Here is a 111,847-nt window from a genome sequence, read left to right as displayed (position 1 = left end):
TCCAAAGCCAGCTCCTCCTGCCTCTCTCCTTTTCTTGGTGTAGATAACCACTTCTATAGGTCAGAGTGGTGAGGATTCACCGGAGCCCAGCAGATATGACCCAACTGACGAGCCAAGCAGGTATGCGATTACCTGGCTGCTTTCAGAGTGGATCGCACTGCCCTGACCCTGCTCTGGGAACATGGCATGCCATGCAAGGATAGGCTCCGGGCCCCCTGGCAGCTGCCTGCTTTTGCACCTGGGTGCTTTCATCTCCCTGCTCTGCAGGGAGAGGGCTGCCAGGTGCTTTCCAGTGGAGCTGGGGCTTCGCTGCTGCCTGTCCCAGTGATGAGCTATTCAGGACGGGTTCTTCAGCAGCTCTTCTCCTGTGTGGTTTGCCCCATGCTGCCGAGAGTCCCCTGAAGTAAGGCAGCAACCAGTGCCTGGACCCAGGCTGTAGGGTTTTTTTCAAGCATGCTGAAGCCACCGTGTACTCAGGGGAGGGTTCAGGAATTGGGTCAGGAATGAGAAACAAGAAAAGGTCTCCAGAAATGCACAGCAGCCTGCTTGCCCAAGAGAGATGTTCAACAGGATGAAACCTGGGGTCATGTCCTGGAAGAAATGGCAATCCTGGCATTCAACAGGTGATGCACGAGCTGGGGAGAAGCAGGAACTGGAGCTCTTCCCCTCTGCAGCTACATTGGCTTAGCTGCATGTGGATCTTGGCCACGGAGTTCATTTTGCTCATGCAATTTCTTGTGTATGCCTTGGAAGGAGGAGGCATTAGGACCCAAGTAGGTGGATTTAGTGGCCCAGGGCTCTGTTAAAACACCTAGCATCTCACTAGCACTCCATTAGGTAGTGACTTAGAGGCAGGACTGTTCATGGACGTCCAAAAAGCAATACATAGGTTAATAAGTTAATACTCCAGGGAATGTGAGAGCCAGTTCATGGCAAGGTCTATTTCCCAGCAGTGAGTGGAAGTGACAGCGCTCACCACAATATCCTTTTCCTGACAATGAAGATCTGACTTTGAGCGATGAAACCAAGAACATTCCTAGCTGAAGACTGTCCTTGAATTGCCTCTCGAGAGCCTCACTAGACGCAGGTGTCAGGGAAATACCGGATGTTTTGCCAACACTCAACACTCCCTTTCCAGGCTGCATGGATTAAATTGGTCTAGACCTGGCCCTTTGCACCCTGTGCAGTCCTTTCACCCTCCAAATCCCAGGTCACGTGCTTAGATTCCCACACAGACACATGCCCCTTCTTGGGCTGTGACACCACAGGGATGTTGAATGGGACAGAAACATAAGAAATGGCGGTGATATCTCCTGGCCCCAGGAAAGCCATGGGAGGTGTGGAGGTGGATCAGCCCCAGGAGATGCGGTGGGGATGTGCACATGTGTGGTCTAGCCATGAAGATGTGAGCTGCTCTGCCCGCTGGGACCTGGGGTCAGTTCTCACTTGGTGGTGCAGTTGCCTTCAGCAGAATAGATAGGAACACCAGGAAGGGGAAAAAATTGGAGGGGAGAAAGGCAAAAAAGAAAGAAATGGGGTGCCAAGGAGATGAGAGGAAAGCAGAGGAGGAACAACTCTCTCCACCCTTTCCTTTATCCCACATATGAGAAGACAGGGGCAGAAAGCAACACAAGGGGACAGAGGAGGGTCCCACAGCTAGTGGGTCACCCACCTTTGTGAGACCCATGTAAAGAAATGGGGAAAGGGAAGAGTTAAAAGAACAAACGTGCTTTCACACCCTGGGAGGGGAAGGAAACCCCTTGCATTCAGGGAAGCATGAATATCGAGCCAGATGTGGGCCAGAACACAATCTGCCTGATTTCCCATCGCCTACGGTGGATCTAACGTGGCAAGATTTGCTGGCAACGAGTCGCACCGTCTCTGTGTGTGGTGTGAAATAACGCTTCCTTTTGTTTGCTTTAAGCCTGCTGCCAGGCTATCTCAGGACCTTCCAGTTCCTGCAGAGTGGGAAGGCTGTTGGCTGTCCCCTGGCCCAATGTCGTACCGTCCAGAAGTACAAAGGCTTCATCTGAATTGGCCCCATCCGTGGGAAGTTGTTGCATTGCGACTGACCAAAGGCCGGCCACCCCGATGCCTCGAGCTGCTGCAGATCTGGCTTCTCACGCCCTGGTTGTAGGTATTTGCTGTAGAATCACAGAATGGTTTGGATTGGAAGGGACTTTTAAGGCCCATCCAGTCCAACCCCCCTGCAAGGAGCAGGGACATCTCCAACCAGATCAGGTTGCTCAGAGCCCCATCCAACCTGGCCTGGAATGTTGCTGGTGGAGGCTGAGTTGAGTTTAACCCAAACCCTTCCACCAACCCTGCCCCTGGGTACGCCAGACCTCACTGCTGGCTGTCCCCTCTTCTCCTAATCATGGAGATTATTAATGAGCAGCGAAGTTCCCGCTGGAAGCACAGCCTGTTGATGAAGGGGACCCAACACAAACATCTGGCAAGCTTCCCTGGCCAAGTTTCACACCTAGAATAAATCAAAACATCTTCCTTCCTGCTCAGGAAGCCCCCAAGGAGCTGCTCGCTCCTGCCACACACTTTCTGTTCTTTCCAGGAGAAAACTTGTTTCCTCTGGAAAGTTCACACGATGAAATATTTTATTTTAGACTGGCCCCCTTGACCGTGGTTCCGGCTCAGGGCTGAGAACGGGGAATGCTTGTCCCGCTCCTGTACTGACTTCAGGCACGCTTAGCCCGGGAGGTCCGTGCATCTGTCGTTAATTAGGGCTCCACAGTGAAAAAAACATGGAAAAAAAATCTCACAAACAGCTCAAGGTGAGGAGAAATGTCCTCTCACCCCTCCTGGTGATGGGGTTTCTTTGGCTTTCTGCAACCTGGTGTTTGGTCATTGTCTGAGGAGCTGTGGAGTCAGGTGGGAGTGACAAGGTCCTCTCAGGCTGCCTGACCTCTGATACCCTATTTACAAGCTTGCTGGCTTCAGGGAGGTACAGTTGCCCTGACGTGCCGTGTTAAGTGGCCTTTGATTTTATTTTGGTTGGAAATAATGATTATTTGCAGAAAAGGATGTGAACTATGGTGAGGAATGCACCTAGACTCCAGAACAAACCCCAGTGCTCTGTGAAAATCACATCACCTGCAAGACAACCAGGTGCCCCACCAGTGCTCCCACCACCTGCCCACCCTCTCTTTGCCCTCTGGTTTTTCTTGATGATCCCCATCCCACACAGATCATTTCAGCTGTGGAAGTGCTGTTAGATGTGACCTAGGATGTCCCATCTGTCCCCTGGTTGCTGGCCCAGAAGGATGTGGCTCTCTTGCAGGTTCTCAGTCAGGCATCTCAGATCCTCATGAAGATGGCAAAGGTCTGGCAGGACTTCTGTAAGAGGAGTAATTAGGCAGGCCAGGACCTTTTAGCTTGGGAAAGAAAAGGGGAAACACAGTTGGTTCACCAAGTCCAGTGTGCCAGTGGAGAGGTGGGCATGACTCGTTCATGGAGAAGCAATTTCTCAGAGGAATTTCTGGCCAAAGCTTGTGGTGGGGGGGGGGATTCTTGGACACCAACACCAGAGCTGTGGCCATGCCTTTTGCATTGCTGGAGGGGATTACACGTGCTCTTGCAATAGCAAAGCAATCCTCCGGTCCAGCTTTCCGTCATGAAAAATGGTGATTTCCAAAAACACCCTCAAAAACATTTCCGGGCAGTAAACTCTGTGTCAGCCCAGCCAAGCTTCCAAGTGGGAGGAAGGCACAGCTAATTATTTTATTTTTTTTTTTTTTGTCCAAGTACTAGGAAAAGAAGCATCCTATTGTGTTCCTTGGGAAGAGGGGTAACTCCATGCTCCTCCAGGAGAGGAGAGGCAGCGGGAGGTTCAGCATCCTGCTGCATTTGCCACGTGTTCACGTCTTTGGGTGAACGCCTGACACAAGGCTGCCAGGTGATGTGATAAAGAACAAGATTAGCTATTAGCTCAAGTGATTAACTTATTGTCAACCATTTATGACTCCTCCTAAGCAGGGTTATTGGACTGGGCATCACCAAATCACTCCACTTCAGAGCCAGCAGAGAGGCAATCCTGACTAGTCGCTACTGTTCCAGGCAGGATTTGCCGAAATGCATGCCACCCTCTTGGCATGCCCCAGGAATGGCAATGCTGTTTCAACGTCTCCGCAAACACACCTTGATGGCATTGCTGATAGACCCGTGCTAGGCTAAATTTTTGCGCGATTCGTCTTAATTCACGTCAGGCACTGCACCCCTCACACGGAAACGCTGTGATCTGAGTCCTGGCATGAATTGTCCCAGCTGCGGCTATGGATGAGCGAGGAACTGGCATTGCTTTTCTTTCACTGCCCTGAATCTCTCTGCTCCTCTGGATCTCCTGCCCCATCTGGGACCACGAAGCTCTCTTGTAGGCAGGTCGCTGGTGGTTTTGCCCTTGCTCCAAGGATTCTTCCTTTCCCATTTGGTGTCCCGTATAAAAATGCTTCCTCATGGAGCTTGAACACCCTCTGAAGTAAGTCTCTGTGCCACTGTCAGTGATCTGAGTGGTTCTCCAGCTAGAGGCAGAGACAAGGAGGAGATGGGGGCTGCAGAAGGTCCCTGGTGAGATTAGGGCTGGACAAGACCTTGGAAATATCCATCTGGTCAATGCATCTTGTTCCCCACTCTTCTGGCTCTCCTTCCCCCTCTCCCTTTCACAGGTTCCCTCCCTTCTGGTGTCCTGATGGGAACAGGTCATCGTTGAGCTGGAAACTCATCCATACAAAGCAAAATGTTTGCCGTGCCTGCAGCACGCAGCCAGAGTCACCCGCATTTGCCATATGAATTCTCCTTCTGGTCATTAAATGGATGGGGGCCAGGTCTGGCAGAACTGGACAGGCAGGGTCTGAGGCTCTCATTGCTCTGTGAGCTGCGGAGCAAATGTTCATCCGTCTGGGGTGCCAGCAGAGGAGTATGGCCCCCTGTCATCACAGCCTGTTTGCTGGGCTTGCCAAGACAGAAGGCAAGCAGGAGGACTTGAGAGAGCTGGGGCTGTTCAGCCTGGAGAAGAGGAGGCTCTGAGGAGACCTTAGAGCGGCCTCCCAGTGCCTAAAGGGGGCTGCAGGAAAGATGGGGAGAGGATGTTCAGTAGGGCCTGGTGTGACAGGATGAGGGGTAATGGTTCTAAAACAGAGGGAGGTAGATTCAGACTGGATATAAGGAAAAAATTTTTTACACTGAGGGTGATGGAACGCTGGCCCAGGTTGCCCAGAGAGGTGGTGGATGCCCCATCCCTGGAAACATTCCAGGCCGGGTTGGCCGGGGCTCTGAGCAACCTGATCTGGTTGGAGAAGTCCCTGCTCCTTGCAGGGGGGTTGGACTGGATGGCCTTGAAAGATCCCTTCCCACCCAAACCCTTCTGGATTCTATGACGTTGCTCTGTGAAGGTGATGCATCCTCCTTCCTTCCCTGGGCTGCTCTCCCGCGGTGCTTCACTCCTCATTCCGGGTGGTTGCACAGCTTCTGCTGCATTATCTCTTTACCCATGTCCTCCAAACAGAAGTGTCTTCAAATACAGCCCCAAATATAGCCTGTGCCCCCAAGCCGGGAATATTTGTTCTGGAGGAGACAGACCAAACAGGTCCTGGAGATGGTGGTGGGTGGTGCCACCATGGGAGGTGCTCCATTGGAGTCCTGCACTGATGGGACACTTCACAGACCAAAGCCATCTCTGCAGCCGTGGGCACACATCTCTCCCCCACCTCTGCAGCCCAGACCTAAGGAGGGTTTACATTCCTCTGCCACCGCACCCTCCTTCCCCCAGCCCAGCCTCCTGGCTTCATCCTGCTCCCTCTGAACATGCCGTATCCTGATCATCCCGCAGCAAATGAGCTGGGGCCTTGCTCTGAGGTGGCATTTCTGATTAGAGCAGCTGCTTTGCTTCCGGATCAACCATTCCTCCATCCAACCTTTCCTACCGGCTTCCCTGTTCCTTAGCAGTTGCAGACTGCAGGCAGGAGAAGATGGTGAAGCAAGACGTTGAGGCCCATGCAGGGGCCTGGGGTGATGGATTCAAGGTCGTGTTGAGTACAGCTCTCCTGTACTGCCCATTCGCCAAGACTTCGCTGTCCTGCTCCCGTGGGAGCTTCTCAGCTGCGGCAGCACAGTACAGCTCTAAAACAGGATGCTGGTATTTTCTTTTCAGGGCGGACACTTTTGTCAAAATAAACCTTCCAAGATAAACCTTGCTGCCATTCACCCTGGGTCACCCCTTCAAACAGCCCGAGGTTATCAGGTCCAACCTGGCCAGGGTTGGTAGAGGAGCTGATCGCGGTCACGTCCGGCACCTGTTGGGTGGTTGGAGGGGAAGTGAATTGCCAGTTCCTCCATGTGCCCCATGGATGGACACCCTGCTTGCATCTCTACCTCATAGACAGGACTGCCAGGAGGTTGGTGCCATTGCTGCCAGTCCCTGCAGAAGGGCTGACTCCGTAGCAGCTTGCCAGACCCCCCTGCCTTCCCTGCAGCTGCCTCTGCCACAGCTGGAACCTCCTGGCATCACCTCACTCACTTCTAAACGTTTATCAAACCCAGCCACCCTCCCAACCCTCTGTGGGAGCTTCATCCTCACAGCAGAACCTGAGGGACACATTTCCAGTTTACCAGTAACTTCCTACGACACCACAGACTTGTCCCAGCCACCACGTGCCTCAGTTTCCCCAGGTGCAAACTGGAGGTGGAGGCTATTTCACCCCTGTGCTCTTCAGCCCAAGATGGGCTGTCTCCTCCTTTGTCACGCACACTGACGAGCATGTCAAGGGTCTTGGATCTCCCGGGGACAAGTGGTGGCTGTCAGATTATCATTGCTATGGCAGATGGTAGTTCCTCCTGCAATGGGCACGGGTGATGTTGTTCAGCAAGCCAGCAGATCATTTTTCTCACTTTTCTGCTGGTGATCCCCATCTTTGCCAGCTCAGAAGGTATCCTCACATCTCCAAGGGCCAGCGATGTAAATGCTGGGCTGATAAAACACCTTGGTTCAAGAGAAACCATTGAGATTTACACTCCGATGGAGATTGAAGGCATAGCGTGCAGTGATCAGAGTAACACCTTCAAAATAAACCAGGAAAAGGCTGCTGTGATTCCCCCTGCCCAGAATTTCTGCTCGTCAGATCTGGGCATGATCTCACTGAGGGATGTGAACATAGAAGCAGCAAGGGAGCATCAGCAAGGGAGATGCCAGATGATCTTCCTCCACTCGGCGATGCAGGAAAGGCATTTGTTTGGTCTTGGTACAACCCTGGCCTTTTTAATAAAAAAATGCCAAAGGATGGAAAAAACCCAAGAACCTCAAAGTCGGCATGATGTCTGTTCAGGTGGATAGTGGGGATCAGTCCAGTTCAGCAGCCACAGGCTGTCGGAGATGCCCTAGGATCTGCTGGCCTCCAGCTGTGGTGGGTCTCCCACAGGACCTGGGACCCGAGCAGATGTTTAAGGTATCACAGAGCATTTTCTATATCACCACTCATCTTTCGGGGAGCCAGCTGACCCCTCCATCCCAAAAACTGTGCTCTGCCAGCCAACTGCTGGGCATCAGCTGCTTCTGGTGGTGGCTTCTGATCTCTGAAAATGTAGTTTGGGTCAAGTTGGAAGAAGCAGCAGCAGAGGGAGCCGGTCGGCCGGCAGATGGTTGGAAATTATTGTTTAAAAGGTGTTCTCGTTTCACCAAGCAGCACTTCAGGGGCTGAGCAGAAACTGGCCTGGAAATATCGCACCCTGCCACTGTCTCTGGGCTGGATCTCGCGTGGTGACTGGAAAAATGACCTTGCAAATAAATCCAGGAGGTGGCGGATTGTGGAGTCCCACCCAGGAGCTGCTTGAAGGCAGCAAATGCCGAGCTGTGCTCCACGAGCACAAGACATCCATCAGCACAGCCCGTACTGGGCAAATAAACCCCGTCCCACGTCAGTTGCACTGGAGGGCAACCTTGGAGCGACGCTACCAGTGTTAGGGATAAATCCCATCGGAGGGAAAGGAACGTCAGACACGGGAGGTGATGTGATTTCTGCCTGATTTAGCTTTGCAGCTCTGGGTGAAGGAACATTTCGGATCCCCCTGCGAGGGGTGTGATCCTGCAGGGAGGGCATCCTCCAGCGACGCCGGTCCAGAGTTGCTGTGTTTGCCAGAAAGTGGCATTTGGTCTCTGCTGAAGGAGAGGGTCGCCGGAGCTCCTCTAGATTGTCTTTTTTTTTTCTACTTCACTTCAAAAAGTATTCAAGCTAAAGATGCCTCTCTCCTTTGCAAGCAAAATCTTTTCAAGTTTATCTCTCTCCTTTTCAGAAAGCTGATGTTGGCAGTAATCTTAATTTCACATCCTTGAAATTTGCTTTGATTTAATTTTTGTTCTGTTTTTTTTTTTTTTTTTAAATCATTTATTGTAAATTACAGAGTGGAAGGATTGCTCCACAATTTAGGAAGATGCTTGTGGCTCAGAGGAAAAAAAAAAAAAGTAAATTCCTTGATTCTGCTGTAAATTTGAGTGATCTTGGTAAATTTTTAGTACATCAACCATTGATGGTCTGTTAAGGTTTATGTCCTTTGAATGAATAGCCACTCGGCCAAAGGGTTTTAGGTACTTTAGGATTTGGGACTAAATCTGCCCTTGCCTTGCTTTTGCTGATAATAATTCCCTGTTGCTGTGAAATGAGGATAACTACTCCATCTCTTGGCAGATGAGGAGGTCTCCAGGATGGATTTTGCTTTGCTGCGAAGAATTACGGAAAACACCTCCTGCCCGTGCTGTATTTCCTGCACATCTTTGCAATTTCTGCACTCTCAGAGAGAGCTTTTCATTTGCTTGAACTTGGTTCCCTTTTTGGACTTTAAACAAGGAAAGCAGATCAATATCTCGTGAACCTCCTTCGTAAAGATGGGTGTGATTTGCTGCTCTACTGCCTTTTTCTGAGCTGGAAGCTTTATCACCTGCTTCCCTCTCTCCTCTCCTTATTCCCAGGGCGAGCGCATTAAGTCGTGCCACACGCAGAGACCCATCAAAGGTTATAACTGCTGTGGATGTTTCCTCAAGTGTCTTATTCAGAAGATGATGATGAGGCTTGAGTGCTTCTTCTAATGCAGTCGCAACTCAAAGTTACTGGCGTGCTCTTAACTAATAAACTTGCAATCGGAGACCAGAATAGAAAGCTCTGTAATCATGGGAAATTGCTTTCTGATGAGTGAAAATGCACAAGCCCTGGGGTTGAGATTTGCTTCCCTTCCCCCTGCTCCTTGTTTCTTAAGGCAGGGAGTAGAAGGCTTCTGAGAAGCTGGAAATTTTGCTTGATGGGGGCTGCATGAAGTGGAGGGGGAGGCAGAAGCATCCTCCCATTGCTGTAGCGATGTCTCTTTTTGAAGCACTCGGTGTTCAGCTGGGATTTGGCACTGGTTATCGTTGCAAATTGCGATTATAGGGCACTGTTGAAAGTTTCTCCGCTCTGGGCTTCATCCAGTAGTCGCTAAGGCTTCCACGGTGGTGCCAAGTTTCCTGGGAAGGATGATGCTCAGCATGCCAAGGAGAGGTGCACCGTACAGGGAGGGAAGGAGTGGACTGGGAAATGGGGCTCCCTGTAATGAGCCTGGTGGTCCCTGTCCTTTCATCCATGTTGTCTGAAGCATCTACGCTTCACCAGGGGTTATATGAGCTCCAGAGAGTGGTGGGAGAGCCCAAGCCCAGTCAGAGACATCCCTTGGAGTAACGGTCCAAAGAGAGCGGGTGAAGAGCTCTCCTGGTGGTTAGGAAATACTCCAGTGATTCCAGCTGGAGAAATCCTGAGTGGTCTGCAAGAGACAGCGAGGGAAGGGGCTTTTTACGCTGCAGAGAAATGACTCGGTGGGACAGCCGGGCCATATCGAATGGGGCCTGGTAGGCGACAAAATACAAAGTGTTAACTGGTCTGCGTGCGGAAAAGGCCACCTCTCGCTGCCAGAGCAGGAACATCCCCCTCCACGTCATGATGGGGGGTGCACGGCTCAGCAAGACGAGCTGACGTGAAACATCGCAGGGAGAACATCGTCAGCGCCGCGCTGCGAGACATCGAGCCCTCTCCGAGGAGACTTCCAGGGCCAGGAGCATGACGGGGTCATCTCCCTCCTGGTTACGCACGTGCTGAGCGGGAGGCCCTCCCTGGGTACTAACGAGGTTATCCTAATGTCAACCCGGCTGACCGCGCAGCGAGGGCCAGGATGTTCCCTCAGCTGGAGCCTTGCCTGGCCGAGGTCAGATTTCCAGGAGCAGGAAGAATAACGTCCCCAGAGACATCCGATGCACTGCGTGTGCAGCGACAGTGGCAGATGGATGGATGGTTTCATAGCTACATGCTGCATGAACGCTTCTCTGTTGATAAAACACAGCCCTTAGACACAGCGTATGCAACATAGGCACGAGGCAGCGAGGGAGGATGCCCAGCAGTTATAATTCACACACTTGCAACTCAAAAGTTGAACTTAAATTCCAAATTCAGTAAAAAAAAATATCTTAGATCCACATTTCCCTCTGTGAGTTTTGGCCTTAATTGGGACTTCTGTGTTCGTTCTGAATTATTCATAATTCTTTTTTTTTTTTTTTCCATACAGACTGGTTTTGGTTATTCTGCTTCATCTCTGGTGTCTTGCGTCTCAGGCTGGCTCGTCTAATTAATTGGCACCTATGAGAATACGAGGCACAAAAATCCCTCCAAGCCCTTCCAAGAGCTTGATATCTAAAGTCACAGACTACCCAAGGAGAGGTTCTGGCTACTAAATATTAATACTCATTAAACTGTATTTATCCTTATCCTCTTCTATTTCACTCCCTTTCTTCCTTTATGCTGCTCCTCCTTCAGTAACTCAAGATGAAACTATCCCATCGCATCACCCAAAACTTTCCTGGAGATCCCTGCTTTGTAGCTTACCTGGAATAAGTTGTTATCTGTATTTCAAAGTACCTGATTCGCTTTAACAGCAGAAATCAAGGTGGTCTCCCAGTTCGTTTCTGGCTGAGGGAAGCAACGCATGGTCTAGAGCATGCGTGCCAAGAATGGGCGCAGAGGTGGCTCAGCCAAAATCACGTGCTCTCCATGCCAACCATGCAGTCTCCAAGCCAGGACGGCCACCTTGCAGGTTCAGCTTCTGGCTGATACCTTAAGGTTGTAGAAGACCATGCCTGGCTGAGGGTAGTCCCTCATGCCGCTGAGTGGTGGCCATAGAGGTACTGACCTGCACTTAGAAGGCACTAAGGGACGTCTGATAGAGCCAACACCAGGCCACTGCAGCCGTGGCTTCTCATGGTGCTGGTCTCCCGAGGAGATGAATTTTGATGGCATGAGAGTGTTTCCAGGCAATGTGTTGTGTCTTCCTTCCAAGGCAGAGTGAGTTACAACCATCAAGCCTGGAGATCTCTGATCTGTGGGAAACTGCAGCCAGGTCCAAGGATGAGATGATGAGGTGCCAGATTAAGGTCAGGGCTAGCTGAGAGGGAGCACATCTTTCCCATCGCAGCTTCTGGGATGCTTGGGGGAACTGAAGAGGACACAGAAGCTGTGGGATGATGCGGTGGTCTGAGGGCAGAGGTCTTGGACAAGGGGAAGATCTCCAGTGGCTACAGCTCCATCCACACTCTTGTCTCTGCCTCTCTTCCTCTCACTGTGTTTGGGCTGAAAAAAAAAACCCTTGAGTGCAAGAGGACCCTCTTAGCACCCTGCCAAGCGGAGAGTCTGGGCCAGGACAGGGGCTGCGTCACAGGGCCATTCCCAGAGCAATGATGTCCTGCGTGGGAAGGTGTTTGGGTCTCGGAGGGGGCTCCTTGGGTTTCCGAGCCAAACGACAGACCCCAGCCTCGCCTGGCTGGGACCAGCGGGAGTTCTCTCTGCAAAAGCTCTGAGCTGCCTCAGCCCGTAAAGCAGTTAAAGAGTAAATAATGAAATTAAATGGCACAAACAAGCACAGAGATCAGAATTCAAGACTCCCCAGCGCTTCTGGCCTGACAGAGTCGCAACAAAACCTTTTCTCAGCTGGCTTTGAAAGGGAAACCCACACAAGCTCCTTTTGCTATTCAGCCCAAACACAGGGCTGCTACTCATTCGAGCCCTCTGAATATTTTCTTCGCTCCCGGGTTCATCGGGCTGTGCCAAGAGCACAAACACTAAGGCCACTGGTTGTAGGTGGGCAGGAAACGACAGTGGCGGAGCAAAGTGTTTTGCAGAGCAGCGTGATCAGGCCACATCCCAACCCTCTCATCCCTTTTTTTTTGCTGCTGCAAATGGGGAGGAGTGGACGTAGAGGACATCCTGGAGTCTGCTCGGCTTCCTCCTCTGATTTCTCTTAGGGCTTTGGCTCAGTTTGCAAGTTGAAGCCAAGCCTTTCATCCTTGTTGAGTTCCAGCAAGAGTGGGGCCAGCACTGAAACCTTTCCTCTGAGCCATCGGACATGGGCTGGGGGCTCGGCCAAAATGGATCCAGAGCCCAACTGTTGGTTTAGAAACCACCCACCGCTGTACGTGGGGTGTCTTCATCTGCCGGGGAGCACGGCTGCTTCAGAGGAAGGCATGGAACTGGGATCCTCTCTTTGGAGGAGGAAGGCATGGAACTGGGATCCTCTCTTTGAGATGCACAGTTTAGCTGTGCTTGAGTTTTCTTTCAACCTTATTGCCATCTCCCTGGGGTGCTGCGTATTTCACGAACTGATGCAGTGGAGGAAGTCTTAAAATTGGGTCCTTTCCCTCTCCATGATGCAGCTGATGTTCTGATCCAAGTCCTGGTCCAGAGAGGTGCAGAGTGGCTGGGAGCTCAGTGCACCCAGGAGACCCTGTGCAGTCAGCCCTTCCTTAAGCGTTTCCAGCAAACCCACCCCAGGCTGGTTAACTGTGCCAGACTGCAGCCAACAGTAAAACCAGGTGAGCAAGCCAGTAGGACCAGGAGGTAGATGTTAGCTGGTGTAGCTTGGATGCAGGGCACAGCAGCCCCAAAAGGCTGGAAGGACGGCAAAGGGTCACCAGCCCTGTGATGATGTGCTCCAAAACTACATGAGGCTTTCAGCTCACCCCCATGCCTTGCGGAGATTGTGCTGTCTGGGTCTCCCTTCCCACCTTCAGGAAGTCCTGGATGCACCTCCAGAAATCATAGAATCATAGAATCACAGGATGGTTTGGGTTGGAAGGGTCCTGTAAAGCCCACCCAGTCCAACCTCCCTGCAAGGAGCAGGGACATCTCCAACCAGATCAGGTTGCTCAGAGCCCCGGCCAACCTGGCCTTGAACGTTTTCAGGGATGGGGCATCCACCACTGCACCTGTTCCAGTGTTCCACCACCTTCAGTGTAAAAAGTCCTTCTTGAATGCTTTGATTTTTATCCCAAAGAACATCAGCAAGAGAAACAGCTTGTCCTCACAGCTAGGTCAAGGAGAAAGCATCAGGTTGTAATCTGGGCTTCTCCTCTCGCTTGTCCCTGAAGCCTCTGTGCTCTCCCTTCTGTTAGGAAATGGAGGTAACCGCATTCATTTTACCTTCCTGAAAGCCTGTGATGTTCTCAGAGGTGTTTTTACATGTAGAAATGCTCTCATCCAAAGCAGTGTTTCTCCCAACGCTGTGGCTTTTGCTCTGTTCTCTGCTACAAAGCAAAGCTCCTCGTAGCCCACAGTCACCACTTTAGTATCTTCCCTTCTCCATCGCCCCTGCTCATCTCAAGGAAATTCCCTTGGAAAACCCCTCCTGGTCTCTGAAGGCATTTCTGTTTGATCTGCTGCCTCTTCCAGGCATCACCACCTTACAGTGCTGCTTATTATGACGGCTAAACGGTGCCAGGCCGGCTTATGTGTGATTTTAAATCCCCTCTTAGCTAACAATGCAGAGATTCGCATTTCTAGCTTGTGAGCACGGATCACGCTAGGAGGGCTGGCTCTGCCAGGAAATTCCTTGCATTTTCTTGGGGAATTTGTTACTCTGTGCCTCCTTGCTGGAATGGGCTCTGACACAGCTTTTGTTCCTTGCAGCTGCTAGAGAACAGAGCTGTCATCGTTCCTTTCCTTCGTGGGTGAAGCTTGTTATTTTGGAAGGAAAGCTGGCGCTTTCAGAAACCTGCTGAATTGGCATCCTGGATGAAGCTTCTCGTCTTCCAAGTTGTCTTCTGGTCCCTACGGGATGAATGCACCTCTGGACTCACAGAGACACCTGGGCAATGAGTCAGTTGCCTAAATACAGGCTCAAAGTGCTGTTTTAGATACCCAGGGCACATCTGCCTGGCACATCTCTTCCTCCATCTGCTGATTCGGTGGCTGTATCTCCATCCTTGTAGAGCCTGTGCCATGCATAATCGCAGAGTGGTTTGGGTTGGAAGGGACCTTAAAGACTATCCAGTTCCATGGACAGGGACACCTTCCACTAGACCAGGTCACTCAGAGCCCCGACCAACCTGGCTTTGAACACGTACAAGGATGGGGCATCCACAGCTTCTCTAGGAAACCTGTTCCAGTGCCTCACCACCCTCATGGTAAAGAATTTCTTCCTTCTATCTAACCTAAACCTACCCTCTTCCAGTTTAAAGCCATGACCCCTTGTCCTATCACTACATGACCTTGTCAAAAGTCCCTCTCCAGATTTCTTGTAGGCCCCCTTTACATTTTGGAAGGCCGCTATAAGGTCTCCCTGGAGCCTCCTCTTCTCCAGGCAAGAGAATAGGATCCCCAAGAGGATGTCCCAGACATCGCAGGAGATCTGAGATAACACTCAACATATTTTGGCAATGTTTTGGCAACCATGTCGAGTCTCTTGCCAGTAGAGGCAATAACATCTGGGGGGTAGTTCATCTGACCACATGCAGGCTCTTTCTGCAGAGGTGGATAGCTCTCTGAGGTCCCTTGATTAATTTTCTGTGAAATGTAACAGGTCCTTGGACACCTCTGGCTAAATTCAGTTGCCTCAATGTAGATGCTTCAGGCCTTTTGAGAGATGCTCTACCACGCCTAGGACATCTGCAAGGGCTGGCAGGTACGGCACAGGATGCGCGAATGATACTGGCCACTCCAAGCCCTTAAAGAGACAAAGTATTTCACTGGCCATGCCGACACATCAGCAAGAGGCTCTTTCCTCCCTGTTGTGGTGTGGATGACACGTCCATTGCAGATGATCTTCCAGCTCATTCGCAAGCTGCATCCCTTTGGTAACCTGCATCATCCCAGGAGATGCCAACATCTGAATGAAATTTTGGCTCGCTATGGAGCAACAACTGGCAGCAGAAGGTATGTCAGGTAATGTCCTCCCTCTGGGATGGGTTCGTGAATGATGAGTTGCTGGAATCAGTGGCTGTAAACATCCCACCACCATGTGTAAGATGGAACCAGCCCAGAAGAGAGGCGCTGCTCTCTGGCCCAAGACCTCTTTTCACCCACCGGGTGAGCTTGGTGTTGGTTACATCTCTCTCAGTTTTGCTGAACTGCAATTGACATTTTTGGACCCGCCCTAGTAGAGACATGCTCCCACAAAACGGCTTTGGACAGTGATGGAGGGGGAAGACAAGCCCCTTGTAACATCTGCATGCAGAGAAAGTAGGAATAAATGCAAATTTAGTTAAAAGCTCTCCATGCTAGAGATGGAGGAGGCTTGTTTCATTCTGCTTCCCCTTGGCAGCCAGAGTAAACTTGGATGTTGTCAGGGATAATAAATGTTGCTAAGCAACACGTGAACCCAAATCAGCTTCATCAGCCCAGCCCTGTGGGGAGGAAAAGACAAAAGGGATCTGAGCAGGGAAGAGCAGCAGGAAACACCTGGTAAGGGGATGGAGGACAGAAACGGCCTCGGTCACCCTGGGCACTGCCCATGCCTGGGCTCTGCGAGGGTGTCGTAGTTCAGCCCCAATCGGGACCAGACTATGCAGTCTCTCTCTCACTCCCCCCACCCTCTGAGAGAACAGGGGGAGATGATATAAGGAAAACGGCTCGAGGTTTGAGATAAGGACAGGGAGAAATCCTTAAAGTTACCGTCACGGGCAAAACAGACTCGACTTGGGGAAAAGTGTTCATTTATTTCTAAAACTAGCAGGAGAATGAGACAGGGAACAAGATAAACCTCCCCCCACCCCTCTCTCTTCCCAGGCTTAACATTATCTCTACCACCTTCCCCCGCCGAGTGGCACAGGGGGGAAGAGGGAATGGGGGTCGCAGCCAGTTCATCATGTATTGTTTTACGCAGCTGTGTCATCGTCGGGGGAAGAACTCCTCGCATTCCTCCCCTGCTCCTTTGTGGGGTCCCTCCCATGGGCCACAGTCCTTCGTGAAACTGCTCCGGCGTGGGTCATCTCTTCCATGGGGTGCAGTCCCTCTAGAACAGCTGTCCCAGCAGGGCCTCCACGGGCCACAGCCTCCTTCAGGCCTCCACCTGCTCCGGCGTGGGGTCCTCCACGGGCTGCAGGTGGATCTCTGCCCCTCCGTGGACCTCCATGGGCTGCAGGGGGACAACCTGCTCCACCATGGTCGTCACCACAGGCTGCAGGGGAATCTTGGCCAGGAGCCGCGTTACTCCTCCCCCTCCTTCTGCACTGACCTTGGCGTCTGCAGCCGTTCCTCACAACAGGCTGGCAGACGCCTCTCAGGATCCTTTTTACGTCTTATTCACTTCTCATCTCCTCTCCACTTCTTGCAGCCAGGCCAGGGCGAGTTGGGCCCAGTCGGCTGCCTGGCGAGAGGCCAGAGGGTGAGGCCTGCAAGGCCCATGAGGCTCGCGCCTCCCCCTCTCTGCCCCCCGCTCAGCTGCTTCACATCTTCTGCTCTGTTTTTTTTTTCCTGTTTTCCCCTTCTTAAATACGTTATCACAGAGGCGTTATCACGGAACATTCTGCTACCAATTGGCTCAGCCTTGGCCAGCAGCGGGTCCACCCTAGGCCTGGCCGAGTGCACTGAACAAAGGGGAAAAAACTTCCAGCAGTTTCCTACAGAAGCTGCCACATTAGGCCCCCCCTCACTAAACAAAACCAGAACAGGACTGGCTGTGGGTGTGCTTGTCCCCAGCACAGCATCATGGAGAGGTGCAGGGCTGGCCTTCAGGCTGAGTGATCTCCTGCCACGAGTAGTGCCGGCCCCTGTCCTCCTCGCTGGCTCGAGCTCTGGTGTTATCATCCCTGGTCCGTGAGTCTCCACAAATGTGGCGTTGGCTTGGGGAGAGAGACAGACAGACAGTCTGCAGAAGCCAGAGGCGCAACAACGTCAGCGCAGAGCTAGCTGATATCCAGAGGGGTTTTCCCGAGGAAGAATAACACAGGAATTGACCTCTCTCGCTTTTCCGTTCCTCACGGATAAGTAAGGCACCTCTCCCCGTTTGCTGTAAGCTCACACTGGATGCTCACCACAGCTCATATAGCAGGGGGAGCACTTGGGAGTCATCCACATGTCCCTGAGCACCTCTGTGGGACCCCAAGCACTTTCCTGCCCTGTCAGTAGCTCTTCAAGATCCTGACTTGTGTTCTTGAGATCTTGCTTTAGATCTATCTCATTGCAACAGAGATGCAGCCGTGCTCATTGACTCCATCCCATTCTGGTTATGGAGCAAGAGGGAGGATAGTTCAGGCCTCTCCATCCCCATCCTCATGGGAGGTATGTTCCCTGTCACTGAGTGCCTTTCTCTGTGCCTTTCCTGCTCAGATACGTTAACTCTTGAGTGAAGCCATCTCCAGCACAGACGAGGTGCCAGGAGCTCTCACGCAGGAATTAAGAACACAGGGGAAACATCACAACAGCTCTGCACTGCACCATGGATACGGCGTCCTCCATCTCAGCTGGGAAAGGTCCTAGAGAGCTGGAGCTGGGAAAGGTCCTAGAGAAGGGCAGTGAGGGGAGCAGAGGCATGGAGTGATATTCCCACGAGGAATAACCAGGTAGGTACTTCTTGGCTTTGAAGAGATGACAGTGGGAGGACACAAGAGAGGTCTAGAAACTCGTGGGTGGTCTGGGTAGAGTGAATAAGGAGTAGCTTGTCTCAGTTTTATACAGCTCAAGAACTAGGGGTTGAAGCTGGCAGGATAAATCATGGAATCATAGAATAGTTTGGGTTGGAAGGGACCTTCAAAGCCCACCCAGTCCAACCCCCCTGCAAGGAGCAGGGACATCTCCAACCAGATCAGGTTGCTCAGAGCCTCATCCAACGGCCTTGAATGTTTCCAGGGATGGCGCATCCACCACCTCTCTGGGCAACCTAGGCCAGTGTTCCACCACCCTCAGTGTAAAAAAATTTTTTCCTAATATCTAATCTGAATCTCCCTCCCTCTATTTTGAAACCATTACCCCTCGTCCTGTCACACCAGGCCCTGCTGAAGAGTCTCTCCCCACCTTTCCTGCAGCCCCCTTTAGGCACTGGGAGGCCGCTCTAATGTCTCCTTGGAGCCTCCTCTTCTCCAGGCTGAACAGCCCCAGCTCTCTCAGCCTGGCCTCATGGCAGAGGTGCTCCAGCCCTCTCATCATCTTCGTGGCCTCCTCTGGACCCTCTCCACTGGTCCATGTCCTTCTGATATTGTGGGCTCCAGAACTGGATGCAGTACTCTGGTTTCAATCTCAGGAAATCCCAGAGCTGATTCCTTCACCTTGCTTGCTTTGCTTGTGTTTCAATTACTTGTTAGCTGTTAGAGCGAGATGGTCGACAGGCATCCCCTACAACATCCTCCTGGTGTGGAAGTGCACTTTCCAGTGGCAAATGTGCCGTTAATGCTGTCCTCAAGGACAGCTGGAGAGGACTGGGTTGTCAATGCATACATTGCCATAAGTCACTCCTCCTCGGTCGCATCCCCCCGTACGAGCTCAGAGCAGGGCTCCGTGAGTCCAGAGTCTCCTCTCGCCCTTCGCAATGACTCTCAGCTGATGAAGCTGCTGGGGAGGCAGGGATCAAACCACATGGGGTTTTGCAACAGGACCAGATCTGGTGTGATGCAAAAAAGCCAAGTTACTCGTCACTCGTTGGGTTTCTGACTTCCTTTTCGCTTTCCAGTTTGGTTCCAGTTCTCCTTTGCCTGCTCGCACAGAAGCAGCGTGCGTTTGTTTTTTAGTATCGCCACGGGATATTTTCTTTAAAAATATTTACGCTTCTTTTCCCGTTTGACCTGATATAGCTTTCGTTTTGGTCCCAACCCAGCAATTCTCCAACTGCACCCCGCTGGGAAATCTTCAGTGTCCCGAGGACCAACATGCGTCATGGAGGGAAGATTTAAGTGGACACAGCAGGCATGGGTATGGTTTCAGGGGCTGCCCAAGATGCTATCACAGATCTCAGGGGGAGGAATGTTGTTCTCAGCCGTGTAATGTTTCATCTGGTCACTATCCTGAGGAAGTGAAGGACATGAACTCTTGTTCCTGAGTAGCTGCATTGTGTCTTCCACCCCAGCAAACTCTCCCCTGGGTGTTCACGCCTACCTCATTTGACACGTGACCATACAGATATAGATGGGTTAACCTATGTGGAGTTCTTTGGGAGAGCAGAAAAAAAGTGTTGGAGGATCAGAATGTTCCATTTTTAAAAAACTCAAACAAACAGAAAGAAAATGCACCCAAACAAAACTCGTATTTTTTTTTCCCCTACTAATAGCATTTGATCTCTGACTGGTCTCGTTTTCATGCTGGTGCTGCATGGGCTGACGAAGGTAAAAATTCTGCTGGACCGCAGTCAGGTGGAATTGATGTGATGGTTGAGGGCATCTTAATTTCTATGGTTTCTTCTCCATTTTTAATGCACAGTCAGTGACCTCTTGCACTGTGAGCCTACACAGTGCTGCTGCAAATGGTCGGCAGGCTGGAGCAAGATTTTCCACAATGGTTTCTTTGTGCGCCTGAGTTAACCTCTTACCAAGGAGGAGTAAGCAATGGATGTTCCTGGAGAAGATGAGGAGTCTCTGTGAGAGGAGTGGTGGCCACTAGATGGTGGCCATGTCATAGTTGACGCTGGCCTTGGAGACAGCGCCTTCCTGGGGCAGCTCTCTGGATCGGGAACCTCATCAAGGCAAGGTGACTTCTGGCTTTGGGTGTGTGACTTGCCCAGGTACAACATTTCTGACCTGAATGAGGTTTGGTAAGCTCAGATGGCTGATGGACAGGCAAGTAGTTTGCATGTCATGTGTCAGAGAAGGAGTAGAGGTGTTTGGACATCTGGGAAGGAAGAAAAGGAAAGGTGTGAGATTTGGGTCATTGTCTAGGCAGGGCCACGAATAACATCATGGCTACTCACTGTGAGTCTCCTGATCCTCTCAAGTTGTGGGTACCGGTGCAACGTTTCCATCAGCAATGCCAGTTTTCTAAGCTCCAGTTTTTACCTGCTTGCATCATGACCTGACTTCACATCCAAGCCAACGCAAACACTGCTCTCTGGGTTATTGCTTGAAAACCACAATGTTGTCAGAGAACATAATGAGCCCTCCACCCCTCACGTTGTTGCAGGTGCTGGTGGTAGGACCTGTACTGCTTCCTGAGAATATATTGCATAACCTGAAGGACAGAGCTCCTCAGCTGGAAGTGGCCGTAGGCTAAGGCATGGTACGGACAGTCGCTGAAAAGGGACAAAAATCTCCCTTCAGTGCCTGGCTCTCCGCAGCTCACCGCAGGTCCCCCAGACCATCCCACCAGCTGTGGCCACCTTCCAGTATCCACTTCCCCTCCTCAGTTCTCCTGCTGCGGGATATCTCATGATAAAGCTGATTTCCTCGTTGATCCTCCCTTCGCTTTTGGCTCTGAACAGGAGCTCTCTGTTCTTTTCCAAGGAGACTTTGGCAAAAGAGCACATTTCTTCCTTTCCCTTCAGCAGCCCCTTTCCTGCCCCAGATCTGTCCTCGCCATCCTCCTCGCTCCGTCACCTGATGCTCCCTTCTGCGTTGGCTCTCTTTTTGCTTACCCTTCCACTGGCTTCTGGTTCTCCTCCTCGCAGCCCAAACATGTTTTAATCTTTCCCATCTGAAACAACTCTCCCTCGGCTCTGATTTCCTCTCCAGCTCGATCCGATTGCCACTTCTGTGCACACGCTATGCCAAGACCCAGCTCTTGTCTTCACTAAAACCTTGGCCCGCGTCTAACAAGACCTCGTGGATTTTGGGTTGTGCCCAGCATAGTTAATTCATTCCTCCTGTGCTGTCTTGGTGTCTTTTCTTGAAGCCTGAGGACACCACTGTGCCTGCTGACACGGTGAATTTGTCTCCTCCTGCTTACACACATCTTACCCCAGCCCCTGAAAACTGTGTTGTGTCAAAATCCTGCTGATGCTTTCTGTCCCATGTCCTTCCTACCCCTCTGCACAGCTGCGGGTGTCATCCACGGCCCTTGCCATCTGGTACCTTCATCACCACATGGATGCTCTGCCTTTCTGTTCAGCCCATGGTGCCTGCAGCCTTCCCCCTCTGCTTTCAGACATGTGCCTCTGTGCTCTCCCCTTCACTGCCCCTTCAAGCACAGGTGGGGAGAATTTCTTTTAAACATCCTTGTTCTCCTTCAGGTATCTTCCTAAAGCACCACAGTGCTGTCATGGCTACAAAACGGAAGGTTTGGAAGACCTAGCATTGTCTCTTTTTCTTCTTTATACTCGCTTTTGTTCACGTTGGTGTCTACTGATGGTCTCTGACCATATGTCCTCGAGTCCTGGGCTTATGGGGTTTTGAATGAACGGGAATTGGAATGAACCTGGAATTGTGAAGTGTCTCTAATTTAAACATCTCTTCTGCCGGAGCTGCGATATCAACAGAAATGAGGCTGGTTCCCTGGGGTATCCCAGACAGGCAGAGCTGTGGGATGCTGCCTGGAAAGGACACGTAGGTGCTGGGGAGACAGATGGATGTTTGCATGGCAGGCAGGCTGTTATTGCCAGCCAACACCAGCTGGTCTCAAACAGGATCTGCTGGTGATTTTGTAGTTCAGTCTGAGCCTCTTAAAGGCTTAGCTGTGTTCATAGGAAGGGCTGCTCGTGTTTGTACAGCCCTGAACACATTGCAGCTCTGTGCTCTGATCACCTCTTCAGATGCTCTGATAATAAAGAAGCAGGGAAATGGGTGAAACGGTCTCACACCAGCTCTGCAAGTTTGTGATTTCTGCGATGAAGGGCAGAAAATACTTGACAAGTCCTCTAACGCTCCCCACCTTCCCAGGCTGTTAGAGGTTCCTGGTGTGTCAGTGTTTGTAAAACGAGCCCTCTGGGACTGGTTCCTGTCCCTGATGACTTTGCAAACATCACATAGAAAGGGAATAGGAAGAGGTTCATGGAGGATTCCACTGCTCAGAGGTCTCTGCACTGTCATGTCAGCCATCCTCCAGGCTTTCTCTCAGGGAGGTCACCCTGGAGAAACTCAAATCTCCTCCGCTATTTTTCTCCCCTCCAATAACACAAAAATATTGGCATCTTTCTCCCCTTTCAAAAAATGCAGCCCTCCAGGACCATCTGCAAACACTAAGAGCTGACGCTCAGTGAAGCAAGAAGGAACGTGTTACTGGAGTTGTTAGAGCTGCTTTGGCCTCCTGGGCTTCCATGTTTACGTGTTTGGCCCACATGGGATACACACACCCTCATGGGAAGGGTCCTCAGCTGCTCATAGTCTCTTTCAGGGAACATCAGAAAGATGGTTCCCTGGCCTCAAAAGGCAAGTGAACGCAAATGGAATTTGAAGACTCGGATGAAGACACCAGGATACTCAAAACTCTGTGGTGGCTACCACACCACTAAGTAGATGAGGACTCATCAGGCTGGGAGACATAGGAGAAGAACTATAAATCACTGAGTGGTATGGGAAGGAGGGACAGGGAGAGTTTGTTCACCAGCTCTATCTCTACAAGAATTAAGGGACATCAGATGAAACCAGTAAATTGCAAGTCCAAAACAAACAAGAGGAGGTGGTTCTTCTCCCAGTGTATAATTAATCTCTGGAACTCCTTGTAACAGGATGTTGTGGATGATGAAAATCGATGGGAGTTCATAAAGCAACTAGATAAATTCATGGAAGAAAAATTCACTACGGGTAATTAAATACAAAAACATTCGCTACGGCACAGGAAGCCACAAATTGTTGGAAGCTGACTGGATATTTTGAGGAAGTATCTCAAACTATTTGTTGTATTCTGACACTCTTCTCTAAACATCCGCTCTTGGCTGTGGCCAAAGAGAAGTCATGGATATGAATGGACCTTGATGGCTGTTCTGATGGTCCTGCATTTTAATGCCTGAATACCTGATAGGAGGTTAGGGTCCTCATTACTTTTTAGGTGTCAGGACTTGTGAGAGTGCTGAGGGAGTTGTGGTGGTATGCTGTAGGAGTTTCTCCTGTCTTCTGGTGGATATGATGCTAAGATTAATTACTAGCCGGAGGCTTTGTGCAGGTAGAGGGTAAGTCACCTCCACAGAGATCATAGAGCAAATGGCTTAGAAACTGTTTGTGCCATCCCTGTGTGCTTAATAGTCCGTGCTCACCATGCTCTCCAAACCTAACAGCAAGTCAAAGTGCTCCTTTAACCTGCAGACAGTGAGACTCTTTGAATTCAACGTGAACCATCACAATGTAGATAGGGCTAACTGCATCTACATTAGAGTTTAGACACCTGCAACAAGGCTGGTTGTGATGAACATCTCATTGTTTTCTGGATCCTACTCCGCAAGAGTAATCTCAGCAAGGATTAGACCAAGCTTTGCTACTTCTTTGTTTGCAGTATTGAGCAAGTAGTTGTTTTACAGCTGAGGCACATAAGAGAGGATGCTGTTGCCTTCTTCCTCAGCCTTGTGTGGACCAGAAGAATTGGGCATACCATGCTTGGGACCTCCAGGCACTTGCCTGCCCTTATGTCTGCTTAGCCTGAGTGCCGCAGTACTAGTAAAACAAAAATGTGCACCCCCTTCCCAGCGCCCACCCCCAGTTGCGTCCATGCCATCTCCTCTCTGTCTGTTGACTGTACAGCCAGGCAGAGATGCAGTTACGGGAGGTGGTCCACCTGAAAAACAGGCAGACAACAGCAACAACAGCACACGTGGTTGTTTTGCAAGCTGTGCGGGTTGCAACTGAGAGGACGAGGCAGTTGCAGTGTGCGGTGATGGGTGGGGAAGAACGAAGCAGGCAGAGATATCTTCAGCAGGTTTTTCTGCAAAGACTTGGTGCTGTGAAGCCACAGACTCAATGGATGTTGGCGTCTGCACAACGCCATTAGCAAGTGTGCTGTTTTTTAAGGCAGGTTGTTGTGATCTCTGGCTTGAAGGGTCTTTAACAGGACTTGCATTTCAGTCAAGAAGAACGGGGACTTGAGGCAGGTTCTCATTTCCTTGTAAAACTGGCTTCCCCATGGGGAATACAGGGGAATCAGCAAGGGATGGAAATTGCCACCCTAATTTAAGGATGTGACCAAAGCAAGCTGGGCCATGAACTGTACTGTGTGCTGTCTGTCCACGCTAGCCTGGCTCAACTTGGCGACCTTTAAAGGTTATTTAGCACGTTCCCTACCAATCGGTGACCTATCGAGGCAAAGAAAGAGGCACCTGTGCCTGGGAAGCTGGAGGCTGTCAAGTCTTCCCACGCAGAGCCTGGCTCTCCTCCCGTTTCCCACAGACCACAAGGGAAGAGAGAAGTCACGATGCCGGCACTAGCTGTTTTGACGGCAACGAGTCTCTGCTTTGCTGCAGCTGCAAATTAACACCAGCTTCCCCATCTGGCTTCCTTCTGCAGATCCAAGGAGGACATTTTGTGCCAGAGGCAGTCTGAGACAAGCCGAGGCGTGCACCTGCCCTGTTGTGAGCCAGACCTGAGGTGACTTTGTAAGGTAAGACACGAGGTTGGTTAGTTGTCCATGTTACAGCTTTTGCTGATGTGCAGCTGGAAGGTCTGAAGGCTGGAGGTGAGGGTACGGAGTTGAAACTTGGAGGGGAAGAATAATTTTTCTCAGTCTTTGGTGTCCACACACTGGGCAACATCATCCCATTGCGGTCAGTGAGTCTCTGTACTGCCTCTGAGCATCATCGGGGAAGCCACAACTGAGCAGCACGGAAGGTGATGTTTCTTACATCTAGAGACCAGTCCCAAGTGGTCAAGGCCAGGTTGGATGAGGCTCTGAGCAACCTGATCTGGTTGGAGATGTCCCTGCTCCTTGCAGGGGGGTTGGACTGGGTGGCCTTTGAAGGTCCCTTCCAACCCAAACCATTCTATGGTACCCCAGTGGGACACAGCAGCTTCAGATCAGTGGAGACCTCCTCTCCTGTGGGCTGACAATGAAACACTTTAGATCAGTGGTTACCTTTCCAAGAGCTAAAAGGAAACAAAACATTTCTACCCAAAACTGTTAAAATCTCTCTTCCACTGCTGAGATTAGAAACCCCTGCAAATTTCCAACCCATCAGCCTTCGAGGCAGGGCTAATGTGGGAGCTGCTCGCTGCAAACGCGGCGTCAATCAGCCTGTTATGAGCTAAAGGACGTTATTGGGATTCAGAGGCGTGAAGTTCACAGGCCACATGCTGAGCTGTCTAATAACAGATGGAAATTTGGAATAGCTGCTGACTACAACAAACGGTGCTGTAATATATTTAAAGTGGAGACATCAGGAGCCTTTGTAGGAGGGCTGACCCGGCGTGCAGAGCTGTGGGTTTCTGTGTTCCCAAGCGCAAGTTTCACCAGGTAGGAAAAAATACTGTTCGACTGGATGTTTTTCTGCTTTGTCAGGAGATGGACACTGTGAACAGAGTACTTGGGAGTCTGGAATCCAGCACGCTGGTCATAACTTGGTTCCTCTTCTCTTGAGCATGTGTAACGTGTCCTGTCAAGTTGCACTAAGGAGGCGGCTGATGTAATGCATTCGATTATAATGAGTTAAACCATGCCTTGAGTTCACGCCAGTTTAGATGTGCTACTTGGTCAACTCTCAGGCAGGACATCTTGGCCTGAATGTTTGAAAAAATTCCACTTCCTCTGCTGGGGCCATATCAACAAGAGAGGTCTGTGTAGGGTGGGAAGGACTCTGATATGCTCTGAAAACGCGGTCCACAGGCTGTCATGGTTTGCATTCTCACCTTTGGTACACACTGTGCTCAAAATCTGTGCTCTGCCTTGGTGCCCAAGTGAGGTCTGAACTGTTTGGACAATGCAGACATCTGCGTGTGATTCTGTGCATGCACGTGTGTGTCTGGCTAGGGTTGAAAAGTGCTGAGTCCTCACAAATCCAGTTGAAGTGAGGTGGAGCTGAAGGACAGTCATGCCTCTAAAGATGGTCATTTCCTCTTATCTTATTTCAAAACAACAGAGAAGGATTTGTTTTCTCTGAAATCAGCCAGAATCCAGACTGAATCAGCTCAAGTCCCACTAGGCTCTTCTGCCAAGGCAGATGGTGCCATTCTGCAGTCACCTCCATTTTCACCAGCAGCTTTATAAATGTCTTTGGGCAAAAGGACATAACCTTGCTTCATTTTATCATACCTGCCAGGAGAAGCCTCCCAGAGACAGTCCTACGTTATGTGACTGCTCTCTTGTCCGTGGTGGGCTCTGCTGCACGAAGGGGATGGGTCCATCAGGCTGCTCCTTCTGCTGACCCAGAAGGTTTTTGGACCATTCAGCCACCCAACTAGCGATCCAACTAGCCAAAGTACATCCAGTCATCGAGCTTTGCCTCCTGACCTTTCCAGCCTTTTCCTGAACGTTTGGGCTTATGCTGCCCTGATCTAAAGCTTGAGAACTTCTACTATAGAAGGCAGCAGAAATGCTTCACAGAGAAGGTCTTCCTTGCAGCGTCCAAGCCGTGTGTTTCACCCGCAGCTGGCTCTTTGCTTTGGTCCGAGTTTGTCCATAAAGAGATGGAGGGGGAGGAAAAGGGCTTTTCTCTTTCAACCCACTCACCCCTGGGATGGCTGCCTGCGCCGCTGAACCCAAACAGCAGCCAAAGGTCGCAGTCTCAGTCCTCAGAGGCCTCAGAAGAGGAAGTGCTGTACATGCTGCAACTGTCTCCTGGACAAAAAAAAAAGCAAGGCAAACACAGCAGCTGGTGTTTAAATAGCCTGACCTTGAGTAACACGGGCTCGACAACTTGAAGGGAAAAGTAAATGCCATGTTGGGGGGTAGGAAGGCAATTGCAGGAGGGAGCGGTTTGGCTTGCAGAAGAGGTGAGAGGCAGGTTCCCAAATGCCTAGAAGACCAAGTACATCTCTACTTCACATGGTGACAGGGCAAGTAGAATAGAATAGAATAGAATAGAATAGAACAGAACTAGACTACACTATTTCAGTTGGAAGGGACCTACAACGATCATCTAGTCCAACTGCCTGACCAATTCAGGGCTGACCAAGTTAAATCATGTTGTTAAGGGCATTGTTCAAATGCTTCTTAAACATTGACAGGCCTGGGGCATTGACTACCTCTGTAGGAAGCCTGTTGCAGTGTTTGACCACCCTCTTGGTAAAGAAATGCTTCCTGATGTCCAGTCTAAAGCTCCCCTGGCACAGCTTTGAACCATTCCCACACATGTAATCATGCGTAGATGCCCTGCAGAGCATGTATGTGCCCCAGATGATCTCCCAGATGTAGCTACTGAGGTTGTCCTGGGGGTAGGGAACTGGTGAGACTGGCAGCCCACCAAACATTGTGATGAAGAGCAGCTGCAGCTTATATTGAGCGCTGATAAAATAACTTGATCATGGGGAAGTGCTGTCCAGGCCGATGTTTGTCAGTGCTGGTCTCGTGCTGGGGCTGAGGAACCTGTGGTTGGGGGCTGCACACAGCTCGTGACTTCAATTCATATGCCTTGCTGCCTCGTTAGGGCGGCATGGCTAAAAGCATTCAAGTTGTAGACTGGCTCTGGCCAACCCACAGCGTCTCCTCCAGCGCTCTCGCAGCATGTCTTGTCTTGCACCATCTGCCATGCCCATATGCTCACAGTTTTGTCCAAGGGCACTCAACACATACCCTGGAAACCACTCTGGTGGGTTTCGACACAGCCCTCACAAGGTCTTTGAACTGAAAAAAAAAAAAAAGAGAATTATTTAATTTTGTGCACAAAAGGACCAGGGGACTCAAAAGAGACTTACAGCAAGCACAGTTCATATTGGACGTGGTGAGTCTATTCCACGCAAATTGTATAGACGAGAGCCCACAGCACTTAGCCTGGAGACCGGAAACTGCTCCTGGAGAGGGTGACTTTGGCAGCACAAAGATAGTCCAAGTTAATTAGATCATTTGTAGCTCGTTCAAGGGGAGTGAAGGATGTATTTGATCTTTTGTAACAAAAAAAAAGCCCACAGCCTTGTTTTACAGAGTAAAATGGGAAGCTCTAAGCCCTTGAGAAAATACTTACGCTCAACAAATGTGACTGGCCATATGGACAATTGACCTGCAAGGCCCTCGTTTGAAAAGAGAGGTTGAAACAGCATAATTGGCTGCCCTGGCCTGGTTTTGTTTGGGATTTTCTGTGTGTTGTCTTGCTATGGGAGCAGCTGGAGCAGTGACAGCAGGAAGGGCATTTCCCACCAGGAGAACGGGAGGGGTCCCTGACTCCCTCTCCAAGGAGTAGCCACAAAACCAATCCACCACCCCATTTTGTTTGGTTTAGAGGTGGATGTAGACAGTGTACGTGGATATAAATGTACAGCCGGCCATGAGTTTCCTGGATAAAAAACCCACCAAATCTTGCGTAAAAGGTCCTGGGGATCTTGGTGGACAGCAAATTAGACACAAGCCAGTGTGCTCCTGCAGTGATGACCCACAAATAGCATTGTATTGGCAGGAGGGCAGGTTGAGGGAAGTAATTATTTCCTTCTGTTCAACACTTGTGAGACACATCCAGCTACCGTGCCCCTGTTTTGGTCTCCCTGGTCAAAGACAGACATTGATGTATTGGAGCAAGCCCAGTGGAGACTATTGAGATGGTCAGGTGGGCTGGTGTGCATGAGATATAAGGAGAGACTGAGAGAGCAGGGTGTGTTCAGCCGGCAGAAAGGTAGGGCAAGGTGACACCTTACTGCTCTTTAGAGCTACCTGATGGGAGGGTGTAGAGAAGACAGAGGAGACTCATCTTGGAGGTGGACAGTGGAAAAGCAACATGCAGTGGGCACAAGGTGCAAGATGGGAAATTCCAATTGGATACGAGGACAAAATTCATCCCTATAAAGATGCTCAAACACAGTTTGATTCTAAGACACGTGAATATCTGTGTATATAGACGGTCTGTGTAGATAGAGACCTCAGAAGCGATTACTATGTGATGTGAGATGGAATTACCCCTGAAACCATCACCGTGCACTGTTCCCTGATCTGTTAGCAAATGCAGGGCATGAGGCAGTGACTAACCCACTGTAGTCATGGCTTCCAGGATGGCATCCCAGAGCGAACAGTGAATTTCACGTCTTGTTCCACTAATCCCTTAATGCTCCTTTACAGTTCTTCATTATTCTCTTGTTCTGACTAACCTAAAATCTGAAATGCTGTTGAGTCCTTTCTGGGCCCAGTTAATTGGGTCACCAGCCTATTCAAGCGTGAGTTCTTATCTGGCATCACGGCTAAAGGATTTGGAGGCGGGGTGAGAGGGGAAGCGACTGCCATCTCCCTCAGCTCCTCTGTCCCATCCAGCAGCAGCAGGAGGAGAGCAAACCTGGCTCTCCGGGACTCATGCTTTGCCACAGCCTGGGCCAGGGTTCATGAGGTTATCAGACATAACTGAGGTGTCTGTCTGTAGCTGTTCTGTTGGTTTTCTCTTTATGGCTGGCTCAGCTTCCTTGTGCATTTTGCAGTCAAAACGCTGCCGGACAATGCTACTGAACATGTTCCTCAATGCAAAGAAATCATAGAATCACAGAACCGTTTGGGTGGGAAAGGACCTTCAAAGGCCATCCAGTCCAACCCCCCTGCAAGGAGCAGGGACATCTCCAACCACATCAGGTTGCTCAGAGCCCCGGCCAACCTGGCCTGGAATGTTTCCAGGAATGGGGCATCCACCACCTCTCTGGGCAACCTGGGACAGTGTTCCACCACCCTCAGCGTAAAACATTTCTTCATTATATCTAGTCTGAATCTACCTTCTTTTAGTTTAAAACCATTACCCCTCGTCCTGTCACAACAGGCCCTGCTGAAGATTCTCTCCCCATCTTTCCTGCAGACCCCTTTAGGCACTGGAAGGCTGCTCTAAGGTCTCCCTGGAGCCTCTTCTTCTCCAGGCTGAACAGCCCCAGCTCTCTCAGCCTGGCCTCATAGGAGAGGTGCTCCAGCCCTCTGAAGCATGATAAGCATACAAAAAATGGCAAGCTGAGATTGAAGACGTCTCAGGAATGTCACTATTATTATATCACCAATAATGTTATTAAAGATTTCTAACTGTGAGAATAACCTGTCTTTTTCTGCCTCGGTCACTGTATCTGCCAATACCTGCAACAAATTAGGTGAGGATCTAGAGTAAAAATTTTTCCCATTCCACATATTGTGGCTATCAAGGCCAATGAATGGTGCAGGAGGTTGCATGGACCACCGTGAATGTGGTCTCAGGCTTCACACTGATGATGGTTGTGGGTCACTGTCCCCTCATCTGTGCACATGAAATTGTTGGCCAGAGTTGCAAATCCTCGGCCCTGAGATCAGGAAAAAGTGGACTTCTCCTACCATGTTAGAAATGTAGCTTGGTGGGACCATGTATCTCATAGAAAGACACGGATAGCAGATGAGTTTGAAGGGTTCTGGGCTATCAGTGTGACTGTAGTCAGCACTAGAAATTTTTTGGAAGGGTAAATTTCATTTTTGCCCTCATTGGCTACAGAAATAAGGTTTTTTTTTCATCTTTCAAATGGAAATCTTTTAACATTTTTGTCTGAGCCATGCTAAAGTGCTTCCAGACGCAAACATGGACCCCAGGATCCAGCAGTGAGGACTGGAGCTGGTGTGACTCTTGCTGACAAGATCTGTGCTGGTTTCAGACTGTGGCTGTAGGGACTTCTAGGGGTAAAAGAAGGTGCAATGACCTCAAGTAATTCAAACAGATTTAGGTCTACTTAGGTCGTTTGGCTGGATGGCTCCTTGGGCCTGACAGTGAAGGTTCCCAAAGGACAGTCCAACAGCCTGGAGATAATGTGAGTTGGAATTGCACCCGTAACAAGCTGCCTCAGAGCCATGAACTGCCAAGCTTATCCCAATATTTGATTAGGAGGTACAAGAGAGTCTTTAATAGAAGCCTTTTGCTCATCAAGCCGTCAACCTGGGATCCTGATCGCAAATCTACAAGCCTGGCTCCCTGGAAGTATGGACAAGTTGGTTTGTAAGGAGTTCCTCACACCATAACACAAACTGGTGCTCAGGTTCCTGCCAGTATTGTCTTGTTTTGACCAGTGGAAACATCTCCCTGCCTGTGCTACGTCAGAGATTCAGTGAATGCAATGTGTTTTCTGCAAAATGTTCAGCATTCCACAAATCTGCGCATTCTTATGGGAAAAAAATGTTTGTCTGGAAAAGTCCCAAGCAGCTTGACTGGGTCTATGCGGTGCGAAGCAGGCTTGGGAATGGGGTGTTGTTAAGAAACATGACTGCATCATGCTGTCCATCCCATCTCTTGGGTGTAACCTCATCCCAGACCTGAATAACCTGCCACTCTTGGCTAAAGGCTCTGGCTTTCTGCCCCTGCTCCTGGCTCCCCTCTCTCTACTGAGGTTGTTTCCACAGATGCCTGTCATGGAGATAGCTTTATCTTGGTCTCCTAAGGAAACATAACTTCTCTGAGCGCACTTTGCATATGTATGGAAGAGAGGTCTGGCTTTATCTGTGGCCTTCTCTATTTCAGCTTCTGTTGAAGCATATGACCATCTTCCACCAGAGTTCATGGCAGAAGAGCCATAGATATAAAGCTTTTACAAGTCTGCAGTCAACTTCTACCAGAGTGGGACCACAAGGCACAAATTCACGTGGAGTCATTGGGCATTATCAGCTCTGTTGCATATCGAACTATTCGTTCTTGCTGCCCTTCTCTTTCTGTCCCTGCAGGGTGAGTCTGAAGTGGGTAGGGAAGGTCCACAGTCTATCCATGGCTGGAAGGAAGAAGCTGCTCAGCAGAGCAGAGAAGAGACCTGGTTGTAACCACCCAGGAAGCTGTGCTCTAGATCCTGCGTCGGCTTCCAAAGCGGTCTGAGGTTCTGCAGCTTTACAAAAGAAGGAGATGTTAATGTTTCATGTTAATGAAGCACTCCTGGCTTAGCTAGCTAGAAGCCTCCACTGTGGAAAAAACAAACATTCCTGCTTGAAAACTCATGCCACCTGTGCTCCTTAAGGGATGGCAGGGAGGCTCCAGAAGCAATCGGTTCACTCATTTAAAAGCCAGTCCTTCAAACTCCACCAAAATGGAAGCTGGAAAATTCAAGGGATTCTGGTGTGTATGTGACATCATAAAACCTTGGTTTCTCCTCTAATTGTGCAACTCCAAGGACAGGCTTTAGAGTGCCAAAGATCAGGACACTCCTGATGACAAGGTATGAGCTGGCAGTGTCCCTTGTTCGAGAAGACGTCAGGTGGATAAAAGGTGTCAACACAGACGTGTTTTCTGGCATCTGATAAAAACCTTTGAATTCTGGCATCTAGACTCTGCCTTGGTTGTAACATGGACGCAGTTGCCACCAAAAGTAAGAGCCACCTGCACAGGAGGTCTGGAACAAGCCTCCAGGAGTCATCTCCCACAAAGATGCCAAAGTCATTCGGGGATGGGGTCCACCCGGCGGCTCCACTCTGCTGGGAATATGTGGGCTGAATGGCGACTCTGCTCTCAACCGTGTCCCTGGAGTCCTGCAGGGAGAGGGATTCTGCAATGGAGAGTAGCAAGCCCCTGTGCAGAGAGCCAGGGATATTTTTGGAGAACATCCTGGTGCTGCCGAGCCAGCTCTGCACCTGCTCCTTTTTGCTGCTGGAGGCAGCAGACTGCAGCCCCGTGGGACCTTGGCTTTCATTTCCTTGTTTGTTTTGCTTTGCGGCTCCACGTGGGATGCTGTGCTACGCAGTTTGTACTGCCCTCTGACCTTGCTCTTCTGGAGACATGACACATCTGCTCCTCACGCTCCTGGTTTTGACTAGGAGTCCCCTCCCCAACTGTTGAAATATGCAGCTACCTGACAGCGCCAAAGAGGCTTTCACAACCTCTTGCATGACAGCGGTGGACATGGGGAAAGGTGATGATGTCAAGTGTGGTTGCTGCAGCAACCCAACGTCAGGGTGCGTGCACCCTTTCCAAGAATGCGGTTGTGGTGCAGACCTGACACGGAGTCAGAGCTGGAGCCCTCGGATGAGCTGAGTGAGATCCAGGTGGTGCTGGGGCTGTTTGGAGTGTGACTGCCATCCAAGGTGACTCTTTCCGGTGCATGGCAACGGACATGGGGAAGGATTTCCAGAGAAGAACTGAGAGTGCTGAGTAGTGACTGGAACTCTGCAATGGCCCAGCCTTGTCCTGAAGAACGAAAACAAGGGGATCAGCACAATTTTAAACCAGACAAAGCAGGGGGAGGAGAAGTGTAGGAAAGAGCTACAAAGGAATTTGAGGAGGACAATGGGAGTCCTTGAAGGACAGTATAATTAAAGGCCTGACCCTGCTGATACATGCCACCCCTGGGAGTGGCCACCAACTAATCTAGGTGTCAGTGGCATTTGACCATTCAGTTTCTTGCTGAGTTCGTTTGACCAGACAAGGAGACCAAAAGGTGGAGGGAATGCTGCTCATGCATCCCTGACCCACGTTTAAAGCAGAATGGACACCTCTATCTGATTAGAAGAGCTTTAGTTAAAAAAAAAGTCGAAGGAGAGAAGCAGGGTTGCCCAGCATGGTGTCACTGAGCTTTTTAGTGGGGTTGCAGCAATGGTCACCACAGGATGGAGCTCACCTGGGCTCTGAACAAGTGAGGAATGCTGTCTTGGGGCTCAAGGAGAGGATCCCAGTGGAGGGCAGAAAGAGGCCATGGAGCAGCAGAGACTGGTCCCATCTTCTCCATGCAGGTTTGAGCTTCCAGGTGTAGAGTGTGGTGGGCACAGGGAAGCCAGCATGTGGTGATCGATAGCGTGATTGCTATCTGACTGTGATCTCCTTGCTGGATCCCTCCGTGACAGGTCTGCAGAAAGGTAACACACCATATTGCCATGGCTGGCAGAGATGACAAGGACCAGTTGGCATGGTTTTGGTTCTTCTAAGTGCTGCTAGCTGGGACCTGTGGGGACCTAGTTGCAGGGCTCAGTTGGTCATTCGGGACAAAGCCTGGCTCAGTCTTGGCTCTGTGTTGGCTCAGGCTAGAGGTAACAGGGTGATCACCTCATTGTGTGACGCAGTGTGCGGTGCTCAGACGCCCGCACCATAAAAAACGGCCGTTGTTTAGGCTGCGTTGACATTACATGGAGATCATCTCAGCCTGGCTTCCCACCTCCACCCTTACCCATGGCCATCCAGGTCTCTTCACTCCACTGCAGCAGACCCTTCTGAGAGCAGATTTAACTCCGTACTCTGGCAGAACACTATCCCACTCTCCACGGGCAAAGAGGACAGCTGTTAGGGGTCTTCAAGCTGAAAAAAGTTTAAAGCTAAACCTATTTTTGGGTTTATATAGCATTTTTCTCCTGTATATCACACTGCCTTGTGCAAATGTGTAAACAGTGATAGACCCAACAATGTGCGCTTGCACACAGAAGGCCAACCGCATCCTGGGCTGCATCAAGAGGGGCGTGGGCAGCAGGTTGAGGGAGGGGATTCTTCCCCTCTACTCTGCTCTGGTGAGACCCCACCTGCAGCACTGCGTCCAGTTCTGGAGCCCCCAACATCAGAAGGACGTGGTCCTGTTGGAGAGGGTCCAGAGGAGGCCACGAAGGTGATGAGAGGGCTGGAGCACCTCTGCTGTGAGGCCAGGCTGAGAGAGTTGGGGCTGTTCAGCCTGGAGAAGAGGAGGCTCCGGGGAGACCTAAGAGTGGTCTTCCAAAACCTAAAGGGGGCTACAGGAAAGATGGGGAGGGACTTTTGACAAGGGCATGTAGTGACAGGACAAGGCATAATGGCTTTAAACTGGAAGAGGGTAGGTTTAGATTAGATATAAGGAAGAAATTCTTCACTGTGAGGGTGGTGAGGCACTGGCCCAGGTTGCCCAGAGAAGCTGTGGATGCCCCATCCCTGGAAGTGTTCAAGGACAGGTCGGATGGGGCTTTGAGCGACCTGGTCTGGTGGAAGGTGTCCTTTGCCAGGGCAGGGGGGTTGGACTAGATGATCTTCAAGGTCCCTTCCAACCCATTCTACGATTCTATGACAACGAAATAAAGAACCCCATTCAAATGCAGGGAGCCGTTCATTTAACTCGGTACATCTGCTAGACTTGGCCCTTAATCTGAAAAGGTACCAGGATGCTCTCTTGCACGTGAGGAACAGCCAGGCATGCCATTCACACCCTTGCATAATCCAAACACATCTCCAGGCTCCCCACTGGATAGCAGCCCAGAGGTACCGCGTATTGATTCAGTAACGCGCTCTGATGTGTGGGATTTACTAAAAAATACGCAGATATATCAAATTACCTGCGTACAGCAAGGAGAGTTCAGCACTTTATTACTCCCTGAACTCTCAGCTTGATTCTGTGAAACAAGGGTGTGTATTGAACAAGAGAGGTGTGCTAAAAGATCGGTCAACAGTCTTGCCAAGCGATCTTGAGCCCCCATTCCATTGGGATCCCAGAGGAAAATCTTCAAAGAAGTCTTCTGCCTTCCGAACACGCAAAGGCAAGAGGCGGAAAGGGCTTTCTCAGAGTTCCGCCAGTTCAATAACTATTAGCCAGCTATTCTAATTATTTTTTTTTTAATGGAAAACACATATTATGCAGGCAATTGATCCGACGTTTCTTGGTGAGCAAGAATAATTAGCTCATCGTAACTATACGCTGCAAAGTGCTCCTGCTGCTATAAATAAAGGTCAAACGCAAGGCACTTCCTGCTACTTCTGCTGACACGTGGCTGCCGTTCAGTGATTCATCATCTCTACACACGGCTTGGCAATCAGAGAGGATTTTTTTTTTTTATAGGAGTTGTTTTCTACTTGTGCAAGCACAACAAAGGATTTAAAGGGACCTGCTTCCATCCACCTACACCACCAGCAAGTTTCGGCAGAAGGTAACTAAGACCGTCATCTCTAGGCTGAGCTGTGCCCAAGAGGGAGCTGATCCTCCCGTAGCCTTTTGGGGTCTTCAAGCGGAAAAAAAAGTTTAAAGCTGCGCCCATTTTTGTTTTTATATAGCGTTTTTCTTCTGTATATCACACTGCCTTGTGCAACTGCATAAACACTGATAGGACTGAGCGGCAGAGGGGGAAAACGGATGCTGGGAGATAAGAAAACCCAACAGTGTTTGGATAGGATTGTAGGGGACTGTGATCTTCTGGTCCACAGGCTGAGCTTTAGTTGTGAGATGGACTCTAATGAGATTAATTTCATTACCTGGAGAGGAATAGGAAAAAGTTGTGCATGAATTAAGTATCTTTCCACCTTGTGTCTGTTCTGTGGTTTGTACAACGCTTCAGTAGCAGCCTTGAAGCACAGCGGCAATCACAAAAGGTGAAAAAGACCCTTCACATTAGGAAGAAAACTGGGCTTAAGGTGGTTATTTCATCAATGGTATTCTTATTTTTGGAGATTCCTGTTTAAGTTGTGTGGGATCACAGTTATTTTATTTGAGACAGCTTCTCTGTTTTTGCGGAAATTATCTAGAAGATTCAGACAAACCTGAAATCTCAGGACTTGGAGAGCTGCTGGATATCCCGATATTTGGCCTGAGTGCAGAGAAAAGGAATGACTTTTTTAATGCACTTTCACTGTTTCTCAGACTGCATTAGAAAATTGCCTCACCTCCTGTTTTGATGTAATGACCTGATAAGAAGTTTCCAACTGGAGCTGGACCGCGCCGTATATCTGTGAGCAAGTAATTCCATGAAGGATCATCTTTTACCTTTGATGGCTGGCCCATTTAATTTCTTTCCAGTAACTTTTGTGTGTGTGTATTCATGGAAAGTTCAGGGAAATGCTTTGAATTCTGTCGTTTGAGTGAATTTACCAGTCACTTCAGTGTTTGCATTACAGCCCAGCTTAGAGTTTCCACTGTGCTGGGCATCATTTAGATGTGCAGCGAGAGCCAGTCCTCACACGGGGAGCTAACAGCTGAAGGAGACGGGGAGAAAAAGCTGGCGGGGGAAGGAAAATCTGGAGTGAGCACCCGAGCAGGAGACTTGTGGTCCATGGTCCTACCGACTGAATCACGCTGCTGGTGTGATTTATTCAGGCTGTTTCCTGGTGAGGAAGAGACTCAGCACCACACAGGTCGCCAGCCACGGTTGGCACACCTCAGCAGTAGTGAATCACCAATGCTGTTTGTTGAGCTGAGTCACTTGCATGGACAGACACCTTTGCGCAGAAAATGTTCCTCGGTGAACAAAAAACCCTACCCATTCAGTAAAAAACTCCAGGTCCCTTTTCGACATCCCTTTTCGACATCCTTTGTTCGATGAAAGGAGTGTTTTGCTCAGCTGAGTATCGGCTGTGGTCTGCGGTCGTGTCCGGGTGCAGAGCGACCTGCGGTTTCCAGCCGGCAGAACAAAGGCAGGGGATCGTGTTTGCAGGCTGTTCGTTCAGCGTCTCAGTAACAGGACATTGGGCACCTGGAAACTTTGGCATGCCAAATAATTCATTATCTTTTTTCTTTTCTTATGAATCCTAAAGCAACTGAGAAAAAGAAAAGTTTAAATATTTCTTTTTTCTTTTTAACAAGAAGGAAATTGTGCAGTAGAGGGGATCGGGGCGGGGGAAATGTCCCAAGGCCAAATTATCACCTGCTCGTTTAAAAACCACTTGAATATTGGCTCAGAGGAGATAGGTGAAAGCAGAATGTGGCCCTAGATCCTGAAGGAGCACATGAGGGAGGTCTGGAATATCCTGTGTGCCAGGGACAGGATGGCAAGTGAATGGCTGCCCAGTGTCTTGGCCAGAACAAAAACCAGGGGCCAACAAATTACGTTAGTGGGGTACGGGCTCCAAGCAAACCAATGGAGATGGGTCCTCATGCAATGGGTAGCTGAGCTGTAAACTTCTTGCTGAAGGATGTTGTGGATACAAGAAGGTTCAAGAGGTGAATGGGCAAGTACGTGGATGAGAGATCTGCTGGGATGTACTAAGGATACAAATCCCATCAGGCTCAAGAGATCCCTTGAGCTGAATATAAAGATGGCAGGGGAGAATTTTGAAGAGAAGTATCGTATGTGTTTGACCCATCCTTGAGTGCCTGCTCATGGCCACTGGTTTTATCTATTTTTTTTCATCCGGTTAACTTGAAACAGCAGGAAGCAAAATGAGCTTAGCCGCCAAAGCCACCGCACCTCGTGGCATGTGATCAGAGTTGGGAATGCATTCTCCACAGGCAATCTCAGGTTTTGAGATGCTCTGAATGCTACAAGAGAGCACCTTATGAGGAAGCTCAGCTTTGTCTTCCATTTTCTTTTCCAGATCCCTTCCCACCTTCATCTCTACTCACCAAAGGACCTTCCCAAGCTAGACAGACCCTGGGCCAGAGCACTGTGGCTGGTTTTTTTTTTGCTCTTAATGTGTCCCAACAACACCGGGCAGCCAGCCCAGCATTTTGACTGAAATTTTGATGGCTTGCTGTTACCAATTCCCTCCTTCTGTTTCTCTCCCAGCAACACCGGGCAATTTTACCAGTTTTTGTTCAAGTCTTGTTTTGCCCTTCCTTTGGGGATCAGGACAAGGGACCTGTTTCCACAAAAGTGATTCAAGTGCCAGATCCCTGCTATTGCCTGTCACCAGCTGTAGTGTGCTGCTACCTTTCTCCTTCCCCACCTCGGAGCCAGGCAAACACATTCTGTCCTTCTGCAGTTTTATCCTAGAGATCTGAATGTCACAGCAGGCTGCGTGGTTTAACACAGGAAACATTTGTGCCTGCTATTTAAGAGAAATAAGTTGCTCGTGTTTCCCTGGGAACTGGCCCGTCAATCCAGCTCGCTTGACTCCCCTGTTATTAAAATCAAATGTGAAAGAGTAAATGGATCTGTTGTGAGTTGTGGAAGGGTAAAATGCTATCTGGATGTACTTCGTATCCAAAATACGTACCCTGATGGAAAGAAGGAGCTAGACTCGAGTGCTTTTTCAGATAATTTAGAGAGATTGATATTCTCTTGGATTACTTCTGCTAGCAGGGCTGTATCTTCACGCACAGAACTTGGCGGCTGGCTGTAAAAAAACCCCTGTGGCTCAGCAGTTGTCATACTATGTCTGTGGGCAGGTTATACATAATACTTTTTCCCTGGGCCCCTTGGCAGTAGTTTCCTGCGCTGCTTGTGGGTGTGCCGAGGCTGTGTTCTGTCTTCTACGTCTTAGCTTATTTCTCCAGAGCTTTTCTTTTCACCCCAGGAGTGCCTTTGCTTCTCATTTTGTGCAGGTTATACGAAGGTGTATCTTCAAGACGTATGACTTTTAAAGACTGCAGGTTATCCGTGGGGCAAGCTATTTTTAGGAAACGCGGTACCAGGATGGCTCATAGCGCTTGGCAGCGTGCACGTGCAGAACACAAAGGCAGCCTCTGTACTGGATGGCTCGCGAACTCGGCATCGTCAGGAGCTGAGAGACAGGCACGGACGGACAGCAGGGCACAGCGAAACAACAGGGCTGTTCTGCTCGGCAAGAATGGCTGCAGCCTGCGAGCAGGCGTCTGCGGGCACCGCAGTGCCCAGAGGAGGGGAGGCAGGGGCTGCCGAGACCGGGATGGAACCGGTGGTGGGGGCAGGAGGACTCTCAGGATCATTCAGCGGCCTTTGCAGGTATCAGCCCTTTAAGGCGGAACATCCAAAACAGTGAAACTGGCTGGAAGTACTGCTGTCACCTGACCAGTGCCAGAGATCGAGAACGAAACTTGTAGGACTAGTTTGCATTTTCCCACTGTTCCCACCAGTTGCCATTGCTTGCGCTTTCCTCTGTTACCTGCTGTGAGATAAGGCAGGAGCTATGCTGCTATCACCAGCAAAGCCTCCTCCCAGATTTCCACATTCAACCCTGTTCCTCCGTACCGGCCAAATTTTCATTTCCTGGATTCTTTGTGTTCAGAATAGTTTGTGTGATTGCGGTTTCAGGCAACCTACGCTGAATTGGCGACAAAGTGGAGAAAGGTCCGTAACTGCTTTCATAAAAAGGCACACCAGGTGAGCTAGGACTTTCCTGGGGATAACTTAAGAGGATATGCTACAGGTGTACAGTTGGAGAGGGTCCAGAGGAGGCCACGCAGATGATGAGAGGGCTGGAGCACCTTTTCTGTGAGGACAGGCTGAGAGAGCTGGGGCTGTTCAGCCTGGAGAAGAGGAGGCTCCGGGGAGACCTTAGAGCGGCTCCCAGTGCCTAAAGGGGGCTGCAGGAAAGATGGGGAGAGACTCTTCAGCAGGGCTTGTTGCGACAGGACGAGGGGTACTGGTTTCAAAATAGAGGGAGGTAGATTTAGACTAGATATTAGGAAAAAATTTTTTACAATGAGGGTTGTAGAACACTGGCCCAGGTTGCCCAGAGAGGTGGTGGATGCCCCATCCCTGGAAACATTCCAGGCCAGGTTGGCTGGGGCTCTGAGCAACCTGATGTGGTTGGAGATGTCCCTGCTCCTTGCAGGGGGGTTGGACTGGATGGGCTTTGAAGGACCCTTCCAACCCAAACCATTCTGTGATTCTGTGATTCTATGTGCAAAATACTGGGAGACTTGCAGAGAAGTCAGCTGTTCCAATGTAAGAACATGGGGGCACCAAGTAAACACAGCAAGCTCCAAGCGAACCAAAGGAGGTGTCACCGATCAGGTTCCTTGGTGGAGCTCCTCGCTGCGGGATGTTGGGGTTGTCGATATTTACAGGGGGAGAGCAGGAAAACTCATGAAAATACAATCCAAAGAAGGTTACTGAATACAGACAAACCATGTCTATCTCACGAAGTACCTGAGCAGAAAATAACTGGGAGCTGAGAGGGCTGAGTCTTGTTCTTCCACTTGTGGAGGCAACACACTGGCCTAGACAAATCTTTGTTCTCACCTAGAATTGTTGTTCTGCTGTTCTTTGCAGTCCCGTTTTTCTGCCTCTTTTTTTTTTTTTTGGCCTTTTTTCAACAGCATCTGCATTGTGGTTGGGGTACTGCTGTCCTTCGTATGTCTCCTGAAGATGACTTTCTCCAGGATTTTTGAGAGACGTAGTAAGGTGCAAGAGAAAAGAGTGTGTAATAAAAGCACAAAACACCGAAGCTGGGATCTACGCACTAACAGCCTTGCTCACCTGATGATGGTGAGGATGGAAAGGTACTTTAGCTACAAGAACTTGTGGAAATGAAATCCTGAAGGATTTTCAAATTTAGCTGAGAGAAGGTAGCGGTAAGAATAAGTATTTGGGACTTGAAGCTTGACAGATACAAGCTAGAAATAGCGACACTTTTCAAGTATTCGGAGTGCATGCTTGCTACAATTTATTGAGGACTACAATGGATCTTCCTCATATAGATTTCTTTTTTTTTTTTTCCATTATTGCAATTGGAGACTTTTCTCAGCAGCTATATTCTTCCAGGAATCCTTGCAGGAAAGTGTTAAAGCCTGTAGCTCTCAGGATATTAGAAGAAATTATTGCTTGAGCTGTATCATTCTGGAAATCACCTTCCTAGAAGGGAATAAAGAAGAAAAAACCTGCAAGGGGAATTTCTGGAGTTCTCCTCCTCACCTGGGCTTGTTTTTCTTCTGACTATAAAGGTGAGCTGGAGGGTTGTTCTGTCTCTAGGTTATCATCACAGGGAAATATTTATGATAGATCTCCTTGTCAACTTGCACAGCTTGTCAAATGATGGCTGAAGAGCAAACGTCATTTATTACTCATTCCTAGGAATTGCTGCAGCGACGCTGCAGTGACTGGAAGGTCACAAGGCTTTTGAGCGAGGGGCAGATTCTCTGAAGTGACTTTTGAAACCATCTGTAGCCTGAATGTACTTTCAAAGGGAGGCTGCTGGGCTTCCAGATTCCCTTTGTAGATTTAGTAAAACCTTTTATTGACTTATTGTCAGGGGATTGTGAGGAAAAGGGGAAAAACATTCACAAGGAGCAACGCCGTTTGATCTTTGCCCTTCCCCGTTGTGTTTATGATCAGTGGTCTTGCTTCAGAGACCTTCTTCTAGTGGGATTTTGTATTTATGTCAGAATGTTTCTCTCTCCTGCACCGGACGTGGTTTTGCTTTTTCTCCTGGGAATGTATGTTTTGGTTTGACTACTCAAGTGTTTCTCAAGTGGGTGAATGAATCATGGAAATTCCGTATTGCGGACGGATGGAAAGATAATAAAGCATTATATCTGAGCCCTCACGGTAAGTTTGCTTTGTATGCTTTGCAGGTAAAATGGATTAGTCCCTCTCTAGTAAACAAACAGTGTAGAGAATGGAAAAGCCAGCTGGGCTGTTTGGAGTTGTTGTAATTATTTGGCAGAGGCATTTCCAAAGTGCACTCAGTGCTCTGCCGTCTCGTGTCACCCAGCCCAGAGCAGGAAACAAAATCAGTGCCCAGGTGTCCTAATGATAACGATTCATAGAATCATAGAATCACAGAATGTCTTGGCTTGGAAGGGACCTTCAAAGCCCATCCAGTCCAACCCCCCTGCAAGGAGCAGGGACATGTCCAACCAGATCAGGTTGCTCAGAGCCCCGGCCAACCTGGCCTGGAATGTTTCCAGGGATGGGGCATCCACCACCTCTCTGGGCAACTTGGGACAGTGTGCCACCACCCTCAGTAGTCTGAGCCTGCCTCCCTCTATTTTAAAACCATTGCCCCTTGTCCTGTCACACCAGGCCCTGCTGAACAGCCTCTCCCCATCTTTCCTGCAGCCCCCTTTAGGCACTGGAAGGCCGCTCTAAGGTCTCCTCGGAGCCTCCTCTTCTCCAGGCTGAACAGCCCCAGCTCTCTCAGCCTGTCCTCACAGCAGAGCTGCTCCAGCCCTCTCATCATCTTCGTGGCCTCCTCTGGACCCTCTCCAACTGCTCCACGTCCTTCTGATGTTGGGGGCTCCAGAACTGGACACAGTTCTCCAGGTGGGGTCTCACCAGGGCAGAGCAGAGGGGGAGAATCACCTCCCTCGACCTGCTGGCCACACTCCTCTTGATGCAGCCCAGGATGCGGTTGGCTTTCTGTGCTGCAAGTGCACATTGCCTGCTCACACTGAGCTTCTTGTCCACCAGCACTCCCAAGTCCTCCTCAGGGCTGCTCTCGATCCATTCTCCGCCCAGCCTGTATTAGTGCTTGGGATTGCCACGACCCTGGGTTAGAAAATGAGGAAATCCCTGTTCTAAGCGACATATTTTGTATTTGCTTATGAGTTACATTTTTACTTGACAAGGGTCCTGCTAGATGTCGGTGTGCGAGTGGATCCCCCAAAGATCTGAGCACGTGCCAAACTTCTGACGAGCAAGGAGGCCTTTTAACGGCAGTCATGCTCTTAACGCCAACTCCAGATCTTAGGAAGAGTGGGCAATCTGCAAAGCATAGCACATCCTGTGGCTTGTGTCTGATGGCTTTGCACTGGAAGGATTGCTGACTTCAAGTGGATAACGGCACTTTTACCAACATTTTTAAATCTGAGGATGAAAACCACTGTGTGAGAACGGTAAGAGGCAAAGCTGTTTTATACCGAATGTCAGGAATGCAGTGCTTGGGAGCAGGGAGGGGCACTGAACGCTGCCTATTTTTCATTTCCACTCCTGCTCTCTTTTCCAGACAGCTGGATCTTTATTTTCCTAAAAAAAACTTTCATGCCAGGCTTGATCCTCATCTCGCCTGACAGTTCTAGGAACGGGGCATTATGTTGGTCAATAGGAATCTAGAGGACAATCCTTTAATGGCTTTAAATCATTATTTTGCTTGGCAGAAAAACAAAAAGATCAATCCATCCAACAGACCCCCTTGACAAGACTTGAAACACCCCCGAAACCAGAAGTACAGTTTATTATAGTGTCCAGGTACCCTTCCACGCCCCTCGTACCCACCATGAGCTCTCCTGTTTGGTTTGCTAGACTCCCTCTCCCATCTGAATGTGTGCGTGTCGAAGGACATGAGACCTCAGCTATTTCTGTCCATCCCTGGGACATCTTGCCGTAATGCAAAAAAAAAACCCAACAGCCCTCCCAGAAAGAGACCTTCCAGGCAATAACACCCTTTGCTTTCTTTATGCTGATTTTGTCTTGGCTTGCAGCTCTTGGCAGTCCTCTCAGGTGCGTTGCACAAGGAGGTCTTTCTTCCTAGGTTGTGGGTTACACTCTCTGGACTGTTATCATTCACTCTGCATTTCATTCATAAACCTGTGGTTCACGGGTTCTTCCCACAAAAGATGCGCCTTTTACCTTGAAGGCCAGCTGTTCACAGACCGCAAGCTAAAAAAAAACAAACGTTAGAGGCACAAGAAGTGCTTATTTTAGGTTTTAATCAGATTTCTTTGGAACTACTCTCAGAATATGGCACCAACATCAGCCTTATCTGTCAGTCCCTCTTAATGCATCAAAACTGTATTAAACATGTGCTGGCAATGCATTTTAGCTTTATTTTCCCACAGGTAATCGCATTTCTATGGACCCTCAAAACGTCTTGCAAGCATGCCTGGGGTTTTTGAGTTGGCTAGGCTCTGTTGCCAAATTTAAACTGGAGAAAGAGGGTAGAGCCCAGGGGACCCCAGCTACTCAGAGCTCTCTAGATTTAGTTCAAATCCTTCAAATTGCAGCCAAGCGAGCCGAGGGCTAGTGCAGTCCTGGAGCAGGGTTGTTTATTTGCTACGGAGGAAATAGAAGTGCCATTCAGTAGGAATTGGCTGACCGGCTTTCCCAGCTGCTGGATGACTAGCTGCTCTCATGGGTCAGCTTCTCTGTGGGAACAGGGAGCACTAGTCTGTTCTTCACCGCGGCTTCTCTTTGGCTACAAAAAGGCACGGCCTTGATTAGAGGCAGCCCTGGGGGCAGGTATTGCTCTGTGAGATGCTGAGGAGTGCAGGCAATCCTGGAAATCCTGGCTTCCCCTCCATCCCTCCTGGACAGGGAGCTCCAAGCTGGAGCATCAAACTGAGCCTATTTCCTCATCATCTCAGACTCTGTCTGGTCTGGTGGGAAAGGCTGCTCTTTCCAGCCAACATAACCAACCTCCCTGCCAATTCATCTTCCCAGATACAGCTGGTTAAACCACAGATAAGGCTCGTTTCCCCGAAGTCCTTTAATTTGCAAAGATCTGCTTCCACCTGTAGGCTTGGTGGGGACCCTGTGCCGAGGCTGCGGGGCATCACATGTGTGATGGGAGAGCTGCTGCCTCTTCTCCGTTAGCATCCCGCCGTGCCCGGCCTGGCCCAGGAGCCCTGGCTGGCTCCTTGCATGTGCTGGATGGGGACAGCCATCCTCATGGCTTGCAGGCTCTGAAACATCATGAGATGTCTGTTGTCCCACACTGATTGTCAAATACTCCGTGGCTTCAGCATCTGGGTACTTTGGAGCGCTTTGCAGATAGATTCCAGCGGTGACAGCAGCACTAAAGGGCAGTCAGAAGAGCACAAGGTCTGGAAGAAAAGGGCCTGTATGTATGAAATGGAAAAGTTTGCACAGTTATTATTTAATATCTGGTTGAAGCTGGGAAACCTGAGCCCTACGTTACTCTTGCCGTTTTCTCCAGATGTTTTGGCTGGCTAAGCGACCTCCCCCAGGTCGTGCAGGTGCAAACCTCCGGCAGGCAGCTGAGCATGTTTTGTAAAACCTTAAAACGCTTGAAGGCAACTTGCAGACACAACTCTCTTCATCATAGAGCCTTCTCTCCAGACTTTTTCTCCAGACATCCAAAAGCAATTTTGGCCAGGTTTAATGGGAAAGCTGGGGGTTTTGTCTCTACTGGTGGATCCTCATCCAGTGCCTCATATGCTGCTTGTTCCTGGTTGCAAACTTTTTTTTGGGAAAGAGACTGTAATTTAATAAAATGCCCTGTTTATGAGGGTGCTGCTTGGAGACAAGACTTTTACCTGGCAGCTGTGTGAAGGGCTGCCTTCAAACTCAGAAGCTGGGAGAGCCCCGTCCCCTCTGCTTTTGGGCTCTGAACGCTGTGAAATTTCTGCTATGAGATTTTTTTTTTTTTTGCTTTCTCCTACATCGGGAGAGGTCTGAACGGCGGAGGCTTTACACCCAGAGATATTTAAGAGTTCATATACCCCGCGCCGGCTGGGGCGGTGTGTTTGAGAGCCATTGTAACGCTGCGATCCCCACTGCCGTCCTCTCCCAGGCCTGTCCTAACAGGAGGGAGGATGTCTTCACGCCGTTTCGAGGGGCCGGCTCTGAGGTTTCCTCCTCACCGGCTGCCGGCGGGGAAAGTCCCGCAGGCCGCGCCTGGCCCGGCCGGTGCTCGGCGGGCGGGAAGCGGGTGGAGGAGGCGGAGGAGGGAGGAGGAGGCGGGGGGATCCTTGAGGCGGAGCCGGGGCGGGCCGAAGGGGAGGGCGGCTGGAAAACAGGCCGGCGCTGGTTTTCGCTTCGCAGTGCCAGCAGACGCCGGAGCCGGGCCGGGAGGCGCTCAGACGCGGGGAGGGGGAGCCAGGCGCTGAGGCGAGCCCGGGCGGGCGGCGACACCCCCGTCCCCTCCGGCCACCGCAGAGAGAGGTACGGGGCGAGGGCGGTGGGGTGGAGGAGGGGAGGCGGCAGCCCCCTCCGTGCCTGCCCTGGGTCGTCCCCCCCGCCTCAGAGGGGACAGCGGGCGAGGGGTCCCCTCCGCTCCCCGGCCCCCTCGGCCTTCCCCGGCCTTGTCCACCGGTCACCTGCGGCTGTCAGGGCCGCCGGCGTCGAGGGGCTGGCGGGAAGGCCAGCGCCCACCCTGGGCATGGGCCAGCCGGGCTCTCTCCTCCTCCCAACACGGCCGAGGAGGGTTTCCAGCCCGCGGTGGGGAGAAGGGGGCTGCCGTGGGGCAGGGCCGGGAGGCGTTTGGCCGAGGGATGCGCCCCATCCCCTCCACCCAACTTCGCAAAAATCGCCTCAAAAATGTGCTAAACCCCGTTCCTCAGCCCCAGGAGACCCGAGGGGGAGAGCGGGAGGCTGCAGGTGGCTCTTCCATCTCTAATTTTTGGGGAAGGGTTGGGGAAAGGATCTGGGTGTAGAACCCCCGATGTCTGCCGTTGCGTTGGGGTTTTGGGGCCTTTTTTTTGGGGTGCTTTTCTTTTTTCACCCCCCGCCGTGTGTTTATGTCAGCCCGCACGCGGTGCGCGTCCGCGCGCGCGCCTCCGCCTTCTCCGCCTCAGCGTTTCAGGCGATGACATGAAGAAGGAAGGTTAAGTAGGAAAGTCACCATAATCTGATGTGCGAGGCGGGATGTAAATTACGAGCTGCGAAGACTGGCACTTCGTTTGTGCGCTGGTGTTTCTTGTTTACACGAAGCTGTGACAATACTGGGGGCTTGGCAGTTCGCACGGATCGCGTGTTTTCAGTCGGATCCATTGACTTCTGCAGAATTGCTCCGTCTTTTAAATCGCTGCAGCGGGATTAGTCCCGGACGCGCAGTAGCGAAATGCACAAAGCCAATTGTCAGCTGCTGAACCTGACCTCGAAACAAAGCTTTTTTAGCAATTTACATCCTCAGCCCCAGAAATACAGCTGCTCCACTTGATCCTTGCCCTCTGATTGCCTCTAAAAAGCCTTTGCGTGGTGTATAGGCGCGCTGTCTCCCATCCGGTGCTGGGGCCAGCTGTAATTGCCCTGATGTATTAGATGCAAACACAAGCTTTACGTAAAAGTGAAACCATATGTATCGGCTAATGCGCGTCCACTCCGTGATCCTGCACAAACAGAGTCGAGTCCCGAGCTCTGTCCTTAGCTCACCCTGCTGATCCACTTTTCCCTTAACCTGAACGACGCGATCCTGTTCCCGGAGTCACCGGACAGGTTTAGTTGAGGACGAGGAATCGGCCTAGGAGCATTGCTGCGCGTTGCGCAAGAATGCGGTATATTTTCAGTCTTTTTACAAATGTTGTTTTATTGACTTACTGATAACATTTTGCTCTCCTGGATCCTTCTCCCTTTCCAGATTGTTAGCCCAGCGCTTGCCAATCTTGTATGACACCACTGTGGAACAGATGTACGGTGTTTTTCAGTGAGGAGCAAGGTCTGTAGTTTCAGCTGGCTTTGCCTCTAAAAAAAGACAGTACTGTCTTTCCTCCGTACCCCTGTTGTGGAGGGGGGAGCTGGGCTGGGAAGCAGATTGGGATGACTACTGAGCTGGCAAAAACCTGTTGGTTTTAGCTCTGACTCAGTGCCTGGATCCAGATCATTGTGTAGCTGCTCAAATGTTCACCTGGCCGTCTTTGGGTTTAGAGGAGCAATTAGCCAGTATTTTGGCCAAACAATATGTGGAAATGGGTAGGAGGTCTGGGTCGTTAAGTGCTGAAAATGCCAGCTGATGTTGAGCGCAGTGGTCGTTTATCCTTCTCGATCCTTTGGCTTGGAGGAGCAGCTGGTCTTGAGCCGCCGTGCTGCTTTGTGCCATTCTTTCTTGAAAGGGCAGAATGTGTGGCTGGAACACCAGAAACACCCCACGCGTGTCCTGCGAGCCCCTGTCTCCATCTCTGCCATTGGTGAAAGCGCGCCGGCATAGCCCTCTCTGGTTTTCACTTGAAGGGCTTGCTCTCTGTTGTGTCTTTTCCACCAAAATGTGTCCGAGTGCTGTCACGAGTTAACTCTGGTGTCCCTGAAACACGGTCTTCTCCTGGGATGGGGGAATCTTGGTTGACTTGGTGGGGATGGAGAGGTTGAGGTAGAGTTTGGAAAGCTCTGTCAAACTGCTAAGGTTCCTCACAAACAGGAGACCTCATGATTTACGGGCTCCCTAGAGGACCCTTTGGTCTAAAAGGTGTGCTGGTGCTCTTTTACTGGTCTCCACCTTAGCCGAGTAAAGTGATTTGGGTTTTTCACAATCCACCATCTGCAAAAGGTAGTGGACTGTCCCCATCTCGGCTTCAGAAGCTTGGAGGGGTATTCCTGCCTTGAGTGTGTTCTGTTGCCTGCTACAAAGTGTAGTGCCTGTCCTCTGTTGCTTCGCTTCATGTTTTCTGTGACTGTCACCACACAGAAAAGTGATCCCTTCTGATGAAATCGAAGAGTCTCCAACTAATTTCCTGCTGGAACAAATGAGGGTCTAAGGAGAACGGTGATGCTGACTTCTGAAGTATGTGGATTTACTTACTTTGTACGATTGGGTTATAAAAAAAAAAAGAATAAGAAATAATTTTCCTCTGTGCCTTTGACAAATATTAAAATACAGCCGGTTGTATTTCACAAATCTAACTGCTGTCTCCTCTTAGTAACCGTAATTAACAGACCAGAAAATGGAAAAATGTAGAAATATCCTTTCCCAGTGGGCACAAACATTAGTCCTCTCCAGAAGTTAATGAAGTTAAGTCTATGGAAATTAAATAACTGGTTTTTGTTTGGTTTTTTTTTAGCTCTGCTGGTGAGCTAAAACATTGTGTCAGAGGGGTAAACAAATTAAAGAGGTATAAAGATCACCTCTTTGAAATCAAGTGGGTGGAGAATGGATTTGAACTCCTCCTTCTCAAGACAACATCTAAACCATCTGGCTTAAGGATCTGTCTTGCTCTACTTTGGTGCAAAAATTGATCAGCGGTAACGTGGGAGAGGGACAGTAACGCACCATGGCTGGTGAGCAAGGTGCTCTCTCCTGGCTGGTGGGAGCTGGGGCTCAAACGCACACCAGATGTGCTTAGCAGGCCTGCGATGAGGGGACACAAGCATAACCATGACACAACGAATGCAACCGATTCCTTGTATTACGGACTCCTTAAGTTAACAGGTTAACAAACGACATCACTAAACATTGTGGTGTTTCCAGAACGTGTTACCATCCTCGTCGTGTTCCTGTTGAGGGAACCTGAAAATTTTCAGCCTCCTTCACGATGTGTCCTGTTCTCATCGGCTCTTGTTGACGTGGTGGCTTTGATGTGTCCAGGAACTCCGTGCTCTGCGTAGAGGGCCCATGGGTGTGTGCACAGCAATAGCCCTTGAATTTATAGTGGTCACCATGGAAATTGGTTACAGATCTTTGTTGGTTTTTTTTTTTTTTTTAATTAATGTTTTTGTGATTTCTCTTTACTTTAAGATAAATTCCAGAGATGCTGTGGGTGAGAATATGAACTGCTTAGAAAATAAAAATTTTGGTGACTGCAGTGAGCACCACGTGCGTTGTGGCACCTGAAGAACACGTTGATGTGGTGCAGCTGTTTTGTGTGGTGTGCAGCTCTGCGCTGGAGAGTGGCTTTGTAAGAGCCTGAGTTTCAGGTCCTGCGTTTGTGTCTGTGTACAGTCGTGAACGTATTTTGGGCAGCTTGTGGGGTTCAGCCCCTCCCTGTACCTCCTGAGAGTCCGCTGCAACCTGTAATAAACCCTCTTAAGGTTCAGCTTGACATAGCCAACTGTCTCTTCTTGAGCAGGATATCATCAGGTGGGGTTTCAGCGGTCTTGCTCTTTGGCTGAGCAACCTGATCTAGTCGGGGATGTCCCAGCTCCTTGCAGGGGGTTGGACTAGATGACCTTTGAAGGTCCCTTCCAACCCAAACCGTTCTATGATTCTATGACGTGTGCTCTTTTTGGAGCTGGTGGCGCTGTCCTTTACCTTCAACCTGACATCACCAAAATATGCACCCGTGCCACCGTTCATGTGGGAAGAAAAGGCTTTGGGTGCCTGAGCCAGCACCCATGAGGGACGCTGGGGCGGGGATTGAACTGCAGGCTGGAGGACAGGCGCAGGTTTTGTGGGGAATTGACCGGCAGCCCTACGCCGCTCATCCCGACTGTGGATAACACAGCGCACGGGATTTTTTGTAACAACTTGTTTACAGGCTGAACCTGACAGCAGCATGACACAGGCCTTTGCTTTGGGAGATGCACGAGGTACATTGATGACCTTTTCATCTAGAGATCTTTAACTGCGGGAGATTTTTAAAAAGAGGTGTTGCTTTGGTGAATTCTAATCACGCTCTTGGCTTTGAGCGCAGTTTTGAGGGTGTGTTTTTTTTTTCTTTTTTTGTGGCCACTGGAGCTTTTGTTCTGTGACATCCTGGGGCCAGGGACGTGAAGTTGTGAGGATGGATGCAGCCAGAAGTGTCTTGGCGCTGAGGAAGGTTGCTCTGAACTTAGTGAGATAAGCTCATCAGCAGGGATGTAATGCCAGAGGGGTCAAAAAGCCCCCCCCGGCTCTTCACACTGGAGCTTGATCTCGGAGCTATTTCAGGGTAGCTCTCTGCTACCAAGCCATCCTTTAGGGTTTTCTGCAAGCCTTGGTAAAACAAGCCGGCTATTGTTAGTGCTCTCAGATAACTCAAAACGATGGCGGCTGGGAACTTGCTGGGTCTGAGGGAAGCAGATTTGGCAGCCCTGGAGTAGTGATTTACACAGAGCTTTGGTTGTCGCGAGCTCCTTCTTCGGAGCCGCTTTCCACGTCATCCGCTGAGACCACGTTTGTCTCACTTCTGAGAACAGGAGGGTGGAGGGGGAAAGCTGGAGGCCGCGGAGCAGATCAGCCGCAGAACGGAGGTCCCAGTCAGCGAGGCAGATTCTCAGCTACAGGGAGGCCAGAGTGCTGAACTGATGTAAATAAAGACGATTTCAGCTTGTGGGGAATCTTTAGTTTTGGTCCCTTGCATTTCTTTTATCCAATAGGTCTTTAAAGGACTGCAGAATCTTTATAATGGCTTGAAAAATTAATTTTTTTTTTTTTTTTGTATCTACTGAGTTCAAAGGCAGGAACTACCTTTTAAGAAATAAGAAAATATTTGTTTTCCTGGCAGATCAAGTAGAGAACTAAACAGAGGCAGATCATTGTGCCATAATGGATAGTTATTTATTTATTTCTTCATCATTCTTTATTCTGCTTAATGCCTGATTTTTTTATTTTTTTTTTTTTTCTTAAGTGTGTTCTCTAGATTTAGCTGAGTGGCATTTAACGGCGTAGGTTGCTGGCATGCGTGGAATGACTGAAATATTGGCCAGGATATGATGATGTTTGCAGACTTTGCGAAGCCAAAAAAAAAATGACGCGCTTTGGTTTGGATCATTTCCGTTGTTAAATACCTAGTCGAGCTACCTTGTAGCTCGTATATCCAGAAAATACCTTCTGCTAAGCTGAGCAGGTAGTCCTGGCCTACTCCTAAGCTGGGAATTGCATAGGAATGGAGCAGTTTCTTTTCCTTTATAAGAGATTTGTTCAGTTTAATGCATTTTGCAGGGCAGGATTTTGTCACGAAGATAATGTACAGGTGTAACATCCAAGCTTGCTAACCTAAGGTTTCTGTGGGACAGACAGACACAGTCTGAAATGGAAGTTCAAGTTCTTCTGTCCCACGGGCACGCATGTTCCAGGATGTAGGTGTAACCTCCTGCTTTGATCTCCAATCTTTTTCTAACCGGATTTTCTTTTTTGGAATCAGTCACAGTTGTGGTCCCAGAGGACTCTGCCAGGAAGACGTGCATCATTAGCGTATCTGGTAATCCTTTAGCTGAACTCCTAAAAATCACAGACCCTTTTGGAAAGTCTCAGTAGCTGGAAGGAGCGCCGTTTTGCGAGACACTGGCTTCAGCAGTGAAACTGCATTAAGGTATTTTTGCTGTGCTGTCCTGTCTCCAACTGCTTGTTTCCTCTCTTGCATAACCGTTCTCCGCCCCCATCAGGGCACAGTCTTACAGGTGGCTTATAGAAATTGAAGGTGCTGCTTCTAGGGAAAGGGTTGGTGTGGTTCTGGTGTGACTGCGGGTGAGAGATCTTCATCAGGGAGCCCACACACCTGGCAGCAGATTATCACTTATTTTTATAGGGTTATTTTTCAGTTGGATCCAATCCCTGCCCCGTCCTCCCGTGACTGCTGCCGTCAGCACTACACAGTCGGGACTGTCCTTCTTAAGGACGGTGCAAAATTAGATCTTAAGTTTCCTGGGATTGCAAAACTGTGCCCTCGGATGTGCCGGGGTGTACTCACAAACACGCGCATGTGAGTGGGTATTTCTGCCTCGGACCACTTCTGCCTTCTTGCTCATTGCACGCTTCCACGGGCAGACACGACCGAGAGCTTGGAGATGGGCTTTGCATTTACAAGAATGAGCCAGGAGGAGTTGTGGGGGGAGGAACGCAAGGAAGCAAAAACTCTGAAACCCCCTTTGCTGCTGAAGTTGATAGCTCAAGCTCTCACCCTGAGATAAAGGTTAGTGCTTTGGGACTTGCAGTTTACACTCTTCTGCTTGGACGGTCTGATCTCACGGAACACTCTGTGCCATTAATTACTGCTTGCAGAGGCACAGTGCTTCCAGTAATGTAGTAGACGAAATTAAATGTCCCTTTTATAGTCATGAGAAGCTCACACCATTGCTCCAGTTATACAAGAGCATCTAGTGTCTGTATTTGGACGTTCAAGAGAACTTGACAAAGGGCTGAATGTGACAACGTGCTTTAGAGTTAAGCACTGGGTCATAACCCTTTTTGTCCCCCAGTTCCCTCGGGGTGGGATCCAGGACCGTGTGGTGGGCTGTCCGCAGGGAGCGTTAGGAGGGGATCCAAAGTTTTGGTGAGAGCACTACGTAAAATCCTCTTGGCTCTCAACAGCGGGCTGCCATGGGCAAGCTGGAAGGAAGCACTGAAGGTTGCAGATCTTGGGGATGACTGAAAGGCCATCACTAACTAGGTGCTTCTCCGGGAAGAGTTTATGCAGGTGGGATTTCTCATCCCAGGCTCCCAGCTGAGGGTGGGGACAGGCAGTGCTGGAGGGGAGATAACAGTCTGTAATGCTAAGCAGACGATCCGCAAGCTTTTTTTGTTGTTAGAAGAGCAGACATTTTGCTCAGGGCTTCCCCAAAACATGAAAGGGATCCAGTCTTGAAGATCTTATGCATGAAAATATTCTAGGGAGGAATAGAAGAATGGCCTAAGGGGAAAAGAAAAAAAAAAAAGAGCTTTTCAGAGCTTTTCTGATTGCAGGGTGAGATGGGGCGGAGGGAAAAGTGCAGACGGGCTCCTGTTCACAGCCATCCCTGTGCAGTGGAATGTGAGAGGGACTGTCACATCGGGAAGGCTGCACTGGGGAGCTCCCGTTCGCGTGTCTGTTCTGTAATACCAGTGGTTTGTGTTATCTTTGTATTGCTCCTCCAGACACAGAGGGAGAAGTTACCGTGTGGGAATGGGCGACTCCGGCACGTCGGATCTCGCAGCGTTTCTCTGCCATATCGTGGAAACGTTCGGGAAGCTTGCGTGCTGCCGGACTGCTGCTGCTATGTTCTGTTGTCACGTTTCTGTTGCAAGCAAAGAACAGCGGGGCCGGAAGGGACCTTAATAAGTTGTCTGATCCGACCTCCTGCCCCAAGACTGGGTCAGATCTATCTAAACTTTCCCAGCAGATGTTTGTCCAACACAGTTGTTAAAAGCCTCCAGTGATGGACTTTCCCCATCCTCCCTGGGTGATTCTTTAAAATCTTTCGTTGTTATTGCCATTACCAAGATTTTCCTAGTTTCTGATTTTGATTTCTTGTGCTGCAGTTGAAAATTGCTGACTCTTGCCCTTTTGTTACCGCACAGAGCGAGCTGTTCAGTCCTCTGCAGCAGACTTTGGGAATGTCTGGGCCATGTCTTTCCTGAGCTGCAGGGCCCAAAACTTGCTTGCGGTGCTCCGTCTGCTGCCTGCGTGGAAGGTTTCATTACGGCTTTGTCTCTTTACCCGCTACAAAAGTGCTCTTCTGCCTCAAATGCCATCTTTTCCACAGGGAAAGTAACCTCCCTGGAGTGGTTACACTCCGTGCATCTGGTTTTGTGCGTACTATCTCTTTGTTTCTGTGAAGGATACAGTTGTTCGTGCATTTCCAAAGCTGGTAGAATGTTGCTGTGAAGATTATTCTAGGAGGAGAGCATTACTCAAACATAAAGCATGACAGAAAATGTAGTGGGTGAGCATTAGAAACATTCCTTACAAAGGTAAACTGAGTAACGTGCCAGCCAGCATTAAAGGAACAATTAGCCATTTGCCTGAATGTAATTGTTGTTTGATAGTTGTAATTTTAGGAAAATTATTCCAAATGGCTGTCGTGTGACAGAGGCAAGTGTCTGAGGGCTGCTTGTCCATCTGGGTGAAGTGACATTTGGGTCTTGCCGCTTCCAGGCGGACAGATGTCTGCATTGCCCAAAACGCTGTAGTTTGCATTCATGGACCTTCTTGTACACCGCAGTTTTACCTATTTAGTCAGATTTTAGGGGGTTCACTTTACAGGATACTCAGAGGAAGGTGACAGTTTCATTCTAACTGTATCTAAGTGCTTCACTTTTATTTTTGGAGAAGAAAAAACTTGTCTGTGTGTGTTGTTGCAGGCTTTTCTCTAGGTTTATCAACACCTCTTACACCTTTCAGTGGGAGAGAGTGGCAAATATGTATGAAAGGCATGTCTGCATACAGAGGGCCTTTGTCCTCAGACAACTGAAGAAGCTAACTCCAAAAGGAAGGCTGGTCTGGACAGGTCTGAAACACCTTTTGGCGTCAGCTCATGTTTATTGCGGTGGGAAGAGCAGGTAGGGAGGAGCAGCCTTGATGTTGTTTGTTTGAACTATCAGTACGTATCTTCTTTCCATTCCTCACAGTTTTCTTGCAGAGCTTTTGTCTAACTTGTATAATGTGAGTCTCCAGTTTCTCTTGTTCTGTTTCAAAGAACAGTAATAGCTCTAGCATTTTCTTTTTTACTCTTTTTCTCTCTTAATTATGGATACAGGGATATTTAGTCATGTGGAAGGTATTTTATTGACAGCTTTTGTGTCTAAAGTACTTGTTATCACTGAACAAGTGTCGAGTGCTGTATGCTACTAGGCAAAAGCCCTTGTTCAGTGTTTCTTCGTAATGATTTCTTAGAACTGAAGAGTAATTTAGGTTGCACAGGACATCTGGAGCTCTCTCGTCTGACCTCCTGCTCTAAGCAGGGCCAGAATCAAAGGTAGATTTCCTGTGAACTTTTATCATAAAAGTTGCAGACCTTTTCCAGTCAGGTGTGGCAGGTTGTTGCCATGCTTAGTGCTCTCATGGTGAGGAATATTTTCCTTGCTGCAAGTTATGCCCATTGTTTCGTGTCCTTTGTTCATACTCATTGAGAAGAGTCTGACTCCCTCTTCCCTGTAACCCCCAGTTAGGTAGTTGAAGATAGACATTAGATCCCTTGCTAACTGCCATTTCGTCTCCAAGTTGAACAAACCTCGTTCCCTCATTCTCTTTTCTACATCATGTATTCCAGTGACCAGACAACCTCGGTGGTGCTGCACCGAACTCAGCTGAGTTTATCAGTATCTTTTCTTGGGAGTCCAGCTAAATCCAGACAGTGCTCCAGACGCAGCCTCCTTGGTGCCAAGAGGAGAAGAGTCTTTTTCCTGAGCTCTTGGCTATTGTCCTTCCCAGTAAGTGGCTGACTTTTGTCACTGCAGGGGCACACTACTGATTCCTATTCACCTTATTGCCCACAGGACCCCCACATGCTTTTCTGAAGAGCTTCTCCCTAGCCGGTCAGTCCCCAGTTTGTGCTGACAATGAGTATTTTTTTTTTTCTCAGGTGCAAGACTCATTTGTATTTCTCAATTTCATGAGGCTTCCTTCAGCCCATTCTTCCAGCTTGCTAAGCAGTCCTGTCCTCCAGTGTATCAATCACTCACCCCAGCATGATGTTGTCTCTGAACTTGCTGAGGGAGCTCTCCGTCTCATCGTGCAGGGCAGTAATTAAGATGTTGAACCATGTCAGCATCAGTACTGGCTGTTTGTTGAGGAGCACCATTCATAAAAGGCTGCCAGTTAAGACTTCAGTCTCTTGGCTGCTACTCTTTGAGCTCAACGATCCAACCAAATTTTAACCGCCGCATGTTCCACCCATCCAATCTGTATCTCCCCGCTTGTAGCGTCAGGTTAAGTGTCTGTAGGATGGTCACTCTTTTCAAGACATGCAAATGAGGGAAGCTGCTTTAAAACAGTGCAAAAGCTGTGTTCAGACTGACCTATGTGGGGCTTTTCTGTGGGGGAAGTGTGCTGGAAGAAGAGAGGTGTGAAGTAAATGCACATGGGATTCTCAAAAGTAGTTTCTAGTCTCTTTTTCTATGTTGATAAGCCCATGGACTCTTCTTCTTTCCATCCACATAGATGGCCAGAGCTTTTTCTGGAGTCTTGCTCCCTGTTTTTGCATTGGTACCCATTACCTCTCTTTCTTCACTATTTCCTCTTGTTGATGTTGGACCAGTGTGTCAAGATCATTTGGAAATCTAAACCTGTACACCATAGTGCCTGCAAATCCTCCTGGCTGAATCATCTGCTGGGTTTATGGCTCTACATTCCAGTCTATCATCCAGATTGGTAATGAAAATATTGCACAGCTCTTATGCCTGGCTGGACCCGCTTTCCAGTGCCGCCCTGATTAGATAGCAAACCCTTGATAATGACGTTTTGAGAACTATGTTGTCAAGCAGCCATTTTGTGGTGATTACATCTAATTCATGTTTTCTTAGCTGGATCTTATGGGAATGTCATGTGGAACAGCATCAGAGCTGATAAAGATTGCATTTCGGAATATCCTTATCACTTTTGCACAGACAGACATTTTTTTCCTGCTGATGCATAGATTGTTCCATAGATTTTTTGAAGCTGGAAGGAACCTTAAAGGTGTTGAGATCTGCCCTTGTCCATAATGAAGGTTAAAATGTGCAAGCCATGCCAGATTTATCAGGACTTTCGTAACAGGACAGTTGTCATATGACAGCTCGAGGAGATCAAGAGGAAACAAGCGTGATGTGTTTATGAGCCCCAAACAAAATTAATTAATTACCTGAATCCAGTCTTCAGAGCCGCCTTTGAACAAATCCCAACCCTTTTTCTGCAAGGGCTTGAAAAATAAAACCGTGTCTAGCCTGTACCAGATACCAGCCAACGGTTATCTGTGCCTACGTGCTGTTACTCAGATCTCGTTAGCCGTCTAATTGGATAATAGGCAGTACACTTCACAACTACATAAATATATTACGCTTAATCTGCTTTGGACCAGGGAGGGGAAGGTGCGCTTGGTGACAAATGGACACGAGAAGCTGCGCCGTGGAGTGGAGCAGCAGTGTAAGTAGGGTCCTGTGTCCCCATCGCTTCGTTTCCAGGAAGTTTCTACGGCAGAGGCTCTGTATATCTGCAGCATTCACATTAATATTTGAGTTGCAACACTTTCAGGCTTTGCCCGTGTTAACCAAGCAATTTCATTTTTAAAAGCACAATTTTTCTAGTGGCTCAATCCCTTTCAGAGGTGTCTTTTAATAAAACATTAGAGGATAACGTCATCCCTGGTTTTAAATCCAACGTGGTACGACAGAGATATGCATCTTATGTGTGTGTGACACCTGGATTTTGCAGAAGGTTCCTGTGTCTACCAAGGGGATCTTTAGCCCAAGGTAATGGGAGAGTGACTACGTGAAACATGCCCTGTCCCAATGTTTTGTGGATTCCCTTGGGATCCATGGAGGGTTTTGACAAACAGCTCAAGTTTAGCCCAACTTCTGACCAAGGTGCCTAGGGTTTTTCATTTATAGCCTCCTTACCTCATCTAAGAAGTATCTTCAGCTTGTCGTGCTGTCCAACATCTGTCTGCAGCAGGCAGAAAAGACAGTAGTAGACCTCTTAATCTTTAAGCGCCTTAAGCAAATGTAAACTCTGTTAAGTGTGTTTGTCACTGAGCAGCTCATTTACTAGCTGTGCAAAGTACCTTGTGGTTAATTTATATGGGAAATCTGGAGGATTCTCGGATGCTTTCTATTTGGATATCTGTGTTTTTGTGGCCAGCAAGCGTTAAGAGTTAGGCACTTGTCCGTGTGAGGAAACTATCTCACTGTAAAGTGGGCTGTGAATTTAAAGCATGCTGACTTTCCCATGGAAAATCTTATTAAAAACCAAAACTCCTAAATCAATTCTATTTTGGATGAAGGGAAAAGATTGCAGAGTAACTGTTTTGGTCCATTTCAGTGTAGACAAACTCCCAAAGAACCAATTTATTTTGGGTGAACTAGAGAATAGCTGTTGAATGTGGAAGAGTTTTTATAGTTACCCACACCTGAGTTCGTGCCTGGACTAAAAGCACAGTCAGCAGGGAAAATCGTATTTTTTCCAAAGGAGAGTTCACATCTCAGCGTCTAAATTACTGGGACAGGCTCTGGAGAGAGTCTGTGTCCTTGTTTTCACTGTGTAGCAAGCCTGCCCTCCTAGCTGAGGCACTGACGGTGGGTAGCTGTGGTGTTTCTGGGTGCCTGGGTCGGGTTTTGATCGGAGGCATCCAGAGGAAGTGAATTGGAGTGGTCTGTTACAGGTGGTCTCCTCAAAGTGTTAAATGAGGTGAAGGCTGCGTGCTTCCTGTAGCAATGTACCCTGATAAGACCTTTATCTCCCATCCCAGTTTACTCTGTATTGAGGTGAACTCCCATACTTAATCCATCATCAGCTTTGAGTTGGGCCAGACTCCCACCTATGCTTATTAAAGGGTGAAGAATACTCTGTCGTACGCGGTTGATAAGGGAATTCAGAAACAAAAGTGGATATTAAATTGTCAATGGCCTTTTTTTCCCTTTAGCTTTAGCTGGATGAAGATAATGACATAAGTTGTTTTCCTCCTCCTGCGTGGGCAAGATCTAGACGTGCTCAGCACTTTCAGGATTGTTTTTCAAAACCAAGATAACCATTACGGTGGTCCTGTCTGCTGCTGCCTGCTACAGATCAAACCCACGCCCAGTAACTTGTGAATCAAAAGCAGGACACCTGCTTGGTTGGTCATTAGTGTCTTCTTTACAAAACGTTTTAAAACCAAAAGCAGATATGCAATGCTGTATGTTTTCAAGAAGACAAGGCAGTGAGATTTGTGATGCTTTTAGTTCTTGGGGAGAATTAATCTTGCAGTTGCAGCCGAGCATGGATGAGCTGCCCTTGTAGAGGGATCCGGAGCGCTCACAGAGTGAACGTGTCGTTCTAGGTCTTCATTAGGGTCTTTAAGCTTCCTGAGCTTAAGCCATAGAAGATCTTGTGCCCGGAGTCAAGGCCTCGACCGTGACGGGCAGTCCTTTGGAAAGCTGTGCAAAGATCCTCGTGTCTCTCAAAAACAGTGGCCTGTGTTTCAGAAAGGGACATTGTGAGCGAGGAGAACAAGTTTCAAATCACATGTCCCCCAGCAAGTACTGTCCTTTCGATAGGAAGACTTGTTGGAGAATGTTAATTGAGTCCCTTTTTAAATGAAGGAGGCTTTGCTTCCTTCCCAAGTTTTCAAAACAAATTTTCCAAATACAGAGCCTATGTTTCATTCGAGTGTAAATCCTTTCTCTTTAACCTGGAAGTTATCCCAGAAAAAAGCCCATCCATTCACTGCAGGACAGACCCTTGCGGTTGCAGTGGAAAAAAAGAAGTGGATCAAATTGTGCAAACAGGAAAGGAATTAAGAAAAGACTTTGCTCGGTGAGCGGAGCTCTCATTTCAGTTTAAATGATCGTCCTACAAACTCCGCTTTATATCTCTGTTGCTTTTCAAGCATCACACAATAACTGAAGTATCTGCTAAAGTTAGAAATGACAAATTTTTCTTGCCAACGTGCCAGCCTATCTGTAGGCTCTATGGATTTCAGCATGTAGTTATGGGATGGATGCAAACAGGGATTTGAGATTTACTGGCTTGTTATCTCTTTTAGCTTCCACACAGCTTGGTCCTGGTGGGTATCTTATACTTCATGCTGATTCTTTTTCATTTCAGGTGTTGATCAAAATACTTTTTTTTTTTTTTGGCACAGCTAGGTGCTTTACATATGGTGGAGCTGAATTCTCCAAAGGATAAAGCGTGGCGTGCTGAAGAAATGAGCTCCCATCTAAACCCAAGGAAACTGTGCTATATTTTTAGCAGCTAATGGATAGGGTTGTCATTTTTTTTTTACCCCCCAGTCGCATGGGAAGACCGTGAAGAACAGATAAATAGCAAGTGTCCCAGTTCCCAGTTTCTACTGTTTACCACATGACAAGTCTTCCTGCTCTGTGAAAAATCTCTTAGATCTAAAATTTCTCTTTTTTTTTTTCCTTCAGCCTGTGCTATTTAATTTTTCTCTTTGAGCAATGTTTTGTCTTAATTTCTGTGAAGCTGTTTGAGACACAGTTTACTGAAGAGGAGCAATGCAAAGTAAGCTTCCCAGTGTTTCAGTAGAATGTCCTGATCGTCACAGAGAAGAAATGTTTTTCAGTTCAGGTGTGTCGGGAGGAACGAAAGGCACCTTGCAGAAGTGATAACCCATCGTTTGTCTGCATCCCATGGCACTCCAGGCTGCAGTTGCCTTCAGGGCACTTGGCAACCTCAGAGCACAAGAAGTCGATTGGAGGAGGTTTTCTGTTGGAATCTCCAGACAAAATTTAATCCTCAGGCTTTGTTTTGAAGTTTGCAACAAGGTGGAAACAAAGCCGAAGGTGTCACTCTTGCGTTTTCATCTCTTTCCTCTCCCACCCTTCTTCTTCTTGTCTTTCATCTCCTGTTTCTGCTCTGTTTCAGTGTGCCCGGCACTCAGGAGGAACACCGCTCAGCTGGGTGAATTGCTTCTGTTGCTTTACAGCAGGGATACATTCCTGTATAACATGTTTTGGTTTTTTTTTTTCTTTTTTTCTAGCAGTCACTGATTTCCTCTGGATATCTCTAGATGATCTGAATGCAGACAGTGTTTAGTTAGGAGAAGGTCTGTGCTTTTGTACTGAAACATTTCTTGCTGTCACATGCAAAACCCCAAACCTCAAGTGGTGTGGGGAAAACACCTATCTTCTTCAAGGGAAGCTTCTAGGGGGTGAAAATCTCGGAAAGCCGGTCTGCTAGCCATGACCCAGAGCTCACTGAGCTCTACGGGCATGCTTCCCAACCTGAATTCCCCTGCCTTTGGCTCCCGTCTGATACGGGAGCGTGTTTGGGCAGCCAACAGGATGGAAAAAGCTGTGTGTACCGCAGCGTGCTAAAGCCAGCCCTGGTTATGTGTCTGTTATCTTACAGCTGGAGCATGTGGTTTGCGTTTAACGTTCCAGCAAAGCACGAGCCCAGGAGAAGTTCCCTCAGTACAGCTCCACCTGGAGAGACATACTTTTCTGGTCACGTCTAGTCTGTTCCAGGCTGAAGTCAATCCAGTTACCGTGGGTGTAAATCCGCACGGTGTTCAGCTTTTCTAATTTTGGTTCTCATGCCCTAGTGTTTCTGCTGCATTTAATAATTTTCCCTGTGGCTTGAATGGTAAAGATGTGGTAGCTGCTCGGGGATGTCTCAAAAGCAAAGATTCGGTGTGGGTGTTGCTTTCCAATAGAGAAGAAACGATGCTATTCAGAGAGTTGTGCTGCTATTTCAGGGCAGTTTGTTAAGTCTGGGTTCTGAGAAGTGGTGAGAAAAAAAATAATTGCTTTTGGGCTAGCCTGTCTCATATGGCGTGTCCTGAAATGATCCTCATGTACACATTGAGTTGGAACCAGCGCTGAGCCTCTCTGCCTGCGGATTCATTCCCCGTCTCACCCTCCCGTTACACAGAATGGGAGGAGGAAAGATTCCTGTTGAAACTTTGCTCCCGAGCTTGCTGCAATGCATTTAAAACCCCAGACCACAGAGAATTCCCAGATGTAACATAGACACCAGTGTTTATTTGACTGAGACCCCATTGTGTTCCGAGTTGTGCAAACACGGGCATGGTTCCTATTTAATTAAGGCTGGTTTTATCAATTAAGTTTCCCAAACAATTGGAGAGAGAAGGCGGGTAGGGAAGATAAGATCACCCGGTTGTGCAGATGGGGTAGAGTACAGCTCTTTTTGGCAGTCGGATGACAAGTTCTGCAGGGAACTTGTTTGCAGCATTGTTCTGATCCATTATGCCAATGTTTTTAGTTTATAACATCTTTTGTTTTTTTTTTGTTTTTTTTTTTTTCTCTGTAGTTTACTGTCTCTCCATCCTTTTACAGTCCTGAAACACCAAGCTTTGCTTTCATGAGAAGCTTAGCGGTGGCAGATACCCCTTATTTTCAGCTTCTCAATCACATTCAGTATTGGGAGGAAGATTCCCACCGCAGGGTCACCCAGAAAAGGCAGGCCAGTTTGGGTCTGGTTCTTGTTTGTCCTGCTTGGCTCAGCAGCTCTGTTCCTGAGCTGTTAACCTTCTGTCTTGTCTGAGGCTAACACAGCCAACCTGCATCATGCTGTACTGGTTTAGGTTTTGGCCAGCTCATGGTGTTGGTAGGTCCCTGATGGCCAATAGGATGTGGAAACCAAAGGCGTTAGAGTTTTTGGCTGGATCGTGATTTACATTGCCGGGGTTGAGATGGGAATGTCCCATTCACGGCAGCAGGCTGAATGCCACTCTGGTGTCTCTGCTCTCCCCAACTTCTCCTGACGCAGTAGAAGAGTTTTGTAGCAGTGTAAGCTGTCCCTGGTGACGGAGTAGATGTTGTGGGATGTCTTCTAGATAAGTTGGTCCCTTGTAGATATCTCTGCAACCTCCCAAAAGTAAAGGGGATGCTGATATGCCAGCTACAGCCTGTACTTGTTTTGTCTTTGGGGGTTTTGTTGAGAGGAGGGTTTACTGGATTTGCTCCTCTGTTGTGCAAGGAAGATGCCCAAGCTGTGCTTTTTATTGCTGCTGTGAAACTCCTTTTAACTGTGTCCTGTATAACACGGTCGCCTGCGGCAGACGAACTGCAGCATTACGGTGCTCTGATCTGACTAGCTGCATAGGCAGGAGAAGCTCCACAGCCCAGACCGCACGGCGCAGGGAAGTCATTGTCTCGGCTGCAGACGAGCTGACAGCTTTGTGTGACCAGGAAAGCTGCAATCAGAAAGGGAATGAGAAGACTTCTGCCTCTAACGCTGTCCCAAAAGCTCAGCCGATCCGGCCATAGCTTGACCCATCTTACCATCGCAGGGCGCCCTTGCTGCGCGTTCCTGAAAGGCCTTTGACTTCGTTCTCAGCCCATTCCTCTGGGAATCACTTGGGGATGGTGACGGCCTCCTGGCACTTCCATGGGAGCTTCCTGTGGTGGAGGAAATCGTCTAGTCCTTAATTTTATCCACATACTGCAAATCAAAATGCTGACCCGCTGGCCAAGGTACGTTCTAGCAGGCTGTCAGAGAGGCTTTTGAAGAGCGGTTCAAGATCTCCTGCTTCTTTCCCACGTCTCGGAGCTGACTGAGCCTGCTGTGTTCTCACGGTGGCCTTCAGCCGGAGGAACGCGCTTGAGAACCAGCCACGGGCCAGCCAATTATTTTGATTTATTTCCTTGTCTTTTCCCTCGTATGAAAAACACATCGTAGTGCATTTTATCAGTGAGCGTTAAACGGTGTGATTCACCCTCTACGTTCTTGGCATGATGTGCTTGGGTTTATTTTTTGGATATCCCTGCGGTTCCGTTAGCGCCGAGCGCTGTATGGAAGCGCCCTGTGGCAGACAACCTGCTCTGCCCATATGTCTGCTTTAAAAAAAAAAAACAAAAAAACAACCCCAAAAAAACCCAACAGCTCATAATAGGAAGTCTTTTTACTGCACGCCAAGATGCTTGGGGCTTGTTAAATATATTCTACTTGTTAAATATATTCTACTTGTCAACAACTGCCCGATTTAAAAAGTAGCTGTGGTGTGAATCAGCTTTGAACAAGTTCATTTGACTCGGGGGATATTTGCAGGCATTAAAACAAGTTGGATCGCAGCGGTAAAAATGTGCAGTGGTTTCCTGATCAAAAGCACCATCCAGTGACCCAATTTTTTTTTTTTTTTGTTTTGTTTTAATCTCCTCTAAACATTCAAAAGCACAGAGATTTTTCCCAGTTAGCACATTTTTGGATGGTTTTGGAGAGTGGAGGAGGCTCACCGGGGCAAGCGTTTCTGGGTGTTACTGGAACGCTTGCTGCGGTCGATGCAGACTGAATGCCGCTGTGCAGGGCTGTGAGTGTAACGAGACAAAGCATCCGGACGCTTCTTTACCTGAAGTCACTATTATTCAGCAGCAGGTTCCTCACTGGTGTATAAATCACGTGTGACGCTTCTGTGCTCCTCAGCAGGTTAATTTATGAAGTCAGAACTGCAAAGTGAGCTCTGCTCCCTGCCTGCTCCGTCTTTACTGGCTTCTTGTCTGAATTTGTCTGCCCAGCCTGCTTCCCTGCCAGCTCTGTGAATCATCTCTCCGCGGAGAGGTTAGTCTGCATGTGATGACTATGGGAAGCGGTGGCTTGTTGCAATGCTTCCCGGCCCTCCTTGTCTTGAAGACTGAATTATCACAGACGCTGTTTTGTCCACGTTTCCCGCTCTCCGTGGGCTGCTAGCCTGATCACTCAGAGATGCAGACCCTGGCTAGCCATGTCTTTTCTTGCAACGGACAAGCCACTTGGAAGATCAGGCGGCAAAGGCATTTAAGCTAGCAGAAGATCTTATCATGGAGCTTTTTTTCCACTGTCTCTGCTGATTCAGAGATAATTATAAAATGTCCAATTGGATGGTTTATTCTCTCTGTTGCCCCCACGTTTTTCCTGGATGGTGATGTTGTGGGAAGAGGCAAAGGGGACGGCTGTCTTGGATCATACTTACGAAAAACATTGTTTCTCTGAACGATTTTTTGTTGTTGAAGAACTTTAAACATTTCTACTTCCTTTCCTAGGCAAGCAGTGTAGGGCCACAGACTGGTGCTGTTGTTGGAGCCTATAGCCTGCGGAGGTCTGATGGCTTCAACTCTGAAGGTCTAGCAGCTTTGGGCTGCTGCTTATTCAGAACTGGGGGAGTAGTTTCGCAGAGGTGGCTCCAGGTGGTCATTCTTATGTGACACAGATAGGTGAAATGGCTTGCCCAAGGTCTCACAGACCACCAGTGGTCACACTGGGAGTAGCAGTCCATTGTTTGTTGTGTGTGTATTGAAGAAGCTCAGCTTAATCATAGAATCATAGAATCTTTAAGGCTGGAAAAGACCTCCAAGATCATCAGGTCCAACCGTCAATCTAACACTGCCGTGTCCGCTAAACCACATCCAACCATGGCTTCTTCCCAGCTTGGGAAGAAGAAACAGTTTAGTATGGCCCCATCGCTGTCTCTCCTGAGATGTGGGGAGGTGGTTTTTCTGGAGGTGAGGGGGTAAACGAAGACGAGACTTGCAGTGCTTTGTTACAAGAATAAAGGCTGGGCAGCCCAGCTAAGGTCGTCTTCTCAGGCTGGAGGAGACCCGAGTCTGGACAGGCAAAGGTTAATGCTGTAATGTCCCTCTGTCTCTGTGGGATGTGTCCAGAGGAAGAAGAGTGCAGAGTCAGCCTGAAGGTCTCTGCCTTCAAAAACTGATGCGGAGGAGGTTTTGGGCACGAGGCTGCAGGTTTGGCACGTGGGTGCAAGAGGAAGCATTCTGTTCGTGCTGCCGTCTGACAGCGCACGCGGTGTGTTATTAATGTGTTTCCTTCCTTGATGGCTGATCCAGCTCTGCATTCACTGTGTGCCAGTCATTGGGGTGGGTCAGTAATTTGTAAATGGGGCTTGTAGATGCTGATGTAACATCAGCACTACTGAACTGCACCCTTTTCAGCGCCTCAAGCCACAGTTGATGGCTTGGGCTTTTACATGGGCAAATTTTAGTGGATGGTAGCAATTTATTTTCAGTTCCGACTTGTTTTTCTCTCACAGCTGCCCCTATAAATTCCAGCAGCTATCTGGAAATCGAACCACTTCATTTCAGCTTCTGCCTGCAGAAATATAAGGCAGGACACGAGCTGCTGGTCTGCAACAGGAGTGCTGGCTTGTTTTTGTGAAAAGCTTCCTTGTACCAGCATGGTGAGAAAGATGAGCATGGTCAGCTCTCCATCATCAGGGCTGGTGGGCAAAGGTGAGGCACACAGGATAAATGGGTTGTGTTGTTGGTTGGGATGCGGTGGAGAGGGTGCTGCAGAGTTGATGGAGATGCTCCGCTCAAAACCTACTTGGGTGCAGGGAGAATTGCTCTTTCAGGCTCGCGTGGCCCCATGGAGCATCTCCAAGGCTCCTGGCTCTGGTCAGGTGTGAAGTGGTGGTGAGGAGCAAGGGGCTGAAATCTCCCTGATGGGAAAAGATTCAAAATCCCTGCTATCTTGCTTGTTTCAAGCACTGCATTCAAGGAGACCATCCGTGGTGGTGATGGTCCTGGTTGGAGATAGAGGTTGGACTAGGGCCTTTCAGAAACTGCTTCTGACCAACACCTCCAGTTTCTGTGAGCTGTCAGAACAGGCCTCCTCTGGCAAGAAGAGCCTGGCAGCTGCCTGCAGAAGAGGGCAGCAGGATTGGTCTGGGGCTGAGTGACTTGTTCCAGGTGCCCACATCCAGCCAGCAAACCTGTTTAAACTAAAATACCGACCTGGATAAAGCCCGAGCGCGACGATGGTGGCCAAATGCCACTCTCCAGGTGGTTTCAGCCCAGCTGGAGGTGGCTTTCCGGCGTGTGCAGGCGTCACATGAGTTAACCTTGATCTCACTGGTGCGTATGCTGTTGGTCACACGGGTTTATGAGCTTGGGAAGGGCCCCGGTGCGTACGTAGATGGCTGCGGACCATGATCCTGCTCCGGCAGCTCTCCAGGTAGCTGAGTAAACAAGGTGTGTCTGCTTCCCATGCAATAAAACCTCCCGTTGTGCTGCAGACCCGACCTTACCGGGTTGGCGTTTGCAAAACTGCTGGACAAAGGCAGTTGGTAACAGCAGGCTTGTTTCGCTCACGTATCCGACTGACGCGGAGTACTTAAGTTCAATTAATAATGCTCCTGCTTTCTCTTGAAAGGGTGTCCGTGCTTAACCCGTGCTGGCATAAATAGTGATTCTGAAAAGGCTTGTGAGCAAGTTTGGCGTGCAATCTGCTGGATTAAAAAGGAAGGGGGGGTCTCCAGGAGAAAAGAGATGTATCTTCCAGTTTGACACGTTCACAGCCTGGGGAGCTTGGAAGGCGCATCTTGAAATAACAGGCAGGAAGGATTAATGTGCTTGCTTCTGAGAAGGCTGATGAAAGGGGAAAAGAGGGGTACGTTACAAAATGCTTGTTTGTTGTGCCAGGAGCTGCGGAGAAAACCACAGCTGAGAGCGACGGGAGGCACAGGCGATGATGGGCAGTGCTGGGGCCAGCGCAGATACCTTCTTCCACTTCGTTTTTGTGTCTACTCAGAGATGTGATCTGCAGTATCCTGACGTGTGCTCAGTGGACAGCCTGAGTCTGAAGCCTGGAAAGGTGTAAAAGTTGAGCTAAAATTGCTCTAACTAGAATAATCGTTCCAAGCACTTCTCCCTCAGCTTAGAAAAAAAGGTGCATTAGAGATGATAATTGAAAAATCTGTCGTTGCAGTTGCTTGGGTAAAGGTTCTCATTACAGCCTTGCTCAGAACGAGTAGCGCCAGACTGCGTAATGAGTTGATGGCCTGAACGCTCGAGTGTCTTCACATCTGCTGAACGAGTTGCCTTTCTGTTTCCCTTGCGGAGCTTTTGCATACGAGCGCTGCTAACAGTGCTTTCAGAAAACCACTCTTGTCTCTGCGGTTGATGAAATAATTGAGATTATTACATCTATTGAAAAAAGGCTTTGAAACTGTCTATCAAAAAGTTGGCTGTGGTTGTTTTGTTTTGGTGGTTTTTTTTGTTTTTTTTTTTTTGTTTGCTTTTTATTTTCTGAGGCCCAGGAGATGCCCTGCACTGGGTGGTCTGTGTGACTGGTTTCCATTCCTTGGGCATCACTGGAAGCCGCTTGCGTGTGCGCTCCGTTTCTACAACGCCGTGCTAACGATGCTTGTGCTCACAGACATACAGTTGTGCGCGATGGCAGATGCCTGAGGTGCAAAGGTCAGGAAGTTTTGTCTTGAAGTCTTGTCCTGGCCATCTCCATCACCTAGGCAGGAGCGTTCCCAGCACCGCAACCCTGTCTTCTTGTGGGACTGGAGTGTAAATGTCTATGAGAGATTGGGTCCTGATTTAAAAGCTTCAGTCAATGTCCTTCTCTGTCTTTACTGAAAAGTGTTTCAGCAGCTGATTAGTGTCACTGTTAAAAACAGACGTCTTATTTCTGTTCTGAATTTTTCTTCTGTTCTTGGTTGCTCAGCCTAGCTTTGTCTCTGTTTGGATTGAATGAGTCCTTTGGTGTCAGCATTCTCTGTTTGTAAACACTCTCAGGCTGTGATGACAAACCTGCATTATAAACACGTGTCCATAATGCCCTTTCACGTGTTGATAGTATCTTGAATAGCTGCACTTAAAATAATAATAAAATAGTAATGTGTTTATTTCTTGTGCTTCCATTTAGTCTTTCAGCAGAAATCACAGAACGGTTTGAGTTGGAAGGGACCTTCAAAGCCCATCCAGTCCAACCCCCCTGCAAGGAGCAGGGACATCTCCAACCAGATCAGGTTGCTCAGAGCCCCGGCCAACCTGGCCTTGGATGTTTCCAGGGATGGGGCATCCACCACCTCTCTGGGCAACCTGGGCCAGTGTTCTGCAACCCAAATGAAGTCTTGTTGGTTTTCCTCTGAGTTCCTTTCAAACACACACAATATTGTCGGTTAGGTGTCTGATTAAGGATGATGCTTAATTCCCATCAGTTAATAACCTAGAGGGATTAAAGTGATTCTGGTAAATTTTGGTCAGTTGGGAGCTGCTTGGTCTGTGCGGTCAGCAGGGAGTTTGTTTGTGTTGATGGTGCATTTCTCACCCTCCGGACTCGCTGTTACACTTGTTAATGTGAAGACTGTCAACAGAACGCTCTACAGAAGGAAAAAAATTCAGGCAAGTAGTGTGGTTAGGAAAGAAAACCAGATCCTGGTGCAGGAGGCTCAGAATAGCACGTGGAAGTGTAGCCACTGGCTGCCCCTTCTGGAGGTGCAGTTCCTCTCAACCTAATTTTAGCTGTCGGAAGCTATTTCTAGATCATTAAGTGTCTCATGGTAATCCGAGGTGATACGTTGAGTGGAAGAGTCAAAGCAGAGGTCCCCACGTCTGCGAGTGTGTGTCCCTGGAGGCTTCAGGCTGGACTTGCTGTCCTGTGAATGCCCCTTTGTGACTGGGATGTGTTTTGGCTCTCCTGGGGTGTGTCTTCTGGTTTCATTTCATGCACAAGGAGCCCTTTGGCTGCTTCGATCCCACTGCATGTGAATGAAAGCACGGGAAGTGGAGGCGTTGAGGTCACTCTCCAGCAAACTCCTGATCCTGGCTGAACTGCTGGTGTAAGAGACCTCAGAAAGGTTAGGTGATGGTTTTAAACTGGTCTGTAAGCTTCCTTTCAGCTTGTCCATCTTAAGATAAGTACACCAAAGATCAGCAGGATGATGATTCATCCTCTTCCTCCTCTCCATCAGCTGAAGGCTGTAGACAACAGATGCAAGTTGGACACCCAAACGATGAAGTGGGGTGAGGCGAGTCCCACCTGGGATGACCGTGATTGTGGTCTGTGGCGTGCTGGGAGCTCACAGCTGTGGTTTGTGGGCATGAGACAACCTGTTGTGTGATAGGAAGTCGGAAGGGAGAGGAAAATGTGCTTTTTTTAAGACTGTCCTGGTGGAACAAACCAAAAACCCCAACCAACCACCAGACAAGCACGCGAGCCCTGTTTTCAGTACATCGCCTTGCCTGAGTCTTTGTGTCATCGCAGCTAAGCCAGCGCCACCACGAGAATGTTTGGGTGAGCTAAGAATAGCAAATTTCCTTGACAAATGTTTTGTTTATTTTGGTTTTGTATTTTTAAATTGTTGGAGCCTTGGTGACCTTTTTCTTAAGGGTCTTAGAAGAATAGCCTGATCGGAGAGTATTGTTGTAATAAAGAGGGCAGTTGTGAGCTGCCTTCATTCTCTGGCTTCTTCCTGCAAGGTTTTACTGGCAAAATGAGGAGGAAAAAAAAAAGAAAAAACAAACCATGAAGTGGACGTACCTCTGAACTTTGCTGCTGCTGGATTAAAGGTAGAGCAGGCTAGTGTGACGTTTACATTCACGCTATTTCTAGGTTGCCGTTGCCTTTGGGGCAATCGTAAGTTAAATAAGTAGAAGGCAGGCTGTATTAGAGGGAATGTATCCAGAATATATCTTTATTAAAAGAATGAAACACAAGATTTTTTTTTTTTTTTGAGGGGGTTGTATTTCGGCCTTTTTTTTTTTTTAAAGGTATGTTTTTGAGTGAAGGAAATGGGCAGTAGTGAGAAGGGATGAATGAAAGGCAGTGGCACCTAGGAGGCAAGGCCAGAATGGTGATGGAGACTGAGAAAAGGGAGCAGGTTTGGAAGAAGGAGTGATCAAATATCGTGAGCGAGATGCTTAGATGCACAAGAGTAAGAGGATCAAAGCTATATTTTTAAGAATTTTAGGTTGCCCAGAAAGGTGGTGGAGGCCCCATCCCTGGAAACGTTCAAGGCTAGGTTGGATGAGGCTCTGAGCAACCTGATCTGGTTGGAGATGTCCCTGCTCCTTGCAGGGGGGTTGGACTGGATGACCTTTGAAGGTCCCTTCCAACCCTAACCGTTCTATGATTCTATGATTCTAAGAAGGAAGGAAGATGTGTATTTGAATTTTTTTTTTTAAATATTATTTTCTTGTGGATAGCTGGTTCCTGTTGGCTGTCTCACAGAAAGCTATCAGCATGACAAAGGCGGGGGAATTTTACTGTCAGCCAAGCTGTGATTTAGTACTACCCGTGCTCTTAGATGGACACGAAGTAAAATTGCAGCCTCGGAGAGATTCACAGTAGGACAGCTAACACACTTCACTAAGATTAAAAAAAAAAAAAGAAAGAAAAGAAAAAAGAAACAACCCTTTTTGGCAATGAAGAAAAAGTACAAAGCCAAACTCTCTTTGTGTCGGAGGACCTAGTAATATTCACTGGTGGCTTGGCAAGGACTGAGGGCACAGCGTTGTACGTAACAGGCTGTGTTTTATGTGCTTGTCTTACTTATGAGCCTAACAGAGTGCGTAATTGATACTGAAATAAAGTGTGGTGGGGATTCTTATATTTATATTGTCTGTTCATTTCCCAATGGAGGACGCATCCTAGTTGGAAAGCCCAGGCTCTTGCGAAATTTTAATTGCCGTCCCCTGCCGATCGTAACGGTAAAGGTTGTTGGCTGATTAAGAGTGGTTTCTAAATCAGGATTCCGTATGCACAAAATACCCTGTTATTTTCCCACCTGTCTAGACAGGTCACCTAATCCAGTACTGAAATGGTGAACCAGTGGGGGAAAACATTTTCTTGAAGCTTTCATGCGAAGAATTCCCATTTCCAGGTTAGGAAAGCTGTACTTAAAGAACTGAGCTGAACTGGTTCCATTTCTGTAGGATGTAGATGGCAGAAGAGACGTTTCTTTACCGTGGCAGTTAAAATCCATGCATCGGAGTGTTATCGGGAGACTGGCTGCGAAGTGGAGAGTGTTATAGAATGTCTATGGGTTGTAATAATCCTGAAGACGTTTCTAGTAAGAGTTGTTTCAGCTATGGATTTGTAATGGCTCACAAATGAGGAAGGATCAGCCAGAGTCAGATTTACTTCTTCTTGAAGAAGAGATGACTGGGATCATGTATGAAGGTCCTTAGCACGGAGGAGAGTGTGAGCAGGGAATGACTGTTCAGTGTTTCTCATGACATTGTTTTTGAGAGAGATCCCAATGTTTGGAGCCCATCTTAAAGATCTTAAAAGAACCAAGAGAAATATCATTTCTTATCTTGTTAGATTAAAAGTCAATAAATTGACATGCTTGGGAGCATAACAGGGCCCAAGAAAAGTAGTGGCTTCACTCAATGTCAAGAGGAGATAAAAATGATGGTGGAAAAATTGTTTATTTGTAGGAAGCCCAGCTCCTTCCCATTGTCCTGCACCGGCAAATGGAGAAAAGTGACGCTTCCTATTTTTGTTGGGTTTTTAACTAGAATGTTGTGCCTCGTCTCTCTTTGTGGTGCGTGTTTGTGTGAGTCTGTTGAGGTGTAGTCTCAGTTTTCCTATCAGCTCTGACTGGTGAGGATTTAACTTGCACCTCACGGAGCAGCTCCTGACTACCTCCTGAGGGAGTACCTGGAGTGCCGTGTTCCTGTCTATCTTAACCCATTCTGAAAATCCGCTTTCAGAGTGGTTTAAGTTTAAAGGGGGGGGGGGGGGGGGGGGAACCCCACTCCTGTCCCAAATGAGGAAAGTCCACAGGAGAAAGGAATCAGCATCAAAGCCAAGTAGAGACAAGTCCTAATGTGTCTGCAGCTGGAAACTTGATCCAGCTCTCTGGTTGCTGGAAGGAAGGAGCTTTGGGTCCTCCTCTTCCCTGCCTGCTCCAGAGCTTTTCTGTTTCTCATGGAACCAGGGAAGAAATCATTCACTGCTACTTCTTCAAACTGTTGTACTGTTTTTGAGTCCAGCTTGCTCAGAACTAAGCCCAGTGCCTGGTTTTGGCTGCTGACAGCTTTTCCGTTTGTCAGGTGACTGTGGTTTGTGACTCTTTCACCGTGGACTAGAAAGCATCAGATGCTTGACGTGTTTGGCTTCAGTTTGGAAATAACTCTCCGACGGTTGGCTCCCTGTGGCAAATATCTGCTCCCTGAAATCTATTGGCCAGGAGATGAAAACAGTGAGATGATTGGTGTAACCGCAGGTTACGGAGCTGGCTCCGTGTCACCGGTTCCGTTGTTCAGTGGCAGTTGGAACAAGCTGCGCTGGCAGCAGCAGTTTGCTACGGGTGCTGTGCTGGTGAGCCCAGGTAGGGTGGACTGAGCTGGAGTTGTTCCAATTGAAATGAAACATTTCCAAAACAGTTGTCTAGAGCTCCAGTAGGACCCCTTTACTTTTTATACCGCTGCTTAAATCCCTGCTGACTGCAGTCTGGTGTCTCCTCTGTCATGTAGAGCAGGAGATGCTTGGTCAACATACATAAAAGCTTTAAGATCTTGGAGAGAAAGGGACTCTCCAAATGAAACCAGTGTTGCTTTGGACTTCATTGGTACAATAGTGCGTCATTGTCTTAAGTGCAAAGGTTTTCTCTTCTCCTGGTGATGCAAAAGAGAAAAAGGAGTCTTTGACGCTGGCCGAGTGTTGGGAAAATTGAGGAAGAGCTCAGGAGTATCCAGCAGCTTGGCAACAGGTAGAGGCGGCACGCTAGCTCCTTGGATTTCTCTGCGTTTGGTAAGCGTTGGGTCGGGAGGATGGTAAGGCTGGGAATCACGTGTGCGCTTTGTCCAAATCATCAAGCAGAAGCTGACTCAAGGGCTGATGAATCCTGGGCTCTGTGTTTATCCTTTGCAAGTCAGGACTGACGTCTTCTTGGGCCTGGTGGAGTATGGGTCTCTGTACCCTGTTCCTTGGTGCTCTTGAGGACAGATGTGAACCTATCCAAGATCAGATGACTGACCGGTGACGTTTGTGTTTAGGGACTTCCTACACTGGTGATCCCTGATTAAGGTTCACCCTTAACCATGGATTCAGGCTGTCTAGAAAAATAAGGTGAGGGGACTCAGGAACTAAGGGTATACACAGTTAGAAAGATGGCTTCTGGGAGTTTGCAGGAAAAAAAAAAATACTGCTTGGAGGAGCCGTTGGATGCCTTGGGTAACTGGACCAGCCAGGACTAGTACGAGTTTGAACCCATCTTCATCAACCCATCTCCGTCTTTGAACCTCTCTTCATCAAAGACTGAGGCTGACCCTGGTGTGGCAGGACGGTGTTGGCTCCAGGCGCTGCATCACGGGGCTGTGAATTTTTCAGCTGGCCTTTGATGGCTCTCAGCAGTTGAAACGTTTTTCCATCTGTACCATTTCTGTAATGACTGGTTTGATGTCTAATCTCCATGCTTTAAGCTAAATCCTCTTTACCTACTCCCGTAGTTATACGATCTGAAGCTTATGTTTTGTGGTTGCCACAGAGGCAAAGCGAAGCTTCCTCGCTGCGTTGTGGAGCTTGCTGGCACTGGGCATGTGGTTTTCTTTTTCTTTTTTTTTTACAAAGTCTTTACCACAGAATTGCCACTTTGGGAGGTTATATAAAGAGATGGGAGTTTGAAAATCCTTTGACTTCTCTGGAAATAGTCTACATGAGACAAGAGGGTGGAGATTTCTGGAGCTTCCAGGCCAAGAAGTTGTTGCATCCCAATTTGACCTCACTTATCCTTCCTATGCATCTCATTTTGAAGGCTGGGTCTAGTTCACAAGTTTTCTTTCTTTTTTTTTTTGTTTTGTTTTGTTTAGACTCCCTTAGGATTTCTAACTGCAGAGGACAAGTTTGAGCTGCGTTCCCTGAATACGCTTCTTTGCTTTTTCCGTAGGTTCCTTAGAAAGAGAGCTTGGACGGCATGCAAAGTTGTGAAATATCTGCAGACAGCACGGATGATCCTCTTAGTAGTGGCCTACGGAGAAAACGACAGCCTCGAATAGTGGTTATCGGTGCTGGGCTTGCAGGCCTGTCGGCAGCAAAAGCGCTCTTGGAAAGCGGTTTCACGGATGTAACTGTCCTTGAGGCGACCGACCGAATTGGAGGCCGCGTCCAAAGTGTGAAACTTGGTAAGAGCAGCGTTTGGGGAAGGAACGCGGTGGGCTCGCTTTGTTCTGCTAGCAAGGCTCTGTGTTGTCGTCAGGTTGATTTGACCTTGGAAATGTGCTTTTTCAGTCTACGTGCAAAAGGTTATTTGAGGTGTGATGTTGTCAGCAGCGTAAATCCTTGGGTTCCTTGCAGGGTGAGGGGGTGAATCCAAGCTGTCTTGTGCATCTCTTCTGAGGGAGGGCTGCTTCAAAACCATGTTTCTGTTAAATAAATGATTGTTTTCACTCGTGTAGGAAGAGCTCTGAGTAACAGGTCTGTGAGAAGCATTCTGTGGTGAAATAAATGTATAGAGACTGTTTCCACCAATGTTTTCAAGCTTGACTGATGACTGGGAGCACTCAGTAAATCTCCTGGCTGGCGAACGGCCGTTTCTCAGTGGCTTACATCACTTGCAACGGGGCAAGCTCCGAGCGATTCTGTTTCACAAACAGCCCCATTCATTGCCCTAGAACTGATTTACTGCGGAGGGCACTACCCACTGTGAATCAGGCTGCTGGAAAAACCTCCTCAATGTATCCTTTCATCCTGATTTGCAGCTTTCCTACCTCCGTGGCTTCCTTTCTCAGTGTGTAATAAAGGTGCAGACACTGGATATTTTAATCCCACGTCAATTGGAAGGGCTCGTAAAATCTCTAAATGCAAAATGACTGGAACAAACCTTTTGCAGCACAGCAGTCAGTGAAGCTTCCCCTGGCATCTAGAAGGGCATTGCCGCTCTCTTCTCCACAGGAGGCAAAAAGCTCTTCACTTGTACTGGCTTGCCTTCCTGATTTCAATTAACTAGTTCTTTTTCTGATCCCACTCTCTGTATTTATTAACTTTGGCCTCTCGCTGCCCTCCTTTCTTTTTATTTATCAGGTGCTTACATCACTTCACTGCGTTTCACTCGATAAACTCACCACAATAAATAAACAGCAGCGTCCTATGAACTTGCAGAAGGGAAATGAATGAAAAGGCAGTCGGACAAATCTAATCTCCGGGGTTTGAGTAGGGCACTTTACATTCTGCTGAGACTTGGCACAGAGGTTAGAATGGGAAGTGTGTCCTTTACTCACAGTACGCTGTAGTAAAAATATCCTGGATCGTGGCTGACAGGAGGGAAGCGTTAAAGACCTGAAATCTTCAGGGAGCAATATACAATTTTTTTTCAGTGCACCTGTGAAATAGTTTTGTTGGACTCGTATTGAGACCAATTCTGTCACCTTTGGACACCTTCACTGGTCATTCATGTCTTTACCTTTGCTGGGAGTCTACCTCCTGTTCGTTAACACCTCTTAACGAACATGAGACAAGAGCAGGCTTTTCAGTCTTGGGGAGATCGTGCAGTTTGTAGATGCAACTGTAACTTGCAGAGCAGAGGACTGGAATCCAAAGTCCTGATCTTTTAATACCTTTCTTAAAACTACAAACTTACCTTCTGCAAACCTTCAAAGTTACGCTGTGTGGGCACGGACTGCAGTTCTCTCCCAGGGTGGGTCTGTGTTCTGGCCCCTTGTGCGCTTTGCAGATTCCCATGTCCTTTAGCCGAACAATTTTGGAGCTCTGTTGGGTGGTAAAATCTACAGAATCACAGAAAGGTTTGGGTTGAAAGGGACCTTCAAAGCCCAGCCAGTCCAACCCCCCTGCAAGGAGCAGGGACATCTCCAACCAGATCAGGTTGCTCAGAGCCCCGGCCAACCTGGCCTTGGATGTTTCCAGGGATGGGGTGTCCACCACCTCTCTGGGCAACCTGGGCCAGTGTTCCTCCACCCTCAGTGTATAAAAATTTTTCCTAGTATCTAATTGGCACGTACTCAGAACCTTCTTATTCCCTTGTACGAGAGCAAAAGGGCAGGATGGTCCTGGGCTGTGTTTTCTTCTTCTGTACTGTGTGAAGCAGCAAGATTGCACCTGGGGCGTGCAAGACCTGCTCATTTCTCAAAACTGGGTAAAGCTTACCAAAAACTGTTACAGAAATGGATCTTCAACGTACGACCACTTTAATCTGCCTGCCTAAATGGCGTTTAAGTTTTAAACTTCTTCTCAGGGTTATATCCTAATGCTTCCACTCTCGCTGAGCCGTGCTGTGTCTTGCAGGGAACAGTATTTTCCCTCAACTGCATAGAGTATGGTGCTATAATTTGGGAATAATTTGGATTTTCAGAGGCTTGGTTCATCATTTTTGGCACAGCTGAGGCAAAGGGTTTGTGTGTTTGTGGATTTGTTTTTTGTACATGATCTAGAACATCAGTATCCGCTGCAGATACTTGACGGCAGGGTGCCCAAGAAATAGTCAGGGCTGCAGAGGGAAATGTGAGCGTTCCCGTGTGTTTTCGGGAGGTTTGATACACAATTTGTGTGTTCCTTTGGAAAATTGCTGCTGTGGTGTATTGTTGTGCATACGCCTGTTTTGACCACTGCTTGTATCTCGGTAATTATATTCACAGAATAAAAAGCAGATTTTTTTCCTTTGTTTTTTTTGTTGTATTGGATGATTCATTCGAGGTAAATTAATATTGAAACAAAAATCTTTTAAGGCCCTGAAAGTAAATTAGCTAACTCTGTTTAAAAAGATGTTATTTAATTTTACACTTTTAAATCATTATTCATGTAACTTAAACTAGGCAACAACTGGCTTATCCGCTCGGTAGTGATGATAATGAATTTCTAAGTATTACAGGCAAGAATGACTGTGTTTAATTTGTTGGCATTTGATTATATTCCACACAGCTACTGAGAACAGGACTTGGATCACATCATCGTTCCCAAGCACCTGGTACAGCAGGACCTGCTGGCATTTTTTTGTTTTTTTTCCTTCAAAAACCAGGTGCCCCGTAAATAAGAGCTGTACGCAGTAGGAGCGTTAGCGCAGCGGAAAGCAGGCTCCTGACACGACGCAGCCGGCGGCGTTCCCGCTGCTGATCTGGCGTGTGATGACTCGCAGGAGGATTGCATTAACCAAGTGACTGCCACATGCAATATTGATGAGCTTTGTACCTTGGGTTGCCAACGTGCAACAGGCATTTCCGCCAGCCTGGGTGCTCTGGGAGTGCGTTGGAGTTTGCGACGCCTTAAATATTCACACGTTTGTGACTTGATGCTGCAGGCTCTGAAGCACACGCCTTGTTTTAGGTGTACGTATAAATCTTGTGCTCTCGAGCCCTGTAATGCATATTTTGAAGAGCAATCAGCATGCTCCTTAATGATGATGTGTGGTTGCCTGAAAGACAAGATACGTGGAGCTTCCCTTGGAGGCAGCGTCTCAGCTGGACAAGAGCACTTCTTGGAGCTTTCACCTGTTAAATTTGGCTGCGTTATATAGCGTAGCGCTTCAGCGTCTTTCTCCCTGGGCATATATTTACATGTTAAACAGTATATGATGACTGCTAACTGCATGATCCTTTCTTCATCGGGCAGGATCCTATTAACTAACCCGCTTAAGCAGGCATTCACACGCCTCCGCAGAGCGAGCTCTGCAGCGTGGTGTTGGCCGGGATGCTGAGAGAACACGGCTTTGTCAGACTTTAAACCAGTTAGCTCTGGACTTCTGAGAATCTGTAAAAATGCAGGTGGAGGACATGAGCCAGGCTTATTTTTTTGCACCTCTTTGCAGCTGCTGAACACCTCCCTGTGCTGTCAGCCCGGTCATGGCAGCGCTGGCTGAGGGGGAGCCGGAGGCAGATGATGAAGACTGAACGTGTTTGGTGTTTAACCAGCCAGTGCATCTTTTTAAACAACTTGATTTAAATTTTCAAAGGCGTAAATAATAAAATATAAGCTATTTAGTCATTTGGGGAATGGAAACGCGTTTTTGCATTGCGGTTAATCTGAGGTGTATTTGTCAATAACATGCATTTTTAATCGCAGGAGAAGGCCAATGTTGCTATCCCCGGGCAACCCAAATCTCCCTGCTGTAGATACTTTTCTTCCTATGTCTGGGTATCCATCCCCTCCTCTTGAATACAGTGGATATTTCAAGTCTTTAGATACTCCTTTATTTCCCTACAATCATAATATTTATGTAAGTATCCTTGTATGTCCTTTTTGCAATAGTCCAGTGTGGCTTCTTGCAGCTCTTTTCTGTGCCCCAGCCCTTCACTGGTACGTGGCTTGTGCTGCGGCACGAGCAGTACATCCTCTGCTGTCTGGTCATGTTCTTGAGTGCGGGTTTAGAGAAGGTGATTTAGAAATGCTAAGTAGCAAGGACAGAGTAGCTGACAGTCACGATAAGAACTGAGAACCTAGAAGATTCTGAATTTCACCTTCAGTATCAGAGGTGTGTCATCATGATGTGTCGTATTGGAAACATCCCATCCTTCCAGCACTATCTAAACTTGTATCCCAAAGGACTGGTTTGAAGAACACTGGCATTGCCCTTGTCTCACGGAGAAAGCTCTCTTCAGTGATGTTCAAACCTGCGGTGGCCGTGGGCAATTGCTCTGCTTTTGCACATGTACATTTTATTTAGGGTTGAGTGTGAGAAGCTTTCAGAAAAATGAGCTTCAATAACAGGTCTGCTTGGTTTACTCTCCTGCAGGGCACGCCACTTTTGAACTGGGAGCTACGTGGATTCATGGTTCACATGGAAACCCAGTCTATCATCTAGCAGAAGACAATGGTTTACTTGAAGAGACTACTGATGGTGAGAGGAGTGTTGGGCGGATCAGTCTTTACTCCAAGAATGGGGTGGCTTATCATCTTACCAACAACGGGCAAAGGATCCCGAAAGATGTGGTTGAAGAATTCAGTGATTTATACAACGAGGTTGGTATTCAGCTGCTCTGTAGCTTTACCTGAAAACACTGGGAGTCCTTGACAGTTATAATGCTCCAGGTACTGGACAAAGGGAGAAAACCAGTAATTTCTTTGCAAAAAATCAATGCTTTATTTGCTCTCCTCTGCTTGACTTTACTCTGTCTCTGATGTGGGATTAACTCACTGGTGTTAGGAAGAGCAATCTTTCCACATTTGTCATCAGTTTAATCACTTCCAGTAACTATTGCTGGGGAGATCCAGTCAGTTGCTCTAGAAAGTTACTGCTTTAATGAAAAGGGTAAAGGAGGGATCAAATTACTAACCAAAGCAGAAGGCAAAACCTTAGCAACAACCAGCTAAATATTGTAGCCCCGTGTATTTTATTGATGTTATAAATACCATAGTGTGCTGTGTAGTACACCAAAGTCAGCGCAGTTTCGAAGGAATTGCAAGTTTTGTTGCATCAAGAGAAAAGGAACGTCATTTCTGGTAGATTCAGACCAGTGTGGACTTCAGTTTAAGGTTATTTTAACTTCTTTTGCCCGATGTTCAGTGACGTCCTTGTCAGCTCAGTGTAGATGTGATCGAAGAGCCAAGTAGAAAAAAAAAAACAAAACAAAACAAAAAACGAAAGAACTGGTTTGTGGTTTGACACCTATGAAAGACTGGTATTAGTTCTGTCTGCTTCCAGTAGGAAGATTTGGCCTAAGGTAGAGCGCAGTGGAAGAAGGAGGCTTGCCAAGGTTCATCGTAATTATTCCGTAGGTTTTTTTGTGTCACTTATGAAGTACATTTAGGGGGTGAATGCAGAATGACTAGTCCTCCAGGTGGTGTGAGCCCTCAGTGGGTTGTGTAAAACAGAGCAAAACGTTGTTTTCCTTGGGCTGTAGCCGTGCCTAAAACCTTCAGGTTTTCATCTGGCAGCGAACTTCACCAGCATTTGATGCTTGACTAAGCACGCGCGAGATTCAGGTTAATCTTGCATGCTTTACGTTTAAAAATACGTCCACGAGCATTTAGAAAGCCACCAGGAGAAAAATCACTGTACCCTGTAAATAATTATCAAGAATTGAAAGGGGAGCAGAAATGGAATTTTTTTTTTTCTTTTTGTTTAAAAAACTTCTGACACCGTCCTGGGGCTCTGAAGTGGAATCTGTGATGGGATGGCACAAAATCAGTTCAGTTTTAGAGAGGGGTAATAGGAATTAAAAAAAAAAAACTCATTACAGAAGGAATTTAGCAATGTATTGGCAGAAAGGGAATTATTCTTGGACAAATGGAGGTGGAGATAATTCTTCTGAACAACTTTTTCATGTTACTGCATTGAAAGCAGAACCAAAGCCAGCCAGGAAGCAAGACAGGTGAGCTGTGCGTGGAGCTTGATGAACAGCAACTAAGAGTAGAACAGAGAGAGGGAGTAAGTGGAAATACTGCAGTGAGCAGCATTATTTATGTAAATGGAACACTGCCAAACTGCAAACAGTGCTCCGTGATCATCCTGTCTCGAAGATGACAGGAAAATCTCCAGCAAAGGGAGGTGTCAGAGGCAGGCAGACTCCGCAGTGAGAAGAGAATACAAGGATGAGAGGTCCTTAGCTTTGAGATAGAGCTGATAAGATAAAGGCTACAACAAGGTGCCAGTGGTTTGGAAATGATTAATTTGGTAAATCTACCTTTCCTTTTAAAGCAGGAGAAAAGGGGCAGCGAGTGACATGAGAGAGCAACACATTAAAAGTTAATCTTCACGCCACACGTAATTAGCTTATCGTTGTCACAGGATATCTTTATTGCTAGGAGACGGAGAAGGCTTTCACATTTATGGATTGTAAAAATGTCTACAGCTACTCTCTGCGATAAAAATTATGTCAGGGACAGATGAAGCCAAGAAGAGGACATCGGCCAACCTCTTAACTGCTGGTGCTGGGGAGGTACTTTCTCTGTCTTCCTTCAACATGTGCTGGAATTTCTTGTGGGAGCAGCTCATGGTTTTGTTGAGCTTCTTGTCCAGTCCTTGTTGGGGTGTTGGATTGGACCATCTTTAGTGATTTAGAGACCACTGGCTGTGGCTTCTTCCCTGCACTGCTTAGGAAAAGTAGGAATTAAGGTGAGCGACGTGATCTCCTGGAAATCCATGTGCAGCAGGCGTGTGGCTTTGGGCGCCTTTTTCCTCTGGGTAGTTTTTTTTTTGTTGTTTTTTTTTTTGTTTGTTTTCTTCTACCCCCACCAGCATTTTTTTTTTTTTCTTGCATTTTCACTAGAGTCCATTCCATCATTTTTTTTTTTTTTTTTTTCATCCTGGCTGGCCAATACTCTCTTACTTTAACTGGTGATGAGATGAGTACTGGGGAGGAACAGTAGGAATGTAGTCTTCAGTTCTACTCCTCTGTTTAGTTTGGTTGTGTGGTGGTGGTTTTTTGTGGTGTTTTTTTTTTGTTTGTTTGTTTTTTTAGGAAGCAGGTTTTTGGGGGAGGTTTGTGATAACATCTTGAAGTTGTCCAGGATAAAAATCAATCTTACAAATCATCAAATCCTGGGGTCAGGCTCCTTCTCTGCTTTGTAGGAGCACCAAGACCCTTCTCAGAGCCTCAGGGCAGCCTGCTGTTAGCAATCCCACCATCATCTCATCTCTCAGGCTGCACCTCCCCCTTTAAAAGAGGCTGAGATATCAAAGGCTGTGACAAGTGCTGCCCTGACTTGAAAAGAGAAAAAAAAAAAAAACCCACAAACCAAAATAACCAGCAACCACATGATGTGTGCAAAACTAATCAGGGATGGAGCACTGGCATTAACAGTGGAAAATGTAGTCCTGAATGAACGGGGCTAAATTTGTCACAGTTTCAAATGCCTGCCCTCCCCTGCGCAGCCGGCTCGCTTCCCATGCGCTCGCACGCTGCCCTTCTTTCGCTGCAGCAGCTGCCACGTGCTGGGACTCCAACATATGCCTTCAGCCCTGCTCCCCCATCTGTATCTCTCCAGCCACAATTATCTTGTCAGCCGAACACCGAATCTGAGTGAATGCAAAGTACAGAGGGGTCTCCTTCGAGCGTTTCACTTGAGTACGTGGAGTCACTGAAGCTGGAGCCCAGCGAGGCAACGCTGAATTCAGCCTCCGCGTGCTGAATTTTCCTGGTGTGAAAGGCAAGGCACCCCAGTACCTCCGGAGCTTTGCCTCGCTCCTTCGTTTGGAAAGTCCTTATGCTTTTTTCCAGGCGCTTATCCAATCTTTTTTGGCTGGCTGCTTCTACTTCAAGTTTTGCTTCTTTTTGTTTGCAGTAGCCTGAATTTGTAATAGCTGTGGGGATGCCTCACAGAAGCCTTTATTTGGTTTTGAGACAGCCAGCAGTACGACTGCTCAGCTCTTCATTCCTGTAGCAGAAAGTTGCTTGTGAGGGGCTGTCTTTAACTGAGGGCAGTCAAGATCTGTCACGAGCTTGTGACTGAGGTGATCCAAATCCTCCTCTGTGAGAGCCCTAGATGCCTGCAAGGAAGGTCTCCAGTCTTGCAGAGCAGCTACCTGGTTTTCCAGCCCCGCGTTACCAAGCACTGCACCGTGAGAAAGGGCATCGAGCAGGACGGCTCTCCAGCCACTGTTGTTTAAGATTGTCCTTCCTAGGCCTTGTACTGTGTGGGGCTGGCACCGCTCCGGGTCATCGAGGGGCCATTTGGGCAGGCTCTCAAAGGAAGGAGGCACCAGCACTGCAAGGTTCCCCAGGGTCTGATGTCCGTGCCACGTATTCATAATCTTCCCACCTTCCTCTCCGCTCCTGCTAGGATTCCCCCAGGACTGAGGGGAGGATTTTGGCCTCTGCATGTTTATACTGCATCTTCATGGTTCTTAAAGCAAAGGGACAGGAGTGTGACGTTTGACGGTGATGTCTGCAGCTTCAGTGTCTGTGTGTGCATATAACTGCTGGGAAAATGTGAATAGGGACAACCCATCTCTGAGTTGCTCTTCTGTCCCCGCTAAGTCCTCATTTCCTTCTCCGAAGAGGTATTTCAGGCCAACTCTGAGGTTTTTGTAAAGGGTGGGACAGATGGTGAGCTTGACAAGTTAAATGCAGGTGAAAAATCACACTGCCTTGCCTGCCCAAGAATTTCACAGTCCATCAGCCAGCCTGATTTAGAAAAAATGCCTGGTTTTACTTAGGCTTTTCACTAAGGATGTGGTCCCTCAAGACCTGCTTCACAGGAACCCTCCCTTTAACAATCAGCTGATTAACGACCTTGTTATCTGTCAGCTTTCTCCTGTGTGCTGCACAGCTTCTGGGGGAGGGATGCAGCCAAAGAATGACAAAGTTTTCCACCCTTCTCACCCCACACCCTGTGCTGGGCTTCCTGCCATCCCCAATTAAAACTCCAGTGCCTTGTCTTGCGTTATCGTAGAAAGCAGGACCAAAGGGCCACCGAGAGTCACCGTTCCCTCCCTGCCCCTCTATTGCACTGACAGATGTCTGGCCTGGTAACAGCATGGACCTATCTCCGTCGAGGTTTTTTTTGCTGACCGGGGATTAAGTCACTGCAGTTTTTAAGCCAAATAAGAAAAAGACAATGGTATGGATCGTCACCGGTGCTGACAGGAAGGAGCGTGGATTGGGATGTGCTTTCCTGGCCTCCTTCAGTGCTGAGAAACTTCTTTATTTAGATTTGTTCTTCCTAAGAAACTGCGTCTTCCTGTGGTGGAGGAGCACGTAGGTAGTAAACACGTGGAGGTGGAAGCCTGTAGAAAACAGAGGGGACATCCCTGGTGGATGCCGTGTTCCCTGCGGAGACCTCCGCGGTGGGATGCCTCAAAGCTGGTCAGAAAGAAGACAGAAGCTGTAAGCTGAAGTGAAGCCATTTTAGGATTATGGCTGTTCAATTAACTCCTTTTATTTTCTGACCTTCAGACTCGTTTCCCTGCCAGACGGTATGTAAACCCTCAGAATTAGGGATGGAAATCTGCTTAGAATGAGTAGTCGCTTGAGATGTTCTGCATCTTTTGCTTCTGCTGATGGTTCTTACAGACAGGCTTCTAGGGCCAGTTGTTCTGCCCGAACCCAGAGGAGCTTTAGAGTGAGAAATGGTTAGGTCGTCGTGCTGCGATGTGAATTTGCCAGTGGTGGGAGCTGGGTATTTTGTAGAGTTAACTAGTCATTCAGATGGAGTTCTTGATGCTACCTTTCACCAGGCTCTTTGAAATAAAGCCTGCTTGAACTCTCTCAGGAACCCTTCTATCATCTCATCATGATGAAACAAGCGAAGGAGAACGCGTTTTCAAATCTCACAGATGCCTGTTCCCAGTGACTTCAGAGGTGGTCCCATAGAAAGCATCCCGTGATGACGCTTTCTGTTATTATAAGCAATTTCCCACCTGGGGAAGGAAAGCCTAGGTAACTCCAGCTCCAGACAGTACAGTTCTGCTCCTACTTCATCAGAAACCTTACGTGGGACTTGTAGTGAACCTTTTCCATCGTTGTGGAATTTGTTTGCTGTATGCGTACATTGAACAATATATTTTGAGTGTATTTTTGATTCTTTTATTATGACAATGTATCTCGAAATGTAGGATTCACTGTTCTTTCTCATCTTGCTTCTTACCCACAGCAGCTTTGCCTTCTATTCTTCATCAGATGATTCAGCACCTCCAAAAAGAGAAAACCAAAGAAATAACAGAGATTCTGAGAAAAAAAAAAAAAGTTTCCCTGCTCTCTGATCTATGGGATGATATATAGGGAAGACTTGATGTTTACAGCCATGCATTTCTGCTTTTTTCTCTGCTGGGCAATGAATAATACAACGGTTAATAAAACATACCCATGGCTCACTTATCCTGTTGGCCACATGGCAGCTGGGTTTTAACACAGCTTTGCTTGTCTTGTGAATGCGTTATCTGCTTATAGTGTGCAATCGGCTTATGAAAGCTGAGCTGCGTTCTGCTGACGCATGGTCTGTGCGGCTTGTACTTGCTGGAAATGGTTTGGGCCTCAGAAATCAGTGGACCTGAGAACCGTGGGATGTTGAAACTGCCAAAGGGCTTTTGGCATCAGGGGATATGGAAGTCATTATTTCCTTTCCTTTGCTGGAAGCCTTCATGCCCTGTAGGGCATTGGTCTCCACCTTTCTTGTCTGGAAATGTCCTTGGAAAGGCTGCGTCCCAGTCGGTGCTTACAGTTCTCTTCTGTATTCAGCAGTTCCACTCATTTTTTTTGTGACTTCTTCTCTTTTTCTGTAGTTTATGTTAGCTTTTTTTCATTCTTTCACTTTTTTTTCTTCACTTTCCTCCTCATCCCTTTTTTGTCCTTGTCTACTCTCCTTCCCCCATTCACTCGCAGACCTGCTTGCTCTTGCTCCTACCACTGCCATATGTTTTCCCTCACTGCCTCCCCTTCCTCATCATTCCTTTATTTTGCCTCCTCGAATTGACTTTACTCCTAAAACCCAAGAGAAAACCAAGCTTCTGGAGAGCATCAAGATGGGAAGAAACTGAAAAATGGTGAATTAGCCATATCAGCAGAGAGCGAGAATCTGTAGGAGCCTTCAAAGGAGAAGCTGCCGCAGTTCTGCCAGCTTCCTACCAAGCATTTACTTTTGAGTTGAACTCCTCACTAAGTCTGAATAATCTGTCTCCAAAGAAGGATCGTAAGTTGTAATCAAACCGTCATTGACAGGAAAAACTCACCGAGCAGAGATCTTGCCTCTCTACTTGTAACAGTACTGTGCACCCCTGTGGCATGATGTAAATGAGAAGGTGACTCATTCTGGACAAACAAGTCATTAACGGGATGAGTTGCGCTTCTGGGAGGCACCTTTTAAAAAACCTTTCCAGTGTTAAAAGGTTCCTTGGCGTTTTTCCATGGAAATGAAGGGCCGTGGTTCAACTGCAGGCTCTTCTGGCAGTATTGCAGACAGAAGTACTGGTTACTCCAGACGGCCACAAGCAGGTGGCCAGGGTGGGTGGTTGTTTTCTTGCTTTTAAGTAGGTTGTACGGTGGAAAACCAGGGTTAAACAAATATCAGAAAGATCTTTCCTTTGCCATGTCTGTGTTTGTTGCTTCATATTTTTCAGGGGACAATAGAAAACTTAATTATGAAAGTTAATTCCCCCACCCTAGTGGATTCCTGGGCATTATTGCTAAATAATTACAATAATGGAGAGGGTGGTTCCAGGTTAGAGCAGTCAAAGATCTGAGCCCTTCAACCTGGGAAGGGTTTTAGACACAGAGTCTGCACCTGGGATTGCACCTGAGACACCGAGGTGGGAGAAGAGCTGATGCTTTATTGCCAGATGTGAGGAAGTGCGTGGGTCCTGCTGCTTGAGTTCACTCCCAGTAGACTTTGGATGGAGACTGGGGCCAACTCAGGCTGTGACATTGCTTAGCAGAGCCAGGAATTACACGTAGCAAACCCAAGCCTGCTCTGTAGAGGTGCTCTGCCATCTGCACTATTAATAACTGGGCTGTTGCAGGTGAGTCAAGTTGGTTATCTTTGCCCAGAGGGAAGTGTTGCTTCCTGCCTTCTAAGCAGCATAGCTGTGGGTGCAACGTGACACGGCGTTGGAGCAGAGCGGACAACCAACTGCCAAAGCTGGCCTCTAGAGCTGGCAAGACAAGGTGATCTGAGTGCGCTGGGTTTGGATGGAGGAAAAAAGCATCCTGCTTGGGGCTTGGGTTCTGCTGTGGTTCATGTTTTCTGCCTTTCTGTCCTCTCTCTGGCAGGTCTATAACCTGACTCAGGAGTTCTTCCAACGAGGTAAACCAGTCAATGCTGAGAGCCAGAACAGTGTGGGCGTCTTTACACGGGACGTAGTGCGCAAACGTGTCAAGGCCGATCCGGATGACACAGAGGCCATCAAGAGGCTGAAACTAGCCATGATCCAGCAGTACCTTAAGGTGTGTGTGCACGTCACTGGTTTTTTTGTTTTAGCTAAGAGCAGACAAATCTTGAACCTCAGTCACATGGCTAAGCCTTGAGACACAAGAAATAATGCCTTTACTCATATTTTTTTGGTTTTTGTTTTTTTTTTTTCTCCTTACCGTAAGCTTCTAGCTTTCTAATTAGGAGATTTCCTAAGCCCTATTCAATTTTCTGGTGTGATTTAACATTTTCTTTCCACTTGAAGCTACTCTATTATAAAGTTCTTTTAGTTACATTGTCTCCTGCCTTACACCTGGGACCCATGATCCAGCCTGAGCATCTTTTGCTCCCTTCTGCCTCTGTCCATGTCTCAGAGACCAGAAGAAATGTAACTTTGATACTAGTAATTTGCTGAAGAAATCCCTAGAAAGCATTTTGAAGGTAAAGCATTAAAATCAAAGGTAGCTTGTATAAACCCATGTCCTAATCGTCTTTCCTCACAGCTTCCCTAGTTCTTTTTATCTCCTTCGTGGCTCAGCCTAAATGAGATCTCTGTGGGATGAGGACTTAATGCTGCAGCAAGCACACCACAAGTCAAGTGAAATAGTCTTTCCTATTTCAATTATAGTGACTTAAAGACTTATGGAATCGGGCAGGGGAGCCAAGTGGAACTCTGTGATGTGGGTAATTGCGTGGTATTCACTATTTACAGGTGGGAAGCTGAAACAAGGAGAAATAAAGACCTAAAGAGTCTCACAGGAGGTCTGTGATAAAGCTGAGATTTGAAGCAAGGCATCCTCGGTGCTGTTCCGATATCTCAGTGTCCTAACCCAAGAATTTATACCACAGGGCGTCTCCACAGCTGCCACATAAAGACAAGTTATTTATTGTGTTATCCGTGTAACATCACTCATGCAGACAATGTTAGATATTTGATATAGCTCTTGTTTTCCTGGTGGTTACTTCTGCAGCTCTCACAAATCCTTCCATGTGTAAATACCTGAGAACAACAAAGCTGCTGACACTTAAGACCATCAGATCAGAGTGGCTGCTGAGAGAGTGGGGATTAACTGGTGTCTCGGGCAAAGTAGCTGCCTGGTTTTCTCCCTGGCGTTTGACCACACATGGTCATTAAAGTGTGGAAAGGTCTGGAAAATTGGCCAGTGGAGGGATGGAATTGTAACGTTCCCTTTGCCTAAAATGCTTAAAGAATTATAATGTGCAAATCATTGTGACTCCGGTGATTCGAAGATTTTAAGATCACTGTGTCCCATGCATCAGTATTATCGTTAGAAACTTATCACAGGACAGGCCAAACATCCTGCCTTTGTTCCAGGGATTGTTGCAAGCTGCAGCTATGCCTGATACTCCTGCAAATACTCCCAAATCTAAAGCTTTGATAATCACATCAAGCGAATCAAATGCAAACGTCTCACATCTTGGCATTTCCCTTTTCTGTCTCCTTCAGTTCTTTCTGTGCCGGGTCTTCTCGCCTCCTGCAGATCATTAGCTTGCTGATTGCTGACTGTTTGACAGCATGTCAAAAGCTGCAGACAGCAGAAATAGCTGCCAAAAGTTTTTCGTGGCTCCTCATGGGATCGCTTATTAACATTGGAAAGAGCGTCTGATTAACGTAGCTCCAGCTTCTGTTGTAGAAGCACCAAGCAGCCAGTCCCTGGCCGGTGAAATGTGTTTTAAAGGACAGAAACCAGTCAGAACTGTAACCCAGAGTCCTGCAGAACCGGAGACATCATCTCTGAACTCTGGCCGATGCAACCGTGGCCCGTGCAACCAAAAGTGACGCAGCTTGTTACCATGAAAAAATGGTTCCTCTGGTTGGAAGGAAGGCGATGGATTGATTTTTGTCAGATCCTCTGGCCAAACACTTATTTACCAGCACAACCAGTGTGGTTTAAGAGTGAGATTCAGGATCCTCTGTGCCCTTGACGATGTTGTGCTGCGGCAAAATGAGTTGCTTTGTGGCAATATGGCTTTTGTGTTGTTTTTCCTCAGGTAGAGAGTTGTGAGAGCAGCTCCCACAGCATGGATGAAGTCTCGCTCAGTGAATTTGGGGAATGGACCGAAATCCCTGGGGCTCATCACATCATTCCTTGCGGTTTCATTAAAATCGTGGAGATTTTGGCCCGCTCCATTCCAGAGTCTGTCATTCAGCTCCGCAAGCCGGTCAAGTGCATCCACTGGAACCAGTCGGTCAGCAAAGAGATTGAGAGGGTGGCTGACCACAACAGTGACCTCCCTGAGGAGGACAAGGGCTCCGATGTCTTCGTAGAGTGCGAGGACTGTGAATTCATCCCAGCTGACCATGTCATTGTGACTGTGTCTCTGGGAGTCTTGAAGAAACGCCATGAGAGCCTGTTTCATCCCCGCTTGCCTGAGGAGAAGGTGATGGCCATTGAGAAACTAGGAATCAATACGACTGACAAGATTTTCCTGGAGTTCGAAGAGCCTTTCTGGAGCTCTGAATGCAACAGCATTCAATTTGTCTGGGAAGACGAGGCAGAGAGTGAGAGTTTGACTTATCCTGAGGAGCTGTGGTACAAGAAGATCTGCAGCTTTGATGTACTCTACCCACCAGAGAGGTACGGCCATGTCCTGAGTGGCTGGATCTGTGGAGAAGAGGCTTTGATTATGGAGAAGTGCGACGATGAAACCGTGGCAGAAACCTGCACCGAAATGCTACGTAAATTTACAGGTCAGCCACGCTTTGGTTCCTTTGGTGAGTGAAGAGGGAGAGTGGGGCTGGGGTGTTGAATAACCGCTAGGAAGGAAATGCACTGAGTAATTTTTAGTTCTTTGGCATTTTATGTCCCTTTGATTGGGCTGTGCCTCTGCTTCCAGCATACTCTCTGCTTGGGTGTGCCTGAAAGCTATTTATACCGAGGGGCTGATAACCAGCTCAGGAAGTGGTGGGTAGAAGTGCTTGAGGATTCCACATCCTCTGCTTTGTTTAATCACAAATAACTCTTTAGCAGCTGGAGCTGTGGGACCTGGGGCTCCTGAGGACTGATCTCAGCTGTGGAAAGCAGCGTAGCTCTTTCAGAGCCAGGGGAGTTGAACCTGTTTAGATCAGCTGAGATGTGGCAGGAGAATCACATCCCTGACTTCCATCTAACATGAGGCTGTAGGGAAATGTCATTTGCCTAAATTTTGAAGAATCCATTGATCTTGAGAGCTTCCATTTTCTGGGTGCCTCACCTAAACCTTCCTGGACTTCACAGATTTCACGTTTACTTGAGCACACATCACATTAAAGGCAGCAGTTGAAGCAAGACAGATCTTAGGGGTATTACGCTGAGAAAATCCAAGATGGAATCACTAAAAGTAGCAAGACTTGAACACGCTGGGCCTTAGTTTATCTGCAGTCACTTCTCTAGAGGTTGCACACCTTCCCAAGAAAAGGGCTTTTTGTATCTGCGGAGGTCTTTGAGATCCTCTGCTGGAAGACACTGCACAAGCGCAAGCGTAGAGTCGTAACGCTGAAAGAAATAGCAGTTGACTCATTGGCAGCCTTGAAATAAGGGTTTAGAATTTATACATAATTATAAGCAATTGTAAGAGCAGCACCCTCCGTGATTAGATGCATTTTATGCTATTCTAGAGATGTGTCCCATGATTAAGCTATTAATATCTGTCTGTTAACGCGTGTTAGCCAAATCTCAACACCCAGTGGGTTTCCAGCCTTACCCCTTGTCCATGGACCTCCAATTAACTGAAGAAATTTGCTTTCGCAAGTGTAGCTTTCCACTGTGCTTACAGACCATTTGCTACCAACAACATGGAGATCTAGAGAAGGATTCTGGGAAACTGAGGACTACCTGCCTAACTGGCTACTGCCGAAAGAGCTTTTACGTTTAACTGCTCTCTTCAGAATTCATAAGGTAGATTCAGAAACTCTAATGCAGTGACCGACATGGAATCCTTGTTTCAGCTTGTTTGGTGTTGCATGTATGCTGGATGATGAACCCGTGGCTCCTCTGCAGAGCAGGATGAATCAGTGAATGCTGGCCAGCTTCTGCCTCCTGAGCTTTTTGTTTGCAGTGGTGGGAGCACCTGCGTTAGGTTGGAATGTCAGTAGATACATACCTTCTTTCATCCTGACTTTGGCAGGCCAACTGCTGCCCTACGTAGGCATAGCAAAAGGTTCTTCTCCTCATTAAAGCCAAGTTGTTCCAGTGCTGACATCTCCCAGAGCGTATAAACAACCTTTTTTGTTGCAGCTCTTCTTGCTTAGGATCTCTTTTTTTCTAAAATACCTCAATTCATCAGTGGGAATTTGGCTCTCAGGTCTTTCTTAGTTTGGCAGGTGGGAATATAGTCTTTCTCTTCCTTCTTGGGCTCCTTCGCTGTTGTTTGTGTGTGTTGGACATTCCTCTCTTCCTCCCAGGATGGAAATATGTTGGCACTGGTTATCAGTACGTGCTGCAGTTGCTCTTCCAGCTGCAGCTGGTCACTGTCCATCAGACTCTTCAGCGGTGTGAGCTCTGTCTCAGCCTTCTGTTAATCCTGGGTAATCTAACCCCGGAGAATTTCCGATTGGGTTCACCAGGGCCTTGCCCTGCAATGAATGTTTTGCACATAAGCTGAGAGATCACCTCTCAGCCGCTCGAAACTGCGAGAAGAAAACCTGTCCTTGGAGCATGCATTATGCAACGTGACTTGTTCCACTTCCTGCCCCAAAAACTTGTTAGTTTGGAGAAGACCTTTTGACAGAACTTTCAGGATGGCCTCACTAAAGTGGCTGGGTTTATCCTGTTACTCTTGCTCCCCTACCATCTTCTCCACTGATCTGTTTCGTTGGTAGTGTGAGAGTGGGGTAGACCAGCTGGGAGGTGGTTGAGGGGTGACAAAGCAGCCTTCTGTCTATCATCTCACCGTAGTCATTTCTGACACTGGTCTTCTCTGGTCCAATTAGCACCACCAGCTTTTAAAGCATTTCCCACCACCCAACTTCATGTAAGTCAGCTGAGTTGGGAAACTAGTCTTCCTCGGATCCTAAGCTCAGTGGAAAGACTCTTCCATAAGGCGGTTCAGATCTTCCACACCTCACTTGGTGCTCTGTGACATCTTCTGAAAAAACTTTTCTCTGCTGAGTATAGAGGGAGCCTCATATTCAGGAATGAAAGTCGATAGTATGAGCCCGTTTTGCCTTTTGTAGCTTTCGCGTTCAGGATATAAAGCTTTCCACGTTCTTATTTCTCATTCTTCTATTGAAGAATTAATGCATTAGCCAGGTGGGTTCCCATCTTCAGCTATGTCTTCCCAGTCCATTGCTCATGGAGGCCTTTGCTTTTGCCTTCAGAGAGTTGTTAGACCAGTCCTATGTTAAATCTGTTCCTTTAGACTTGGTGTTATTTCACACTGAGAATTTCTTGCTGAGATCTGAGATGATCTGCCTCTGTGACCTTAAATTTCACAGGCAGGTTAGTGCTGTGGATTATCTGGCTTTGCTGTGAAAAGCTCTGAGGATTGTTGTGACCTAAGAACCAGTGACAATTACTGCTTTTCACGACTGGGTGGCTGAAAAGCGGCGTCCTCTAAATCTGATTAAATGGAATGGCTTTGAACAATTAAAAGTCTTGCTCTGGTTTCTTTGTTGGCTAAACTCCTAGTGTTAGAAGCCAGAAGGCAATAATTGCAAGCCTGCTGCTTTCTGAAGGACTCACTGATGTGTCAGGCTGGGGCTGGAGATGCCCTGAGTTGTCCTCCCCATCCAGGTATTTCTCTAGAGGAAAACCGATCTCGATACCCTAATGTCTCTCTGGTGGCTGCAGACACTAATATGTGGGTAGTAGCACGGGTCTCTGTTGGCCTTGATGGCATCTCAGGTAGACAACTAAATTTGGGTGTCTTAATTTAGATCTGAGAGTTGATTTTATGGTAATCCTGTGTCTCATCATCAGCCACGTAACCAATAAATCTATGTACCCACACCTCCCAGCAGCTGGATAAAGACGGGATTCTTCTTCCTAACCTCACAAGAGGGAACCTGTGGCATAAAGATATGTGCTCTCCTATTTCAGTGAAGGCTAAGGTCTTTTTTTAGCCAGTTTCTTTCTTTGGACAGTGGAAACATAGAAGTTTCTCCATTTGTGTTAGAATCACAGAATGGTTTGGGTGGGAAGGGACCTTTCAAGCCCATCCAGTCCAACCCCCCTGCAAGGAGCGGGGACATCTCCAACTAGATTAGGTTGCTCAGAGCCCCGGCCAACCTGGCCTTGAAATTAATTAATTTCAGGTATTAATTATTACTTTTATCTGTAGGCAAAGGCACATGTTTGCTCATTTATTTAAGAGCAGATTGAGAAAGTCCAATTAAATATGTTCCTTGAACGAGTGTGGCCCTGCCAGTCTTTGACGTTTCTGTCTTGCAAAGAACAGTTCAGGATCAGAGCTTGCATTATGTGTTCCCATGTGACCTTCAGCCAAGCTCCTCCTTTCTGTGTGCGGCAGAAACGAAGGTCTTCTGATTTTTCTCTCAGAAACAACTCCTCGCATAAAAGAAAGAGCAGAAATGCAGAAGCATGGGCTGCACAGGAGACACTTGCAGGCTGAGGAGCCCTCATCTCATTGCTTGTAATGCTGTCTTCTGAATGTTCATAATCTTGTTATCGACATCTTGTTGGCTCCTGCATTGAAAATCTGGGTACAGTGGAACATGAGAACGTACACCAGCCACTGCAGAGGCTCCTCTCCTTTGAAAATACCTTGTGGGATTGTTTTGGTGTCATGCAATGTGATGGCTGACTGCTTTGGCCTGTTTGGTGGTGTGTTGTCTAACAGCTCTCATGATGTGTTCTCCTGGGCTTTCCCACAGCCTTAAAAATAAAACGCGCTAACTTACTTCCTTGACACATCTGAGAGCTCCCCGTTCCCAAACTCCCTTGGGCTTTTCACTTCCATCCCAGGCATTCCTGCTTTGAAGATTCTTGGAGGAGCATATTTTAGAGGCTTTGTTATGCTGAGTTGTTACTCCTGAAACAACATTCAGTTGTAGGACGTATGTTGTTTGCAGGGTGTATTTATCTGCTAGCCTGTGCCATATTTTGATCTGGGGGTTAGTGGTTAGAAAGTGTTCAACATCCAGGAGCCTTTGCTCTGTTTCAGCCTTGGGTTTCATAGTGCTGGTTGACACACACTACTCCTGAACGTAGAAGCTGAACCAGGGAAGTAACCCACTTCTGATTTTAAGGAAGAAAGAGCCCGACTAAATAATTGTTTAGTAGAACTCAATAACGTAGTGCCTAACTGGTCTTTACGGTTGGTGTTCCTCTCTAAGCCCTGAGAAGAAGGAAGTGGAGGAATTTGGATAATCTTCATAGCAGTCTAAGCAAACTGAGATGTTAGAGTCAGGATCTGAAGCAAGCACAGGAGCTGTGCAAGATGCAGACATGTCTCGATACTCTTACTTGTGCTGACAGTATCTTAGAATCACAGAATCATTTAGGAGCTTTAAGATCATTGAGTCCAACCATTAACCTAGCACTGCCAAGTCCACCACTGAACCACGTCCCTAAGCACCACATCTACACGTCTTTTTTAAATCCCTTCTGGGATGGGGACTCCACCACTTCCCTGGGCAGCCTCTTCCAGTGCTTGCCAGTCCTTTTGGTGAAGAAGATTTAGACTGAACCCAAGTAGCTGAACCTTGCCTGGGTGGGTGAGGTTGCCTGAAGGGTGCATCTCAGCTCTCCTGCAGAGGGAATTTCTCTTCATTGCAATTCTCCATGTCCCATCTCTCCATTCCTCTCCTGCCAAGCCAGATATGACGCCAGCAAAATCTCAGTCAATGACCCTGAGATGGTCCCAAACCAGCTAGCAAGAGGGCCTCTAAAGTATGACCTTCTCTTCTGCCACCAGCTGGTGGGCTGCCTTGGCTCTGGTCCTGGATCCCATGTGCTCCTGTACTCCTTGGGATGGGGACGGTGGTTGATGATGGCCCTATAATTGGTGCACTCAGGTGCCCCTCATCTCTAGGTCCTGCATACTTTTACCAGTGGAAATCATACAGCAATTTAGAAATCCTACTTTCAGCCTCAAAAGCCATCGGCATCCCACAAAATGGGTCTGTTGGATTTTAGGTGCATTTTGGGTGCAACGGGGTAGCAGTTGGAGTGAGTAACACAGATTGTGAGAACTTTCTAACAAGTTTTCCTGTGCCACCACATAATGAGGATTTGCCTTCTAACATCCTTATCTCTGTCCCTCTTTGGAGCTGCACGTCTCTCCCAAGACCACCTACACATCCAGTTTAGACCGGTCACTCAATTAAATACCTAAAATTAGGTGAGATCAATCATATGCTTGATCGCTGCCAGGCTCTCCATGGCAAATGAGACCAGGAGGTGCTCATGAAAATTTTCAACCAGTGTCCGGCGTTCCCTGAAGCTCCCCAGTCTTTGAGGAACATAAACATATTAATGATCTTTCCCAAAATGGATTAAAAGGGCTGCTATTTCTGGTATATAGATACCTAGGCCTCAGTAATGGAAGAGAGATCAGGTTTAGGGCCCCTTCCCTGTAGCCTGCAGGCTCTGCTAGGATGTGTTCTCCATTGTGTGGTGCCGTCGACACGCTGGAAGGGAGGGATGCCATCCAGAGGGCCCTTGACAGGCTGGAGAGGTGGGCCCGTGCCAACCTCATGGAGTTCAACCAGGCCACGTGCAAGGTCCTGTACCTGGGTCGTGGCAATCCCAGGCACAAATACAGGCTGGGCGGGGAATGGATCGAGAGCAGCCCTGAGGAGAAGGACTTGGGAGTGATGGTGGATGAGAAGCTCAACATGAGCAGGCAATGCGTCCTTGTGGCCCAGAAGGCCAACCGCATCCTGGGCTGCATCAAGAGGGGCGTGGGCAGCAGGTTGAGGGAGGTGATTCTCCCCTTCTACTCTGCCCTGGTGAGACCCCACCTGGAGTACTGTGTCCAGTTCTGGAGCCCCCAACACAAGAAGGACATGGACCAGTTGGAGAAGATCCAGAGGAGGCCACAAAGATGATAAAAGGGCTGGAGCAGCTCTGCTGTGAGGCCAGGCTGAGAGAGCTGGGGCTGTTCAGCCTGCAGAAAAGGAGGCTCTGGGGAGACCTGATAGCAGCCTTCCAGTGCCTAAAGGGGGCCTACAGGAAAGGTGGGGAGAGGCTGTTCAGTAGGGCCTGTTCCGATAGGACAAGGGGTAATGATTTAAAATAGAGGGGGGTAGATTTAGATTGGAAATTAGGAAACAGTTTTTTACAATGGGAGTTGTAGAACACTGGCCCGGGTTGCCCAGAGAGGCGGTGGATGCCCTATCCCTGGAAACGTTCAAGGCCAGGTTGGCCGGGGCTCTGAGCAACCTGATCTGGTTGGAGATGTCCCTGCTCCTGGCAGGGGGGTTGGACTGGGTGGGCTTTGAAGGTCCCTTCCAACCCAAACCATTCTGTGATTCTATGATTCTATAAATCAGGCTGAACACGTGCCACCTCACACCTTGGACGGGCATTGCCATGTTTTCTCTTGGACACGGTCTTACTTTCTGTCTTCTCCTGCTTTCTACCCAGGGAATCCAAACATTCCGAAACCTCGCCGGATCCTGCGGTCCTCCTGGGGCAGCAATCCCAACTTCCGTGGATCCTACTCTTACACCCAAGTTGGGTCTAGCGGCGCTGATGTCGAGAAACTCGCTAAACCACTGCCTTATGCTGAAAGCTCCAAAACTGCTGTAAGTACGGCCCAGATCAGTTCCGCGGGAAGAATACGAACGTGACGCTGGGCAGTGGGTTTTCTCGGAGGGAGGTTGAAAGAGAGAGGCTCTGGTTGGGTCTCCAGTAGTGTGCTTTCCAGTTTTTTATTCCTTCCCCATCTGGACAAGTGATGTATGTAGGATTTTGCCTCTTCAACGTGTGAGAGGTGCATATTAGGAAACCTGCCTGTGTTGGCAGTAGAGGGTGAGGGAGGCCCAATCCTTGGCTGGGGACGATGAATTTGCTCCTCAGACACTACCTTTGCGTTCTCAATATTGCAAGGAGAGCAAGAGCACACGTGGAGTTAGTCACCACAGCTCAGCTGATGAGCAGTAACATATTAAGCCAAACTCACCCCATCGTCGGGATTATGTCTCCAAAGACGACGGCTGGTGAACGTGCAGCCTCCAAGCTGCTGCCCAGTTCATTTCCTCCACCCAGAGCCTCAACCCACCATGTCATTTTATTCAGCACAGAAATCTGTTTTACAAGGTTGCAGGAGCTTTAGGAATCTTTCTCTGTAGTTCCTAGGGAAGTGAGGTACATGAAATTCCTACTGCAGAACTGAGTTGGCAGCAATTTTATCATCTGATTGTTGATATAAGAGATGAGACCCTGTGTCTCACCCTGTTTTGAGACACATCTATTTCTCCTTCTGAAATTGCTGTCCAGAAAAAGAAATCCTTAATGTGCAACCAGCTAAACTATAATTCAGGGGAGCAAAGAGAGGAGTCGATAGAAGTAAGGTGCTGAGTGACTCCGAGGATCTGGCTCTGGGATGGTGCCTCAGCCCTGCAAACAGCTCCACGCAGGCAGAGCAACAAAGACGAGCTCGACATTGGCAGACACGTGCTGTCCCTGTCCCCGGGGTGCACCATGTTGGGATTTGGAGAACCAATGCTCTAAAAACACCGGTGGTGTCAGCTCGTGGCGGTGTGAAAGGACACGGAAAGTTTTGTCTCCTCGTGTCTGCTTTCCAGTACGTGCCGCTGAGCTTTTTTGCTTTTCTCATCCTCTCCAGCCGATGCAGGTGATGTTTTCAGGGGAGGCCACTCACAGGAAGTATTATTCCACTACCCATGGTGCTGTGCTTTCTGGGCAGAGAGAGGCCGCTCACCTCATTGAGATGTACCAGGACCTCCTGCAGTGCCGGAGCTGAAAGGCCCCATGTTTGCCAACACCACTGACTCCCAAATCCTTGTACAGGTGTGTGGAGGGGTTCTTTTTTTAATTTCAGTTCACGGTAGAACAGCCTTTTATCTTTTTCTATTAAATAAAAGAGCCCTAACTGTTTAAAAAGGTAGTCATCAGTAGCTTCATTTCCATGTGCTGTATTGTTAACAGGGAAGGGTGCTCCTTTTGTCTGGTAAACTGTTTCTTTGTCATTTTAATTCTAACTTCACTTCTGGTGCCTGTCATATATATTTTTTTTTCCATTCTGTATTGTAAGTGCCTTCGATACTAAAATAAATGTTGTAATAAAAAGACCGGGTGCTTTGATTCTTCCTGGACACTTCACTCAGTAACTTGCAACTCTTTTATTCAACGTTACATCTGCCTATAATGATAGAATGGTTTGGGTTGGAAGGGACCTTCAAAGCCCACCCAGTCCAACCCCCCTGCACGGAGCAGGGACATCTCCAACCGGATCAGGTTGCTCAGAGCCCCGGCCAACCTGGCCTTGAACATTTTGTGAGGGAGTTTGTCTTCTCTCTGGGTTCACTCAGCCCATCTGTGGGAAGGTATCAAAGGAATCGCAGAGAGACAAACAGCCTTGATGAGAGCAGCATTGGAGACTGCGTCCACATTTGGTCTGGAGTAGTATCTTGGTTTTGAAGGGAGTGTCCCAGTCATTCCCAATTTTCAAAATTTGGTTTGGTTCACAAACTCTCGAAGCAAACTAAACCATAAACATTTCTCCGAAGACTCCCCAGGTATGGTGCAGCCTCTAAGGGGAACATCAAAGTCTAACCTATCACTTGTCCTTCAAAAGTTCTTAAGCCACATTGTGGAAGGAGAGTTCATACCTGTGCACCATTTTAAAGTGCAAAGTGAAGCCTCCAAACTACCTTGGGAAATGCAGATACAGCTGGAGTGTGCTCTGCAGCTGTAACTGGGGCAGCTAGTCCAAGTGGAAAAACCATCCAGACTTATGTGGGAGCGTGGGCAAGAAGGAGAATGAGGAGAAGCAGCGTTCTTGAGCTACCTCTGTGATGAAACTCCATCTTTTGTTGGACAGCAATACCCAAAACAAGGTGAGGTTTTCACCTCCCACTCCCAGAAAATAAGATCCAAAAGTCTGAATGACACCACTGATGTTGAAGAGTTTTCCCAGGGAGGTCAAGGCCATTCCCACTAGTCGGGAGTTTTTGAGGAATGTAAAAGCTTGGCTTAGTCATGTTGCATCCGGATTAAACAGATATATTCCATGGAGCTTGCATGTAGTCCCTGACATAGACTTCAGTTAAACCTCCTTGAGTGCACTTACCCCAGGTTTACGCTTAGTCCAGATACAAGCTGGGCAGCCTTGGTTTAACTCTGAAGAGCTGAGACCTTAGGATACAGCTTGGAAAGCTTAATTTTCCCTGTGGGATGCTGCATCTCACACTTCAATGGTTTTTACTTTGTCGAAGAGGAGGTGGCACCCCAGAACCTGTGATACACAGTGAATATCCCCACGTGCCTTCCTTTGTGTTCAGTTTGGGCCCAGTTGTGTAAAATTGCGCTTGGTTTATCAATATTTGTTCTCATGTTAAATTATTTCTGCACCAAAGCAAAAGGCTGGGGGATGCTGTTTAAGGGGACTGCCAGACCAGGCAGGGTTTGAAGGGTGGACGCACTTTCTCTTCCACGTTTTGGGTGGAGAGGCCGGTGCCGCTGAAGCACGAGAAGACAAAACGCCAGTGCCGAGGACAAGGAGTGCTGGCAAGGGTTGTTGGTGAGCCTGCCAGCTCCTCTGCGTGTGATCTGGGGAGCACATCTTCAGCTGAAGAGCACCTCTGGCAGCGACACCTCTTGCAACGACCGAGTAGAACTGCTTGAGAATTCGTTCAAACCTCCCGTACGTCCTGAAGAGGAGTTGGGTGTGGAGTCGGGAAACTTGCTGTGCTGGCTGCGGGGGTAGGAGTTTAACCCGATAACGTTTGGCTCTGCTCTTCCCCTGGGTTAAGAGCTTCCACGAGGACTTGTGTACAACGTGCCCCTTTGTTAACGAGCCCGTTGGCGCTTTAATTGAGTGTCCTCTGCCTTAACAGGAGCGCTCTGCCCCTGAACCGTGTGGTGTGTCAGTAGGCACAGATGTCAGTAACTAGCAAGGTTTTGTCTTGACCTTGAGAAAGGTGCCATCTGGAACGAGAAAAAAACCTTTGTTTTTCTCTTAGAGATACAAATCCTGTTCTTTTTTAAAGTCAAGCGAACAAAATGTAGACATCAGCATAGTTTAAAAATGTCTAAACGGTTTCCAAAAATAATAAAAAAAAAAGGTTTTCAGGATGAAGATGCACGTTTAGCTGTTGCCTTATCTCTCTGTGTTTCGTTTCTCCATCTGGCTGGCTGCTGGCCGAGGGTTCGCGCAAGGCGTGAAGTGAAGAGTGTGTCTCTTTTGGCATCTGCTGCCCGGTGCGAAGCGTGCGCGCGCTCTCCTTGTGCGTTCCTACAGAGCGCCTGGGCTGGGAGGCATGTTGCTCCACTGCAGCTCCGTAGAAGTGGGATGTCCAGTGATAAATTAATTACAGAGGATCCTTCTGGAGACAACAAAGAGAGGGAAAGGGGCAGAGAGAGGGGAAAAAAACCCAAAGCTTTCCAGAGGGTGAGTCAGCGCATCCCAAGAGAGACATCTGGAGAGGAGGCACCGTCTCTGGCCGACCCTCCAACCTCTGCTGCGTTGTGCTGAACTTCTGCTCTTGTGTGGAGGTGGGATGCCTTCCTGGCTGCTGGAAAGTTGGAAGCGATTGCGGTACGTGGAGTTGATGACGTTCCCCCCCCCATTTTATCTCAGAAGCAAACCGCTTTTCATGATGTTATTGAGTTGTGAGAGCGTTGTGCTGCAGGAAGAGAGTGCTTGAGTTGAAGAAAATAAAAGATGCAAAATCTGTCTGACTTAAATTGCTCGGCTTTTGCCAGAGTTTAACGTCAAGGAACAAGAGTTGGTTTCCCAGCAGCCAGATCTATTGCAAAGTGGAAGCAGAAGAGAAAACCAGATCCTTTGGGCAAAGGAGGTTACGACCCAGGAGAAGCCAAAGGGTTGCTTCCTCCTGTGGCTTCTTTATCATGGAATATCTGAGAAAAGCTGCTCTTATCGCCCAGTTCCATGGACCTGCCTTTGCCTGTAGAGGTTGAGCATTTCTCAGCGAAACCCAAAGTGTTCCTCCCGCCAGCGCAATGTGCTGCGGTGCAGCCCAGCAGAACTTGCAGTGGATGCAAGTGGAACATGGCGAGTCGAGGCACGATTCCCCTCTTTGCTGGGGTTTTGCTCTGCCCGAGAACTGGAAACCTGTGCGTGGGCAGATCGGTGAAGGAGGAGAGGTGAGGAGCAGTGCTGAAGGCTGGACCAAAGCTTCATGCCTCCTGGCCTGGTGGTGGCTTTCATGCTCTCTTCATACAGGAGCTTCAAGTTAATGTTTCCCATCCCCACCAGAAAAAACCTTGCAGGACAATCCCACTTCACCCCCTCACTCCTTTGCCTCCGTCACCAGGAATCCAGCCTTTTAAAGGTGGGATTAAAAGGAAACACAGCTCGTGTTTCTCTCAGAGGCACTAAATTTAGCAATTGTTTACCAAGACGTACTTAAAATTAGCATCCAAGGCCACCCTGAGCATGTGATGATGAGTGGTGGGCTCTTGTGTGACCCCCAACCCCGCTCTCCCTTCTCCAAAACCTGCAGCATCCTCAAAGCTTCTCTTGCACCAGGACGGTGATGGTAATAGGGGCCAGGTCCTGGCTTAACATCCCTCCTTGCACAAGTCGTTACCAGTCTGTGGTGGAGCAGAGAACTCCTTTAGTGTCACCGTGTGGTTGAGTTGGTGGCACTGAGTGGATGCTGTGTTTGTCCATGCTGCCATGCACAGGGGGGACCATCCAGACTGCGTCTGCACCACCACTTTAATGCTCCCAGTACAACTTTTTGGCACAGGGCTGTGGATCCTAAGATCATAGAATGGTTTGGGTTGGAAGGGACCTTCAAAGTCCACCCAGTCCAACCCCCCTGCAAGGAGCAGGGACATCTCCAACCAGATCAGGTTGCTCAGAGCCCCGGCCAACCTGGCCTGGAATGTTTCCAGGGATGGGGCATCCACCACCTCTCTGGGCAACCTGTGCCGGTGTTCCACCACCCTCAGTGCAAAAGAATCTCTTCCTCATATCTAGTTTGTTTTATTGGCAGCAGCAAACACAAACCTCAATCAGAAACGGGGACTGTGATCCCCGGGGAGACACAGAGGACAGGGGGAATTAGGAGAGGGGACAGGGAGGAACGGCAGCAGCGTGGACGTAGGGGTACATTCACCTCTATATCTGATCGTACCGCGTCACTACCTTGGCTCGTGCATATTTCTCTGATTTTGCTGTTGCTCGGAGCTCGCTGCAGCCTTCATCTCCTCTTTTGCAGCCCAGACATCCTCTCTTCCAGAGGCTTTTTCCTGCATGGAGATGCAAAGCTGCAAAAAGGAAGAAAAAAAACCCCAAATGATAAGAGTTGCAACTTTCTGCTAGGTGCCCTCGGGACTGATCCACCCAAAGTTGGGCGCATCAATGCCCATGGGCTTTGTTTACCTCCCCTGCGGTGACCGACACCCCTCAGCACATCAAACCAGCTTCTCCGGCACCTCCGTGCTGTGGGGTGAAGAGACTCCAGGTGTCCAAACTGGACAAACTCAGCAAAACAAAAATGCCTGCGGTGAGTGGGTGGTGACATTGCCAATCGTTAAGTGACGAAAAAAGTGGGACCCGGCTCTGCGCTTGGTGGGGTTGGACATTTTCTCCTTCTGTGGCTGTCCCTGGGGTGAGACCGCTGGTTTCTTCAGAGGGTTCCTCAACACAATCCTGGAATCCTGAATGGGGAAAGGTGATTTTATGCTGCCATCTTGTGGCGTTAAAATCTTATTTAGAAATATTAAAAATTACACGCTGTGAGAAATAAGTGGGTGAAGTCAAAGAGGTGGGAGCTCAGTGGGGTGAGCACAGACATGGTCCAAGGAGCCTGTCGTTTACCAGTGAGTTTTGTTTCCAGTCGATGGGGTTGAGGGGTTCAATAACCTGAGGCGTCCTGGGGTGTCTGAGACATCCCCGCGGGGCTGGCAGGTCAGTGGTGGGTTTGTCTCGTTTGGAGGAAAGGAGGCTGAGGAGCAACCTTGTCGCTCATCATGAGGACGGGAAGTGGAGCTGGGGGTGCTGAGCGCGTCTCCCTGGGATCCAGTGACGGGATGCCTGGGAATGGTTCAGCTACCGTGTAGATGGTATGGAATAAGGGTGGATGATGATGTCCTGGTTCCAGCAAGGATGGGGTTAATTTTCACCTGTGCTGGGAGAGGAGCTGGAGCTGGTGGCACCTGTGGCTGGAGGACACAGCTGGGACAGGTTACTAATTAGCCAGCAGCTGGGACAGGTTACCCAAATTGGCCCAAGGGCTGTTCCGTGCCGTGTGGCACCGCGCTCCGGGTATAAAGTGGGGATGGTGCTGGGGGGCAGGGTTTTGCTACTCAGGAGGGAGCTGGGCATCGGGATCCACTGTGAGCTACTCTACTGTAAATTACATGTTTAAGTATTTTCTGTTATTAGGGTTTTTTTTTTGTTTGTTTATTTTTCCATCTCTGTTTTCTTTTCTTCTGTCTCTTAAACTTTTTTTTTTAATCTCAACCCATGAGTTTTTCTTCACCCACATATTTTCTTTACCAGTTCTCCTCCCTGCCACCGGAGGGTGGGGGGCAGTGAGTGAGAGACTGCGTAGCGTTGTCCTGAGTGGGGCCAAACTGTGGCAGACTGGATGGCCTTTAAAGGTCCCTTCCAACCCAAACTATTCTATGATTTCCATGAACTGCAGTGATGACTGAGAGCTCAGCACCTTCCAGGGCCTTCCTCTCTCCTCCTACCCTCTTCCTCTACTCTAGTCCCTTGCTGGCCTACAAAGAAAGTTGGTGGTCATGGGCTGGTGACCATGTGGGCTGACCTCCCTTCTCATGGATGGGTACTGGTGGCATCTCTTTAGAGGGACAGCCCACTCGTCCAACCAAAGGAGACGGTCACAGCAACACCAGCTTTGTCCAATGTAAAAAAAAACCAAACCAAAAAAACAACCAAACAAAACCCTTTCTGAAGCTCTGGGAGATATTTCCTAACCTCAGTTAGCCTGGTGGCTTCACGACAGGGCGGTTTCCTTTGGGTATCTGTGAGACAAGTGATGTGTGACAGCAACAATAAAATGAGCAATTATGTTCGGAGGAGACGCAACAGCGTCGGTTTTCTCACAGGCGGCGTGGCCCTGGCTGGGGTGGCTGCCAGAGGGCAATTTGCAAGATTTTTGGCAAACGAGTGTTGCCTGATGGAAAAGCAAGAGCACGGGCAGTGATTCAGGGGCTGGAGAAGTTGATTTATAAGGCGAGAGATTAAGAAAAAAAAAAAAAAGCGGAGCCAAATGTGGGTGTTTGGGCGGGCAGCCGGTGAGGGCTGAGCTGGTGGGACGCCGGGGACGCGGGAGGAGTTGGCAGGTGCTCGGGGGAGGATTTGTGGCTGGCAGGGGCAGCGCGGTTGGGTGCAGGGGCTGGCAGCAGAGAGAGGAGGGATGAGCATGCAACCGTCCTGCCGATGGGAATGCGGATGGGCCAACGTCTGCGGTTGTGCTCTGCTGAGATTCACCAGCTGAGGGCCTTGCATCTCCAGGAAACTTCGGTGCAGAGACATCAGTGCAAAACCTCTCCTTCCCCCACTTCTTCTAAAATGAAGGTGGAAACTGTAAATTTACCTATTTACAGGCCAGCAGGCTTCAAAGTCCAAACTGGTGCTTCCTCCCTGACCTGGGGATGTTCAGACCAGCTTGATAACACCTGGACTTACCCACAAATCATTGCTTATTATAGAACCATAGAATGGTTTGGGTTGGAAGGGACCTTCAAAGCCCACCCAGTCCAACCCCCCTGCAAGGAGCAGGGACATCTCCAACCAGATCAGGTTGCTCAGAGCCCCGGCCAACCTGGCCTGGAATGTTTCCAGGGATGGGGCATCCACCGCCTCTCTGGGCAACCTGGGACAGTGTGCCACCACCCTCAGTGTAAAAAATTTTTTCCTAATGTCAAATCTAAATCTGCTTCCCTCTATTTTGAAACCATTACCTCTAAACCATTCCTGATCATGCTGCTGTTTCCCAGGTGAAAGAGTTGAATTTTTCCTTGCACCACGTCCTGCTCTTGCACCACACACCGGGTCTCTGTCAGACCCTGATACCTTCGTTCTTTGCCCAGACTTAGGGACAACCTGCTGGAAAGCTTCAGCTCTGTTTAATTTTGAAAAGAAACGTACCACTGCGCCCCTTTTTGTCTCTTTTAATCTGAAAAACTCAACATCTCCTCCGCTGAGGGTGTGTTTGCACATCATCTCCGTTATGGGAGAGGATGGACATCTCCAGGACTCATCGGTACACAAACAGGAACATTTGGTGAACCATCTCCTCCCTCCCAAGCAGAGCATCCCTTTTGGGTATTAAAAGTGACCTCCCAGACAAACAAACTAAGGTTTGGTCCTCTAATTTCTTTTGCTTTTTTGATTAAAAGACCAATTTAATTCCCACCTAGCAGCCTTCTGATGGGACTCCTGGGAAGGACTAGGCGATTTTCCATGGCCATTTCATGATGCTGAGCCCATGGAAACCTTCTGCTATGACTTTTAAAGAGCAAAAAACTTTCCTGTCCCCAAATAATAGGAATATCAAGCTGCCTGCTGACACAATTGGCTCTAAATGGGCCAGGCTTTCAGCACAATCAGGATGGAGGAATGGCAGCTTTTTACCATAATACCTTTTCAGACAAGGATTAATTTTAGGCCGACTGTCCCTGCTGCCTGAATCACGTCTGGAGACGATGCAGCTGATGTTCTGCATATGGCCTTCATAGCAAGGGATGGTTCTTCTGGTGACATCTGTCCTACACCTCATGCATCTGATCCTGTTTCCATATGGAAGGTGGGACAAGCGGACACGTATATAAACTGAGAGATTCCTCTCATGCTGGGAGTTTCTCTGGGGAAAGCGAGAAGAATAAGAGGAGAACATGTATGTTTAAATCCAAGTAAACGTGTGAGTGGGCTGTGTGCTGGAGGTGGAGGGTGTACAAAACTGTGACTTCTCTGACCCTCCCTGGGCTTCAGTGTAAAGGGAGGAGGCTGAGAAGGAAGACGACACTCAAAATCGTAGAATCATAGAATGGTTTGGGTTGGAAGGGTCCTTTGAAGTCCACCCAGTCCAACCCCCCTGCCAGGAGCAGGGACATCTCCAACCAGATCAGGTTGCTCAGAGCCCCGGCCAACCTGGCCTGCAATGTTTCCAGGGATGGGGCATCCACCACCTCTCTGGGCAACCTGGGCCAGTGTTCCACCACCCTCAGTGTAAAAAATTTCCTCCTTATCTCAAGTTTGGATGTGCTTCCTTCTATTTTAAAACCATTACCCCTCATCCTATCACAACAGGCCCTGCTGAAGAGTTTAGGCCCCCTTTAGGCACTGGAAGGCCGCTCTAAGGTCTCCCCGGAGCCTCCTCTTCTCCAGGCTGAACAGCCCCAGCTCTCTCAGCCTGTGCTCACAGGAGAGCTGCTCCAGCCCTCTGGTCATCTTCGTGGCCCTGGTGGTTGTAGTCTTTTTCTGATCTCCTCCCGAGGCATTATGAGCTGAAGCATCACCCCACGCTACTATTTCAGCGTGGTTTCTGGAGATGAGTTGCTCACGCTTGGGTCTCTCTGCTCGATAGCCCTCGCAGCTTTCGCTTGGGGGTTAAATGTTAATGGAACGGGCACGGCAGGTATCTACCCTGTAGACCCGTCCACGAACTGTCGGAGAGAAACCCAGCCGTGAGCCGCAAACGTCCACAGCTCGTCGCAGAAGGCCTTTCCTGGGGAAAATTTTTTTGGGCAGGCGTTTTTAAACAATTTAAATAGGGCTTGATTGACTTACTGAGGAAAAGAAGCATGGACTGGGTTATAGGGAAGGTTACATCTGTATTCAAAATGCTTTAATGTGTGATTGGGGGAATTACAGGTCATCCCTCCTTGCATGTGTCCTGGGGAAATTATTCTGAAATTATCTTTAAAAGCAAAGTAATGAAGTTTTGGGGAGAGAGCTCACGACAGAGCATGGACTCAGCAGCTTGAGGAGAGGAAAGGTCTCCCGGAGCGACTGCAAATCAATGGCCGTGCCAGGAAAACGGTGGGTGAAGGAGACTTGGTAGACATGGTGCGTTTGGATACCCAGAAGGTCTTTAAGAAGGTCAGACTAAAGAGCCTCCTGAGAGAGCTCAGGGGTCACAGGACGAGTGGGAAACTGCTGTTATGGCTCTACAGCTGTCCTAGGAGAAAAAAAAATAGAGGATTAAACGGTCGATTATGGCAGAAGGTCACAGCTGCGTCCCAGGCGTGTCGTGCTGGTTAATGTGCTGATACATGGCTTGGAGATTGAGGCAGATGAGTCGCTGAGGACACAAAACTAATGTGGGTTGTGAAAAGCAAGGAGGAACTTCAGAGACGCCCAAACAAGCCGGGGGAATTAGCACCACCGTAGCGGAGGAAATTAAGCACTGGTAAAATGTAAAGATACACAGAAGAGAGGAGAAATAAAGCAAATCTTGAGCTGGACAGGCTTCTCAGATGACCTGTGGCTGGTGGAGAGTGACACCTCTGTATCAGGACAGACAGTTCAATACAAACCTCTTTTCACCCTATAATTGCAGTCAGGAAAGCAAACAAGACAGTATGTTTTATAAATGCTGAGATGCTGACTAACACTGGTAGCGCCTTCACATAAAAATCAATGTGTAGTCCTCAAAAAAAACAATAGCACAAAGTCACTCAGATGGCGGTAACTGGGATCCAGGACCTAGAGACAACTGGGTTGCTGGGAGAGACTAAAAAACATGTACATTATTTACAATACAGACAAGGGGGGATTTTGCAAAAGCGTATGAAATAATCCAGACTGTTTCACGTCATAGGACGCAGAAGACCACAGGTGCGCTGGGACTTGCTGTCCTGCAGATTCAAAATGAAAACAGCTCCTGGGATTGGGTTCCCTGGCACTGCCTTCCCACGGTACCACGGATACATGGCAGGACCTGCTCCCACTGTCCGAAAAACGTGGATTTTTTTTTTTTACCACAGATCCCTTCCTCTCAGTGCCGGTCATCTAAAAACAACATTGGACGTTGACGGCGGCAGCCCCTCTGGAGCCCCACGTCTCTCCGGTACGGGCTGTTTGCTGTACAAGCGCTGCTGCTCTGACCAAATGCAGTTTTTAGGCCGTAATCACTGGCCCTTTTCCAGAAAATCAAAACCTCTGATAGCAACAGCCATATGAAAAATTTGACAGCTCCTCTGCCTATTCTGAGTCATTCACGAAGGGGCAGTGATACATTTGCTGGCTTTTTTTTTTTTTCTGACATATGTGGTTAATGGTGGATCTGCTCTCAATTTTGTCTCATCATGTTTGATTACTTAACTTCCTTCACTGATGGGTTTGCGCGGGGAATTGGTCTCAATGATCTTTATGGGTCCCTTCCAACTCTCTGATTCTGTGTGGGTGTGATCCAAATGTTGAAATCCCTCTCGTGTACTTGGCAGGGAACTCAACCTGCTGGGATGTCTCTCGCTTAATCTGGTGGGCTTTTGTGATGTCATAGAATCATAGAATCATAGAATGGTTAGAGTTGGAAGGGACCTTCGAAGGCCATCCAGTCCAACCCCCCTGCAAGAAGCAGGGACATCTCCAACCAGATCAGGTTGCTCAGAGCCCCGGCCAACCTGGCCTGGAATGTTTCCAGGGATGGGGCATCCACCGCCTCTCTGGGAAACCTGGGCCAGTGTTCCACCACCCTCAGTGTAAAAATTTTTTTCCTTGTTTCTCGTCTGAATCTGCTAAAGGGAAATGCTTACAGGCAACTCTTGCAGATCAGAACAACTGCAAGTTTCCTATTTATTTCTTTTCGAGTTGATTTCACCACCCTAGATCAGGGCACTTTACAGTGAAGTGCTACATTTTGGGCCTTTGTTGAACTACAACTATTTCGGATCAGAGCAACAGCCTTTCAGTAATTGCAACAATTCTCTTCTTCTTAGCTCTAAGTCATTGAGGAGGAGGATAAAGAGACGGAGCGGGCCATGAGAAATGAAGCTGTGCACCTCGGCAGCGAGAGGCAATCAGTGTCATGCCAGTCGCAGGTGACCAGGGACAAAGAAGATGGAGGTGCGGTGCCCACGTGAGCCAACCTCTGCCTTTGTACAGCTGAGCGGATATTTCTGCTTGCTTCCCTTGAGAGAAACGCTTTCCAAAGAGAAAAGAATGGGGAGGAGTTACGGAGAACAAAAAAAAAAAAAAGGAGAGAAAAACAATTTTTTTTTTCTGAATAGCTGTGTACCTACACAGAGAATATGGAAGTGTTTTTGTCATAAATTTCACTTACAATGAACAGACCATTTTATGCGTTCACTGGGGAGGTTTGATGAAGAGGTATTAGCATAAGAGTGACTCAGTCTCTCTATGTCTAGATTCTTCTGAGTACACCCCATTTATTTTCCACTTTTAATAACAAGTTTCACTTTCAGTCATCAGCAATTTTTTTTTCCAGTTGCTTATATTTACATGCCTTTTGTTTTGGAGCGAGTTGAGAGAAATCCAAACAAGACTGGTGGTTTTTGTTAAATTTCTCCATTATCTGAGCAAACATTGTTTGTACCTCCAAATAGCGGTGGGTCCTGGCTCCCAGACCATGCTGAGCCTGGAAACATGGGCTCTGGGAGAGGTTGACTGTCACCCTCGTAGGGTGTCCTGGAGAAATGGGTTGCAACCAGCTCCTGCTGCACACTGGTGATTTTTCTTCTCTTTCCTGGTACCCACCTTGGTGAGACTCAGAGAGTAAATACTGGGGTGTCAGGGTGGGAAGGCCTTTCCATTGGAAGTGTATTGCTTGGCCTCGGTGCCATTCTTGTCGCTGGCCCTTCTGATGACAGAACAGAGGTGACGAAGAGCGATAACCACTCAGAACAAAGTCAGGTGGTGAAAACTTAGGTCGTGAGAGATCTATGAGCAACGTTGGGATGCAGGCTGTGCCGACCTGTAGAGCACATCTGAAATAAAACAACAGGGGCTGTGTTTTCCCCTTGATATAAACAAAACCAGCAGGGAAGAAGAACATTTTTACTTTTTTATCATGTTTTTAATATTCTGGATAACATCCAATGTTTCTCAATGAGATCTCTCTAAAAAATGTCCCCAGCCAACTCTGAGGCTGTTTGAGGGGTGTACGTATGGCTGCTTGGCAGCATGGGAAGACCTGTTTCTTCTAAGGATGTTCAGAGCCTCTAATCACGCCCTCCCATTGCTTCTGTCCAGGACAAAATAACAGCTGTAAAGCTCTGCACTCTGCGTGCCATGGAAAATGAATGGCATTTCCCACTGGAGCCTCAGAGGAATTTAGCCCAAGAGAAATGGAAGCATCTCCTAAAGGGAAGAGCTGAAAGCCTTACACATACATGATCTATTTTCCACAGAATTGTAGGCTTGAGGAATAAATGAGGTTGGAGGTCTCTATTTCAGCCCCTTGCTCAACATTGGGCCAACCTCAAGCTTGCTCAGGGTCTTGTTCAGCCTGGTTCCAAGTATCTCCAAGGATGGAGGCTGCACAGTGTTTCTGGACCCCTGGTCCAGGGCTGCACTGTACTCAAAAGAAATATTTTTTTCTTTGTATCTAATGAGGGTTTCCTTTGTTGACTGTTGAGCACATCACCTTTGAGAGGAGTCTGGGTCTGTCTTCTCTGCAGCCCCATTACAGCAGTGCAACCGGATGCCCACCTAAAA

At 48.3% G+C, this 111,847-nt stretch overlaps 1 protein-coding gene across 2 annotated transcripts; it reads left to right on the top strand.

Annotated features, from left to right (window-relative positions):
* The first annotated feature begins 46,439 nt into the window (after positions 1 to 46,439).
* SMOX (spermine oxidase) lies at positions 46,440 to 99,294 on the top strand. 2 transcript variants are annotated; one of them, XM_086746894.1, is made up of 8 exons: positions 46,508 to 46,577; positions 52,412 to 52,573; positions 75,231 to 75,465; positions 80,022 to 80,248; positions 87,934 to 88,107; positions 90,086 to 90,785; positions 97,624 to 97,784; positions 98,828 to 99,294. In XM_086746894.1, the coding sequence occupies exons 3-8, from the start codon at positions 75,258 to 75,260 to the stop codon at positions 98,963 to 98,965; spliced, it is 1,608 nt and encodes a 535-aa protein (XP_086603020.1). In that variant the 5' UTR covers positions 46,508 to 46,577; positions 52,412 to 52,573; positions 75,231 to 75,257; the 3' UTR covers positions 98,966 to 99,294. The 2 variants fall into 2 exon arrangements, with proteins under 2 accessions (XP_086603019.1, XP_086603020.1); XM_086746893.1 differs by lacking the exon at positions 52,412 to 52,573 and having other exon boundaries at positions 46,440 to 46,577.
* The last annotated feature ends 12,553 nt before the right edge of the window (positions 99,295 to 111,847 follow it).

This window comes from Chlamydotis macqueenii, chromosome 4 (assembly GCF_036417535.1).
Source record: "Chlamydotis macqueenii isolate bChlMac1 chromosome 4, bChlMac1.mat, whole genome shotgun sequence".
NCBI lineage: Eukaryota > Metazoa > Chordata > Aves > Otidiformes > Otididae > Chlamydotis > Chlamydotis macqueenii.
This window is presented reverse-complemented; position numbering and strand designations above follow the sequence as displayed.

What these genes read in the sequence shown, in the direction of transcription:
- SMOX (XM_086746893.1), top strand. Translation starts at nt 75,258, where the DNA reads ATGCAAAGTTGTGAAATATCTGCAGACAGCACGGATGATCCTCTTAGT. An exon ending in CGTCCAAAGTGTGAAACTTG is followed by an intron (nt 75,466 to 80,021) that starts GTAAGAGCAGCG and finishes ACTCTCCTGCAG; the next exon opens with GGCACGCCACTTTTGAACTG. An exon ending in TGATCCAGCAGTACCTTAAG is followed by an intron (nt 88,108 to 90,085) that starts GTGTGTGTGCAC and finishes GTTTTTCCTCAG; the next exon opens with GTAGAGAGTTGTGAGAGCAG.